General features: G+C 38.1%; 9 protein-coding genes across 10 annotated transcripts in view; 5 read left to right on the top strand and 4 right to left on the bottom strand.

Moving 5' to 3' along the window:
- The window catches only part of kcnj6 (potassium inwardly rectifying channel subfamily J member 6), a 4,388-nt gene extending 936 nt beyond the window's left edge, over positions 1–3,452 (top strand). The window contains exon 2 of the mRNA XM_053331460.1: positions 3,100–3,452. Within this exon, the coding sequence (XP_053187435.1) occupies positions 3,100–3,452 (353 nt within the window). The remainder of the gene's footprint in view (positions 1–3,099) is intronic.
- Positions 3,453–6,085: 2,633 nt separating this feature from the next.
- Positions 6,086–12,401, bottom strand: rabgef1 (RAB guanine nucleotide exchange factor (GEF) 1). Its single transcript, XM_053331459.1, has 8 exons — positions 12,213–12,401; positions 10,766–10,977; positions 10,231–10,397; positions 10,053–10,134; positions 9,770–9,902; positions 8,734–8,825; positions 7,748–8,004; positions 6,086–7,470 (listed from the first exon to the last, which is right to left on the bottom strand). Exons 1-8 carry the CDS (start codon positions 12,389–12,391, stop codon positions 7,051–7,053), a joined length of 1,542 nt encoding a protein of 513 aa, XP_053187434.1. The 5' UTR covers positions 12,392–12,401; the 3' UTR covers positions 6,086–7,050.
- A 4,977-nt stretch (positions 12,402–17,378) lies between these two features.
- Positions 17,379–20,111, top strand: LOC128371927 (uncharacterized). The gene is made up of 3 exons (XM_053332333.1): positions 17,379–17,739; positions 18,103–18,399; positions 18,874–20,111. The coding sequence occupies exons 1-3, from the start codon at positions 17,428–17,430 to the stop codon at positions 19,528–19,530; spliced, it is 1,266 nt and encodes a 421-aa protein (XP_053188308.1). The 5' UTR covers positions 17,379–17,427; the 3' UTR covers positions 19,531–20,111.
- Positions 20,112–20,119: 8 nt separating this feature from the next.
- Positions 20,120–48,856, top strand: LOC128371926 (E3 ubiquitin-protein ligase TTC3-like). 2 transcript variants are annotated; one of them, XM_053332331.1, is made up of 44 exons: positions 20,120–21,368; positions 23,060–23,136; positions 23,230–23,281; positions 24,211–24,370; positions 24,479–24,560; positions 25,130–25,183; positions 25,750–25,882; positions 26,175–26,266; positions 26,947–27,041; positions 27,475–27,537; positions 29,076–29,130; positions 29,737–29,961; positions 30,450–30,477; positions 30,710–30,743; positions 31,771–31,843; positions 32,224–32,370; positions 33,122–33,202; positions 34,032–34,141; positions 34,238–34,364; positions 34,562–34,684; positions 34,769–34,870; positions 35,203–35,295; positions 35,404–35,468; positions 35,623–35,759; positions 37,066–37,386; positions 37,758–38,033; positions 38,122–38,165; positions 38,268–38,324; positions 39,381–39,454; positions 39,545–39,700; positions 40,081–40,714; positions 40,818–40,886; positions 40,986–41,135; positions 42,039–42,178; positions 42,370–42,438; positions 42,524–42,620; positions 42,856–42,959; positions 43,053–43,137; positions 43,497–43,598; positions 44,014–44,246; positions 44,591–44,705; positions 45,040–45,171; positions 46,608–46,700; positions 48,576–48,856. In XM_053332331.1, exons 2-44 carry the CDS (start codon positions 23,071–23,073, stop codon positions 48,687–48,689), a joined length of 5,262 nt encoding a protein of 1,753 aa, XP_053188306.1. In that variant the 5' UTR covers positions 20,120–21,368; positions 23,060–23,070; the 3' UTR covers positions 48,690–48,856. The 2 variants fall into 2 exon arrangements, with proteins under 2 accessions (XP_053188306.1, XP_053188307.1); XM_053332332.1 differs by lacking the exon at positions 20,120–21,368 and having other exon boundaries at positions 23,133–23,137.
- Positions 48,857–50,257: 1,401 nt separating this feature from the next.
- Positions 50,258–76,449, top strand: LOC128371808 (E3 ubiquitin-protein ligase TTC3-like). The gene is made up of 46 exons (XM_053332184.1): positions 50,258–50,355; positions 52,077–52,150; positions 52,233–52,281; positions 53,934–54,093; positions 54,201–54,282; positions 54,767–54,820; positions 55,432–55,564; positions 55,855–55,940; positions 56,749–56,843; positions 56,992–57,054; positions 57,538–57,592; positions 57,710–57,869; positions 58,668–58,692; positions 58,786–58,900; positions 59,360–59,396; positions 59,973–60,048; positions 60,571–60,649; positions 61,614–62,216; positions 62,527–62,607; positions 62,717–62,826; positions 62,923–63,049; positions 63,396–63,518; positions 63,604–63,705; positions 64,934–65,026; positions 65,121–65,185; positions 65,474–65,610; positions 65,784–66,104; positions 66,691–66,966; positions 67,055–67,098; positions 67,201–67,257; positions 67,846–67,925; positions 68,016–68,171; positions 69,124–69,709; positions 69,817–69,885; positions 69,985–70,134; positions 70,406–70,545; positions 70,693–70,761; positions 70,844–70,940; positions 71,417–71,520; positions 71,608–71,692; positions 72,000–72,092; positions 72,302–72,522; positions 72,750–72,864; positions 74,427–74,558; positions 75,040–75,132; positions 76,299–76,449. The coding sequence occupies exons 2-46, from the start codon at positions 52,088–52,090 to the stop codon at positions 76,407–76,409; spliced, it is 5,772 nt and encodes a 1,923-aa protein (XP_053188159.1). The 5' UTR covers positions 50,258–50,355; positions 52,077–52,087; the 3' UTR covers positions 76,410–76,449.
- A 658-nt stretch (positions 76,450–77,107) lies between these two features.
- On the bottom strand, positions 77,108–81,930 carry vps26c (VPS26 endosomal protein sorting factor C). The gene is made up of 8 exons (XM_053332335.1): positions 81,740–81,930; positions 80,551–80,694; positions 79,483–79,632; positions 78,986–79,066; positions 78,103–78,177; positions 77,859–78,009; positions 77,619–77,771; positions 77,108–77,246 (listed from the first exon to the last, which is right to left on the bottom strand). Exons 1-8 carry the CDS (start codon positions 81,794–81,796, stop codon positions 77,164–77,166), a joined length of 894 nt encoding a protein of 297 aa, XP_053188310.1. The 5' UTR covers positions 81,797–81,930; the 3' UTR covers positions 77,108–77,163.
- A 3,210-nt stretch (positions 81,931–85,140) lies between these two features.
- kcnj15 (potassium inwardly rectifying channel subfamily J member 15) lies at positions 85,141–86,160 on the bottom strand. Its single transcript, XM_053332334.1, has one exon. The coding sequence runs from the start codon at positions 86,158–86,160 to the stop codon at positions 85,141–85,143; it is 1,020 nt and encodes a 339-aa protein (XP_053188309.1).
- Positions 86,161–92,042: 5,882 nt separating this feature from the next.
- smg8 (SMG8 nonsense mediated mRNA decay factor) lies at positions 92,043–99,596 on the bottom strand. The gene is made up of 5 exons (XM_053331647.1): positions 98,926–99,596; positions 96,908–97,811; positions 95,989–96,134; positions 94,181–95,065; positions 92,043–92,893 (listed from the first exon to the last, which is right to left on the bottom strand). Exons 1-5 carry the CDS (start codon positions 99,559–99,561, stop codon positions 92,681–92,683), a joined length of 2,784 nt encoding a protein of 927 aa, XP_053187622.1. The 5' UTR covers positions 99,562–99,596; the 3' UTR covers positions 92,043–92,680.
- Positions 99,597–104,012: 4,416 nt separating this feature from the next.
- Positions 104,013–140,929, top strand: ppm1e (protein phosphatase, Mg2+/Mn2+ dependent, 1E). Its single transcript, XM_053332183.1, has 7 exons — positions 104,013–104,194; positions 133,657–133,778; positions 136,956–137,155; positions 137,668–137,856; positions 138,657–138,800; positions 139,673–139,766; positions 139,995–140,929. Exons 1-7 carry the CDS (start codon positions 104,013–104,015, stop codon positions 140,927–140,929), a joined length of 1,866 nt encoding a protein of 621 aa, XP_053188158.1.
- Positions 140,930–144,179: the final 3,250 nt, after the last annotated feature.

The following is a 144,179-nucleotide window of genomic DNA, read 5'->3' as shown; positions in this document are numbered from 1 at the left end:
CAAATTAAGATGTATTTGTGAGATATTAATACAGCTGAGGTCTGCACTAGTACAGGCAGTGTATTCAGTAGGCTAATTATATTAAAATCTTTATTTGTAGACACCCACAATAAAAAGTGCATTACGTGCCATGGCAGAAAATTAAAACAACCAAACCACAGAACCATTAGGTTTTAGACTCCATTAGTCCATAAACCACTAGAAACAAATTATTGAGCCACACCGCTGCACAGATTTCTTCACCACAAAGATTATGGTCACATTAGTTTGTTTAAAAATGGCTCCAAAGACTAATGATGAACAGTGATCACATTTTCATTTTCATATCACAACCTTTTGACTTTGTACTACAAGTCAAATTCGTTATTGTTGGTTTGGCTCCACACATTAAAGTTATTGGCAGTATGAACATATAGAATATCACCAATCATATCCTTTAAATAAATGTTTAAAACTGTTAATTATTATTATGTTTGAGTGATTTTACAGTACATACATTTATGTATTTTAGGTGAAAAGTCCACAAAAAGGAGTTTGGATACAGTCACTTTATAAATAAACAGTTTTCTGTTGCATTTGTGTGTATGAAAAGCGTAATGATATTTTTTACAACCTTGACCTGCTGTCGGCACAAATTAAGCAAAACCTGGACTCCTGAGGGCTGATTGAAATAAATATATAAAGACGATTGCAAATGCTGCAGGTTCGTGTTAAAGGAATCAGCTGAAGCAAGACGATCTGCAAGCTGCTCATCAGGGAGCAGGAGGAATTAAACATCTGGACTGGCAAGAATTGCCGGAGGAAATGTGGGGAAAAGGAGATTTTGATTTACAGAATCATAAGTGTGCAACACCCAAATACATATGTTAAGGACAGCAGGCTCGAGCACAACCAATACTCCCCTCGCCCAGCCTAATTTTTCCCAAATAAAAGCATGTTCGATCAGATGATGCTGGCTAGCTACCAGAATCTGGTATGATCATTTGTCTCACTATCAGCCATAATAAAATGAACCAATTACACAATGTCTGAGTGGCATAAGTGGACCTGTTTTAAAGCAGCAGCTGGAGATTCACAGAGGACTCAGTTTCCTCCAGACATCTGAGCTTAAAGAGCTCACTGACAAATATTAAAACACGATAAATGGCGTTAGAAAGTGATTAAAACATGGGTTAACTGTTGGAGGAATGGATGATAGGAATGGATGAAGGGACTGAGGAAAACATATGTGCACTGATGAATTATTCATGTCAGTCATGTTCAAAACTAAAAATCCAGAGACATTATGTGCCATTTCACTTCCCAGATTAGAAATTAGCAATACATGATGCATCATGAAACAGGGAAATCCGAAAGCATTGAGCAACATGACTCGTTGATTCTTGAAGATGTTTAATCTGAAAAGCTTCTTCACTTCTGCCTGATTGGTAGACCTCGGATATTTAATGTCCGTAGGGTAATTTACACTTTCAGGGTTGTTGAGGTCACATGCGGTTAGTTAGTCCTTGTGTTTTTTGTGTGACAGTTATTAGTACAGTGGCCCTGAGGTGCAAAACACAACAACAAAACCAGAAAAACAACATTAGAGAAAGCCCCGCACGTTAGGCTGCATTCACACAAAAATCTGGAAATGTGGAAACTTTCCAGAATTGTAAAATCCTGTATGTGAGTTATGCAAACAGACTTCCTGGATTGTAAATTCATTGTCTCACCCCAAACAACACGCCCCCAGCTACGAGACCTTCTGTGTCTTCTAGTGTCACATTGTCAGATTTGGTGTGAATGCAGCCTCAGTCTTCTTGTCTGTCATGTGGTCCTGAGGTGCAAACACACCAATTCACAATTGTGATTGGACAGTGTTCAACAGTGAACTGAAGAGGCCTTTTGGATGAAATGTCCTCATAAATCAACCACTCCACTTGTTACTTGACTCAGCGCTTTTGGATGTACCATTCAATAACTGGAAGACACCTCACAGATCTTTACGTTAGCCATTTAAGCTTACTCATTTTACTAATATTATCAAATTAAGCCAAAGCCCATTTTAAAAACCAAGTGCTGTACAATCATCGGGGTCAGTACAAATTATTTGACTCCCCAAAGAAAAGTTAATGTTTTCCCTTTTAGAGATACATCAAATCTTTTACACGACATCTCATTAAACTACAGCAGATTAAACAGCAAATGACTCACGTCGGTTCCATTAAAATATGACCCTACAACATCTTAAATATGTACACGATGAATAGCAGAGGTGCGTAACATTACTTGACCTATTTGACCAGAACAGATTTGTGTTAATAACACTTCAGTCAGCCAACTCATGTGGATTAGATTATGAAAATGTAGAATATGTACAGCAGCATTAATCTTTGGCGTCTCTGATCTCGACGCTCCCCACGAGAAACATTAAGCTCAGCACAGCAGGGAGTTGGGAGTGATGATACTAACTTTGCCCTGAGGGGAAGGTAGGCACTTTGCCTGCAGGTGGATTGCGGATGTTGGAGCAGCTGTACAATTTAAGTATGCCACCATGATAAAAAGGTGCATTGGATACATGTAGCAGCAAGAGGATCTTTGAGCTGCAGGCATTACTTCATTACTTTGCTTCAAACAATAAATGAACCAGTCTCTGGATAACACTTGAAATACATTTCTAGTCTCGTAATTGAAACAGAAGATACATTCTTGTTTATTGGTAATCTTTTCCCATCTTCCCTCAGATACAGCCCTAAAACTGTTTTATAAATTAAATCGATTCTTGAACTAGTTAAACCCATGAACATATTCTGCTTTAACTGTAAAAAGTGGCTCCTCATCCTTAAACAGTGCTGCAAAAAATTGGCCTATGGTTGAACCTAATTTCTGCCCCCTAACTCTCAATCTGGTTGCCTGCTGACAGAAATCTGAGGGACAAACATCTCTACAACTGAATAAATAAAAACCAAAACAAGCTGCATGAGATACCACAACAAGAAACAAGAACAAAATGTTTGTTTTGGTTTATTTTTTGTAATTTAGATGAAACTTTTTAGGTGGCTCACACTGCAGTTTTTCCATAAATGATTCCACCTCAGCCTTTATTCTTCACTGTTTCAGGTATGACGTGCCAGGCAAGAAGTTCATACGTCAGCAGTGAGATCAAGTGGGGCTACCGCTTCACACCAGTCCTGACTCTGGAGGATGGCTTCTATGAGGTGGACTACAACAGTTTCCATGATATCTATGAAACTAACACACCCGCCTGCAGTGCCAAAGAGCTTGCCGATATGACCAACCGCTCCCGCTTGCCCCTCACCTGGTCGCTGGCCAGTAAGCTGAGCCAACAGGGGCTGCCAGAATCTGAGCAGGAGGGTCAGGAGACAAAGACCAGACTGGACAACCAGGGGAAGAGCCAGCAGACGGAGAGAAACGGAGACATTGCCAATGTAGAGAGTGAGTCTAAAGTGTAGCGAGTGTGATAAAATAGAGGAGGTAAAGTAAAGACAGGATGGACATACGTGCTTGCAGAGCACAGATCAGAATTTGAGGCACTAAGTGAGGACCACGAGCACAGTAGACCAAGTATACCTGCACCAAGAACCGCTTCTTCTCAGTGATTCACAGTAACCCCCAAAAACAACAAAACATGTAGACATGTGGCCCACCGCTGAACTGAAAACCCTTTGCGGCAAGTGCATGTTTCAAATATAATGTGATGTCCTCCTGATCCTGATGAGATTCCTATTATTTTTTCTATTAAAATATTCTTAGGGGCATTTGCATAAGTATTTTTGTATATACTATAAAATGTTTTGAATTCTTTGTTTTGTTGCAGTGTGAATATTTGACAGATGTTTGATACTAATTCATTTAGGTTAGTTCTGTATATATATTATATGCCTTACTGTATGTATAAAGCTTTCATTATTTGTTTTCCAGAAATATATAAGCATGTATAAACATTATCTGCAGTTAATTTATCTTGTATTGTGTATATACTGTATGATGATAATGTTATAAGAAACACACACATCTCAATGGATGCAAACTCTAGTCAAAACCAATGACAAATTCTTCCCCAAATGATAAATGTTTGTTGAAGGTAAACGTCTACAATATAATTCCTTGAGAAGCCATGACTTGCTGTTTACAGCTGAGTGACTTCAAACAATGGCCCTTTAAAACTGCATTTTGTCACTTTTGCACATTGGAGGCCTCTGGTGGAGAGAGTTGTTATTTCAGTCTCCAAAAATCTTTCACATGTCACCTAACAGTATCGAACATAAATAAACAGTAAATTTCACATGGACTTGAAGTTTTTTTTTAATTTCTGAAATGACTGAATGTAATTTTTTAAAATTGTCATTATTGCACGCTTAAAATTATTCTGTTGGTTTTTGTTGAGAGTTTCGTACACAGTATAAGCAGTCATTGAATCATATGTGATGTAACTAATCTGACTTCTGTCCAAAAATTCATGTTTTGGGCTTCATCTGTGTGACATCACTGGTGATCTCGCCTCAGAAAGGTCATGTGACAGCATCGTGGCATGTGTTGTCCATTATATTGTCACAGTTTTTATAAGAAATACATTATATCTGAATCCTTTTCTCCATTTAACCCACCACCTACAAATAATGACTCAATTCATTTGTTACATTTTTATTCTTCTTTATTTCACTCAAATAAAAATGCAATAATTGTTACAGTGTTTCTACAGTTTTCCATCAACTTTTAGGCACTCACCTATATTTTACTGGAGTTAATTCTATTTCTAGGTTTGTTTGTTATCTGCAGACTAATCTGGTCCATTTGAGCACCGAAGTTTAATTCAAGTTTAAGTTTTAAAACAGTTTTTCGACAAATTTGCTATTTAACACTTAAATGTATGAAATGTCCTGACAAATATGAAATGTGTACACTTGGCTTTAAGCATTCAATTTCAGTTAAGTCAGTTCCATAAGTATTTATGTTTTATTTTTTTTATTTTTCATTATTGTCAACAAATCTAATGAGTACTTTCAGACTTCAGTACGCCTCTGTCGCACTCAGCCACGAGCCCACTGGATCTAAATACTTAAAACTTGCTTGCAAACATAAAGTTACATTTTTTGTAAGGCTCAGTCATTTTTAGTGTGGCATTAATACACAGTTGGTGCATGTGAGATAACCACCAAACCAGCTACAGTGTTCATATGCATAGATACAAAGTGTGGCTCATTTATGTGTTTAAATAGTTTTAGACATCAGTGGAAGATGCTATTTTAGTGTTTGGCTACATAGGAAATACTTCAAATTCATCATTCATCTTGGTATTTTTAAGGGGATTTGTTGACAGTAATAAAAATACATATCACCAGACTCAAATGTAAATTAGCTGCTGGGCAACTGCAGGAAATAGTACCATCTGCAGCCACAGTACCATGCCAACCACTCATGAGTACAATTCATCCAACATTTAAAGTATCAATCCTACAATGTTAGTCTGGATTAGTTAAACTAAGCTTAGTTCTCTCTGCAGTTGAGTAAATACAGTAATTTTACATTAATCTAACACTTTCTATGATTTTATATGTCCAGGTGTCACTCTACAAGTCATTGAAATGAAAGTAGCTGTTATTCTATTTGACATATTAAAAACACCCTGAAGCAAATGAATCAACACAAAAACAACAAAAAAACAGTGAAAGGGCTACAGTGTTTGCAACAGACACCAGTCTGTTTCTACAACCCGTATTATACAGTACATCACAAAAAGACAAAAATGAATCAATATTTAGAATACATTATCCATACTGTATAACATGCTTGTTCAGTCGCAGATTCATTATAGAGGTGAATATGCAGAAAGCCTGACAAAATACAGTGAATTTTAGGACCACGGCACAGTGTTAAAATATGTTTGCTAGATTAAATAAAAACTCTCTGGAGGTGAATTTGATACTTGACAAAGACAACGTGATCTTGTCCCAGAATCGTGATTACAGTTTTAACCGCTTCACCAAGCTCAGTAACAGACAGGTAAAACAGAAAGAAAGGGAATTAATGTGCTCTATTAATGAGTCAAACTGGCTTGAAACTGACACACACACACACACACACACACACACACACACATCATACCACACAGATGTATTATACGTGCTGTATGATATGTTTTTACTTGCCTGTAACACAGAAAACTGAAACTGTGGTTACAAAAAGTCACAACAGGAACTGTCAAGAAAGAGCTTCAAGGCTTCAAAGAGGATTAGATGTTCATAAACACCCAGTCAAACTAAGTTGGTGTTTTAGGTAACTCCTTGCAGGGCTATTTGGTGGACTACTGAAGCTGGAGAGTGATGGCTTCTTTTCATTTACTTTAATGATGAGATGCTGAAGAGAGGAAAAAGAAGCTCTGCATGCAGGCTAGTTAAACTGACAGTTTGCCAGCTTATTATCTCAGTTCACGCAGTTTACTCAAGAGACATTTTATATAATTGACTCCTGTCTCACAGCTGTCTAAAAACCATGCCTCTAGTGTGAGTTTATACCCCGACAGATGAGGTTTAAATAAAGCTGGATGTGGCAATACAGCTAATGAGCTACGATAGCTTCCTCCACTTTGGAGTTTCATGCTTTCTGTCGAGATAATTTAAGTTAAAATTTACACAAATTTACGTTTGAACTAATCATCTCCATTTCAGTCCTCTAAAATACAGTTATTCCACTACTGTAATTACTTTTTATTTGTTTGTTTTCTCAATCTTTCTTTTGGTTGACTCTTGTCTGTATTCTGCTGTGTGTCTGTGTTTATAATCACTTTTTTCTCTATTTACATTGTTATTGCACAAAGTTAAGATTTAAAAAAAGAAGCAAGCAATGCATTGATTTTGCAGCAGATTTAAGCTGTTTTGAATGCTGGTGTGACTAGGTTTTAAAGTGCAGAATAAGCTAAGTGTGATATGGCTCCAAACTCAGGAGTGTGTAAGACCATCAAACTCAAAACATACAAGCAGTGAGTTGACTTTTAAAAGCAGGATTACCCTCGCTGTGTATGAAATGTCCTTTATCCCTTTGTAGACACCACTACCCAGCGAACACCTGGGGTGTGAGTGGTGGTGGCAGGTGGTCATTGTCCATGTTGTTGGCATCGATGGCTGAAACTGTGCGCGACATAATCTCCAGAGGGTATTTCTCCAGGATGTCGTTCACCTCCCTCTGTACGTTCTTGGGCCAGGCGATGAGGTCGGCCTGCAGGCTCTGAGCAGCCTCCATCAGCGACTCCTGCCGGCTGCTGAGGCCCGACAGCATTTCCAGGTTGTGATTGAGCTGAGCCAGGACAGGGTTGGTGGGAGTCACCCCAACTGCTGAGCCACTGTCAGGCCACGTGCCCTCCGAGTTGTTGAGTCGTGGCGAAGCTTGGCCTGACATGTATCGCTCAAATTCTTCCGGGGAGAGATTGAGAGACTGAGCATCTAACTTCTCGATGAAGGCCGCCGCACAGCACTACACAAAGTAAAGAGATACAGACATTAAGAGGGTGGTCCAATAAAATACACACATTTGAATTTATATACTCATGATGATCAGTTAATGTAACAACCTTAACGTTATGCATAAAGTTGTCAGTAGATTGGTAGAAATTTAAAATTCTACCAGAGTGCTAAAACACATTAAGAAAAGGTCATCGAGCACATTTTGGCTATTTTTTCCACCAATATAATTAAACTCAACAAGGGGAAAGATGTTTCAGTTATAAAGTAGATATAAAAAAAAGACAGACCAGGTTGGTGAAGTAGTATCCATCCTCTCCAGTCATCAGCCTGCTAGGGTTACAGAAGCGGGTGATATACTGGATGTTGGACTGAAGCCGTGGAGGGTTTGCCTTGAGCACGATGTAAATGAGCGCGGGGAGAAAGTCGTCAGCTGAGGCCGGCTCATTCTTGGTGATCCTGATGGCACTAAAGATGTGTTTACTGCAGCGCGTGATGCAGGCCAGTTTGTCCCGAGGAACCCGCTTAGAGTCCATCTCAATGACATCTGGAACATTTGGACACACGTAAAAGTCAGGAGTTGAACAGACTAATGAATCAACAGCTGGTTCTAACACAAACCAGTTTTGCTGCCAAAAAAGTGTCCTTCAAAAAGGGTCAATTCACCCAAATTGTCAAAAGTGCTGAAACATTAGTTGATTAAACTATTAGTTGACATACAGAAAATTAATAGTTAACTATTTTTGATGAAGTATTAATCATTTAAGTCATTTTCAATCAAAAATCTGAAGATGTCAAATTGGGCACTGGAAAATTGTGATTGGGATTTTTTAAATGTATTTTCTGACATTGCTAGACCAAATTAATTCTTTATTACTCAAAAAAGGCATTGGGTTAATTGATAATTCAGTTGACAATACTGTTAATAAATAATTATCAGCCCTACTCACTTCCCTCTTGTGGTCTCTAGACATGTAGATAGTTTTTTTGGTTGAGATATTTGTCTCTAAGATCTCTACCTCCACCCAAATGAGAAAAGACATTTTACAGCATTTTGTTCTGCTCTAAAGTTAAAACATGTAATTCACTGGCATTAAAAGAAAAATGTATTGACTGTATATTCTACCTTTAGTCATACAGTGTTGCCAATTTAAAGGCAAGAGTAGCTAATTTCCACATGAGTGAAGAGTTAGGGTGTCGACACAAAACATTTTCACTGCACTTAATCATTAAACTGTCCAGCAGAATCTAATTAAATACAATCACACACTCTGACCTGTTATTGCTTTGACCACATTCTCAGAGACTTCAGGAATTTCTTCATCCATGGACACACAGAGCATCTGGATGGTCACCCAGTGTAAGGCCCTGCAACACAGAGAACCAGAGCTTAAATCTTTTCTCTTTTTTTTGCATGTAATGAAACTCTACACATAGATTTGTAATGCTCACTCTCTTTTGGAAACACAGTCGTGATGTGTTTTTTAAGCGAAGAAAAACACGGAGAACATTTCATAAAACTGGCTAATGTGACATCAGCTGCAAGGCCATAAAAGAAAGCTTTGACCTCCATCTTGAGACTGCTGAGGATGGAAAAGCAGTGAACCATGAAGTCATACTTTCCAAAGGCTGTGTGACTGAAACTAACTGAGCACATGACCACCGTGACAAAAAGCACTTCTCTAAATGTGACACTCAAACAAGCTGACTCTCCTCAAGCAAAATAAATTGATATATAAATGTGTCTATTCATCTGCTCCTTGTAATTACTCCTAAAATATATTATTTTTTAATTTTAAAAATTATGCACAAACATCATACTGTTTAAGATGTATAGGATCTTAATCAGCTCCAAATGTAAGACTCTAGACGAAACAGCTCTATGAGCTCTCTTACATGTCGATGTGAAGCAGGTCTAACACAAAGTACAGCTGTGGCTAATGGGAATGTTAGACATACAGGTATTGGACAAATTAAACATGTAACTGATGGATAGGGCTAGATAAAAAGAAAAGGAACCAAGTGATTACTATTCATCCTGAGGTTGACATGAAGGTCTGTACAAAATTGTGAATAAAAGTCAGAAAATCACCCCAGTCATTAGGATTTAGCCTCTGAGCACCATGAATGACAATCTATCCAATCATTGTTGAGATATTTGAGTGATGAGAACAGACAGACAAAAAAGTGATATCAGGACCTAACAAGTAAGACTTCAGGATTTTCTGTGAGACAAGAAGAAGAGGCACAGTTCAATAGGAAGTAGCTTCTGGGCTAAACATCTCTGCCAGCTTTGAATCCAGGAAACCCACCTGATCCTGTTCTGTGTGGCCAAATCCTTCTTCTCATCATCAGTGGTTTCTGGGCAGAAAACGCTCTTATACAAGCGAGTCATGATGTACTTTTCCACTTGGTCCATCACCTGCTCCACAGACTCTGAAGATCCTGGAGAACAAAGACGTATCACACCTTGGTTACAGCTGTATCAAAATTGAGTGCTACTAGTGTCCAGTGTTTCACCTTCAAGATTTATTTATAACATATTAATGCCTCTTGGATGCAACAGTTGATTTGTTGAAACTGATCTGTTCAAACCTTTAAAGTGACTCATTAAGCGGTCCGCCATGTTCTGATAGAAATCCTGCACGCACTCGGACAGTTCGTCAGCACCGAGGTCCTGACAAGACATGAAGTTAGAAGGTCATGAGATGCAGACCAGGTCACGAAAATGCAGAACTTATTATTTTTAAGATTTTCATAATGTTCAACCAACCTTCTTGCTGGACATGTTCACAATAAAGGCTCGACACTGCTTATGGATCTCTCGACCCGGTTTCTGGAGGTTCTTCAAGAAGTCAACAAAGTCCTTTGACACTTGTTCTGTGTCAAAGCTGGCGTGGCGGCTAATGGACGGACTGGGAGTCTTTCCCTCTTGGCTTTCTAATAAGGAGAAATAAATTCAGATAAAGTCACACTTAATTATTCCCATAACTAAAAGTAGATCCTCTTCTACTAAACAGTCATGCAGGGAACAATGGACATCTGTACCAGATTTTGTGCCAATGCATCCAGTAGATGTTGATATTCTCAGAATGAGAATCACGATTATTGATTATCTTGCTTATTTAATCCATAAACAAATAGAAATGTACAGAGAAAAGTTGTGGCTTTAGGAGGATTTATGTGCTAGAACTATTCACTCAGCACTTCTGTGCACAGCAGGCCAGCTGTGAGCTCGGCAACAAACCAGTCAGACAGCATAACAGGCTGAGAGGAGTTCCAGTTTAATGTCAAACTAGCTTTCATACCCTTCTTGGAAGCAGTGCGTGACGAAGGGCTGAAGAATTTTTTAACGGTGGTCACTTTACGCGTCTTCTCATTGGTTTTCTTCTCCTCGAACTTGGAGAAGGCTCCCAGAGAAGCGTGTCCTGTGTGCGGCTGTGATGCTGCGGGCTGGGAGTGGGACTGGGCCTGAGCTCCATGAACACTGGCATACGCTGCCTCCTCTTCACGTTGCAATCTACACCCAAACAAATATGACAAATAAAATACATAACAAACTTGTAAATACACTGTGTCACTGACAAAGCTGTTCTTGCACAGTGACTTATTACACTACAGGGACAACTAATGAGCTTTAAAGCTGTAATTAAAAACAAATGGAAGAATCACATCATTAAATCAAAACTGACTTGCCACCTTACCTCAGCATAAGAATCAATTAAATCCTAAAATGTCCACACGCTCAAAAGCTAAAATCTGTTTGGTAAGTTATAGTTTGAAATGGTGTGTGAAAATCCGCTTTTTAAATCCTTAAAATAATTTCCTCCCAAGAAAATCTGCTGGCAGAGTTTTCACCCAGTTTGATCCATGTTTCTGGATTCATCAGACAAGACAAACCTGTTAGCACTTTAATTAGACTTTAGATGGCTAGATAGATTTTGCATACCAGCTGCCTTATTTCCACAATATTGTCTTATACTGAGAATGTGAAGATTTACACAATAAACCATGGTCTCCATTGGTTACAAAGGTAAATTCACATAGATGAACTCTATATGAAAGCATAAGGCAATGCAAAAGAAGCACTCTGATATGTGACTTTGGTATGACATTATATCTGAGATATATTATTAATTGATTGAGCTGACCTATTTTTTTTTTTTTTTTAAGTATATTTTTTCTGGCTTTTTTGCCTTTAATGGACAGGTTAGTAGAGATAGACAGGAAGGAGGGGGGAATGACATGCAGGTTAACGCTCGGTGCGGGATTCGAACCGGGATCACCTGCAGCGAGGTCTGTTCAGGGCTTAAAATACTGTGAACAACAGTATAGAAACAAATCAATAAAAAGTTGCTGACACCATCTTTTTCAACAGTCTGAATGATTCTCTTTACCATGTTCAGTGCTGAAGTATCATGGTTTTTGGAAAATACAGACAAAACAATCTATAAAACATTGTTTTTAATATAGAAAACAGTATTTTAGAGAGGCTGATAACTTTGGTATTAACATGCAGTCATTTATATAGTAAGGCCAATCACACAAAGGCTAATAAAAAGCTGATGCAATACATCTACAAACACAGTACATTTAATCAAGATGCAGTATTTTCCCCCCTCGGTCATTATTTATTAGCAGCTTGTAACCCATCAGACTTGCTTAAGGCAGCTTATAAAAAGATGGATGTCTGTATTTACTGGTTTTAGAGAGGTGCTTTAGTGAAGCCCATAATGATGCAGCAGAAGGTCTTACTTTTCTGCCAAGGCCCAGTCGTCCTGGATCTGTTTTTGGCGCACCCGCTGGTACTCCTCCCTCCAGCACTTGGAGCACAGGCCCTGCCATGCTGCGTTGCCATAGTAACCACATCCCTTTTTGCACAGCAGGTCTGACTGGTCCACATGTATCCCACGTCGCTCCGTCCGCTGACTCATGATGTCGGACAACCTGGAATGAAAAATTCATCATCTGTTTTTATTGAGTATTTGTATTCTTTGCTGCCTGCACAGCGTGTTTGCACAACACTCTGAGTTTATTGGCACTATGCTCCTAATCCTGTTGGCCTTGTTATAAATATATATATGTAAATCTAAATTTAATAACATATTAAAAATCAGCAACAGCTTCATCAAGAGTGCAAACACCCGGGTGAGTAGAAAATAAGGCCTGAACGATACTGGATTTTTGTGGCCAATGCAGGTACCAATATTAGGAAGTAAAAAAATTCTGATATTGATATTTTGGACAATGATATATACATATACAAGAATATATACATAAATACACCTTTTTTCCAAATGTGGTTAGCAAATACTTGACATACTTGACATGACAATAATATGTAATGAAGGCTGTGATATTTTACAGCTTTACAATTTTAAGAATAAACTCAATTTATATAAAATGACATCAGCACACTAAAACAGTAAACTTCAGTGTATATTAAAGTTGAATTAGCAAAAAGGATTAAATATACATAAAATGTAGCCTATACTATATCCTATCAGATGGCATGAACACTGATACTGATATATCTGTGGCAGGCCAATGTCAGCTGACTGATGTATCCGCTGTTAAACTGAAAATGAATAATGTAAAGTAAACATGCACTATAATATAATCTCCTTTTCTTCTTTTTTCTTTATTGAAATATGTAAACAATTACAAGTTATTCTACATAAAATGATTATAATAATTATCTTACAGTTTGCAGAGGTAAAAAAACAACAAGAATTCAAAGCTTGGGGGAGATGCAGTTCATATGAAGAAAAAAACAAGTGTTAATAGTTTTTACAGCCTTTGTATTAGACGAGAATTGAACCCACAAACTGTAAAACCTGTTTAACCTCCTCTGATCAAATTTGTTAATCCTCTGGTTGTGTTCCTGGTTACTGGGCAACTTTTGTCCTAGCAGGTCTAAACCTGTCTGATCTTTTTAAAGCATAAAATATAAATTATCATTCAATCCTATGTTAGACCTTTTTAGCCAACTTCATTCCAACTTATTACAACAGGTTTTACACATATTTGTTTGGAAATGATGGTCAATAGGCCCAATTTAAATGATATTACACTGCATTTTTGAGTTAACCTCCCAGGTCCAAATACACCAGAGGACAACAGGATGGTGAATAACGTCACTGTCTGGGATCATGAACAGGATGCATAGCTTATGAATATGATGGGCGGGTGAGCTGAAAGGACAAACCAGCAGCACCACTAAACCACACAGATCAGCTTCAAAACTCCTTCACATGAATTCTTCCACAATAAAAGTCCCTCACTTGCTGTTTTTAGTAATGATGTGACATGTGAGAGCTATCTATTTGCTCCAAAAATCCCCTCTAAGGGTTCAGATGGGTAGAGATGTGGTGGCATTGAAGGCCATATAGCTTATTTTATATTCATGATATTCACCTCATGTTCACAATCCTCAACCCACTCAGTGATCCTTCCTACACTGTACGACCTTAACTCTCACTACCACACTATTCTTCATGTGTCTGCACTCATTTATTCACGTTTTTTTCTTCTTCTTCTTTCCTTTTCATTTGTCACCACCTGTCTGCAGGTCACACTGCAGCGTTTCACCCAGCTGTCACAGTGAGTTCAGCGGGCCAAAAAAAACAATTAAAACTTAATAAATCATATTATAACATTTATATTGTATGTGCTGAGCATGTCTGGTACTCACCTGAGAGATGTTTCCACCGATCAGCAGCACACACAGCAGCAGCAGACCTCTCCGGTTTCTGTTCCGCGTTATGACCGAGTTACAAGGAGAGGACAGTAACGTCACCTCACAGACCAAACATGGCGACCACATACATAGTTAGTTAGTTATTACCACTGCTGAGACTAAATGTATTTCAGTTATATTCAATGTGTGACTAAAAAAAACAAAAAAGGGAACTGAAACGTAAGTAAACCGTTTTGTTTTGCAATTACTTTTTCCGATACATTTACTTCCTCTTGAATATTTTTTAAGGATGCGTCAATGTCGTCATGACGCACCGGCACCGGAAATTCAAGTTGATGAAGTCATGTGACCGACGACACTTAAAAAAATAACTTAATAATAATAATAATAATAATAATAATGTTGATGATGATGATGATAACAATAATAATAATAATAATGATCATAATAATAATAATTAATTTGAGCCTAATACATTTTATAGCTACATTAATAGAGGCAACTTATCTTGGTGGAGAGACAACTCATAAAATCCAAAATATGCAAAATATGTTTTAAATGATTTGTGAAAATGTTTGCTTAGGTGCAAATGAGATAACTTGTAACATCAAAGTAAATACAATGAATCATTTTCACATTTCATTTTCCACTCCTGCTTGTTTAAGGGTTAAATTAAATAACCCAATATATAGGCTAAAGTAGGTAATATATTTGTTAAAATAATTTTATAATAGACTCCTAAATTGAGGAGCAGTGGATTAACTATAGCTAACCGTATATAAAATAGTTGAAACGGAGTATTACAATTATGCAATACTCCATTACATAGTATACACATTCACGATACGTTCATACACGTCACATACACATTACTAGTATATACATTCCTTTTACTTACGTAAAGGATCAAAGTATTTCTTCCACCACTGCACAGCAGTTTTTTCTGTTTCTTTATGGTAAATCAAGATAAGCTAATATACTTCTGGCTCCGGCTTAATGTTTAACAGACACACAGGATATAAAAGTGGTGTCAAGCTTCTCATTTAACTCTCAGCAAGAGACCACATTTCTCTAAATGTTGAACTGCTCCTTTCATTTGTGTCACTGATGGATTGTGCTCATCAATAGGCTGATTTCTGAGTTCTTAAGTAATCACATCAAATGTTGCCCTCAAATAACCAAATCTACAAACAGTACAAACACAGTTATATTTACACATTGTCCTTTTACTCGTCGTCATAATATTTTTCTAATAGCTGAATAGGCTTTGAAGTTGTTTCTAGACATCATTTAATTAGCTCAAAATCTTTTTGGCTCTTATCTGAGACCACTGAAAATTCCTCAGAGTGAGCTGAATGCTGGCTTATTGACATTAAGGTTAATGTTCAGTGATTATCTCTCTGTCTGAAAGCCGATCTGATTACAAAAGGTGCTGCAATTTCTGTTTCATCAGGTACACCGAGTCTTATTATAAGCTTGCTGTGGCAGTGATGTTTGCTAAACTGAAAAAAAGTACACTGTCACACCTCTGAAATGTGGACTTTTCATGCAACAATGTTTGGTGCTGTTGTGCCACACTTTAAATAAATCCTGCTTTTTCAAGCTTTGACAAAAGAGATTTTAAAAAATCAACCAAGCTGAGTGACAAGAAAACATCTAACAGATGGGATAATAATGAATTTAATAAACCTTACTTTAAAATAATTAATTGAATAAGACAACAACAAAAGATAAGTAAATTGCAAGACAACTGTTAAAATAACAAATGAAAATACAAGCAAAACAGACAATAAAAAATAAAAGTATAAAACGCTGCACAAAATAAATAGATTACATAAAAACAATAAAATGTTCATTAAAATGTTCATTAACATGCACTTTTACGTGCATGTGTGTTCAACAGTTTAACCTACAGTGCAAGTTTTTCCAAACGTCCATTACATTCAAGCCAATCGCGTTCACTCAGTCCTGAGTTATCTCTCTGTATTTTACAGTATACAACTTTTAAAATCTGGTATTGGGTTTGACATTCCTGTGCTGGCAGGATGAATGCATACAACGCATGCACTAGAGACCTCTGCTGACTGAACTAACTTCTAGTTAGCTCTCTGCTAACTTAAATGTGGAGAAAAAATGTTTATTTGTGCATCTCATCTAGACTTTCCAAATGTTATCAGGCTAAATAGATGAAATCCTGAACGTAAAATGAGCAATTTCTTTGTACTTGCATGACACTTCACACAACTTATCTACTGCTTTATAGCTCCAAAAGTATAACGAGTACTGCAGTGCCTAGGACATAAGTATGTGTCGATAGTGTTTTTGTAATTACTCTCACTGCCAGAAGGGGGAGACAAAAGTCCTTCTTTAAAGCTGTAGAGGGGAAGTTCTTGACAATCTTGTTTCTGCTGACCTCAAGTGTTTTTATTAACAATGATACAAGGGCCTTTATTGTCACCTGACCACAGTTACATTCATGCTGTTTCATAATAAGGTTAGGCTTGCTGCAGTGATGTGGAAGTGCACTTCAGTATGAGTCAGTACACCATCAGGCACTCAACAGTTTCATTTCCATTGGATGTCTGCATGGTGGTTTGTCTTCATGTTTTCACAACACATTTTATACTACTCATAGACATGTGTAGATGATGAAAATGTACCTCTCACTGACCTGCTCATCTGTGCAAATACAGAAAGTCTAAATTAAACTTTATTTCGAGGTGAGACAGATTTTCAACTTTCAACTGGAGAGGGAAATGAAACATTGCTTATTATTCCTAATGTAAAGTTACACCTCTAAAAGCATAGAAATTATCTGATATTTGCTGTAAGAGGTGCTCTGAGTAGGTGGAAGCAAAAATGCAATTTCATGCCAAAATGAGCACCAGAATTGCACTGCACTGTCTGATCAGCATAAACAGAGCTATAGCTGAGCTTCTCCTCCCACATCGGAGCAAGTGGGTTCATGTGGGGACATGGAATTTCTCAGTAGACACAAACACAGAAAATAGAGTACAGGTTGATAAATATTTCATAAGAACTTTGTCCTAGCACCAGCAGAAAAACACGACCCAATAACTGTGTGTGAATAAGCCTGTCTTTCAAGCAAATGGGTTATGCATTTGTATTCATATGCATGGGTGCATTGGTGGACTGGAACTGATAACATCAATCCGGCTGGGGCAAGTAAACACACAGAGGGTCAGAAATACAGATAACAAGCAGACCCTTTGCACACACACACACACACATAGACAGACAGACACAGCCATGATCCTGACAGGCCGCACTTTGTGTCTTCCTTCGCCAGCCACTGTCCAGGAGCTGTTCTTAGTGGCTCGAGATGCAAGCATCATCCCAGATATCTCCTTGGATCCTGTCCTCACCACCTTCCTGTCGCTGGAGTCCACAGCAGCACTGCAGCATCAATATGCTTTCTTACAGCGGAGCATGAGCACAGAGCAGCAGACCGCATTCAACCTTAGTCTGACTGGAGAGCTGGGAGGCAGTAGGGTCACCTGTGGAGGAGTGGGGGTTATTGCTCTGGCTCTGTCTGTGCTTTTTGAGCAAATTTCACAACAAGTGAGTAAAACTATTTTCTTGTTTCTATATGTATATCTTTGATGAATATTTCCCTCTGCGGTTTGAACTTACCGCAATTTTCTCAAGTTAATTGAATGAAGCCTTCTGACTTTGGTGATCCCCTGATTTTTTATTAAGTGCTATCAACATTTGTTTATCTTTTAGACAGTTTTTCCTTTTAATGAGCATAAACCCTCACATACGATAGCTTCATTGTAAACCATTAATCATTCTCACAATTTTGTTTAAGAAATAGAATAATACATTCATTAATGAAACTGCTTGAATTTGTGTATGATTTGACACCTTAGGCTGAATATGATACTGAAATTCAGCATTCTTAAATTTCTGTTATCCCATCAGGTCCGAGGATCAACGGAAGGGGGGCTATCAATGCAGAGTTCCCAGTCTAAGAAGATTTTTGGAATCAGCAGCACTTCAAGAATCGGCTGGATTGTCCAAGAGTACCTCCGCTTGGTCCCCGGCATTGCCAACGACCAGGAGAAGATGGCTGAGATCACAGAGCTCTATGACAACTGGCTGAAACGGGAGCTACTTGATCATTTTGAAAGGATGACCACTAAGAAGAGGATGAGTTCAGCGGCTATGCAGCAGTGGCTGACAGGGGCTGCAGTTCATCTGCACATGAGAATCCACCAAGTCAGTATATTTTTGCTCATAACTGTAGATTTTGTTATCTTCAAAACACATTTGGTGGGGATCTTCTAATAGTCAGTATGAACAGGAGGAATGATTACAGCAAGAACAAATTTAATTCAATGTAATTTTGGGCACATGAAAAAACTTGAAAACACTTGAAAAAACTATGAAACGATTCTTTAAGTTAGGGGAAGGGTCATGCTAAGTATGACTCCAGTGAGTCATGCCCAAAAACTCTTGGACACAAAAATAGTGAAAAACAGTTTAACTCCACAATTCATTGCTATATAGTTCACAGTTATTTCATTATTTTCCAACTTGTAGTATGTGTTTTGAAATCAATCTCTGAAATGCCTTTATAGTCTTTAAATAAAATAGCTAATTAAATGTCTGTGACAATGAATCAATCAATATTAATGTTATTCCTCATGATAATAGTCTTATCTAAAAGTACCTTTATTCTTGTTCCAACAGGTTCGGCTTCGCTCTGTGCCATTTGGGTCAGCTGAGTCACTTCGTCTCTCTTACAAGTCAAGTTTAGGTCGCCTGGTTCAGGACTACGCAGCCTACCTTCGCAGACACATTCAGGAAACCGGAGCTCCAAGACCACGGAAACCCAAAACTAGGACCAAGGGTGGACCAAGACAAACTACAGCTACTATATCCAGCCTAACCAATAGTTCCTGCTTAGGTCAGCGCCTCTTTAATGTTAGCCTAGTCAGTCCAAGTAACTTAACTGAAAGTTTTAATGACACTACCACACCCAGTTCAACAGCTGAAATGAGCAGAATTTGTAAAACAGGAGGATCCAATGAAGACTCTGGACTTAATGTGCCAGAAAGACGTGATAAAACCACTGTAGGTATGATAAGCAGAAATGCACTCAACTCTACATATAGCAGAGATGAGGGAGCTGGCATGTTGGGTTTGTTGGTCATTGAGCCTTCAAGGAATGTGAGTCACAACGTGCAGCATCACCCCTGTGAATCTCCAGCCATACAACAAGCTTTGGTGTCTCGTATCATTGATGCCCAGGACCTGGACCGGAACAGGAACTTTTTCCTGTATCCCGAGAAAGTCATCCACAATCTGCTGAGGCAGAAGGATGACTTTGAGCTGAAGACAGTTTAAGACAGAAGTGAATAATGTGCAACTAAATCTTCAGACCCAAACATTGTGCTGTTTGACAAATTACCATGTGCACCCTCACATTACTCTTTTATTCTCCGTCAACCATTATGAAAGGGTGTCACATAAAACACACAAATATGAAAGGGTATGATGGTCAGTATCCTAACACTTAAACCAGGAGTGTAAAACTAATTTTATTGTAAGGGCCATATTCATCTCAAGTGGGCCGAAATAGTAAAACTATTATATAATATAATATATAATATATATTATGAATATATTAAGATATCTATACTATAATTGTAATAGTTGATTCATCACCTTTCTGACAATATCAACAAAAATTGAAAATGTATAAACAGAATTTATTGCGGAGCTGTTATATTTGATTGCATTAGATTGCACCGGTGTACCTAAAGAAGTGGCCAGTGAGTGTATTTCCTGAACTGATGACATCATGTTAGAGGTTACACAGAAAATGGCTTTCACTTGAATTTTAACTGCAACATCATCAGTGACATTACTATTGTGGTTGGTGACATTTGTCAGGCTAAGGCAAACGTCTGTGAAGGTTCTTCCAGTTAATGTGCTGAGTCAAGAGATCCCGGGAGTCGTAGATTTATCAAGACATTTCATCCAAAAACTGGCTTTTGTCTTACAGCTTTTGACATTCATTAATGTTGCATTGCTGCCATCTGCTGGAATATAACAACTTTACATTACAAACTATCAGTGCTCACCCAAAGTGATCCATATTCAACACATTTCCTATTTTATAACTTAGACCCAGTTACCCAGAATTAATGCAAATCCTCTCTATATATATCTGCAACATTAAAGGCAGCACAACACCATCTTGATACTTAACCTGTACATACTGTTCAGAGTCAAATGTGACCCATTTTTATATATGAGAGTTGTAAAAAAAAAACAACCAAAAAAAGCCCTACACACATTTATCTAAGCCAGACATTTCCTAATGTGACCAACAGTATACAAAAATGGAAATTAAATGCATGTTTTTAGTAAAAAAAATATATAAAAGAACAACAACTAAAAATCAGCATTAAAACATGTTGTATTAATCATATCCTATAAAATTTTCTCCTGGACCATAAAATAGTGATTGTGAATGTCTTTTTTCCCCATAAGATTAATCAAACATTTATTAATGACTGGTGGGGAATTCATGAATGTGAATTGGTGTTAGGGCTGGGCAATATATTGAAATGATATTGATATCGTGACCTGAGACAAGATATCGTCTTAGATGTTGGATATTGTAATATCGTGATATGTCATCAGAGTTGTCTTTTCCTGGTTTTAAATGCTGCATTACAGTAACATATGTAATTTTCTGACTTTACTGTTCTAGCTGTTCTGTTATTTACTTTACCCACTTTTTCATTACATATACATTACTGATGATTATTTATCAAAGATTTCATTGGGTAAATATTTTGTGAAAGCATCGACAGTCATCTCTACAATATTGTTGTAATATTGATATCGAGGTATTTGGTCTAAAATATCGTGATATTTGATTTTGTCCATATCGCCCAGTCCTAATTGGTGCAGAGGCTTATGTCACAACATGAATAGTATGTGAGGGTTAAGTTGCAACTTCCTCTTTACTTAAAGCAGCACAGTTTATGAGTACAGTGGGCAACCGCATGACAGTTTTTTCTTCTCCATGCAGCTTTCCTGTGTTTTTTTTTGTCAGTGCGCCTGCGCAGTAAGCTGCATGCGTGCTCCACCACTACGCACTACGCTTCCTCAGTTTTCATTTCCGCACACATCTGAGAGAGACAAGGGGGCGAAGTTCTGGTTATAAAACGGTGAGTTGTCTTAAAAATACAACATTTAATGATTATATATCAGTTGATTTGTGTGTTTTCTTTCAAACGCTGCTTACTTCAATTGCTATTTTTGTATTCCTGGTTTTACGTCGTGGTAGTTTTTTGCTTCGCGCTAAACAAAACAAAAAAAAAAAGTAGGAAGAAAAAATGTCGTCGCAACGAGAAACGAAGATAAGCTAAAGCTCGCCACGTTGTGAGGAAATGAATATACCACAAAACAGATTCAGGTAGTCTGAAAGTAGACTGCAAAATTACTACAAGCTGTGCATAGAATCAATACAATACTGCGTAGGTTAGCTAATGGCTACAATGGTAGCGTGGTTACGACCCATTTTTTAATAATATTAACTTTATTTACACAGTTTGGAGAGCATTTAATTAAATATATATACTCTTAAAAAAAAGGTTTTTATTTGTATTATTGTTTCTTTCTGTTTTTCATATCATTGTTGAATTATGTCAATGTCGTTGACAGATGTTGGAGTTAAGGGGAAACATGGAGATTGTACTTTTAATGCTTCCCATTTTACTCTCTGTATACCACCAATTTCCATCAATAAACAGATTTGTAAAATACAATAAAAATGAAAAAATATCTAATTGGTTTTAAACAATATTTAATCTAATCCAACAATTTAAACAAAACTTTTACTACTAGTATGTGAACATTTATAGTGTGATGATACCATTATCAAAAGCATGTTGGTGTTGAATGTCAGATTTTCCAGGTTGGTGTGTGTGAGGTAATCTAGGAGTTTCTTAAATTTAACAGGTAGATGTACTGTAATCATTTTGTAGGACATCTTTCAGGGGCTTTGGGATTAGAGTTATTAAACTATACCAGCCAATTTAAAATACTTAAATTGTAATAATCTCCCATCAGTAATTTTCATACTAACACAATTTGTTGATTTGCTGATTTAAAATCAACATGACAATGGGTAAAAAAATGCAGCAAAACAAGAAGGGGATATGCAAATATAGGGTTAAACTGGTTTGCATTATCTCTCCCTTTGGTCCTGCAATCTACCGCACCCACATGTCATAGCCCCAGGGTTAATGTCAGATTCGCAGAGTCTTGCAGGCATCAGGGAGGAAGAGCCAGTTGTCTGTTAATAATTGAATCCATTTTTCTTCAATCTTGTTCACCTGGTCTGTTATTTGATTACATAAAGCACATTGAGTTGCCATTATGTATGAAATGCGCTATATAAATAAAACTGCCTTTCCATGCCGACATTATCCATATCCATATCTGTGGTGTTTCAGATCCATAATTTTTGTTTCTATATAATCCTTCAATTACTGTCTGTATATGCTACCATATATTTATATACTGTACATTGTGTAAATTATTCAAATATCAATATTTATTCATTCATTGAACAGTGTATACTCATCAAATAGTATATTGTAGTCATGGTTATAATCCTCATGTCTATTCTACTATTTATTTTTTCTGTAACTGAGTTAGTCTATTTATTTGTTGTATACAGTTTAGCCTTCAATTGCATTTTTTAAAAACTTACCTCATTGGTTTTGTATTTAAATGTATGTCAAGTGGCTGAAAGAAGAAGAAAATACTGTCAACTTCATTCACATGTATTATATATATTTCTTCTCATTTGCAGCATGTTTTGGAGTGATTCATGCAAACCTTTTTTTTTCAGACTTGGACAAAATGTCAGATTCGGACTCTGAACCTGACTACGTTCAATCTGAAAACACCAGAAAACGCATTAATGATGTGAGTTATTAACCATTCTACAAAATTATGGCATTTTGCTAACTCATTACCTCTCTGTCTGTCACTGATTAACTTAATGTTTCTTCTCCTCAGACTCTGAGGACCTCTAAGAAGAACACAGCGATCACTTTAGTACAGCCATCAGGTATGGGACAGTTATGTTTTAATTAACAGTTCTTTAAGATTCATGGCTATAATGCTACATTATATATTTAAACTATAATGGTTATTATGGTATCTACTAAAGTATGTATACGCATGGGTGATGTTCTTTTACACAAGTATTTTGATTGAGTAACCAACATTTCATCTTTTGAAGTGAAACTCTCAATATGAAAAGTGGTGAATAGCAATCAGCAGACTCTTAACTGTGAGGCTTCATGTTAAATAAGAGCACAAACAATAGAGTTTTTGTGTTTGCTCGTGGTAAGCTTATTGGAAAGATTCTTGTGGAGATATGCTGTCAAATATTATAAGCATGTAAGCATGAGAAAACAAGTTCTGCTCTGTACACATTGTGCAGCCAGTTTCTCATAGTCATATTCGTTCATCTCCCCTCTTGCTTTCAGACTTACCTCTTAAACATGATGTTTACACAGCAGAGCACTCCACCCCTACCAGGCCTTTACTATTTATTTATTTTAATGTGAAGACATTTATGTTCAACATGTATGTTGAATGTTGACATCGTGATTTGAAAAATTAGCCATGCACTAATATAGAAAAATGAGGACGTGATACCTTGAGATGTTTTGAGATGCATCATGACGCATTGTACAAATGCAAATTGAATCATTGACAGGGGAATTGTATTCGAATTGAGAGGACAGTGACGATTCACCACTATTTTCTTGTATTTTAAAGCGCCAAGAATAAATATTGTTGCTTCTGCTTTAAAAAAAAAATAATAATAATAAGACTAATGTGCAATGACTATGGAGCATCTCTGGCTGCCTGCTGACATTATTTTCAACATTGAGATTGTGAATTCTCTTTGATGCCTACAGTTGCTTAACCCGTCTGTAAGCAGCACATATTTTATACTTGAATTTTTTGTATATTTTTGTCTTTCAGAGGAAGTTTATGATCAATGGATCGCCATCGAAGGTGATGAGAGAAAGGAAGCTGCACAGCTGTTGAAACTTTGTGCTTTCTGGCTTCCTATTCTACTGAAAAACAGCGAGTTCAGCACTACAGCTTGCTGGGCTATAGACATAGGTCTAATTGACGCAGAGTAAGTACAAATATAATTGTGACCCTAATATTTTGCAATCACCAATTAATAACATTTTTATTCTTCAAAGTTAAGACTGTTAACAAGCTTGCAATCATCTCCTCCTAGTGACAGGGAACATCTCAGTCTGACGAACCTGAAGAAGATCGAAACATTGGAATCAATCCTCAGAGCTTTGGAGCGAGGAACTGTAAGTTGATTCTGTTGTAGTTTAGTCTAAAGCCTTTTAACACAACTTACAAGATTGCAGCATGAATAAGTAATGTTTCCTCACTAATGGTTGCAATTTGGAAAAAAGTTTGGGAAGATGTTCCAGGAAACACGAAACACGCATATGAAAAAGGCATGACGTCAACACTGCAACATAAACATTTTTATAAAGGGATTCATCATGATGGCAAAATCAATAAAGAATGGAGAAAGGGGCATACTGTACCAGTAGGTCACTGTGACCTCTCAAAACACATTTTTGACCAATATTAATGAATTCTGGACGGACATGGATGGAAGCTGCAGCTTGACTGGTTGGTGGAGGCATACAGTTGAGAGGCTGTATTTCTTTAGATATTTCACTTTCTGCTTAATTTTTCTATGAAGAGATTAGGATATTCATAATAGAAATATGTATTTTGTAAAAGTATTTTAAATCCAGAATGTAGCACAAATTTGATTTTTGTGTGTATTGGTTACATGGGCTGTAACAGGCCTTCAGTGCTTTGATCTAATAGTTCTTTTTTTGTAATTTGTTCTCTTTTGCAGTCGAAAAAGGACCACTCCAAGCATTTCATCTGGATGAGCAACAGGTTTAACCTGGTAAGTCTAAAAAAGGGGATCCTGTGCATTGAGTACACCAGTCGTTATTAACTAATAAGAGTTAAGGTACTCTAATCAGTGACAGAGACATGACTGCCTTTTGTATCTTTTGGTTAAATCAGGAGAGCAACAGCTACTAGGACACAAAAATCCATATAATGCAACAAAAAAGCCTGAAAGATTGCATGAAGTTGATTTGAATATCTCTCTGACACACAAAACATAGAAATGTAGTATGAGAGTCATGTTTTTTATGTTTATTGGAAGGTTATTACATTGGATTTCTTTAGGTTGCATTTTTCTCTAAAAGTGTATACCATTCACATTGTAAGGTCAAGTGTTTAGGAGAAGTGCAGTTTATTGAGGAAAATGACTTGGCTTTTTATATAATAATTAAAAAAAAATGTTGCTAGCCAGGAATTTTCCCCTTCTCTCATCTGAAGATATAAACCCTAACCGCTCACAGAATCAACATCATTGCCTGTATAGTGATAAATTGAGAGAGTGGATTGGTTTCTCTCTTTGACAATTTAATCTGATTGTGTTTTTGTTTTTTTCACCATTAGCGCTCCAAAGATGTTTTGGAAGATGCTTTACAGTGGTTGGAGCGGGTAGGAGATCGTTCTCTCCGCCCACGCATCATGGATCTGGGCTTTCCAAACACCTCCTTCACAGCCCTGCACCTCATCTTCACAGAGTGTAAGACAACAGTCCCGCTGCTACTCAGCTACGCCGTAATGCATCTCAGGCCTTTCACAAGTTATTTTATAAAGTTACAAGACATCTCTAGTAATTCAAATGGAAGAACAACAACATGACAGGCTGTTTTACTTTATATAATGACATTTTATCTATTTTTAAGAAAAGAAATATGCATTGCATCATTAGTTGTGCGGATTAGTTCTTTGTGGATCGTAAGAATATGTTTTCATTCAATTGGAGTCGATTTTCAAGGTGAATGAACACAAACTGCTCTTTTACTTTCTATCAGATTCTCAGTATATTCGGGAAATGGGAAACAATATTGAGAAGACAAAAAGGGCAATGGCTCGCTCAACCACTTCAGCAAATGAAAGCATAAGGGTAAGACTCACTGGCATGCTCTACACTCGGGCTGGACAAATAACCGATATTATGACCACATTTTAGTCATATTATTACATTCTGTAAAATCTTTCTTGGAGTGGCCTTTTGTAGTTTTAAGTATTGGACAAATTCAGCTTGGGGAAGGTTTGAGTGCGAATTGCTGCAGAAAATAAGATGTTTTGTCAGTCATGTGGAAACTTTTCCTCTCAATAGTGATCATGTGGTTTGGAAATGGAGGCAATGTAGTTGCAGTGGAATAATTTGTTTATAATAGATCAACATTAGCTTTCTAACAACAGAAGCTGCTCTTTAAGGTTTTAGTAATCCTCTGGTAATGAAACATCTAATGCTTGTTATCTTATTAACAATGATAACAACAAAGCTTTGAAATAAAAAGATTTTCCAGTTCAAAAAGGGAGCTCTTCATATTTCTATCACACAAAGCCAAAATGCTTCCTCGTGTTACTACTTATGTGGTTTGGTGTCATCATGATCTTTTCAGGCTCGTTATTTGCAGCCTATGGTGCTTCTAAATTTTGAATTCCAACAGATCATTATTGAATAAATATTTAATATATCCCGAGTCCAAACGTTAGCTCATGTTTGAACAAAAAGTGAACGCCATTACCCATAAATAATTTTCTTATTGCTGTCGGTTTGTCATGTTTTTCATCCAGAGAAGTGAAGAAATGAAGATGAAGGGAAACGAGAAATTCCAGAACAATCAGTATGAAGAAGCTCTAAAGTTTTACTCCAAAGCCATCAAATACTAGTAAGTTGTGATATTTTAATATTTTCTTTTAGTGTCTTTGCTTATCAGACTTGAAACTTCGATTTGTATCTAGTGTTTAAAATGTTAAATGGAGTTGATTTACAAGTGTGAGTCATCAGTTTATAAGGTACATAAACGTGCTGTTAATCCCAGTCTTTGTGAAGTTTTGGTATTTAAATTTGTTGACAGTTGTGTATTTAATTTATACATGAAGGGGACAGATAGAAACGCCTCTCATTATAATACAAAGTTGTTGCTGACTACTGTCTAAAAAGTGACCGAAGCAACCGGCTAAATCAACACCTCGTTGACACAGTGTCAACAAGAATTTTAACATAAATTTCTCAAAGACAGGGTTTATTGCAGGTTTTCTGTACTTAATAATGAATTGTTAAATCTGTATACTAACTGAATTTATTTCTTCTCCATCCAGCCCTGAAAACCACAAGCTGTACGGAAACAGAGCCCTGTGCTATATCAAGTGTAATAATTATTTGTAAGTACCATGTCAGACTTCTCTTTCTCTTTTATTTTGTGAATAATTGAGACAAGAAGTATAAGATTAAAGCTTTTTTAAGCTTTTCAGAGAAAAATATTTCAGTTTTCATTTTTAATTAAAAAAATATGGTTCAGAAATATCAGTCGAGAAATAAAGAAAAGTTATAATATAAACACAGCAGCAGGCCCACATTATTACATTTTTTTGAAGACCTTATTTATCAAGCGTCTCAGATGAGGACATCCATCCACACTTGTCAAAACTTTTCATTGATATTTTTGATCCTAAATTTAGGACTGTTCATATGTTTCCTGTTAGTGAAGGTGTTTTTTTAAAGTATGTCGTCAGACATGAAACGTGAATTTACCGACAGAGCGGATCTGACCCAAAGCAATGACAGGAAAGCAGTTTTATGCAATAAAAGAAAAGCCTGGGATCAGATGAGGTGCAAAAATAGCTGGGTACAAAAGGCAAGGGAGGGATGTGTGTGGGTGGAGATTACATTCTTAGGTTGTGACACATAGTAGGTTAATGACATGCGAGGGGTCAAACCAGAAGGAGACAGGAAGCTGCACCCAGATGTCACATGATTAACAACTCTGTGAAAGTCCAATGTGTGTGTGACTGGAGAAAGGCCATGACATGTTTTAGGAAAGCTCAAACTCATTGAAATAAAATTTAGAAGGAGAAGTCATTTTTTGACTGACTTTGTGCAAGTTTTGAGGAGAAAATGTGCTTTTCCTGCTGAAACTGATGTCCTCACAACCTTTAATCATCTTTGTGACAGCAAACTGTGATGATCTGTCAGGACCAACCATTTCAGCAGTAATAAATCAAACTTTGATTAAATTGAGAGAGTCATATCTGAGAGTGAAGTACAGCTTGTATTTTGAACATTAATTCTTGATTCTGAAATCTGTTGAAAGTGAGTTTATGAAGCTATGATTCACTGTTTACCCTATCACACCAAAGCACTTCCAGCGCTGGCTTGGAACCCGTTTTCCTGTTCACACAGATAAAGAACTGGTTCCGAGCCAGAATAACTGGTTCCATAGTGCCACCAGTTCCTTGCTGGACTAGGAGAAGGAATTGGTTATGTTAAGGGGCGGGGGGCCCTTATTGACCGCAACCACAGCAAACAAGACTGAAGCAATACGTAGCCTCTGCTGTGATTGGATGCCAATGAAGCCTCAAAGAGCCAGGAGCAACAGCTGTACAAACGCGTAGTCTGCCATCATTGTTGTTGTTGTTGTTGCTTCGGAGTTGGCGCAAGTCTTTATGGGAAAGCAGCGAACGTCACTGGCGTATGTGGTCCCGCAAGAACCTTGAGCAGTGGGAAAGCAAACAGGTTCTCAGCTGGTTCGCAGTTGAACTGACTGGAACTGGAACTGCTTTGGTGTGAAAGGGGTATCTGAGTCACACTGTAGTGCAAGAATGAACATTTCGCTATTGCAGGAAATGTGATTTTAATTTTTTATTCATTTTTGGTTTTTTAAGAAATGTTATAATGAAAATGTGAATATCTGATTTTACAGAAAAGCGGTTGGTGATGGAAAGCGTGCTACTCTGATCAAACCAATCTGGGCAAAGGTACTCATCTCTTTTATGATCCTTTCACAGTAGAGTAGAAACAAAGAAGGTGAGATGTACTGAAAACATGACCCATATCCAACATTTGTTACACATAAGTTAAGGAGTGGTTATACACACACATACACATAAATATTATATGTACAAATAAAATATTCAAATACTGATTTTGCCATGCGAATAGTGTGGCAACGAATGAAGATTAGAAGTATTCGGTACAGCCCTATATGAATATAATCCTTTATCCCAATAATTTTGTATGCGTCTTTATACTTTTATATTTTCAATGTTTTTTTCTTTTGAGGGGAACTATTTATAATTCCCAATGCACACAGTGTTGGTTTCAATTGTGGTTGTAGCTAAAATACCTCTGTACTGGATGTAGGGTCAATCTGGGCTCAAAATGTTGTAGTACTACTACATGCACATCTGAAATATTGTACATATATTCATTGTCCACAGATGATGAATCATAATGACTTTAGTGATTCTTTAACTTTTCTTTCAGCACCATTATCAGATTTAGATTTTTTTTTCTGCTAGTAATTGATCAGAAAAACAATAGTTATGAGTGAGATGTGACGGCATGTTAATTCTTTGTTTCAGGGTCACTACCGATACTGCGAAGCCTTGTTCTTCTTGGGAGAGGTCCAAATGGCGATCGAAGCCAATAGTGCAGCACAGACTCTGTGTAAAGAGGATAAAGAGGCGATGAAATCACTGGAACAGCAACACCTGAAACTAATTTATTATTTCGTGAAATGGAAAGATCCGCCTGAGACACGGAAACCACCGAAAAAGAATAAAGCAACAGTGGAATCAAACAGTAAGGTTAGTGACCACTTCATTTATTTTACATTTCACCAACAATTGTTCAATTGATATCAATAGTAATCAATGCTATCAATGTTTAACAGAAATTCAGGGCCCCATTGAGAAAGTAGGTAATTTAATGTGTGTGATTAGGCTAATCCAAATGAACTGAAATATTTGGATCTAGAACCACAGTTCATGATTGATTAGTTGATCTAAAGGAAATTGATTGAAAACCATATTGATAATTAATTAATTATTTAAATTATTTAAATTTAAATCTCTCTACAGCTCTGTGGATGTCAGTGCTGATTGGTCCGCCTGCCTTTTTTATTTTATTTGATAGATTGTCATGACACATGTAGCACCACATAGCTGCTAGCGTGGTGCTTTTTGTCAGTGTAAAGAGACAGCTTTCTCTCTTTTATCATTTGTCTGTTTGTGTTGACATCAGCTTAAGTTTGAAGGTCAAAGATGATAATGAACTTTAACTTTTGTGTTGACAGTTTGGAGTGAAGAAGTCGAACCAGCAAGGTAAGTTTGTTTATAACACCTACTGATGCACTTCTTTCTTCTAAATCCATGTTCAAATCTTAGTAGCAGTATCTATGGCTTAGTTGTGACTTCCAACAAACATAATTGTCTGCCTTTCAAGGCTTAATCTCTCTGTGTCAAAATGAGTTGCTGGCAGCTGTCTCCCTATTAGCATCATGTTTATTTTCATGACATTATCATAAAAACTTAATGGCAGATATTCTCTCTGCAGGGAGAAAAGACAGGACCCCACAGTCATCGAAAAGGTCAGTGGAAGTTCTGTTACCACTGTTGGGCTTCACCAGCTTCCTGTTATTGTTTAAGAAATTCATGAAAACTGTGTTGATGTTGAGGAAAGGAAAACTGGTGCAACTGATGAACACGTGCTTTGTTTTTTATTATGTGTGGCGCTACTGAGAGATGAATCCTGTTGTGAAAACAATATAATACTGTTCCCATAGTATTAAAATACTTAACTAAGCTTCACGCAAGTCTGATTATTTTGTGCTACCTATTTCCTTTTTAAGTTCAAAAGATAGATATATAATTTGAATAAACACTGTAAGAGTTTTTTCTTGCTGTAGTCATTCCTCTTGTTCTGGCCATTAAAAGATCCCTTTCAAATGTGCTTTCAGTGTAAGTGATGGGCGGTACAAAGTCCACAGTGTGTTAATGTATCATTTACTGCATAACTGCATGAAAGCTAATATGAGGCTCCAACAGTCTGGGTTAGTCATATAACAAGTTACCGACTGACATATTTACTGCCTTTTTAGCATCAACTTCCCTCTTTGTGTTTCATTGTTGAGCTGCAGGGTAACTATAGTAACAAAAAGAGGGACTTTGGCACTAAAAATAATGTAACGTTGACTTGATTTGACTAATGTGGACAGCTAAGGCTTCATGTTAGCTTCAAGTTAACTTCAAATACATTTTGCACAGGAGTAGGACTGTGGATTTTGTCCCCCATCACTTACATTATAAATGCATTATGAAGGGATCTTCTTCTTGTTTTAAAATAAATGTTTTTCTTCTTAGAAATTGTGAAACTGTCCTTAGTTTGAACAAAATAACAAACACAGAATAATAAGTCTTAATCATACAGTCAGTATCTACCTGAAGGCAAATGAGGGCAGTTGGCCAGTAGGTAGTAAATACAGAAAATTGAGATTAATTACTTAAAACATGAAGTTTTCTGCAATTGATCTTCATGTTAATCATATAGCAGAGCGACAGAATGTGTTTTGGTGACATTTTGCACCGTGACCCTGACTAGAAGTTCTTTTTTTTCAGTGAGAATGGAAAAGGAGACTCCAGCCCCACATCAAAGAAGAAAAAGGGCAGAAATTGTCTGACTGAAGACGAGGTAAAGCTGTCACTGCATTTTTAATATGTAATCTAGAATATATTTAAATTACTTTTGTGGGGAGACATTTTTAACATATTTTACACTCTATTAACAGTGTAATGAGTAGATCGGGAAACTGATTTGTATTTTAATCAATAATTAAAATAATTGTTGGTTGCAGTTCTAGATGTATCGGTCTTTAATTATTTATAAAGGCTTTTCCAGTAAGGTATAGCATTAAAACTGTGACGTATGTTAAAAGCAAATAGATCAGTCTCACATTAGCTGGATGAATGTAGCCACAGCTTGACAATATATAATTTTAACAGCATATTTTGTAGCTGTTAAGTTGCAACAGTATGACTGAACATTGTGTTGTGTACTCTCTTTACAAACAGAAAGGCACTGATAGTAAATCAGATGTGTGTAAAGAGATGAGATCTTTGGTGCAGGACGCTCATACTGCCCTGACCGACCTCCGCAGCCGCAACGCTGAGCAGGCCTTCAGCCAGGCACTGGCCTTACTGGATACCAGTGCGCCCAAGGTAATCATACCAATGCCAAAACTTACTACTGTCCCATAACTGTAAGCAGATTGAGAAAATGATCTAATGTGTATAGATCTTTTATGGATTGGATTCATTGTTGTCAAATGTGCTCCAAAATTAAAAACCAGTCAGTACATGAAAAGAAAATTCCCTTTGGCAGCAGACTGTGGTGCTCTTGATGATGATGATGATGATGAAGATGATGAAACTTTATTGATCCCCACAGGGGAAATTCACTTGTTACAGCAGCTCAAAATTAGAGGAAAAAGAGTGAGTGAATGATAATTAAAACTATACAGACATGACCTGCAGATGTAATACACATGTGGTGTGTAGTCCTGTACTAAAACATTGCACAGGAAATTGGATAATTACACAAAAGAGGGAATGGGATAAAGTCTTATTGCACAAGGGTGAAAGATAAGATGAATATGATAATAAATAAATTACAAAATTATAAATAGGTGGATAAAGGCCCAGGCAATTATGTCACTTTTGCCTCCACTGATGTTTCCTGTCAGTCACCATTATCAACTATCACATGCAGGCAAAAAATGCTTCAGAAATCTTGTGAATGTATCCTGCTTTGACTTTTATATTGTGGAATTATTGTGTTCACATTTCCACATTATTCTCTTTCAAATATCATTTGATCACATCATTTGATCACATCAAAGTTTAAAGTTTGTTACTAATAGGTTTGCAGTGAAGACACAATAATAATACATCTTCCTTTTGCTCTTCTCAGGAATTTGGACTTTCCACACTGGATGTGTTGTTGTTGCTGTACGGCCGTGCGTCCGCCTTGACAGAAATCGGCCAGCCTGAGGTAACTCAGAGATAGTCCTGTTAGAGGCGAAAGGGAAAAAGCTCATCTGTTACAGTGTTTTTAAGCTTAAAGAATTATCCTGCCCATATGTCAAAAAGTGACTTCTTCACATTGGGTCTATGTCTTTAGAGAAAATAATGTGGATAGATTGGTTAGAACCTTGCTGTAAAATGTCATACATCAAAGAAGACAAAAAACAGTGTTCCTGAAACAGCTAAAGCCTTTATGACAGAGATCATATTTACACTGTACACACAGACACCAGCTGTGAGCTTTATCTATAACCAAATCCCCATTTGTCCGGAAGCGATGGGGAAGTTAGTTACCAGTAACACTGTGTTTATAGAGCTGCTTGTACCTCAATCATCAAAGCTGTGTTTGCACTACATCTGACCTTTATACCATGAGGAGTCCCTTTTGTTTCACCAATAAATCAGTTGATTGTCGTCCAGCCGAACTAACTGTAAATTTTGGTGGTAAAATGTGTGTCCAACTAGTGAAAACTAACTTAATCCCTGCTGGCTGTCATGGTGTTTTCCCTCATAAATTAGTCACCTGATTGTGACTGATTTAACAGTTTGGACTGTTTGTCACAACTTCTCCTTTTTCAGTAAGCAATGAAAAAACAAAAGAGGGGCACCTTTTTCCTTGTAAATTTAGTTTATTGCTTCATAAGGGTGAATGCAACCTTTTACCAGTCAAGGTGATATTATATGGAGAGGATATTTTGAGCCTTTGCAACATGAAGAATTGTGCAAATGAACCAACCACGTGTTTATATCTGACAAACTGTCTCAGTCTTTACCTGTGTGGTTGTTTTGTGAAACAGGAACTTTCACAAGCGCAAAGACTTCTGGAGAAGATCAAGTCATTTGAGGAGAGGATGTTTCAGTGTCTGGTTTACTACGCCGTTGGGAAGGTGTATGTCAAAGAGAACAGGTGCCGTAGCTTTCAGTCTTGTGGTGTTTTGTGCTGTTCATTTAGATCTTGAGCTGTTTTGAACTGTACAACCAACCGTGTCTCTTCTTCGGACAGGTTTGCAGTTGCTCTGAAGCAGTTTTCAGATTCCCTGCAGATGGTCAAGAATCAAATAACACCGGGTAAACTCACGTGGCCTTTAACAACAGAGATTGTCAAAGAAACGCAGCCAGACTATTTCAGGGTATGTTGTCATTAACCATATGTTTTATATCTGACCAGCCATTTTAAATACACTTATATATATTTGAATATATTTATCCATATCAATAAAAAATTAAAGCACTTCAAACACTCAATAAAAATGAAAAATGTTATACTGCTTGGTTTCGATTTCACTTAATATTTATCCTCAGTTTGACTTGTGTCTCCTCTTTTCAGGATATTCTGGAGAGTGCTATAGAGTTGTGCAAATTTCCGCCTCTTCCTGATGCCATTTGTCGACATGAGAAATGCCATGGCCATTTGAAAGCAGAAATCTACTTCACTGACCCAGATTTTAAGGTAAATGATGGCAGTGAAACACAACCAGGAATTTTAAAGGTTTAAAATATGGACATAATTCAATCTAATGTGTCTCTTTTGCAGGGCTTCATTCAAATATGCTGCTGTCAGAGCTGCATCATTGAATACCACATCAGCTGTTGGAAGTCGCTCAAGACATCGACCTTCTTTGAAAAGAATGAAAAGGTAAATGTGCATTTACATTTAGTTGTTTTGACTGACACTTTTATCCAAACTGACAAGCAAGGTAAGACAATCAAGGGTTAAAGTGGAGTGACTCTAAGAACTGTGGTACAAACTCTCAAGTAGCTGACCAGGTACAAGTGTTATTAGAGTGCTAGATAGAAAATTGCATTAGAAATACCATCAATACCATAATCAAAATGTAGATTAAAGTTGCTTTTTTCTTTTTGCTTAGTCTTAGTAAAGCTAACTTTTCCAGAATAGCTGTATTTTTTCATTTTGGACAGAGACTGGCTGTTACAGTATTTTATTTATGCATTGTTTTTGTGTTACAGGATTTCCTGCAAGAAGCGTGTTTGACTCCAGACTGTGTTGGTAAAATCTGTAATATCAGAATCTACGGTCCAACGGGCCTGGTGAAATGTAAGGTAAGGATGTTCTGTATAGGTGATTTTTTTTTTTTTTTTTGCTTTTAGAGTTGCTGTGCTTGTGAATAACATGAACAGTGTTAACTTGAGTCTTTTTTTTGTTTTAAGTTTGAAGCTGACATCATTAAACCTCAGACCCCAAAGAAGCCAAGAGTGAATCAGAAATGTACAAGGTGAGACTGTAGTCTAATAACAGTTGATGCCGAAGATGGTCCATATAATATACTTCTAAAAATATGCCAGTATTCAGTTCAGAAAGAAAAATCTGATTCACTTTAAAGGATTGTATACTACTGGCCTTTTTTTCATTTTCCTTTTATTTTCCAGTCTGAAGAAGTTAAAATCAAAGGAAGAGCGCAGACTGAAGAGAAAGCAACATAAGCAGTCAGATCAAGATAAACTGACTAACAACGATGAGATACTGCTGCAGCCAGACGACTCAGCGACCCAGAGCCAAGAGAAAGGTACTGCTACTAAATCACAATTGTTGGTGCCTGGGGTGCATCCAGCTCCAGACCTTTGCACTCATTTCCTGTCATATCGCCATTGTTGGCTATGTAATAAAGGCATAAAACATATCATTAAAACAGCAATTAAACTTCTGGTTACCAGGGTAAACCCCGGTGTTTTAAAACCGAGTGCGGTATCTCACTATAGCCTTCTGACACAATCAATCATGGAAGCTCCAATACTGCCACATCTGTTGGGAGACAGACTGGTCATGTAGACTTGTACGGGCCAGCCCATCCCCACTGTATAATCGACTGTGGCAGCCCACATGGCATTCAGAAGCATATTACTTCCATGAACCTTATACACGCAAGCATAACAGTGTTGTCAGGTACTTCTTTTAGTTTCCAGAGAATAATGGTTACTCTGGTAACCAAAAGTTCTCTTTCAAACATTGCTTTATATCTCACTGTGGGAGATGTGACCCACATATAAACTGCATGCTCCAAAACCCTTACCACGTTGAACCAGAAGGGACGCCTGATCAGTACCAGGGTTGGGTACCATTAACATTTGAACTGATACCAGTATGGTACCTGGAATTTGGTACAAGCACCTTTGCTTGGTACGTAACTCTGTCTGTAATAACGGTAATATAATATCACTAGTAAAAAACTAAGTCCAAACTTCTCAGTTTCAACATTGTTATATATTTTGTTGTGTAATATTATATAAACAATAATACATTGTAAAAGTAATGTACGTTTTTTAGGTTATCTGTTGGGGATGTGTCGTTTGCCGAAAATGTACTTAAGAGCCTGTCGTCTGCAGCTCTTCATCATATCCCTCACTGTGGCTGTTTGTTACTAATCCACTGAGAAAAAAGCTCTAGATATTGATTTTTGCTGCTTTTCCGCCATTAAGCCGGCAGTTGGCAGATTTACATCTGTGTAAAAGGGACAGTCAGTGTAGCTGTCGGAAAAGGGTCAGGGTTCCATCAGTAGTTAGAATCAGGTAGAAACCAACACCAAATAAATGTTTCTTAATGATAAGAAATCCAAAATCCTGACACCAGATATCCATACTCAGTGACGATTTTTGTGGTTGCATTGGAGAGCAGATCAGTGAAAGTCTGGACATTAAGAAAATGAGGAGCTCGAATGATTTTCAGAAGGAAAAAAGCAAGAAATGCTATCCGACAGTGGTGGTGTTAGAGCTTCCATGAATGGTATCGCCAGAAGCACTGCTCATTGTGAGATACAGAGCAAGGTTTTAAAATAACAGTTGTGTAATATACCTAAAATGTTACTGTGTCGTCAGCCTGGTTGCTGTACAGGGATCGAGTTCTGCTGCAGATCAGCCAGAACATCGAGCTGCTGAGGGAGGAAAAAGGCCTCCCCGTGTCAACCCTGACCAGCAGTCTGAAGCCCTGGCTGGAGCTGGACTCGTTGAGGGGCAACGAGATAGCTGTGAGGATCCTGAACTGGCAGCAGGAGAAACTGGAGACTCTAGGTCAGATTGTTGAACTGCTCCTAGAGAGGAAGAACCGAGTTTGGGCTCGTGTCCTCATCCATCTACTGTCTGACTGTCTGGGAACAAATCCCAAACTGAACAACTGGGCTTGTCAGCTCAATGATGCAGGTCAGTATTGATCATGTGTGATGATCTGAACAGCTTTAATGTATTACAGTTTAAATGATTATTTGTATAGTAACTAGAGAGATGTAACATAAAATGTAGTGAGGTGTAAAAATCAGTACAGTTGTCAAAATATATCAGAAATGTATGAAATGTGTAATGGGTTCATTTTAGTGATGACTTGAAAAAAAGTGACTTAAAGGGGACATGTAATGCTTTTTGGGAATTTTCTGTTATTTATGTACTGTAGTAATGTTGGATGTCTATGTTGAACATGGTCAAAGTTTAGTAGAAATATGAAAAAATGCTCTCCAAGTAAACAGCCACAGACAGAGGGTGTGAATCCGGACCTAATGCCCGCTGTTCTCTCTTAGATCTGAATGCGGGCAAGTCCTTCATTGACCGCAATGCCGAACACCTGGAGGAGCTGGATCTGGCTCTTCTGCTTGACTTTGGCCTGTTGCAGGAGATCGTTATAGAGAAGCTCGGTATTAGACCTGAACTTTTTTCAAGCATTGGCTTGACTGTGACTGAATACCTAAAACAGGCCCCACCACATGACATGAGACTGTTTATCTGGACCCTAGAGGAGCATAGGGATGTGTATGAGTCCTGCCACACCATACTGGATGAGTATTTTGATATGATGGGTACGTATTTTGAACTTGTATAACCTTTGATTTGTCCTTTTTTTTGTCCCAACTTTGTGATTTGATTCCAGTTCTTCTGTATTTTCAGATGGAAATTGTTCAGTCCTAAGAAAGTCTGATGAAAATGAAAATGTAAGTCAGTAGAAACTGAAGCATGGTGACTATAAATGACCGATTTACAGGATAGAAGTTTGTTGTTGCATTAACTAAACTAAACACTTGTTTTCATTGCAGAATTCTCTGATGAAGGCTAAGAGTCGAGGACGAAAAAAGAAACCGAAAGAGCCAAAGGTCAGGAGTTGTGTTGGTAGTTGTTGCTGCAATTAACAATCATATTTTCGTTTTGATTAATCTGCCATTTACTTTCTTGATTAATTGTTAAGTCTATGAAATGTCAGAGAATAGTGAAAAATATTTGATGTCTGATCAACAGTCCATAATCCCAACCTTGTCCATTTACTATCACATGAAAATCAAATTAAATCTGGCTCAGAGAGGATGCTCCTTGCACAGGAGAATGGACAGATTAGAGTAGGTATATGAATTGGAATAAATCACAGACAGACTGAAACAAAATAAAAACACATAAAAACTGGCGTCTTCTCATTACAAATAATGTCTTAGTCCATTCAAATTAAAACATGTTGCACAACTCAAGTACATCACGCTTCTCCTGCTGCCTATATAACAATTAATTGTTACATTTTTGTAGAGATCAACCCAGTGCTACACAGCCAAGTGGCTTTATACCTCTCCATAGAGGCAAACATAAAAGTAGTCAAGTCCCTGAAACAAGATCACACAAACACCAGTGTCTCCTTACAAACAGGTCATGGATGATCTTAGAGTTCAAGAATTTGAGGATGTCTGTAGATGTTGTTGAGGGAGGGTCAGATCTCAACTATTTTAGGGATAGCTTGTCTCCACAGGCATGTATGCGTGAATGACATCACACAGATGTGGACAATGCATCATCGAATGACAAAGTGACATTACTATCTCATTGAGTTGAACAAAGCACTCATGACTTCAACACCAAACAAAAAGATATACATAAATGATAACCATTATTAAATTACACATTCACAACTATGAAGTGGTTGGCAAGACTGTTCTTCAACACAACTGCTAACAAAACCTTCTGTTCTTAACTAGTAGGCTGCAGTAAGTAGCTTTCCAATCATTAAAACATCTAAAAAATACATTTTTAAAAGAACACCCAGAAACCCTGCAGTTGATGTTCTGTCCATCTGCATATTTTTTTATTAACGAATCGTGTCAGCTGTAGTAAAGAGAACATAGTTGTATATAATCCCTCTGAAGTTTGTCCTCTTCTCTTCCTCTCAGGGTGTTGTTGTTTGGATGAGAGGTGTAACTCCAAGAGACGATAGGGACCAAGACTTTTTTGAAGAAGACTCTTTGTAAGTTGCATCATCCACATGGACACACACAGCTCGTCTCCTGGAGATCTGTAACTCTTCTTTAATGTTGAGCTTTCTTTCTGTCAACAGATCATTCCTTCATCCTGTTGATCCGTTCGGTGTACCCAGTCACCTTCGAGAGCAAGTGGACGATTTTGAGGAGCAGTACAACAGAAGCAGACACAGGACTCCCTTTGAAAAGATTTTGGACAATAGCACTGACCCAACAAAAGAGACTTTGTATGAGTAAGTTCAAGCTACATTTCCACGTCTACATGAATACTTCAACCTGGGCTGTTTTAGAATGTATAGTAGTCTATATGTAGGACATGCTTTCCAGTATTTTAGATATTTTTAATAGTTTACTCCTAATGTAAAGGTCAGTTTCTCCCATCAGTTTATTTCTGTGATAGTTACAGTATAGTCATCATCTGTGGTAGGGGGGAAACTGTAGTCACACTGCTCCAGCAATCATTATGTCCCTGAGAACCACATCTGTATCAATTTCACCTTTGGATTCACAAAGTATCATTATGTTCTTCCAACAAAACTCTGGTAGTCTCATACTGACTTCCCCATATCATTCATTCCAGTCATCTTCTAATTTCTCTCTCGCTCTTCTGTAGCTATTTTGCTCAGATCTTGGAAGAGCACGGCCCTCTGGTTGCTGAGGACCCCCTGCTGGTGGGTGAAGTTGAAAATTTCCCTCCTGTGGCTCAGTTGAAGATCCAAGAAGCGGGCGGCTTTGAGAACTTCCTGCTGGAGTCTCTTCGCTTCATAAGGATGGGGAGGTCTATCTGTCTGGCTAAGCACGCCGTTTCCCTGCAGCAGGCTGAACATGGATCCAGCCTGGATGACCTGGATTACCTGGATGAGCGGCGTGAACTGCATAACTTGGACGACCTGGATGACTTAGATGATCCTGATACAAAATCTTCACCTCCTGATCTCCTTGCAGCTTATGGTCCAGAGTTCATAAACCATCTGAAGAATTATTCATCTGGAGACACTGAAGTCTATCCCATCCTCCCAAATCCGTATGGATTTAACTCTCCCTTTGATCCCTACTCCCATTGGACAAACGGTGAAGGCCTTGACAGTCAACAGCATGCTGCTTACTTGTTACCTAATGGTTATGACCACCTGGATTCTCATGGTAGTGAGGTAGATGTTGGTGTTTGGGAAACAGATTCATCTTCTGGGGGAATTGCTTCAGTGACGAGTGAGGAACGCTTTTTGAAGAAAGATGAAGCAGTGCAGGTTGATACCAACATCTAATCAGATTATTAAATAAATCAGATAAAGCATGTGAATACATGAAAACTGAAATTGTGTGTTAACTGTTTGTTTTGCCTTCTCTTAGACGTGTCCAGAGACCATGAGGAGTGTAGCGGTGAATACAGAGCCTCATGAGCCTTTTGAGAAGGGTCATGTGAGTCTTTTAGTTTCATGTATTATCAATTCACTTTTGAAAAGTAATCACCAAGAGCACAACATGTTGATGATATTGTGGTCTTGTTCATTCCTCCAGGGTGACATCCACAAAAAAGAAAAGAGCAACACAGAGTTGAAGGAGAAGATCAATGAAATGACAAATGGCAGTAACAAAGTCAATCTTAGGCACAAAGAAGAGATCAACTCAATCGAGGAAGAGACACGAAAGATCAATGTCAACATTCAAGTAGGTTCATAACCAGTTATAATGAGAGATGCACCAGAATGATCAATTGACTAGACTTTTCTTTGTTGTTATTACAGCTGCAATTATTAGTCAATTGACAGAAGATTGATCACGAACTATTTTGATAATGTTCTGAGACATTTTTCAATTTAAAAAATGATAGTAGATTAAATATCTATATTAAATATCTTTGGCCTGTGAACTGTTGTTTGGGACGAAGATAAGATTTAAGGGCAACACCTTGGACTTAGAGGGACAGAGATCAACATTTTTCACGATTTTTGGACATTTTATAGATCAAAATAGAAAATTGACCATGTAATCGATAATGAAAATAATTATTAGTTACAGCCTGATAGAAAGGATTTCTGGAGCCAGAGAGGAAGAATTAAAACACACACAGGACGATCGATCAATGCTTCAATGGTGCGACGTTAGAAAGATATTTCTCTACGTATCATACCAATACATAGCCTTGTATAGACCACACTCTAGTAAACATACAAAAACCATTTGAAAGGACTTGCATACATTAAGACCTTCTATTATACCTTGTTCTAATCACCTGGTGTGAACCCCAAACTCCATATAATTTAAGTAGTTCTCCAGACACAAAAACTTGTCAGTCACACAATATTAACATTCTTCTTACATCTTCCTTGGGAGCATCTCGTCACAATGCATCTTCCTATGGGGGACCAGCATGATAAATGGATATGAACATCCCATACAGAGTACATACATGAAATCTAACTAACCTTGGACAGCCCTAAATGTTATGTTAATGTGTGTTTGATATTTTATTCAGTCTTGTCTTTTATATGGTGTTTAGTAATTCATGATTTTGTGTGCTGTAGTATATAAATAAACTTTATTATCATTATTATTATTTCTTTTGTTAAGGTGACCAATAAGGAGCTGTCACTGTTCCAGCAAAAGCTGGAGGAGGAGTTGAGGAAGGACCAGAAGGAGAAGAAAGCCAACCAGGAGGTGCTGAAGTCCCTGAAGCTGGCTATAGAAAAGTTGGTGGAGGAACAAGGGAGGTATGGGCAAACATGAATTAAACTAATTGAATATTTTCTAATATTGTGGTTGGTGTTGAATTATTCATCAGTGTTTGTAGAGATGTCACATTCTGCTAGTCTTAATCAACAATAATCTCAGTAGCTCATAGTTACGCTGACTGAAGAAACTGAGAATCATTTTTCTATATTTGTGTTTTTCCTTTATGTAGTTTCACCCGAAACATCAAAAGGAATAAACAAAGCTATGAAGGCAAGCTGAGACATTTCTTAGAGCTGAAGTAAGTAGTGAGAGTGGTGATCATTAACTAAACATTAACTAATTCTCCAGAGTTTTACTAAATGTCTGTCTTATTCTTCTTTCAGCAATCAGTTAGCAGCTGAGAAGATGAGTCTGGAGGATGAGATCAAGCGATGTAAAGCCTTGTTCATGACGACCAACAGGAGATCTCGTGCAGCTCAGGTAGGTCAAAGATCTTGAAATTGACCACAATGAAACAAAAGAGAGATTTATCAGTAAGAACCAGACCACACTAAAAACTTAATGTTCATAGTGGTTCATTCACATATACTAAATGACTAAAGACATTTTTGCTCTAGCTTTACTGTAATCAGGTTGTTTAAAGAAATCTTTTAATGTATTTGTTAATTTTTAAAGTTCAGTAAATCACATGACCCTGCTTTCTTTGCTCCTCCAGCTGTCTATCATGGAGAGCAGCCGGGATCAGGGACTGCACAGCCTCTACAGAGAGCTGGCAGACACTAAAGATGTACTGACCAAACTGGATGAATTGGTACACAGGTAAGTGAAGTGGCATCACAGCTTCTTATCAGATGGACCACAGATGAACTGGTTGGTATCAAGTTAATGTGTGATAACATTCATCTTTTCCAGATTTCCATCTCAAGAACTTGAATTGACTAGAAATGGCTGTAGAGCCAATGTCCAGGAAGTTGAAAAGAAAATCTCCACTGCTGAGGTACATGATTCTTACCACAGTATTATAAATTTTGTTAGTATATGATTTTATTAATATTTCATTAATGTATTTATCTTTAATACATTTTTTGGACTTAAGATTTAAAAAAAAATATATATGTGTGTGTATATGTGTGTGTATATATATATATATATATATATATATATATATATATATATATATATATATATATATATGTGTGTGTGTGTGTGACTTCAGGCCTCCATATTGGTGACAGCTCAAAGCAATCTTAATGGTTTGATTTCAGGACCTGCTCTAATAATTATCCATGTTGTGTTGGACGCCTGTCTTATGATGTTTGTATAAATAAATACATCTTGTCTTTATATGGCCCACAGAGGCAGTACCAGGAGCAGATGGATCAAGTAAAGAATGGCAGAAGGGTCAGTGAGCTGCTTCTAGTAAACAACACCAAACAGCCTGAACTGCTACTCAAACCGGTAAGACATCTCACTGGTGGTGGCTTTTGGCATCTATAAAACAGGTGTAAATAACCGAATATTGGCATACTCAGCACTGATTGTTTGGCAGATCAGTTTGGCATATTGCAGAAAGGAATAGTACAGGCAAAAACAGTCACAGTGAGCTGTCACGTGTTAGGCTGTGGTTTATAACATCTCAAACATATCATCAAGGTAAACAACTTTGCCTTCCTGTAGTGGAAAACATTCACATCCTGCCAGCACAGCTTGACTGCTCGAGGCCGTTAACAGCGTGGCTCAGCATTTCAATACTAAGAGCTTTTTTTTTTTTTTTTTTAAAGAAGAGGAATGATTAAATGTAGTTACCCTTGGACTTATACTATGTGAATGAGTAGAAATATATAAATAAATGTAAATTCTTTCCTTGTTGCAGCTATTGGTGGCAGCCACAGAGGTTACTCATCAGTCTTCAGCTGCAGCCTCTCACAGATCTTCCCCGCTCATCCAGCAGTCGGCTCCAGCTGCAGCTGCGGCTCCAGCTGAGGCGCCTGCCGCTCCACCTCAGAAGCAACACAAACATCCGACCAGGACACTGGAGCCTCCACTCAACACTGTGTTTGAGAAGGCCATGGAGCGTCTGTCCACCATGTTCCCTGACTATACAAGGTAACACTGGACCAATGAGACCAGCTCATACACACTAGCAACTCCATCAGCTATTAAATAAAGCAAAGTTATTGCTTTATTCTAGGTCTCATTATTTCCATTTTTTCCTGCTTTATTAAAATGTTGAAACATGACAAAAAATTTTCACTGGTGCAGGACAATAAATTGAAATAAACAAAAGGAAGAAACACAATGGTATGTTCCTCGTGTGTCCGTGTGTCCGTGTGTGTGTGTGTGTGTGTGTGTGTGTGTGTGTGTGTGTGTGTGTGTGTGTGTGTGTGTGTGTGTGTGTGTGTGTGTGTGTGTGTGTGTGTGTGTGTGTGTGTGTGTGTGTGTGTGTGTAGGTTGGACTTAATGAGGTTTGTTCAGGAGCTCCGTTCATCCAGCGGTGGAAGTCTTAACAGCATGACGTTGCAGGATGTGGTCGGTGGAGTGACTCAGCTGATCCTGGACCATCAGGTAGGGAGTTTGTGGCCAAGATTTGATATAACACTGACCAAAACTTGATATGCATAATGAAATTTTAAGAAGACAGCCGATCTGAAATAAGTTTAACATTAGAGAGAGATCACAAACACTGGCAGAAGTTGAAAAAATAACTTCGAATTGAAAACTAACAGCCTTGTAACAACCTTATCTTGAACATTAAACAAGACTCTTTATGAAGAATATTTGATGTTGTGAACACATAAATGTCTATTCCTCGGTTATTATATGATCTCTACTTTTTCAGATGTAATTTTGTCATTTGTCATCTAGAAACAATCCTATTGGTTGTTTTTTTTCCTCTCAGGAGAAGCTAATTTCTGCCAGATCCAACGCCATGGGGCGTGGGAGTCCAGCTCATAGAGCTACGCCCCCTTTGGTAAACCAGCCCCCGGTCTGGCAGCAACTTGGACACCACAACGTCACACACTTTGACGCAGTAAGTCCTAAAGATCTATTAGTACAAACTGCATCAACCCCCAGTCTGAAGCTTTGTTGATTTTAAAGGGAAAAATTGTCAAGTTTAGAACAAAATTTCTTCTTTTTGTTCTTCAGTTGATAGATCTTATAATTGAATAAGTTTCACCAATGACACATCAATAATTATTTAAATAAATTCCCATTAGATAGGGGAGACCAGGTACGGTTGTAATGCTTTTAGCAATTTTCCCAATAAATCAGAAACTGTTTACACTGGAACAGCCAGTTTGCTATATTAAAAACTTAAATGTGTCAACTACAGAAACAATGTATGAAAGTGCTTTTAAGAAATATATTCAGGTTGCAAAATGCATCTAAAGACAGTGACTCCCAGTGTACAGGGACAGTTGTAAGCAAACAAGTGTTTACACTGCCTATTATCTTGCAACTTATTATCATCTCTTAACAAGTTTTTAATAATTAAAACAAGCATATAATCTAGTTTATATGGTCATTTGGGTTTTAAAGTTATAAATTAAACTAAAAGAAATATTTGACATTTCAAACATGGCTTGTGAAGGCATTCACGCTACCGGCTGCAAGGCGACAGGCTACAATTCATTGTCAAAGGAAGCCAGCAACATGGAGCTATGCTTCTGACGCCTGACACTTGTCACTGCGTGTGTACAAATAAACCAGCCTAAGCCTCACATTTCACTTTTCCCATTTGGCTAGCTGTGGTGATGTTATTTAGTTAGCTGATGTTATGCTAGCTAAGGTTAGCTTTTGTGCATCAAAAAGTGAGAACACTGCATGACACACTGTGTCACCAGTCATGTTTCTCCCTCATGCTATAGAGCTTGACGGCTGACTAGACACGTTAACCATTTCTATTTTTAGCTTACAAAACAGTGAATTCAGTAATAACTGTTTGAATTCTTAGATATTTGATCTCATGGCAGTATCCAAAAAATACATCTGATAGAAAAAACAAAAATTTTACCTCTAAAACACACTTTTGCAGATAAATTCTCCTGATTGCTGCAGATTTGGCTCCTTTTTTGAGGGCAAGAAGACAATCTAACTGAGCATGTGCACATTGAGTGTCATCACTCTAGCTTTTTTCTGATTGGAGCAATTTGAAGTGTTACACCGTCCTGTGTTACAACTGTACAAATGAATAAATAAAATGGGCAACAATAGCAAGATGCATAAAAATACATACAATGTTTTTGTTATATAATTGGATTGTTAACATAAAGGTGTATATATAGTGGGGTTTTTTTTTAAACAGGCCTGTTGCCAGGTCTGCTGCTGTGGTCTTTGAACCTCAGCATCTGGAATCCACCAGCTAACAGTTGAATATATGTGTATAATATATACAGTATATACTCAGTGTGTATATCCAGTGATCTCTGCAGTAGAAGTACCTTACAGTGTTTGTGTTGATTGCAGCTGAACATGGAGGATCCCTGCATCATTTGTCATGATGACATGAGTCCAGATGACATGTGTGTGCTGGAGTGCAGACACAGCTTCCACAAGGAGGTGAGGATGAAAGCTGTACTTGGGTTTGTACTGAACCATCGGGGGAGGATTTTATTATTTTATTAGTCCTACCTCCTGTTGTTTGTAAAGTCTGAACAATTTTAGATGTTTAGTTTTCTCAGCTGTTTGTGTTGTAAGTCAATTTTATAAGTTGAACAATGGACAAGGAATGAGTTTAGTGCAGCGTGAGCAGCAGCAGTGATTGCTGGAGCTGATTAGGTACAGTGTTTGAACGTAGGTCACTTGTGTTTTGGAAGACCTCAAAGCACAGTTAGTGTAGTCAAAGGATTAGGGGGTAGACTTTAGGGCATCTTTGTGGCCCACTTTCACAGAGGCTGCCACCATGTTTCTACAGGAGCCCAGAACAGGCAAAATAAACGCTGGCTGTAGAGAGCCAGTGTTTGAAAGAGAGCAATCTGTAACCTCATTGCTAGATGCCACTAAATTATACATACTGGTCTTTAAATTAAGAAAATAGATTTAAAGCTTATAAATAAGCTTCTGTCTCTATTACCCAGAATGTGTAGACGGCTGCATTGATTAAAATAGGTGCGTTTCTATTCCGTCAGACTGAAACACACATCTGAAACGCTCAGCACATGGTGTGAAAAATATCGTGAATGCGTTGTTTTTGTTCCAATTACCATTAGAGGTGTGCATCTTCACTGCCCCCACGATTCTATTACGATTCACCAGTCTACGATTCAATTCGATTATACGATGCATCTTGATAGGGCTGGGCCGATATGCTCTTGTGCCGATTCGATTCTCTAACGATTTTTGGGTCCCGATTCGATTTAAATTGCAAATCTGATTAAACAAGTATTGCGATTCGATTTTACCAAGTATTGCGATTTTATATTTCAATTATTGTGATTTTCTTTCCTTAAACAAGGACAGTTTGAACTAAACACTTGATAATACATCATAAATTTGTGAGATTTATTTTTAAAACTGTGCACCTGCCCTCACAAAAAACATTCTCATCCGCCAACATCTTACAATAAACTAAACTGCTACATTTAGCTGGTCTTTAGAAAAAAAAAAAAAAAAAAAAAAATTAAATAGATAATGGCAAGTTTTACAAATAGCATGAGTCTTGTCCAGTTGTCGTCGCATCCCAGGAATTTCATAAATCCGAAATGTTCCCAGATGTCCGCTTTTAAGTTGGTGTGTGTTTTTTATCATGCTACCGCTACTACTTTCCTCCGCCACACGCTCGTGCGCGCGTCCGACCATCACCACACCCACAATGCAAATTGGACTTTAGAACTTTATTGTCAAGCAGAAATGGGAAACGCAACAACAATCACCCATGTTTTTGAGTTTAAAAATCGATTATGTGACGTTACTGCATCGATTCAGAATCGTCCCATTAAGCATCTTGATGCATCTTTGAATCGATTATTTTCTGCACCTCTAATTACCATCACTAGTTGTTAATCAGTGAATGAGCCTGTAATCTTCAGCAGGAGTTTGTGTTAGGTCACCTGCGTTCTGACACGTGTGTAAGTGTGCACACAGTACAAACAAAATGAGGATCCACTCATAAAAACATGGCTCCAAAGTACTACTACTGGTCCAAAAGTCCACAGAGTCATTCGGGTGGAGTTCATACAAGCTTGTGAAAACAGAAGCAAGCAGGAAGCTCACTGCCTAAACCTAACTTTGTGAATCATCCTCAAAATAAACAGTGAATGAATATAACAATCATGAATGTTTTTTTAATTAAATAATTCCACTTTTCTCTCAAGACAAGTTGCAGTAAACGTATCAAGTCCTAGATTTGATGTTTGGGCTGTGGCAGCAGTTGTTAGTTTCTGTTGAGCTGCTGCAGAGTTTTAATGTTCAGCTTTTTGTCGTGTTTGTTTTCAGTGTATAAAGTCGTGGCTGAAGGAGCAGAGCACCTGTCCCACCTGCAGAGATCACACCTTGCTGCCTGATGATGAATTCCCCATGCTGCCCAGCAGGAGACGCCAAGCACCATAATGTCTTAATAATGCTTCCCCCCCTCGTCCCTCATCATACATTTCTGATTTTATCTTTTAACAATTGCTTTTTAAATTGTATTTATGTTAACTTTAATGATTGTGTGTATCAGTTTCAGATATGTGGAGGCACCATTCCATTTACTAATAAAAATGTCTTGTGTTTGAGCTCATCTCATTTGGGTGATCATTTGTCACGACCTCAGTAACAGATAAGCTGTTTTTGTTGAAAATACAGCCTTTCAATACTGCATTGTTAGATCTTTAGTATACATTATAACTTCAAATCAAGTCGATATATGATTAAAAAACTATTTTGGGGGGTGTCATGCTGGGAAAAACACTTGTCTATTAAAGATTGTACCAGTAGCTATTCATTTATAAACACATGTGTATACTAATAAACACACATATTACACCTGAAACAGTGTGTCGGATTAATGGTCCAGTAATGATTTGTATAACTGAGCTGGACCAGTGTATTAACTCAGACCGGGTTCAGGTTAGGCTGAGTTTCAATTAAACATTTTAAAAGAACACAGTAACTTTACATATTTGATAAAGTTAGTAGCTGTATGTTTACTCGGTCCCGAAAACTTGTCATCAAATGTCACAAATATTGCGCCCCAGTCATTGTACAGCTCACTGTCCCCGGACTCTGTGTCACAGAGTCATACAAAGCTTCACCCTCTGATCCTTCCAATGGAAAAACAACAAAGTTTTAGATTTAGATCCTGCCTCGAACTAGTGTCTGAAATACATGTCTCACTGAATCACCACTAACTCCTATTTAAGTCATATTTAAGTCACATATTTTGTTTTTGTATGCACTAGGTTTGTGACAGTGACCATATTACCAACATCAAGAGAATGGGTGTCAAGCCTTGTATCATATTTCTGTAGCGTGGTCAAAATGAAGACCCCGAGCATGGGGAAGACTAAACATTATACCTAACAAACATTATACCCCTACCCAAGGGTGTGTTTTCACACCCTTCGATCTACTGTAGGTATCGGTGCCGACTCCCTAGTGTGTGTTTCACACCCAAAAGGGCCTGATATCTTGCTGAAAGAGTGGGAGGTGGGGCATCCCAAATGATTGTCTTATTTTCCTTCCTCCCTCCCTTTCTTCCATCTTTCCTTCCTGTCTTCTTTTTCTTTGCTCATTTCTTCCTTCCTTCTGTTCGTCTGTCCTTCCTTCTTTCTTTCCTTCCTTCCTTCCCTCCATCTTTTTAATGGTCCGGCCCACATGAGATCAAATTGGGCTGTATGTGGCCCTTGAATGAAAATGAGTTTGACTCCCTTGTCATAGAGGACTTGAGATACAAAATATTCACATGTGAAAAGCTGGAATAAGAGAATTTGGATACTTTTTTTTTTAATGACTCAAAACATTGAACAGATTAGCAAAAACAGTTGGATATTAGTTCCCTGTCAATGGAAACCTAAGAAAAGCCTCGTCAGGATACAAACTGTGAATCATTAAATGTTTTTTATTATCGATGGATCCGCCCCCGCTCCGCGCGCCTGTAGACATGTGTGCGTGCCTTGTATTGCGAGCGAGCGAGCGTGAGTGCGTGCACGGCGGCGAGTTAACTTCCGCAAACTAATATGAACCAGACGAGAAAGCTCGGTTAAGTGTTCACATATCATCGTTTGAAAAAGAGGTGAGTGTTTCCTGAACGTCACATTTAATTATATGTATTATTTTTCTGCTTGAACTGGTTGAATTGTTTTATTAGCTTGGTCGTGTTTTTTTTTTTGCTTCGATCGCGTTGAAGAAAGTAGGAAGAAAAGTGTCGCGTCGATAAACAACTATTATGCTAAAGCTCGCCATGTTGTGAGGAAACAGCAAAAATCATACAACAGCTTCGAGTAGCCCAGAAGTTGACTGTAAGCTAACTAGTGGCTGTTTAAAGCATTAAATTAATATTACGAAGGTTAGCTCGTATGCTAAACATGCTACCAGTGGGTTGACCAATGAGAGAGCAGCTCTTTCAACTACGTCACGCTTCCTGGAAGTTTTGTTTTGCACATTAAAAACTTTTTTTAAATACTCTGATTTGGTTATGAGACGGTGCCAAATTATAATTTATCTCTAAAGCATGTACAGAGTTTGTTATTCAGGTGCTTTTAAAATCAACACGACATTTGGGTGAAATCAAACGAGGTCATGTCGGTTAAAGGTGCAAGGTCCTGTTATCTATTCAACAAAGCATGAGAAGTGGCTCTGAAATAAAGTCAAACTAGTTTCCCAACCACACCCACACCTACATGTCCTATGTAGGTGTGGTTGAAACTACTTTGACTCAAATTCTAAAATCTGTAATGGCAAATGCACTAAAGCCTGGCAGGGTGAATGTATCAGAACATTTCCGTTCTTGCTTTCCTGTACTTTAAAAAAATAAAATAAAAATTATAATAATACATTTTATTTTATGGGCACTGAAGGACACCGTACAATTAATAAACAAAACAGATAAAAGATGTGAAAGTGTAGAACAGCAGAGTCTGCAGAATCTACACAAAAACAATAAAATAAAATGTCTAAAAAAAATCCAACAAAAGGGTTTGTGTATTTCAGATTCAAATCAATTTTAATTTCTCCCAATGGGGATCAATAAAGTTACATCTTATCTTATCATCTTACACATTTATGTACTGTACAAAGCAATACATTGTGTAAATTGTGTCCTGAAAAAAATCGTCTTTCAAAAAACCCAGATCTAATACAGTTCTTAGCTGAATATGTTTGTGTATGATCCAGTTTAAATAATTAATTTAGATTGTTTTATAGTTTCATACATAGTATCATATTCATATTCACTGTGTCATTCAGAAAGAGGAAGCTGATGTGTCAATGCTGACTAGAGCTGCAACGGTCATTCAATTCATCAATTGACAGAAAATGAATCTGCAATTATTTAATGGATTAATCTTTTTGAATAATGTTTTAGAAGACAAAATGCTAAATGTCCCTGACTCCTGCTAGTGGACTGTTGGCCCAGAGAAAACAAAATTGAACCTAAATGAACAATGTTACATATGAAATTAAATTCTCACATTATTTATGTATTTTCTTCTTACAATACCACATTTGGCCAGGGCTGCAACTAACAAATGTTTTCTCATCTAGTAAAGTAATTTCCCACAGTTGCAAGGTGACACCCTCAGATCAGATGAACAGATCTGCATCACAGTGACGATCATATTTGCAGAAATAAATGATAGGAAAAAAACTGTGTCAGGTTCCTGCTAGTTGATTTTCATACAGTGACATTTATGCAAATCAGCAGCTGCCTGTCAGGTAGAAAAATGTCAACTGTTACTTACTACAGCATTTTTTGGAAAATGTATTTGGAGTGATTTAATTCAAATGTTCTTACAGACTCGGCCAAAATGTCGGATTCAGACGCTGACTCTGATTATGACTGTGAGGAAATCAGCCAGCACATCGGCTTTGTAAGTTAGTTTTTCAAATTAGAGCATATATCCACCTTATTGTTTATCTGTATGTCACTGATAATCTGTTTCTTTCCCTCAGAATTTGAAGGACTTTCAAAACACTGCAGTGATAACTATACAGCCATCAGGTACGGGACATTGACTTTTTAAAAGACAATTCATCAATATTCACAGCTATAATGTATTTATATTCTAACTATAATAGTTATCATGGTATCTGCTAAAGTAAGTATATTCAAGGGTGATATATGTATTTTCTTTTACACAAGTATTATTTCCCAAATCTTTGGGAGCAAAACTCCCGATATAAGTAAGTATTGAATAGCAATCAGGAAACACTTGACTTTCATTTTAAATAAGAGCTCAAAGTTCACTCATAGTAAGCTTATTGAAAAGTTTCATGTTGAGATGTCTCGAGAAAACAAGTTATTTTCTCGACACAGTTTGAAGACATTTATCACTTTGCTTCAAGTTTTTATACATTTTAAAACACTTTAATGTCCAAAGTGATCAGCTAGTTTCTCTTAAAGCTATAATATGTAACTATTCTGCATTAAAATGGCTAAAAATGACCAATGAACATTTGTGCATGTGTCGACGTTGTGGCTGTTTGCAACAATGGCATCTACCAAAGAGAATACACATACAAGATAATACATCAATATTGTGTTTGCCCTCCAGAAACTCTCAGAAATGGACTTTTAAGCCACATTTTTATGTTGAACTTTTAAGATATTAGTCATTGTTAAATATTTCTTTTAACTGGAAGAAGGATTTTAGTCATTGCACATCTTGGTCTGATGGGATCTTTTTGTAAGGTTAGGAATTTATGGTTGGTCAATCCGGTTGGCCTTAGGGATAAACACTACTTTAACTATCTACTTATTTATCTGTGGGATAGGAGCCGTATCTGTTAGAGTTGAAAGAACCCAGAGATTTTTTTTTGACTGATAAGGAACACTCTGCCCATAGAGTGGACAGGTTAAAGGTCACATTCCAGATGTTAATCAGCAGAGTATTTAAATCCTGTTGTTTGACTAGAACAGCTTGTCTGTGCTCTTCTCCTCAGCTGCTTATTAAACCAGCCTAGTTGAAGCTTGACTTGTGGTCTGTGTGTATGTTCAACACCCTGTCTCTTGGTCAAGAAATCTCGTATCATTTCTCCTTGAGAAACAAATTCTTATGAATGAGGAAGACTCAATCAGACACAGGAGACAATAATTCTCAGTTCAGGTCCCTTTAATAAGATTACTAGGTCAATGTCATCCTGCATAAGCTATCAGAAGGAATTGACAACAAATATTAATGTAAATATCTTTTATATAGGGTACATATGAGTGGCTACAACATGTGAGATCTCTCACACAACGCACTTGGTTTCATAATACACCGGATAGTAATACAATCTACCCAAAGGAAGACATACAGACGTAAATGGTGCTTATTATCATCCCAGCTGGACATCAGACTTTTTGGCGCTGCTCCCACTAATATGTTACTTTACATGTCAAATATAACAACTGAAGTTTGAATGTATCACAAATATCCCATCAATCATTACAAAAAATTAATCCAGATCTTAAGTTATCAGAGGAACAAGCTGAGCAGATGTTAGTGACAGCTTTTTAAAAATAGAAATAAGGCAAGTGTCAATGACTGTGGAGGATCACTTGCTTCCTGTCGTTTTGACAATTGACATCATTTTAAAAATTGCAATAGTAATTTCTCTGTGCTGCTTTCTTTTGGGTGAAGCTCATTTTTTGTATGTTTTGTTTCTTAGATGAAGTCTATGAAAAATGGACCCAAATCCCCATTGAGGTCAAACAGGAAGCCAACCGGCTGATGAGACTTAGTGCTTTCTGGATTCCCATCCTGCTGCGGCAAGATAACTTCGGCATTGTTGTTCGCTGGGCTGCAGATATACATATAATCGACCCACAGTAAGTACAAATATTATTTTGACCCAAATATTTTGCTGCCACTAATTATTAATATTTAGATTTTTTGAAGTTCAGACTATAATGAGTTTGTAATCATCTCCTTCCAGTGACAGGGATCACATGAGTCTGAAGCACCTGAGGAGGATAGAAATATTGGAAGCAATTTTCAGAGCTTTGGAGAGAGGAAGTGTAAGTAAACGCTGCTGTGGTTTAGTCTAAAGCCACTTTCACACACAACCAAAAGTGACTGCAATCTGTAGTCAAGCCTGACGCACACATCAGCATTGCTGATATTATGATCTGATTTTGTCTTATTACTTGTATATTTGTGTATATTCATATTGGAACACATTTTTAGCAATAACTCAATAATTCATGTGCCAATTATAACAAAAGTTTAACACTAATGGTGGAGTCAAAAAACTGTGAGATGGTATAACTACTTGTGTAGATATTTCACTTTCTGCTCTATATATGTTTCATTTCAAATTTTGTTTAAACATTTTAAGCAATCTTTTTAGTCTCTCTTCAATCTGTATTTTAAGCAATTGATACTGTAACAAAAATGTGGTCTTTGTGTTTATTTGTTACACAGGCTGTAACAGGCCTTCAGTGCATCAGCCTTGATTTAATAGGGTTAGTTTTGTGATTTGTGTTTTCCTCTCTGTTCCAGATGAAAACGGCCCACTCTAAGCAACTTTTCTGGATAAGCAAAAAGCTTAACTTGGTAAGTCTGAATAAGAGTTAAGGTACTCTAATCAGTGACAGAGACATGGCTAATATAACAGCTAATAAAACACAGTGACCAAGAAATAGAAATCTCTTAGCAATCAAATGTGAAAGTTCTGCAATAAATCTTATCTAGTAGATGTTTACTCATGTTTTGTTTTTTTGAGGGTGTTGTGCTGCTCTTGTGCTCAATTGCTTTATATTAAAGCTGTAAAATTGATTGAATAGCTCTCTGACACACACAAAACACAGACATATAATGTTATAAACTTCATGGTTTTTGTGTGTATTGGAGGGTTATTTACTTGGATTGCTTTAAATCACATTTTTCTCTTAAATGTATACCAGTCACAATGTGAGGTCAAGTGTGTCTAAGTAGAAGTCCTATTTATTAATAATAATGTATTAATAATACAAGTACAATTTTGAATGTGTTGTAATTTTTCAAGTGACTGCTTTGAAAATCAAGTAAAAAAGGCATTGAAGTAGTCCAATCTATTAGAAATAAATGAGAGCATAAGTTTTGTTGTGTTAAGCCAGTCTCCTGTCTGATGATATAAGCCATAAATGCTTTGACAACTTAATCTGATTGTGACTTTTTACCACCAGCGTTCCCCGGAGGTTTTCGAGGATGCTTTACAGTTTTTGGAGCGGACAGGAGAACCTAATATCCGCTCGCGCGTCATGGATCTGGGCCATCAAAACGTCCGCTTTGTAGTGCTCCACCTCATCTTCACAGAGTGTAAGACGCAGTCACAACTCACATCTCTAGTAATTCAAGTAAAGGGACAATAACATGACAGGCTTGAGCACTTTGTGGATTTGAATGTCAATTTTATTTTGTAAATTCTATTTGACTTAATATTTCTACATTTAAGCTATTTTAAAGCAAAGAAATGAGCATTGTGTCATGAGTTGGGCAAACACAGAAGTCTGTAGCACTTGTATGTAGATTGAAGGAATATTCTTTCATTCAGTTAGTGCAGATTTTCAGGGTGAATAAACACAAACTCCCCTTTCACTTTCAACCAGTTGCTCAATATTTGTGGGAAATGGGTGCCAAAATCGAGAAGACGATGACAGAACTGAAAACTCAAACGAGTGAAGGTGACAAAAAGGTAAGACTCACTGGCTTGCTCTACGTTAGGGCTGAGCAATAAATCGTAACTTAGCAAATATCATGACTCTCCGACTGACCAAATATTAGTCCATTGATATTTTCAATAAAATCCTTCTTTAGGACAAATAATTACCCAAATGTGTGCAGTGAAGACAAAATGACTCAAATATTGGAAAAATTTAGCTAAGGGTGGACACAGATTAGATCAAGTAGGTCAACAATCAATGTTTTCTCAGTCATGGTCACACTTAAGCCATTTTCAGTCTTGCCATGAACACGCCCCGTGTTCCTTCCGTTCCTTCTGAGTCATTCTTTTGTCTATTTCTGCTCAACTGCTTCCTGGCATCGATCAGCTCATTGGATTTTACTTTGAACTGGGCATTAAGAATGCTGTTTTAGTACTACTCAATCAGAGGCATGCTCAATAGGCATGTTTATGTAATTAGTGAGTAAATTTAATCAAATTCTTAAATGAGGTCTTTCCAGAAGTAAGCAGTATGCTTTTGGTTTAATTTGTGACTTACTGTACTCAGGACAACTGCACGGATACAGATGGATGTGTTCTAAATGTAGATAGTATGTAAATAATATTGCAAAATTGAAGTGAAGAAGAAAAAAAGTTTGGTGGCCCATTAGTTGCAGTCTGTGGTACTTCTAAATTTTGAATTTGAAGAAACCATTATGGAATAAATATTGAATATGTCATGAGTACAAACATGAGCTCACATTTGAACAAAAAGTGACTAAATGTTTTTCTTATTGTTCTGGTAAAAAACCAACTGTGATTTGTCATGTTCCTCATCCAGAAAAGTGAAGAAATGAAGAGGAAGGGAAATGACTACTTTCAGAACAATCAGTTTGAAGACGCTCTGAAGTTTTACTCCAAAGCCATCAAATGCTAGTAAGTTGTGATATTTTAATATTTTCTTTTAGTGTCTTTTTTTTCTCAGATGTGTATTAGTCTGTAGGTTTATTGTTTTCTATAGATCTACTTAACAATAAATGGTTAAATCTGTATACTAACTGAATTTCTTTCTTTCTCTGTCCAGCCCTGAAAACCACAAACTGTATGGAAACAGAGCCCTGTGCTTAATCAAATGCAACAAGTATATGTAAGTAGTCAGTAGTTTTTATAAATAATTGAAACAAGCAGTATAAATAAAAAGCTTTTTTTTTTAGAAATTCAATGAAAAATATTTTATTTTTCATATTTGTAAACCACAATTAAAACTGATGGTTGAAAAACATCAGGAGAGAAATACAGAAGAGTGCTAATAAAGAGAGCAGCATCCTACATTATTACACCTTTTTGAAGCCCATATTTATCATGCGTCTCAGATGAGGAAATCCATCCTCACTTGTGAAAAATGTTACTAATTTTAGGACTAAGAGTGATGCCGATATTTTTTATTCAAAAGTGAACGTAGGAGTGATTCTGAAACACTTTGAACAAGAGCCCCATCTCAGTATGACTCTCACTGTAGAACAAGAGTGAATGTTAAACTGTTGCAGGAAATGTGATTTTTTTATTTTTTTATTCTAATGGTTCATTTTAAGAAATGTTTAAATCAAATAATGCATATTTGATTTTACAGACAAGCGGTCGGTGATGGAAAACGTGCTACTATGATAAAACCATCCTGGGCAAAGGTACTCATCTCTTTCATTATCTCGTATAAAAAGAGAAAGTGAAATCCAGTGTATCCGGTAACTGATCAGGCAAATGATAGTTATGAATCACAAGTGAATGTAAGTCTTTGTTTGCAGGGTCACTACCGATTCTGTGAGGCGTTGTACCTCTTGGGAAGGGTCGAAATGGCAATTGAAAAAAATGTTGCAGCCCGGCGTTTGTGTAAAGATAATCAAGAGGGACTCAGAGAGCTGGAACACCAACACCGGAAATTCACTGGAACGGAGGAACCCATAGGTACAATCATTGCCTTCATGTCATGGTCACAGTGCCATCTTAATTCACATTCAATTTTTATTACTTACCATTGATTTCATATAGATATGGACATCGTGACAGTTCCCCAAAAGTGAAGCCAAAATATATCAGTTGCCTGCTGATGACTGGCTGCAGTATAGGTCATAAAGTGTGCTCCATGTGACATGAGGACGGGATATGAACCAAAGTAAAAAAGCAAATAATGTGTCAGATAAATCTTTCCCAAAGGTTTATGTCATTTTAAGGTAGTTTTTTATCACGCTGATGTTTGTTTGTGTTTTAATTTGTTATTTGACAATATAAAGAGAGAGGTCAGGATTGACAGCTATGACAGCCACTCTCATACCTCTGTCGGGAGGCGAGACATGCTACTTTAGCCGTCCTGCTGGTCTAAATCTTGCCACCTGTGTCTACTGCGCAAGTTCTTGCTACAAATGACATCGCACAAGCAAGATGGCCACTCCCGAAAAGGAGATATTTTGGCTTCACTGTTGCATAGTGGCACGAAGTGGAGACGTGTTGTTAGTATTTAAATACAGTTAATGGTGCTTGACTCTTCCACACCCATTACATATTACACAATATTACACTATGCAAGACTTCCACTAGTGACAGTAAGGAGCCACGACATCTTCTCATTTACATGTAGATAAATCAAATGTAAAAATGGCAAGAGGAAAAAAATAAAATGAAACGCCTAATGATCGCCTCCTAATCTGGGTTCTCATAGTTTGCCATGCCTCATAACTGAAACCCATGTCTGTGTTTTTCTTTCAGATGAACAGATACAGATCAATGACAGGTATGTTTTTCCACACACATTGTTCTAAAATGATTGATAAATATGCTGCTCAACTTATTGATTATCCTCCTGTATTTGTGTGGTTTTCTGTAGCCCAGACAGCACTGACGGAATAGATCCACCGGACTCACCACCACCACCACGGCGTGTAAAAGGTTATACTAAGGTTACTCTGCCACCACCAACACCAGGAAAACCACAGAGTATAGTTAGTAACTTTTTCATTCATATTAAATGTTCACAACAATAATCAAATAGATATCAATCTAAATTGATGTCACCAATGTTTGACAGAAAATACGATGGTTCAAATCCAATGTTTCGTAGAAGATTTGTCCTTTTGACTTTGGTGATCGCCTCACTTTTCCTGTAATGCTATGAAGTTTCATGTACACATTCTCGCCTCGATGAGGATGAATTGTAAAAACTTTATTGATTCCTAGCTTTTCATCTAGCATCATCATCAGGACAAAAAATGTGTACAGCAATTTGATTTAAGACATTATGATTGCAAAACTAATGCCATTCCCAATATCAGTGTCATATCATATTTATCAGTGTGAAGAGGCTTTTACTATTTAATCAGCACATTTGTCTTGTTTCTTTGGACACAAGCTAAAGTTTGAAGGTCAGAGTTGATAAAGAACTTGAATTTGTGTGTTGACAGTTCTGCGGGCTTGTAGTGAATATGCCGTCCGAATCAGGTGAGTTTGTTTTAATGCCTCCAGTACTTTTTATTTTTAATCTAGGTTCAGATCCCGTAGGTTTCTCTGACTTAGTTGTGATTTCCAACAAACACAATTTTGTACTTTTTGAGGCTTAAACTCACTGTCAAAATTAGCTGATTGCAGCCGTCTCCCCGTAAGTGTCATGTTTGTACAAGGGAGTGTCACAGTATGTTGTTCACATTATCTATTGTTTTTCTTCTTTTAATCACATCTGTGTAAGTTAACCATCAGTTCTTCATATAGTATTGTAAACATTTTTCAGGAAAACAGGAATGTCTCTTCAAATATTGTGCTTATAAAGATGAAACTGAATTACTTTTTACAACTTGCATGACCAAAACCCTTTCTAATGTTCTATACAGTAGGTGTTTTTTAAAGAAAAAGAAGTATTATCTTAAATTTGTGCAGAGATAAAATGGAGGGTTTGGGCCTTTTATCAATCGCAGTAATTCTGTCGATACAGTTAACAAAAGCTGATGCATCTCATGGATTTTATTCTTTTTTAACACTGTTATCATCATAAAAACTTAATGGCAAATATTTTTTTCACAGTGAAAAAACAAAATCCGCCAGCGCCAAAGGCAGAAGTCAGCACTAAAGTGTCTAAACCGTCTAAACCACCTAAAAGGTCAGTAGACATGCTGTTTCCAATATAAAAGAGGTGGGCTGGAAGTATAGTAACAAAAAGAGGGACATTGGCACTAAAAACATGTAATGTTGAAATATATTTATTTGATTTGTCAAATTTAGACAACTGAAGGTTCATATTAACTTAAGATAAACTGTTAAATACATGTTTGCACAGAAGGAGGACTGGATGGAGGATTTTGTCCCCCATCATTTGAAAGGAACTTAGTAGTAGTCAGCATGAACAGGAGGAATGATTACAGCAAGACAAACTCATTTCAATTTTAATTTGAGCACCTCACCTGAAACGGTGAACCTGTCCTTGTAAGCAGAATAACACACAATAATAATGTCTGAATGATACAGTCAATATTTACCTGAAGGCAAGTTGGCCTGTAGGAAGTAAGGACAGAAAAATTGGATTAGGTACTTCAAACAAGACATTTTCTGCTATTGATTGTGGCAGACTGTGCATTAGCTACTTTTAGGACCATGAATCTGATCGAAAGCTCTGTTCTTCCAGTGAGTCTGCAAAGAATGAAAAAGGAGACCCCGCACCAAAAAAGAAATCAAAGAGCAAAAACGTTCCGTCTGAAGATGAGGTAAGGCTATGCTCACATGTCACTGCATTTTCATCTGTAATCAAGAATATATCTAGATTCTTTTTGTAGGGAGCTGTCATTTGAACATGACTCATCTAGAGTTTCATGAAATATACAAAAGATTAAAAAAATATTGTACAATAGGCTCATGGTCTAAATGGGTCGGACTTAAGTCCCCTCATTATTCATAGGCGTCTTTTGGGTGTAACACACGGTAAACCAATCAGAGTGTCATCTCTTATTCCCTTTGATATCCAGGCGCGCTGTCACCTTGGTGGATTGTTAGTTTGATGGCGGATTTACCAGGATTGGTCACATGACTACATTGACAGTTTCATTGATCATTACTGCGATTGACTGATTCTGATACATAGAGACTGGATGTTGATGTACATCATAATACGAATTCACATTGTGGTCCATTTATTTGTGATTTTTTGCATGTTTGTGTACTGCTGCGCACCCGTGTGAGCATAACAGGCACAAGTGTGTCGAGGAGCATATTGGACTTTTGATGATGCGCCCCTTTAATAACAGTGACATTAAACCTGTTTTGTTTTTTTTTTGGTCAGTAGCACAATCGCTTTCCTCTGCCTCAAAATAGCAATGTGCCACCAATGCACCTGACCACACCTCATTTTGAGACCAACATGCTATAGTTGCACAGACTGGTGCAAGTGCATTTACTATTTAGACAACGTGGGCACAGGGTGAGAAAATGACAACTGTGCTGGGGGAAACTAACAAAGACACATGTGCGGCGACCACAAGATGGTCGGCGCACATGTTGTCATACATGATAATAAGCTGGTTTTTGGACTGTTGGTCACAAAAAGACTTGCTTGTTAATTCATAATTAAAATAATTGTTAGTTGCAGCTTGGCAATATTTTGTAGCTTTTAAATTACAGTATCAGTGAATGAAATGACTAACGTGTTGTGATGTGTGCTTTCTCTACAAACAGAAAGGCACTGATAGTAAATCAGATGCATGTGAAGAGAAGAAATCTTCGGTGCAGGACACTCCTACAGATGCACGTAAAGAGAAGAAATCTTCGGTGCAGGTGCAGGACGCTCATACAGATGCACGTAAAGAGAAGAAATCTTCGGTGCAGGACACTCCTACAGATGCACATAAAGAGAAGAAATCTTCGGTGCAGGACGCTCCTACAGATGCACGTAAAGAGAATAAATCTTCGGTGCAGGACACTCCTACAGATGCACGTAAAGAGATGAGATCTTCGGTGCAGGACGCTCATACAGATGGACGTAAAGAGATGAGATCCTCGGTGCAGGACACTCATACAGATGGACGTAAAGAGATGAGATCCTCGGTGCAGGACGCTCATACAGATGGACGTAAAGAGATGAGATCTTCGGTGCAGGACACTCCTACAGATGCACGTAAAGAGATGAGATCTTCGGTGCAGGACGCTCATACAGGTGCATGTAAAGAGATGAGATCTTTGGTGCAGGACGCTCATACTGCCCTGACCGACCTCCGCAACCGCAACGCTGAGCAGGCCTTCAGCCAGGCACTGGCCTTACTGGATACCAGTACGCCCAAGGTAATCATACCAATGCCAAAACTTACTACTGTCCCATAACTGTAAGCAGATTGAGAGAATGATCTAATGTGTATAGATCTTTTATGTATTGGATTCATTGTTGTCACAATGTAGAAATGTGCTCCAAAATTAAAACCCAGTCATTACATGAAAGGACATTAGAGTTTAAATTCAGCTGCAAAAAATACTTTTTTGTTACTTTTGTATTTTTTTTTCCTAGGTGGAGACATTTTGTTGCTCTTTCTCTACCAGTGTTTCCTGTCAATCACCACTTTCCAGTCACAATAATAAAACATTTTGCTCCTCTCAGGACTTTGGACTTTCCACACTGGATGTGCTGTTGTTGCTGTACGGCCATGCGTCCGCCCTGACAGAAATCGGGCAGCCTGAGGTAACTCAGAGATAGTCCTGGTAGACCGGATATTTTTTGCCTTTTATAAAATTATGTAAATGAAATGAATTTTCTCAGTCTTTACATGTGTGGTTGCTTTTTGAAACAGGAACTTTCACAAGCGCAAAGACTTCTGGAGAAGATCAAGTCATTTGAGGAGAGGAGGTCTCTGTGTCTGGTTTACTACGCCGTTGGGAAGGTGTATGTCAAAGAGAACAGGTACCGTAGCTTTCAGTCTTGTGGTGTTTTGTGCTGTTCATTTAGATCTTGAGCTGTTTTGAACTGTACAACCAACCGTGTCTCTTCTTCGGACAGGTTTGCAGTTGCTCTGAAGCAGTTTTCAGATTCCCTGCAGATGGTCAAGAATCAAATAACACCGGGTAAACTCACATGGCCTTTAACAACAGAGATTGTCAAAGAAACGCAGCCAGACTATTTCAAGGTATGTTGTCATTAACCATATGTTTTATATCTGACCAGCCATTTTAAAGATAGATAGTTTAGATAGCGTGCGTAGTTTTGAAAGGTGCCTTAGAATTATGGTTTACTTACTTATTAATATGCTAGGTAGTTTTTGGCATCTTTTCTCTTCAGTGTAAAAAATGTAATTAGAAACCATTGTTGTTCAGAAGAGGATAACTATTCTTTCACAGGCCTTGTATATATTTAAATATAATAATCTATATTAATAACAAAAAACTAAAACAATGGAAAGTTTACTGTCATACCACATCTGTGGTTCACTTGTACTATATTTATCCTCAGTTTGACTTGTTTCCTTTTTTTAGGAAATTCTGGAGAGTGCTATAGAGTTGTGTAAATTTCCGCCTATTCCTGATGCCATTTGTCGACATGAGAAATGCCATAGCCATTTCAAAACGGAAATCTACTTCACTGACCCAGATTTTAAGGTAAATGATGGCAGTGAAACACAGCCAGGAATTTTAAAGGTTTAAAATATGGACATAATTCAAAGTGATGTACTTCTTTGTGCAGGGCTTCATTCAGATAAGCTGCTGTCAGAGCTGCATCGTTGAATACCACATCAACTGTTGGAAGTCGCTCAAGACATCGACCTTCTTTGAAAAGAATGAAAAGGTAAATGTGCATTTACATTTTGACACTTTTAACTAAACCGACAAACAAGGTAAGACATTCAAAAGTTAGAGGATACTGCGATGGTTCAGCGTAATTTCGACCTAGCGTCATATGCACAATGAGGTCTATCTAAACACCACCTCAGCCGTTCATTTTCATTTGGTCGGAAAATAGTGGAGCTAGAGCCATCAGCCGAATGTCTTAGTACAGTACGCTAACGGGATCACCAGTGTATCTCGTAAATTACCCCACTAATAATGCCTGGATTGTTATCAAACTTCTACAGTAGTACAAATAAGGTCTTTAATCATAAATCGATGCATTGGAAAGTTTGTAAGTACACCAGGAGTTTAATAAAATAACACTTACCTAATGGCTTTTACTCTGCTGGATCGCGCGATATTTCAACAATGTTTACAGCTTTAGCAGTAGCAGCAGAGTAAAAGCCATCAGGTAAGTGATTAGTACCTAGGACCAAAACTAAAAGGCACAGGTCTAGCTTTGTCCCTGCAGCCATCATACATCTTAATAAGAACTTGTGATCCCTTGATGATGGTTGGGGAGTTGATGATGATGATGATGATGTTGATGTTGACAATGATTGTGTTGATGATGATGAGTGCACTTATGCACTTTATGCCATGCACTTTTAGGGTAGCCACCCTACATATTTAATGCACTTTATGACGCAGCATGGAATGATGATGGGGATGATGATGAGTTGTGTGGCTATTTTACTGTTTTCATTTTTCTGTTTTGTATGAATGTCTCTCACTGCGAGCCAAATTTACCTGCGGGTACAAATAAAGAAATCTAATCTAAAAAATCTAATCTAGATAGACCTCATGGTGCATATGACGCTAGATCGAAATTACGCCGAACCATCGCTTTAATGCAGCCTTTAAAACCAGGAAAAGACTAAACTGAAATCATATCACAACATTACGATATCTAAAATCTTATATCATGATATCTATATAATATCTATATTGCCCAGCTCTACTCCAGAAGAGCCATTATAAATCTCTCAAGTAGATGACAATGAGCAATGAGAGTGCTAGACACTTTTTAAATATATAAAGAAATGAAGTGCACAAGAAATACCATGAGCAAAATTTAGATTTCATAACTTCATTTATTTAGTAAAGTAAACATTTGTAGACTAGCTGATGACAGAGACACAGTAGCTGTTGGAATACTTTATTTATGCATTGTATTTATGTTGCAGGATTTCCTGCAAGACACGTGTTTGACTCCAGACTGTGTTGGTAAAATCTGTAATATCAAAATCTACGGTCCAACGGGCCTGGTGAAATGTAAGGTAAGGATGTTCAGTGGAGGTGAATTTTGCTTTAAGAGTTGCTGTGCTTGTGAAAAACATGAACAGTGTTGACCTGAGTCATTTCTCTTTTCAGTTTGAAGCTGACATCACTAAACCTCAGACTCCAAAGAAGCCAAAAGTGAATCAGAAATGTACAAGGTGAGACTGTAGTCTAATAACAGTTGATGCTGATGATGGTTCATCACAGCAGGACTTTCTGATTGTTACCATGTCACCAGTAACACTAAAAAAGATAAAAAGGTTTCTTGTGTATTAAATTCTTCAGGTGCCAATACTGCAAAAATGTGATTTGATATTCCTATAAGGTGCTGTGAGAAGTTGAATTGTTCTAACCCTAAATGTTGGTTCTTCTGATCCATTCTAAAGGATTGTAAACTACCTGACAAATACTTGCTTTCTAAATAACTGCCTTTCTTTTTTTTTCAGTCTGAAGAAGTTAAAATCAAAGGAAGAGCGCAGACTCAAGAGGAAGCAGCATAAGCAGTCGTTTCAAGATATGCAGACTATTAATGATGAGATTCTGCTTCAGGAAGAAGACTCAGAAACTCAGAGCCAACAGAAAGGTACTGCTTTATCAACTTTATCAAAATTGCTGGTGGTGCCTTTCCACTTACTTGCTGTCATCTCTCCACCGTTGGCTATGTAATAAAGGGGAAAAACATGCTGATAATAATAGTAAATTTTCATTTAAAAACAATTGTGTAATATGCCTAAAATGTTTCCACTGTGTCGTCAGCCTGGTTGCTGTACAGGGATCGAGCTCTGCTACAGATCAACCAGAACTTGGAGCTGCTGAGGGAGGAAAAAGGCCTCCCTGTGTCAACCCTGACCAGCAGTCTGAAGCCCTGGCTGGAGCTGGACTCGTTGAGGGGCAACGAGATAGCTGTGAGGATCCTGAACTGGCAGCAGGAGAAACTGGAGACTCTAGGTCAGATTGTTGAACTGCTCCTAGAGAGGAAGAACCGAGTTTGGGCTCGTGTCCTCATCCATCTACTGTCTGACTGTCTGGAAACAAATCCCAAACTGAACAACTGGGCTTGTCAGCTCAATGATGCAGGTCAGTATTGATCATGTGTGATGATCTGAACAGCTTTAATGTATTACAGTTTAAATGATTATTTGTATAATAACCAAAAAGACGTGATATAAAACGCAGTGAGGTGTAAAGATCAGTACAGTTAAGTCGAATATGGTAATGTCGTACTTTGAAGTTCATCTAAGTGATGACTTGGAGGGGACATACCATGCTTTTTGTGATTTTCTGTAATTTATATAGTGTTATGATGTTGGATGTCTATGTCAAACCACGGACAGAGGTCCAAAACTTGTGGCAAACATATGAAAAAGCCTGAGCTGGCAAAAACCAATCATATCGGGCAGCTGACCAATCATAATATAGTAGGCTCATCGGGAGGGAGGGGTTAAAGAGACAGGAGCTAAAATGGCTTGTTACTGAGGGGCTGCATATCGACTATAATATAAACAAGGTATTGCAGTAGTGCCACAGAATATAAATGAAGGAAGTGTTTATGAGAAGTGCTCTTTAGTCTCGAAATAAATACATTTTGCACACAGAATTGAAATAAAAATTTTACATCAGTGCCCCAGTGTGAATCCTGACCAAATGCCTGCTGCTCTCTTAGGTCTGAATGCTGCCAAATCCTTCATTGACCGCAATGCCGATCACCTGGAGCAGCTGGATCTGGCTCTTTTGCTCAACTTTGGCCCATTGCAGGAGTTGATTATAGAGAAACTTGGTACAAGGCCTGAACTTTTTTCAAGCATTGGCTTGACTGTGACTGAATACCTAAAACAGGCCACACCACATGACATGAGACTGTTTATCTGGACCCTAGAGGAGCATAGGGATATGTATGAGTTGTGCCACACCATACTGGATGAGTATTTTGATATGATGGGTACGTATTTTGAACTTTTATAACCTTTGATTTGTCCTTTTTTTTGTCCCAACTTTGTGATTTGATTCCAGTTCTTTTGTATTTTCAGATGGACATTGTTCAGTCCTAAAAAAGTCTGATGAAAATGAAAATGTAAGTCATTAGAAACTGAAGCATGGTGACTATAAATGACCGATATACAGGATAGAAGTTTGTTGTTGCATTAACTAAACTAAACACTTGTTTTCATTGCAGAATTCTCTGATGAAGGCTAAGAGTCGTGGCCGGAAAAAGAAACAGAAAGAGCCAAAGGTCAGGAGTTGTGTTGATAGTTGTTGCATAAAAAGCTAATTAAATGCCAAGACTGCTGTCTTCTGAGATTACTCCCAGTGTTGCAGATATTCATACTTGAATATTATATTGGTTATTACTGACTAACTAATTAATTGGCTAAAGGGATGCTCCTTCCACAGGGTAATGGAGTAGAGGAAGTGTATGAATTCGAATAAATGACCTACAGACTACAGACTTAGACTTTAAACATCAAAATTAAAACATGTTGCACAACTGAAGAACGCCAAACTTCACGTCTTCTCCTGTCTCGCCTTTATCAGGAAAACTATTAATGTTAATAATCTACTCTTTACTTTTTTTGACTTGGTTTCCTTTTTGTCTTTTGTTTTTTGTTTATTGTTGTTTATATTGAATTATTAATTTGAATAAATAAAAAAGACAAAGAATAACAACAAATCCTACGCATGGTTTGGTAATTTTTAATATTAATTAATAGTCCAAATACCAATCAGCATATTTTTTGAATTGATAAATCGTGTAAGCTCTATTAAAAGAACCTGGTTTTATATCATCCCTCTGAAGTTTGTCCTCTTCTATTCCTCTCAGGGGGTTATTGTTTTGTCTGGGATGAGAGGTTTGACTCCAAGAGACGATAGGGACCAAGACATTTTTGAAGAAGACTCTTTGTAAGTTGCACCATCCACATGGACACACATAGCTCGTCTCCTGGAGGTCTGTAACCGTTCTGTAATGTTGAGCTTTCTTTCTGTCAACAGATCATTCCTTCATCCTGTTGATTCGTTCAGCGTACCTAGTTACCTTCGAGAGCAAGTGGACAATTTTGAAGAGCTGTACAACAGCACCAGGCACCAAGATCACTTTAAAAAAATTTTGGACAACAACCCTGACCAAACAAAAGAGACCTTGTATGAGTAAGTTCAAGTTACATATTCATATTTACTTGAATAATTAATCCTGGACTGTTTTCATGTGTGTCATATGAGGAGAGGGAAGTAATATTGATGTTAATTACTGTGCTCAAGTAAACCCTTTAGAGATGATTATGATAAAGATATGAACCTCATGGCACTTTTATTTCTTTGGCAACTTTATTTTTCATTGAAGCTGTCATATACTTGGCTGCTGCATTCATAATAGACCTTGGCACAAAGGGTTAAAAAAAAAAGAGAAAATGGCTCCATCAGCTCGAAAATGCACAAATTTATGCTATAGCAGCCACAGGATAAAAAAATGTGGTTTTAATGGGTTTCAGTGTGCCCTAAAAGGGCAACAACATGCTGAAGTTAGTATTGTTTCTACACAGCTTATTATAGACTTAATGTACGATCTATGGTTGGATTTCTAAAATGTGTTTAAAAAAACACAAAAAACCTTTTTGCTAAATATCATGAGTACAGCATAATCACAGCCAAAATTACCAAAAAGGTCACTAGTGACAAACAAAGGTTAAATATTATGCCTGCAGGAGACAGTAATGTACCTGATTGCGGGCTGTCAGGAGATGTCACACACTCAGTGGGATTGTTGTGACAGTGGAAGCTCATTGACTCATTATGAGCAAATGTCGTACTGAAAAATGTAACAAATTATCTTTAATTGGTTAATCCATCTCTCTTCTCTCTGTTCCTTGTCCAAGTCCAGGTTGCATCATTTTGATTGATTATATAATTAGGAATAATTGTGACATTCTGCTGAGAAGTGATAATATTCAATCTTTATTCAATGTTGTCTCTGTTTTTTATCATAGTTTCATACTTTGGCCACTGTGATCATTAAAAAGACATGAAATTGAATTCTTTGTGGTATTAAAAACTGTTTAATAGTATCTTACCTAATTTTATGTCTCTCTCTCTTGTTCTGTAGCTATTTTGCTCAGATCTTGGAAGAGCATGGCCCCTTGGTTGCTGAGGACCCCCTGCTGGTGGGTGAAGTTGAAAATTTCCCTCCTGTGGCTCAGTTGAAGATCCAAGAAACGGGCAGCTTTGAGAACTTCCTCCTCGAGTCTCTTCGCTTCATAAAGATAGGGAGGTGTATCGGTCTGGCTAAGCACGCCGTTTGCCTACAGCAGGCTGAACATGGATCCAGCCTGGATGACCTGGATGACTTAGGGGATCCTGACACAAACTCTTCACCTGCTGATCTGCTTGCAGCTTGTGATCCAGAGATCACGAACTATCTGAACAATTATTCATCTGCAGAGACTGAAGTCTATCCTGTCCTCCCAAATCCATATGCATTTAGCTCTGCTTTTGATCCCTTATCCGTTTGGACTAACAGCAAAGACCTTGACAGTCAACAGCATGGTGTTTACTTACCTAATGTTTATAAGATGCTATATCCCTCTGGCAGTGAGGTAGATGTTGGTGTTTGGGAAACAGATTCATCTTCTGGGGGAATTGCTTCAGTGACGAGTGAGGAACGCTTTTTGATGAAAGATGAAGCAGTGCAGGTTGATACCAACATCTAATCAGATTATTAAATAAATCAGATGGAGCATGTGGATACATAAATGCATGCAGAAATTATGTGTTAACTGTTTGTTTTGCCTTCTCTTAGACGTGTCCAGAGACCATGAGGAGTGTAGCGGTGAATACAGAGCCTCATGAGCCTTTTGAGAAGGGTCATGTGAGTCTTTTAGTTTCATGTATTATCAATTCACTTTTGAAAAGTAATCACCAAGAGCACAACATGTTGATGATATTGTGGTCTTGTTCATTCCTCCAGGGTGACATCCACAAAAAAGAAAAGAGCAACAAAGAGTTGAAGGAGAAGATCAATGAAATGACAAATGGCAGTAACAAAGTCAATCTTAGGCACAAAGAAGAGATCAACTCAATCGAGGAAGAGACACGAAAGATCAATGTCAACATTCAAGTAGGTTCATGAGAGATGCACCAGAATGATCAAGTTTCTTGACTTTTGTTTGTTTTATTGTTATTAAATGCTGCAATTATCAGTCAGTTGACAGAAGATTGATCACAAACTATTTTGATAACTGTCTATTCATTTTGAGTATTTTTTTTGTGCTGCAGCCCTAAATGTCACGTGTATTTTATTCTGTCTGGTCTTTGTATGTTGTTTAATAATTCATGATTTTGTGTGCTATAGTATTTAAATAAACATCATTATTATTTATTTTGTTAAGGTGACCAATAAGGAGCTGTCACTGCTCCAGCAGAAGTTGGAGGAGGAGGTGAGGAAGGACCAGAAGGAGAAGAAAGCCAACCAGGAGATGCTGAAGTCCATAAAGCTGGCGATAGAAAAGTTGGTGGAGGAGCGAGGGAGGTATGGAAAAACATGAATTAAACTAATTGAATATTTTCTAATATTGTGGTTGGTCTTGAATCATTCAATTATCTATGTTTGTAGAGATGACTGAAGAAACCTTAAATTGATCTCTAACAATTCTTCTATATGTGTGTTACTGTTTAGTCTCACCCAAAACATCAAAGCAAAGAAAACCAGTTATGAAGCCAAGCGGAGTAATTTCTCAGAGCTGAGGTAAGGTGTGAAAGTGGTGATTGTTAACAAAACATTAACTAAGTGCTCCAGAGGTTTAACATCTACCTTATTCTTCTTTCAGCAATCAGATAGCTGCTGAGAAGATGAGTCTGGTGGACGAGATCAAGCGACGTAGAGTCTTGTTCAAATCGGCCATCAAGAGATCTCGTACAGCTCAGGTAGGTCCAAGATCTCAACCCTAATCTGTCAGTTTATGTTAGCAAATGTCTTAAAGAGTATGTTTTTATATTTGTCTTTTTCAAGTTCAGCTGAAGGTAATTTGAGGCTTGAACAGTCTTCGTTAGAGACATCAAGTGGATTCTTTTCAAGTTATAAAAGTGACCTGAACAATGTCAAACTGATGCAGAGCAATGAAAGATAATGTTGTAAAAATGTGGACTGATGAAGACATCATATTATTAGACACTAATTCAACCAAAAATATCAATGAAATTGTCCACAATGAAATAAAAAGAGATATTTATCAGTAACAATCGAAATGTTCTTTATCGGTGCTCATTCACATATACTAAATGACTAAAGAAATGTTTGTTCCAGCTTTTCTGTAATCAGGTTGTTAAATAAATGTAAAATGTATTTTTTTTATTTTAAAACTTGAGTAAATCACATGACCCTGCTTGCTTTGCTCCTCCAGCTGTTGATCATGGAGAGCAGCCGGGATCAGGGACTGTACGGCCTCTACAGAGATCTGGCAGATGGCAAAGCTTTACTGACCAAACTGGATGAAATGGTACACAGGTAAGTGAAGTGCTTCTTATCATCTTGTCAGACCACAGATGAACCAGTTGGTGTCAGATTAACATGTGTCAATATTCATCTTTGCAGATTTCCATCTCAAGAACTTGAAAGTACAAGAAAGAGTTGTAGAGGCAACGTCCAAGATGTTGAAAAGAAAATCACCACTGCTGAGGTACATGAATCATACCACAGTATTATTATTATTATTATTATTATTATTATTATTATTATTATTATTATTATTATTATTATTATTATTATTTAATTAATGTATTTTTTGTACACTGTATCTTTACACAAGTTTCATTCGTGCGCACAAGATAAAAATAAAATATATACATATTGTCATGGTTACAGACTCGACAGCTGAAAATAACCTAATATTTTAATGTTCAGGACTACAGTATTAATGATCCATGTTGAGTTGATCGCCTTATATATAATGTTTGTTTAAATGAATAAAACTTGTCTGTTCACAGACGCAGTACAAGGAGCACATGGAAAAAGTGAAGAATGGCATTAAGCCACTTTCAGTCAACAACACCAAACAGCCTGTACCGTCAGTTAAACCGGTAAGACATCTGGTGGTGGTTGTGGGGGGGTTGCACTAACCAAAGTCAATCCGCTTTAGGTGCACCATGATGGTGTATGGCTGTAGTAGCTTTTTGACTGCAAAGAAGGAAGACTGTAAATTTCTGTTGGACTTAAAATAATACATTTACAATAAATGACAACATTTATATATTTCTACCTAATTCAACTCTTTCCTGTCTTGTTGCAGCTATCGGTGGCAGCCAAAGAGGTTACTCCTCCGTCTTCAGCAGCGGCCTCTAACAGATCTTCCCCACTCATCCAGCAGTCGGCTCTAGCTGCAGCTGAGGCACCCACCGCTCCACCTCAGAAGCAACACAAACATCCGACCAGGACACCGGAGCCTCCACACAGCACTGTGTTTGACAAGGCCATGGAGCGTCTGTCCACCATGTTCCCCGACTATACAAGGTAACACTGGACCAATGAGACCAGCTTATAGACACTCCATCAGCTATTAAATAAAGCAAAGTTATTGCCTTTTTTCTAGGGTATCTTTATTTCCATTTTTTCCTGCTTTATTAAAATGTTGATGTAGAAGAATACATTTAAATAAATCAGGAGGAAACGCCACAGCCTTTTAATATTTCCTCATACACAACAGTCGTGTCAATATAATTAATTTACTGTGTGTTCAGGTCGGACTTGATGAAGTTTGCTCAAGAGCTGCGTTCATCCAGCGGGGGAAGTCTTAACAGCATGACGTTGGAGGGAGTGGTCGGTGGAGTGACGCAGCTAATCCTGGACCATCAGGTAGGTGTGACCCAAACCTGATGTGGATAGTTGAAATTTTAAAAAGAGAGATTCAGTCTGAAATAGACTTGGTTTTAGAGAGAGAACACAAACACTGGCAGCAGTAGGATACATGATGGTCAACCGAGCAGTTGTAGATGTAACTGTTCCTTCTTCACTTCACAGTTCATACTCCGTCTTGCCTCACAAAAAAAATCAACAACATTTTTCCCTGTGAGGACTGTTAGGTCATTTTCCATTTTAGATGCCTCATATTAGGATACATAGGGTCAAACATGGGCCTTAAGGTCACAGTAGAAACAGCATTAAATCTCAGCAGAGAGACACTGTCTTCTGTCCTTGAGACGCTGAACAGCTGTGTGTGTTGTTTTGGCGAAAGCAGGACTCACTCTAATAATGACGAGGCAGCGTTGTCATGGTAACCAAGGTCAGAGGATATGAATGTCTGACTTCCTAGACCCACGGATAGATATAACCAACCAATAGGCTAATTCTATGTGCTGTAGATGCATTGAGTTTGACCATTTATGGGCATAGAGTATCTTTGAAGGCTTAAAGAAGATCCACGGAGGACTGTTCTCTCTGAATCGAGGCGGCATCATGCACAGAAGCATGTATTGATAATTCCTTCATTCTCATTGGCCAAGCTTCAATAAATATTTTCCGCATAAGACAATATGAGCTCCTGTGCACTTTCTCCACTCGTGAGTTAAGGACTGATGAACAAATTCTCTGTAACCACAACTCACCATATCATCAGAGCTGACAGTATAAGACAAGGTGACACACAGAAATCGAAATTACCATATCTGATTAGGCAGAATACGAAATATTGTCCTGAATATAAGCAACACTTGGTTTTAAAAAAATGTTTGTAAGATATAACACTGTTTCAGACTAATTATTCTGGGCAAGATCCTAGAGAGAGATCCTATCAGTTTTAGGAGAGTGTTGAGTGTGTTGATCATTGAGTAATCATTGAAGCCCTTTCTCTTTTAAACACAGATTTTCATTTAAGCAGAATGTAAATTTAAAATTTGTCTAGTTTGTCTAAAAGTTAAATACCGTACTCAAAATCTCCTGTCTCCTTTTCAGACTTTTTTTGAGCTCTTCTTTGTAAAGTTGTCTAACTTCTGCTTTATAATTGCTGCTTCATAGAGGATTTAATCGTTCCTCGGTCTGTTTCTGCAGTCATTGCAGATGCGACATTTTCAACAAAGTTTTAGTGATTTATGTATGTATGTGTGTATGTATATTCTGTAGCAACAAAATATGTTACATAAGCCTTTAGAAACCTCTGCAGGTTAAACTACACAAACTACAAACACACAAACAAACTAACTAGCCTTGTAACATATAAACAACCTTACCTTAAACATTAAACAATACTCATAAAGAATATTTGATATTGTGAACACATAAATGTCTATTCCTCGGTTATTATATGATCTCTACTCTTTCAGATGTCATTTTGACCTGTCCTGCTCAGGTCTCAGATAGAAAAGACCTGAGTCACTTGTCATCTAGAAACAATCTTATTGGTTGTTTTTTTTTCCTCTCAGGAGAAGCTCATTTCTGCCAGATCCAACGCCATGGGGCGTGGGAGTCCAGCTCATAGAGCTACGCCCCCTTTGGTAAACCAGCCCCCGGTCTGGCAGCAACTTGGACACCACAAAGTCACACACTTTGACGCAGTAAGTCCTAAAGATCTATTAGTATAAACTGCATCTGCAGTCTGAAGCTTTGTTGATTTTAAAGGGAAAGTTTTCTGGTTCAGGGTTGTAGCCATTTTTTAAATGCATGTTTGAATGAACTGTTTCGCCCATGATATGTCAAAAATGTGATAAATAAATTACCATTAGATACTTATTCAAACATCTTTCTTCTTTTTTTTTTTTTAATCAATCGGGCAACAATAGCAAGATACACGAAAAGAAGATGGAATACAAAATAAGCACAAAATAGACAATATTTTCCATTTAAGGGACATTTTTTGCACTTAAAGGCACATGTAGCGTTCATTTTTAAACAGGCCTGTTGCCAGATCTGCTGCTGTGGTCTCAAAACTGGAAAATCTTTGAACTCTTAACACCTGCAATCCACCAGTTAACAGTTGAATATAGATGTATAATATATACTGTATATACTCAATATGTATTGTGGTGATCTCTGCAGTTGAACATGGAGGATCCCTGCATCATTTGTCACGATGACATGAGTCCAGATGACATGTGTGTGCTGGAGTGCAGACACAGCTTCCACAAAGAGGTGAGGATGAAAACTGCGGAGGACGATTTTGTTCTTTGTTGTCCATTTTGAATAATGTGAAATTGGCTTAATAGACCATTTCAAAACTGTATCATTCAGTTTAAAACTGGAGTGAAGGACTTCTGTCTCCACCTTCTGGCAGTAATAGTAAACCACAGGGAGCAGAGGAGAGGAGTGTGATCATAAATGCAGCAAAACACAGTAGAGACTCTCACACCGAGCTGAAATGAAACAAGTGCACATACATTTGGTAAATAATATAAATAAAGAGACTCTGTACTGTGTTCTGCTGTCATTTATAGTCAACACCTTCTTGCTTCTCTCATCTTTCTTAGCGTGTGTGAAGCTGAGAGATACAGACATCAGTGAAGAATTGACCATGACTAAACTTATGTTACTCAAAGTGCAATAAGAGCTTTGTGAATAAAAAACCAAGAAGAGTAATTTATCAATATAATCTGCACAAACTGGACAGACTCCAAAAGTTGAAAATACTGTAAAAAGTGTGATTTGTGTCCCAATGAAATAAATAATAGAGTATAATATGAAATGATAGATGTTTTTCTATGGTTGTATTATATATATATAACCCAATATACAAGCTTGTGAAAACAGAAGCAAACAGGACTCAAAGGCTCACTGCCTAAACTTTACTTTGTGGTTCAGGGTCATATTTGACCCAATTTTACATCTGAGAGTAGTACAAACACTTTTATTTTTTGCATTCAATTTGATGTGCTCTCCTAATTTGACCTAAAATATACAAAAATATGACCACTTTTATACTTTAAAAACATTTTTGTAGAGACTGTTTGGCCAATATTTCTTTAAAACATTTAAAAGAAAAATCATTCAAACATATTGTTGGATTCTTCACATTTAATATAATTCATTGAAATAATTTTGTTCTCCTGTTTTATGTAACAATGGACAAAAAACTGAATAAACTCTGCTCTCTGAAAAGAGGATTAATCACTGAGTTTGAATAGAGACTAATTATGAAGGTAGAATATGAACAGTATGTAAGAGTTCAATAGTTCCACTTTTCTATCAAGAAAAGTTGCAATAAACATATGAAGTCTTAGATTGGATGTGAGGACTGTGGCAGCAGTTGTTGAGCTGCTGCAGAGTTTTAATGTTCAGCTTTTTGTCGTGTTTGTTTTCAGTGTATAAAGTCATGGCTGAAGGAGCAGAGCACCTGTCCCACCTGCAGAGATCACACCTTGCTGCCTGATGACTTTCCCGTGCTGCCCGGCAGGAAACGCCAAGCACCGTAATGTCTTAATCATGTTCTCTCCCTAATCTTTACTACTTTATCATCTTTTATATTTTATCATTTTGTTTTTTGATTTTTATTTAATCAATTATATAATTAAATGTTTAAAAAAATTGTTGACTTGAGTTTTTGAATCATTAGTTTCAGATGTGCAGGGAGGAATCATACCATTTAATATTGTAAGGCAATAAAATTGTCCTTGAGTTTGAGTTTGTTGGACGGTCATCTGTCACATCTTAAATTAAAGATTAGAAATTTCTGAAAGCCAATGCTGTTTAATGTCTTTACTGCCTTGAAGCTCATCAATTTGTTGTTTGTACTGTCACAGTAAAAAATACACTCTACATTACACAAAGCTCATTATACAGAATTTAATTTGCTTTACTGGTCCTTAAACTTTACAAAGTGCTTCACATGTCATATAAAATGCAAATATGTAATACACAATTTTTTAAAAAAAAGTGACATTTATTACAGTAAATCAAAGTAATAAACTATTAAACACTTTGTCATATTCATTATATTCATCAGCTTTTATGAAGGAAACCTGACAAGGCTTTTTAAGTCACATAATCCATTTCCCATCAGTGACACTAGGTTAGCATTATAATTATTATTCTGGCTTCAAAAATCAGTTCAGATGTCGACAGATAAACAGCACAGATGTGTTTGTGATTTATAAGTGCGTTGCAGAGAAGGTGAAAACTTAACAGGCCTCCAGTGAACTTATCTCAGCTATGATGTGACGTTCGGGTTCAGACCCTGCACAGCTTCAGAGGGAAGTTCTCTGTGATCAGATGATCGTCATGAAGCACTATGACAACGTTGACTTCAAACTCTAAAAAAGGGCAGAAGCAAACATACCGTCACATCATGAGAGAAGTGGAGATCCACACTGGGTAGAAATAATATTGAGGGAGGGATGATGGAAGTAAACAACAAGCTAAACTTGCAATGAAGCTAAAAATTCTCTGTAGATTCATCACTATTTTGCCATTACACATTATCATTTGATATGTTTGTTAATAAAAATAATATTGATTATAACCGCTTTAAAGGCCGACACACAGATACAATACTACACATCAATGGTAAACATTATCTATGCACTACTGTAAGTCTGGGAAGAAAAACTGAGAAAACTAATTTATTGCTGAAATGAAAAAAACTATTGAAGAGTACTTAAAGCAGGCTGGAGGGTTTTACTGACCGACTTTGAAGTTGGTGGTCTCCAGAGTGGGGCAGGTGAACAGTCTGGGGAACACCATGTAGATGGGAATTGGGAGGCCGTGGCAAACGTCACCTTCGGCTATCTGGATGTTCTGGATCTCAGTGGCGTCTCTGGCGTAACCTTCAGCACAACCTGAGACGCAGAAAACATTTATGAAACCATCAACTCTGCCGCAACAAAATAAAAGGTTATTTAAATCAGCTGAAAGTACAAACTTACCGCAGGTCTCCACTCGTACCAGCTGCAGCTCGATACTCTTGATTGGAACGTCTGAATTCTCCACCACCAGCTCGCCCGTCAACGGCTGGCTGATCACACAGTTGGTGGCGTCTAAATGGCCTTTGATCAGAAACTTTGGCAGTGAACTCCGCTGAAGAAAAAAAAAAGTTTGTGCTCTCAGTGTAGCTTCAATTTAAACAAAAAGAAGGAGTAAAATGACATTAAGTGAAAGTGGTTTTCTCACCTCACGGATGTTCTGCAGGGTGTCTGGAGTAATGGAGAAGTTGACTGGGGTCGGAACTACTTTTGCTTTCTGCGGCTGAAAATCAAATAGAGCGACAGATTCAACACAGTTCAATAATGACAAACATGATGATGGCTGTGCTCCTCACACCGCAGGACATTTTTTTATCCAAACTGTGATCAGGTTGACAAGAGGGGGCACAAACTAAACTACACAACTGATCTCAGGCAGGATGCACTCATTGCATATTCCAGGATTGGCCAGTTTCTCCAGGTGCAGATATGATGCCTCCTCTTACCAAAAAGCAGAGATTTAAAAAAACTAAAAAAAGGGGGGGGGCTATAAAATCAAATGTCTTGTTTTATCTAGGCCAACAGTCCACAATCCAAAGATATTTAATGTTTTATCACAGAGGACTAAAGAAACCAGAAAATATTAATATATATAATATATTTGGTAGTTGGTAACTAATCAATTAATAATTTCCCAACATCATCTACATTAAAGGCACATTTGAAGGGGATTTTTTAGTACCCAGTACAAACAGGAGGAAAACCACTTTCACTGTTCATATGGACACCTGACTGCTGTTTTAAGACACTTTCAAAAATTGTGAATTTATCCTTTAAATATCATTTTATATTAAAACATTCAAAAATTAATCTATGATATCTATATTTTGTATTGCAGAGATATCTACTGAAGTTAGCATGCTGAACAGCTAGTCCCAGCCTATCCTGTCTCATACTACTCAAGACATGAAGAGGTGGCTCCTACGAGTGCTATAATCCTGTAGCCTCCAAGCTATGGTGGAAAAAAAGCTTTAAACTATCTTATTTATGTTATCAGAAAAGTTCCTCTAAATCCACCCTGTTTCTCCTACCTGACAGTGCACGATGAACTCACAGTTCCTGCTCAGGTCTTTGGCCAGCAGGGAACGCTTCATATCACAGCGGAGTGTGTACTGGGGAGACAAACATATTAAAGGTTTAATGATATGTATGACAACATTTTGATCTGTAACATGGGACAGGAGCTCCACTTTTGAGCTTAGATAGGTCATGGATTCATAGTCATAGATTTTGTTATTCAGATAAACACCATTTAACTTCAACCCATTTTGTACAAATTCAGAATATGTAATATTAAGTTCAAATTGATCGAATTAAGCTTTATAAATTGACAAATAATTTAAAATAATGAAATACAAATGCAACAACAAGGTGCTGGGTTTAATTCATCCACTGGTTAGGTCTGTATGTGATCTTAACTCCACACAGTCAGGTGTTTGACTCAGGTATCCATTAAGAGTATTTTCTTACTCCCCAATATCTTAATAAGAGCATGTGTCTAACATAAGACTCTGTGGCTCTGACTCACCTGGATGTTGACAAAGACGCCATGGTAGGTTTCATAAAGCACTTTGTTGCCTTTTGTCAGCAGAGGGAACTCAAAGGGGATCTCAGTCTTGCCTCCTGGGATCTTTCCTGCCTTGGCCACCTCGATGTTACAGCTGATCAGTTGGATGGGCTGCAACATGTGACAGCAGGGTCAGAGAGTGAGTGGTCTGACTCATCTGAGCAACAGTTCATTAGTGTTACCGTATGTAGATGTTTTAAATATCAAATCATGCTGCCAGCCAGGTGTGTATAGGTCAAATATTTGTGGTCAGAATAAGACTGAAAAGGACTGAAGGCTCATAGGCTGATAATCCTCCTCCCCATCCAACAAGGTCTACAGAGGATTCATCATGCTATCACCATGAGCTCCTATCATGGATACAAACACCCAAACTAACAGTGCATTCAGGCTATTTGATATAATTTCTTTAGCATTACCTCTCTGCCAACATCTTTGTATTCAGTCTCTCTTAGCTGATGATATGAAACAGCCAAAGTCTAAGTAACCTTTGTGTCCTGCAGGCAAAATTGAATCACCAACTATTAAAACCCATCTGTTCAGGTAGCATGTGGTATTTTATGTTTTAACTTGGCATTTACCTCTGTTCCGTTTGTATATTTTATCTGGTGTCTTAGTTTTTATTTATTTAGATTTTATATGATTGTATATTATTTTATCTATTTTGAATGTGAAGCACTGTATAAATAAACTTTGCTTACTAATCAATGGCTGAAGACCATTTCAAGTTGCCTGCCCATAGGGAAAAGCTGACATGAGATATTAAAACAATTGGTCAACTAACTGAGTCATTGATTCAGCACTCCGAGATTTACTTCTTTTTGCCAAACTGTATTCTGTTATATATACACACTTCTATTCTGCCCTAATGTTGTCAAATCCTACAACCTCTGTTTAATGCATCAAACTAATTTCTCTGAGGATCAAATCATTTGGGCAGTATCCATATGGAATGCCAATTATTCAACAGCAGATGACTTATTGCTCATAGAGGAACTGAGCAGAGCAGCTGAGTGTTTTGCGGTTTACCTTGACAGAGTTGTAGAAAGCCTCGAAGACACCAACGCTCTTGGAGCTCAGCTGCAGGTTGACCAGTCCCTCCATGCTCAGAGAGATGCCGTGATGCTGCATCGCCTCCTTACATGCCAGTACAATGACGCCGGCCACCGTTTCCTGCACACACACACATTTTTATGACTCTGCAACTCTATAATATAATTACTCTAGCATCATTCTGGTTTATTTAATCTTCTATGATAGTAAACTCAATAGATTTGGGTTTTGGACTATTGGGACTTTTAAGGTTGCATCCTGGACTTTCATAAATAGTGACTTTTTTATTTCCACCTTAGATAAAATGATAAATCAAGGAAATAATCGTTAGTTGCAGCCCTAAACCAAAACATGCTTAGTTTAATGACACTTATTGGAGGCTGTGACACATCATGGTTAAAAGAAAATCAAGTGTGTGACCATCCCTTGTTTTAATGTATTTAATGTGTCTTTTGTAGCTGTCATTACTCCTGCCCAGGGACTACTGCTGAAAATGAACCAAGATGGCTAAACTGGCACATTTACAGAAATGTTTATTAATGTGGATTGTCCCTGTAACTTTAAACTGATAGATAGATAGATAGATAGATAGATAGATAGATAGATAGAATTTGAGCATTTTTTCTTTTTAAAAAAAGACAAAGCAATTAATCAATTATCAAAATAGTTTAATTTAATTTCCTCTCGCTCGACTAATCACTTAATTGACTAATCGTTTTAGCTTTGGTAGCAGCAATAGCAGTTCTCATTGCAATAGTAGCACTGTGTACAAATGATAGCAGAAGTGGTATCATTACATGTACTGTAAATGCCATTTCATATGTTTTTATTACGGTCACATGCTGGATTTTAGTGTTGTTAATATAATTGTTGCCTCCTGAGATTTTAATGTACACAGAGGCATACAGTTTGATAGTTTTGACAGCAGAAGCTAACAAACAGCCTGTCAGTGTTTGGTTCTTCCTGCAACGCACAATCACACGGTCACGGTTTTTATTGTAACACCACGCTGATCAGCTGCCGGTCATGTGCTCAGATGATGATGCATCGTAGCTAGTTTAAGTGTTCATTATTCTATATTTTAGTGTTGGTTACTTTAAAAACAAATACATGAAGATGAGCTACACAGAAGCGGCTCGTTAGCTCAGCTGTTAACATTACTCACCCCTTCATGATAAACTTTGTTCGCTCTTTTCAGTCTTATATCCAAAGTGACACTCATCTCTGACCACCACTCATCAGACAGGCGGTCCAATCAACTGCTGCAAAGCTACCTCATACACAAAACTAACTAACTAACTAGTTTTTTAACATCTACTCGATGGTTTGTGTTTAGCATGTAGCAGCAACAGTACGAGTTCCGGTTCCTATAATTCAGAATAAAAGCGGAATCTCAGCCTGGTGTGGATCCTTCAGAGTAAAAGCATAATTTCCACAAAGTCAAAGAGAAACTTTGGATTTCTTTTTTCAACCTGGACCTCATTTCCTTATCCTTTTGTGCCCACATGACTAATAGGGACAACATTTTTTGGAAATTTCCACAACTGCTGTCCCCATTAGTTGCATGGACACATAAAGATAGGAAAATAGGATTTGGTTTTAAAAATACACAAGTTGAAGACTTGACATTTTTACACCATTACCTATATAAGATGCATCTTCTCATTCATCCCTGATAGTGTCAAGCTATGCACATTTTTAGTTTTGTGATATCTGTCTCTATGTTTTCTGGCCCCAAACTGATAAATGGTGGTGAATACAATTTCATTAGCGGTTCCCAGAACATAAATAAGATAGGTGATTTTCTCACTACTTATCTAGCTATACCTATGTATCTGTCCAAGACTTTATAATTAATTGATTAAAACAATGACACATTTAGTAATCTGCATAGTCTTTAGTTTGGTTCAGTCAGGCATAACAACCCTCTTTTTTTATACTAAAACGTCAATAAAACTTAGCTTCAGCCAGGATAATAGTTTGTTTCCACAAAATAAACAAAGTTCAATCTTTTTGGACTCTAGGTTTGTATATTTATGTTCTTCATAAATAATGTCTAATTATAAGGATTATGAGGATAGGATAAAGTAAATTAAATAGTGTGTAGTTCATAGAGTTAATGGTAATAACAACAGTTGGAGCCTGTTATATAACTAACAGATTGTATATGCTCTGACATCAGCAATGCAAACGTCAGATTATTATTATTATCATTATTATTATTATTATTATTATTTGAAGCCAATCGTTTTTACTAAGTACCTTTTGAGCAAAAAGTTACGTCTTTGTTTCTGCAAAAGAGCAGTTATGCTTTGGATTTAAACATTGTTTTGAGCAGATACAGTAGGCTGCAGCTCACTTGTTGTCACAACAAAAGCTGACAGCTTCAGACAACCGAGATAGAAGAGCTGCCAGTTGAACCTGTTGCCCTTCAAATGGCTCTGTCCATTAATCTTTCGATCCATTGTGTTTAACCGCTTATTCCTGTGCAGGGTTGCTGCTGACTGTGGCCTTTAGCATGCACTGGGAGAAAAAAAGTGAACACAAGACTTTAATGTTTACTCAAGAAACATTTATTTACAAAAAAACTGATAAATTTGTATTAGCCTTTAAAGTCTACATTATATACCCCCATATACCACCATAATTACCTGTTAGTCTGCTAATAGTTTGAAACTAAACAAGCTTAATAGTACAAGTTCTGTAACAGTGAATCACCCCACCTGTAGATGTGTAGCAAAATAACGAACATAGACTCAGATTCATACTTCTTTACTCCAGGTAAAGAGTTGATGATTGATCTGAGTTTAAAAAATGTTCATACAACCAAAATTATTCAACCTTCGTCCAGCAAAATACATTTTACAAACTCTGTGTATCACAATGTTTGGTTTGATACTGCCAGAAATACATAATTCATTCTGATTATCAGTCTGATATTCTGCATTTGCTTTTTGCCAACTGACTATTTTTACTTCATTTTTATCATGTACATATAGATTCTTTGATATTCTCTTATTTTCCCTGCATACACCTTTGAGTTATTATGGTTATATTTGTATATATTTATTTAAATGTTTTATTTTCATAGTTGCTCTATAGCTTTATGTATATTTGCTCAGCTGTTACTGTTGTTGCAATTTCATTTCACTGCTGCTGAACTTGTGCATTTGACAAATAAATCTCTTCAATCATGAACCTGTCCAAAGTTAAAACAACATTACTCATTATATCTTTATTACTTAATTGTTTCCTGACCAACAATCACTGAGTACAATGTCCCAAACGCCCAGCTCTGTCCTCCTACACTCAGCTAAACAAATCATATTTGACTCATCTCACTTCTTTCTAAAGAATAGCTTAGGAAATATGCTTATTGACTTTCTATTTTTGATTGCAAGCAAGGATATAATCATCTAATTTAGAGGTATTGGTAGCTGGGTTTGGCTTTTTCCTTTTCCCTGAGTTTACTGGCTGTTAGCTCTTACTCGAGCAGTATCAATCCTCTTGTTTAACTCTCTTATTTCCATCTTTGTCTTTATTCGGCACAAAATATCATCCACTTCTGGACTCATTCAAAATTGTATTAAAATTCATGATGGAATGATTATATGAATAAATGCAATGACCAGAAAAAATTCAATATCATGTCAGGTTTTCAAGTCTGTTGGAAAATTTGATTCACAAAAACAGAAAGTCATTGTGCTGCTATGAAAAATTGAGTAAATACATTTTCACAGCAACAGCTCAAACCACATTTGTACCACCTGTTATTTTATCTCCTTCCTTGCTGTACCTCAGCCTCTATTACCTTTTATTGTCTTATCCATATATTGGTTTTATTGATTTATTTATTTGTTATCTGTTTTTATTGATCTTATATTTGACTTCGTCCTTGAGTTCTGACTTTGTCGTTTGCATTTAGAGCCCTTTGAGCTGCAATCTTTGTATATTTATGTAACGTGATATACAAACAATATTAATCATTATTAAGATATAGGGCTTGGAGACCCCAAGAATAAACTGCTATGAGAAACAATCATCACAACAAAATGTGAACTTATTTCTACTCAAACACTATTAGTTATGTAATCTGCAAAAAAAGGTAACTTATTATTATTATTTTAGGAAAGTTAAAGTTCATTTGCATATTGTGTAAAACAAAAAATATAAACTTTCTTTAATATATTTTGCAGCCTTCAACATGACTGTGTGCTTGTGTGACACAGTCTCCCCCCACAAATCCACCTGATAGTGTGTGATACTTCAAATTAGGACCCCTGACAAACAAGAACTCAATAAATAGCTCCATATATTAAAACTGATTTGCAGAATTGGGTGGTTTTTTTCTGGGGTTCCCCAGAATATTACATTGATATTTTTAAAATTCACAAATTAAAACAGAAACAGAAAACAGTGATATGAAGTCATTAGGAACAAACTGATTGACAAAGTCACGAAAAAGTGGAAGACAGAGTAAAGCACGTGAGAGCTATGACAAAAAGTCTACCTCTAGGGTTTGGGGTACCCCAGTCGGTAAGATTAAGGTTATAAAACATTTATCCTCTACTTGTTTTTATAATCATTTTCCAGTTTTAGCTTCTCTGCACTTTCGTTGAGGAAGGCTGCATCGTTGCTCACTTGCACCTTGTCAAAGAAGTTGAAATCTGCCACATAACGGCCGCTGGTAGTGCTGAACAGCACCGGCTTGAACTCATAACCCCAGAGGATCTCCTGAGGAATGTAGGAGGTGCGACTTTGGCACGTGGCCGCCGTCGACTCCATTGTGGCATTGAGAGTCACCAGCAGCTCAAACTCACGAGTCTGAAGGTTTTCTGCAGTCAATCCTGCCAGCGGGCTGTGCTCATCCAGGACATGGTAGAAGGTGAGCGGGAGGATGAGGAAGGGGCATTCTCCACTGGAGTCCATGGAGAAATCAACAGAGCTCTGGTGGATTTGAGTCTTCTCACCCTCCTCTGTCACATTGGAGTGAAGGAGCTTTCCTGTGAGCTGACACTGGATCAGAAGACTCTTCCTCATGTTGGCCACCCTCACCATCAGACACAACTTGCCTTGGTGCAAGCAGACCACCGCAGACTGGCTGAACTTGATGGTCTCTGCTCGCTTCTTGGGCCGAGCCAGTTTGGCCAGAAAGGCGCCAGTGACAAAGATCTCAGCCAGGCCGGTGATGACGAGCTGAGCCACCAGAGTGAAGATAGCCAGGGGACACTCCTCTGAGATATAACGAAAACCATAGCCAATGGTGGTCTGTGACTCCAGGGAGAACAGGAAGGCCCCAGTGAGCGTTTCCACGTTCATCACACAGGGCGTGTGATTGGAGTTCAGACCAATCTCAAGGTCCCCATTGCCCATGCCAATGAAGTAAAAGATGACGCCAAAGATGAACCAAGTCATGACAAAGGTGGAGGCAAACAGAGTGAGCTTATAGCGCCATTTCATGTCCACCACAGTGGTCCAGATGTCGTGCAGGTACAGCTTGACCATACCTTCCACGTTATCAATCCGCACATTGTTGTGGCCGTCTTTGGACACAATCCTTCGCTGGACTGACTTCCTGATGGCCATGTTGCTCTGGGTCAAATAAAACTCACAGTGATGTCTGAGCTCTAGTTTGACATTCCTAAAGGAAGGACTGACAAAGGACAGAAAAAGATATAATTAATATTTCACCTGGGACTATATGAATTCCACAGTAAACATATAAAACAATAATTTAAACTCAAAAGCGTCATCTAAGGTGTCAGCACATCCACAGTATTTTTCTCAACTTCCTCTTGTAGTCTAGTCACAGATAGTTTTGATTTTATTTCTCCAGTTTTTGCACTGTTCACTGTGTGGATATTACAGGGACACACATTCTCAAAAGAACAAAAACTTCTGACTAGTTTTTTCAAATTAAATTTTTTTTCAATGCTGTGATCAACACAAATTAAATCTCTCTCACCTCAGAGATTGCATTTAGGTAGGCAACAATCATCTGTACAGCTAGATCCCACTAGAAGTAAGCTAGAACAATTATAGTCAGATCTATTGGTTAAGGTGCTTATTGCTCAATGCCACCTCTGTGGTAATAATGACTCAGAGTGAATTAACTCCAATTTGAAAGTATTCCTGTAACATTGCTGAAAACTAGTGTTTTAGATTTTGATATAATGTATGAAAACTAATTTGCAGAGACTAGAAACTTCCTCGAGGTAGATGTGGACTTGATTTAAGACATTGAACAATATCTTTGCTTCTTTATTGTTGTTAAAGTTACTGCAGTTTGATATGAAAAATCTACACAGCATTACCATGCAAAAGTTTAAAAAACACAGGAGAACAGTTCAAATTAAAAACACAATGGGATTTTATGAGAAATCCCCTTTAAGTTGTTTTTTTAACTGGAACTAAACTGGAAACCAGTAGCTACCTGTAGAATAGTTTCAAAGAAAAAAGTCAATTCTCGCGGCCACTTATCACCTCTGCATTGATTTATTATAAAAAGCCAATGGTTCAGTCACAAAGACCTTTCTCAAGACCCAAGACTTCTAACATCGAATCTTTTTAATGAATCAATGCAGAGGTGATAAGTAACTTTTTTCTTTGTTATTGGATCTTCAGGTGAATTGATTCCCTGCACCACAAAAGACAAAGCAAGAGGTTTGTGTTACATTTAACTGCTATCTTTACTACAGTGACAGGAGAACTCAAATCCTGAATGTAGCATTACCACAACAATAAAAATAATAACCCATTACAAGTAAAAGTCTCCACTTTTTCCTTCAGTGAAACTAAACAGGTATTAAAGTTCAAAAGTGCAGGACTGGCTCCTTTAATAAGTTAAATTAGTGATGTGTTTAACTGTGAGGAGCCTGATCTGACTACTTAATTATACTGCAAGTACAGTTTTGCATTCATATGGTTACTGTTACACACTAAAATCCTAATTTTCCTGAATTAACAGTTGAAGTTTTCATGCTGTTATACAGGCTGAGAGAGAAGTATATCTTCAATGAAAAATGTGGCACAGGAAATACTTCAGTGTCAAATCTGCAAGTGTCAGTTCTACAAAATTAACAGCTATTGTCTATGGCTGTCAGTTAAATACAAGTTAAACATTTTAATCAATGAAATTACAAATTCTCTGAAGTAAAGGTGGATATGAGTATATTTAGTTATTTCTTTGAGGCTAAAACGTGCAAAAACTTTGGTATATTCCTTTAAAGTTGATCAAGATTTGTCCTCTGAAGGGGACAAAAAGTAGAGCAGAGCAACATAATAAGAAAAATACGACATATGATAAGATATTTCATAAGATTCAATTCAGTGTCTACATAACACATTGATATTACAGATTTCTTATCGCAGTTAATATGACTAATGCAAAGTTGAACGTTAACCTTGCAGTAAACCATTGCAGGATCACGATAACACTTGTTTTAACTTTAAATAATCATTGATTCTCTGATAAATCTGACAAGTGTACTCACGTCCTGTTATGCTGCCTTGTTGAATGGTTTCAGGTGTTTTCCACTTGTCTCAAACACAATTGGTAAGATGAAGCTGTCAGAGAACATCTAGTTCAGTGTCTTCTTTCTCCTATTGTCCTTGCATTGTGAACACTGAACTTTGGCACACTGGTATTCAACGTTAGATCAGAGATGAGGGACAAAGCTCTAAATGTGGGTTGGCTTTTATCCCTCCCGCCTCTTCTACCTGTCCACAGGTGGGAACAACAACACAGACCTTTAAGGTTGTTTTTCTCCTTTTATGGTTGTTGCTGCTTTAAACACGCCCAGATTTACTGATTCAAGTGCCAAATAATGGTTCTCTGAAGGACATTATGGATTACTGGGATACTGTTGGTGTCAGTATATATAAGTATATGTTGGTCTGAATTTAGGTCGTATGCTGTAACTTGAACTGGAAATTAATTTATTTTAAAGAAATTGCATGTATAAGTATTTGGATCTTGAAATGTCTGAGTGGCAGTAAAAGCTGTAGTTCAAGATTTCAAAGGAAACAAAGTTGAAGCACTGAAAGAAGTGGCAGCAAAAATGATGCAGAAAGGAGTTGAATTTTCAGTTTTAGTGGGCTTTCAGAATTAGTTATAAAATTAGTTGTAAATTGTTAGTAAGGTAGAAGATACGTCATACATACCCAAGCAAAGCTGACCGTCTGGCAACAGGCAGTGGACAGGGGACAAAGTAATTAGTATATGAGGAAAAACTGAAAGCAGATGTCAGATGAGGTGTTATTTTAGTATAACCAGTGAAAGAAATTGAAAGTAATTGTTTGAGAAGGTAAGATGACATGTTAGCTGAACACAGCACTGTCATCAAAATGTAAAAATCAATTGAAGATTAAGAAATGAACTGTGCAGAGTCTCTTTCACAGCCCTTGTGACATCTATGACAGAAACAGTTGAAAAGCTGCTCCACTTTATTTTATTGCTTTTTATTGGCTTTTTCCCTCTGTGGTGTCTCAGGTCTTCGGTACTTGTTTATCTGACTTTGTCCTCGCTGGTTTGTTGATTTTCACTTGTCAACCTTTCAATGTTATTTTTAATTTTACATTGAATAGTGAATTCTTTCGCTAATGTAAAGGATTTTGTATCTGTGAAAGCTGCCACACAAATAAACGTATACTTTATGTATGTTTCTTTAAGTCTGGACCAATGGTTGTTTAACTGTATGACCTTGAATCACAGTACTTAGTTTTGTTATTAACCTTGTTGCTATTACCCACATTCCTGAAGGCTAGGTGTTTATGTATGTGTCTGTGTGTGAGTGAGTGTGTGTGTCACTAAGGTTTTAGATCACCAAGGGATTTCCTTGTTCCTTACAGGATCAAGAGTGTGACTGGTGTCATAAAAATGCAGATGAGTGACAGAAAGTAGGTTACATACTGATCTGTTTCTACCATCCAGCAGTAAAGTTAACTCAACCTGTTGATCTTCACCTGTTGTGACATTGACATCATAAATGAAAGGAGGAAAGGAATTAGTTTTAACAAGTTGTTGAAACACTGCAAAAAAACCTGATCGAGAATAAAAGCAGACTAAAGAAAAATCAATATCAGTATTTGAGGTAATTTTTTTGCCTGACAGGTGGAATAATGGGTAGGTTATGAGACAATTTCCCTCTGTGCACAAACATGTAAAATACCCTCCAACACTCCTACATAGGAGTGAGACACCAAGACTGAAAGACACACTAAACAACAATTAACAAACTAGACATTAAGCAGGTGAAGCAAAACACAAAACTGCACCTGAGCTTTAGTATTTAGTTCACACTGGATATAATGAGAGGCTGTCTGACTCCTGTCCAAGGCTACACTGACACTCTTCTGCACTGATATATGAAACAGGGAAGCAAACTGTAAAATATTAAAGAAAAAAACTCCCAGAAAGCCTGAGGTGACAGCCCCCAACCAAAAACTGTGCATGTTGCGAGCGTAGCGGCCATGTTACATCATTACCTCTGTGTCATGGTTGTATAAAGAGCTGTAGGTCAGCAGAGAGACCACAGCGGACAGCATGAAGCTCTGCATGCACACAAAATCTGTCAATGCTGCACCTTTCTGCAGGGTAGAGCAGATGTGTTTATATGTGCTTTAAAACATAGGTGCCATTAAAACAACGAGAAGTATAATGCAATGCATGTTGCTTCAAAAAACTACCTGTGAAACTTGAGGCTTTTCTCCCTTTCAGAGGATTTACGTCTAATATTTCCTTAGTTTTGAACTTTATCCCTTTATTCTAACTTAAGAATAAAGATGAAGAAAACCCTTTTGTACTCTATAGTGTTAGTGTGTTCTTTGTTCTGCTGCCTTTTGATTCTTAATTTACTGTTTCCACACCAACCTACTTGAATCATTTCCCTGACAGCATTTTAACGTAATAGTCATATGAAGTGAAGATAATAACAGAAGAACAACAGAAATGAATACTTTGATTTTTACAGTTTGTTCATATTTATACAGTTTTTATACACTCTTAACTTTATAAATAATAATATCTGACACAGAATCACCAACCGCTATTTTTATTTACAGAAAAACAAAGAACATGTTCCACTCCAGCTCTCAGTGTGTAAGTATGTTTATAGGACCAATGTGTGAGATTTAGTGGCATCTAGCAGAACTGACTTGGCAGAAATGGAATATAATACTCATAAGTATATTTCAATTAGTGTTTAATCACCTGAAAATAAGAGTCATTGTGTTTTTGTTACCTCAGAGTGAACCCGTTATATCAACATCATTATACACCGCCATGTTTCTACAGTGGTCATTACCAGACAAACCAAACACTGACTCTAGATAAGGCCGTTCAATTTTTTCACAAGCTTAATGTACACTGTAGGGTCTCCCACACACTTGGAAGGGGAGGTTGATTGGGAGGGATATTCAGCTGGCTGCAGCCTGCAACCTCACCACCAGATGCCACTAAATCTTACACACTGGTTCTAGTAACCAGTGTTACAGTAGGATGTGGATCAATGATGCATTTCATATAATAGTGTGCCTTTGTGCACATGATACAAAATATACACAAGTTCAGCCTAATAATCACCTTCTGCTTTAATGGCTGCTTAAGTGCACTGCTGCCGACATTTCTTTGTAAAATTATCAAAAATTATGAGAAGGTCATAATTGCTCTAATGTGCCACGACTGTAACTTGAAGGAGTCACACTCATATCAAACATTTCCACCAAGATGAGGAAGAGGAAGGAGAAACAGGAAAGGAAAAATACATGGTCCCAAACAAACTGCTTCTAGTGCCAGTCACCATCTTTAACCCGTCTTACAGTAGGTCTATTGTTCTGTGCAACTTAAATTCAGCAGATGGACATGGCCTTTGATGAAAAGCGTAATGTGGGTGTTTGGCCCAAAATCCCTGATGCACCAAACAGACAACAAAGACCTTGTACTGACAATAAATAACCGTTGTCTCACTCAAAACTCTACAGCTGACAGCCGGCCAGAATACACATTCATTTTGAACCTGCAAGAGGAAATAACTTCACAATCATTTACATACCTGATGAAACTACTTAATCTTATCTTTGGCTTTAGATACAACCTTACAAGTCTACAGTCACATAGCTAACACAGTCTGCCATCATGCTCACAATGTTAAAATGCTGTTAATCAGCAGGTACGATGTTTATCATGGTCACCATCTTAGTTTGGTGTGTTAGCATGAAAATATTTACTTATTAGCACTAAACACAAAGGGCAGCTGAAAATGATTGTGTTTGTGTTTGCAGGTCATTGAAGAAACTGAAATTTTAGCCAAGTATTAGTTATTACAACTAATAGTCTAGGCACCATGAATGTGTAACAGTTTCATGGCAATCCATCCAATAGTTGTTAAGATATTTTAGCCTGGACAGAAGTGGTGGACTGACCAACATCACCCTTCCTAGATCCATGCCAACATCATGTTGATGTCTTCTGCTTGTGGAGTAGACGTTAAGACACTAAATAGGTGAAATCACCTCCTGGCTGGAGCTCGTCAGACAGCTCTTTCTGTCACGAACTTCCTCTGACACTGACTTAACTTGATCAATCTATCAGTTGCCAACAAGGGATCACAAGAATCAACAGTCAGACAAAGACGCTTACAATGTCCCAGCAGAGCCTAAACCAGGATCTTAGCAGTCTGTTATAGGCTATGATGTGAATTTCACCCTTAAATCCTCAAGCATACTTAGAACAAAGGCTATACTGGTGACTTTGCTATTCTCAGAGTTACAAATGTAAAGTTTAACCTCAGGATGGCACTACAGGATGGATTGCTGCTCTGGGAATCATGAAAATGTTCAGTAAACAGAAAAGTCAGGAGGTCATCAAAATCAATAGGATTCAGTCTGTGGGGACCATGTTTATCCATGTGCAGCCATTCGTTTCTAACACACTTGGGGAGATTTTGACATTGAAGCGAGACAAGATGTCTGGGGGGAGGGTCACGGACTGACCCTGCTGCGGGCAAGGCAACAAAAAAAATCCACATTTTCTCAGCCTGTGTCAGGAGGTGTAAACAAATACGACTGAGTGCAGGAAAGTTAAGTCCTTCAGTAAAAGGATTAAAGTTCACTGTGGAGGAGGGTTAGCAGTCGTGGCCTTCAGGATACCTCGCAGCACCTTGTAGTTGTTGAGGGGCTGGTTCTCTTTGGGGGGGTAACAGGGGCCGCGATCTGTCAAGTAGGAATAGGGGAACCGCAGCACCCAGAGACCATCAGGAGGCAACACTAAGTCTGTCTGCTCCGGGTGGAAAACTGGGCAGGGAGGAGGACCAGGCTGAACCTGAAAACAAACAAACAACAGACATTACTGATGATGCCACTAGATAGGATGCTGTTATGTGATGATGTCACGGTTCATGTTGTCATTCATATTTACTCATACATTTGTAATTTGGGTGAAGTGACCCTTTTTAGATACATTTAGGGGAACAAGACAATGATCCACCACCCCAAATACATATATAGGCATGTGGACAACTATTTAGGTTTAGTTTCGGAAGTGTGTGGATAACCTCCAAAAATAAGGAGGGCAGCCTGAAAAGCCAAAACCGGGACAAAACCAATGTCTCCACCATGTACTGCTGCTTTTTTGCTGTGAGTGCAGGATAAATACTAAAGGTGACATAGCTTTAGATAACATTTTTTTATAAGATCGTCTTTCACCTGTTTTTTGGGGTCAGATGACACTGCTGTTAACAGAGATTCTGTTAAGAAAAATCAAACTTAAACTGTTTAAGTGACTCATCCCATCCAGCTATTTTTTCCTACCAATGATTTCACTGTATTAACTTGAATCTGTGTTGCAGCTGACCTGTTTGTTGTATTAATAAGGCTGCAATAAGATCCCAGTGCCGTATCATTAAATCTAAATCATTAATGAAGTAACCACTGCTATACCCCATGCATAAATTGCACAGAGCCCCTCTACCAGTTTGGAGACACACATATTGATCCTGCTGCTGTGAGCTATTCAAGAAAATCAATGAAACATATATTTGTTTAGTCAGCATGAGACAAGAGTCTGAAAGTGGATGTTTCCCGCCAAATGACTGAGAGCTGGCAACGCTGTGATACTGAGGGAGATGAAGCTGAGCTCCTTTGGGTTCTGGCCCAATTTAACTTCTGTTTTTAAGTGATGAAGGAAGCCAACAGCATTACTGTCTCCAACAAACAGCACTAATGATAAATGCAAAATAAATGTAAAAACTCCCATGAGGTCTCGACCGCAATCTATAGAGACTCATTACTGCTGAAATTATGAGCCGCTCATACATAATTAGCTAAATTGCTGACTAGTTCTTCTCTGCTTGACTTTGCAATACTTGTAACTTGAAAAGAAAGAAGATAAATTTGATCAAATGTGGATTAAATGGAGAAAATGTATAACCCTGACGTGAACAGATGTTCAAAGACTACCGCTCTGTTTTGAATTCTTGTGCATGTATGTATAAAAATAGCGGAAAGGGCTTTTTGTATAAATATCGCACATTTTTGAACATTCTTTGATATTGTCTTTTCCAAATAACAATAATATTATAAGGAGTAGGGGTTAGTTTCGGTTGCTTACCTGAGGGTTGAGTGTAACCTCCAGCTGGGCGTCAGGCACGACAATAAAAAGGCGAGTCAGCTGGGCGTAGTGAGCCTTCAGGCCACGGCCCTGGGAAGGAGAGGGGATGTACAGCGGCATGTCTGTATTTAGCACCCTGGTAGCGGGATCCTTGGCACCCCCCGGCCCCAACACCTTCACTATTTTATCAGGCCCGGAGCTGATGAAGCGTCGTCCTCTGCTGTCTTCATACTCAAAACCCACAAAAACCCGAGCCATGTCGTCCCTCCTGCGACTCCTGCCGAGCCCTCCGGTGCTCCCTCGCTTCCCCACGAGGCTCTTGTTGGGGGCTGGCCATGAGGAGGTGCTTCCATCAAGAGGCTCTCCCAGTCCTGTATCCTCCTCTGACCGAGAGCGGATCACCAAGTCCCATGGCAATAAGAAGGAAGACCCGGGTAGGAAACCTGGCTGCTCCAGACCAGTGTGGCAGTTGTAGGACTTGGCCGGGCCCAGTTTGACCAATGACCAGCTGGAGAACTTGGGGAGCAGGCCTTTGGGGCAGCCAGAGTGCATCATACCAGGGAGATACTCCACAGTGGAGGGCTGACGGTCGACGAGACTTGGCCTCTTCTGCTGAACTTGAGTTTCAGTCCCCTCCCCGTCCCCGTAAGGCCCCAGGCTGTCAGTGGACTGGCCCAGACTGAGAGCCAGGCTGAGGCTGGTGTCTCCAGGTGTGTGGCTCTGGGCAGTGCTTGGCTCCTTCAACCTCTCTGCCTCACCAGAGCCCGAGGCCTCAGATGGGAGTCGCTGGGCTTGGTTGGAGGCCGGGGCTGGGTCTGGAGTACTGGGCTGGAACACCGGGAACTCAATCCTCTCCAGCTTCCCGCAGCATTTCTCCTCCAGCATCTGTTCAGGAAGAGCACTGTTATAGAGCATGTCTAACAGAAATAGTTTACCTGTGGAAAAACCTGTATTAGCACGACTATAATGATCGCCCAGCTGCTTTTGACTTTTCTATCATAAAAGTGAAATAATACCTTTGAAACAGAATGTAAATCCCACACTTATGTGATGTTAGCTTGTCTATCAGTCACATAATCACACTCTCTGCTGTCAGGCTCTTGGAGGCGGTCTAAATTACTTTCTCTGCCAGCAGACTGTCTGTTTTTTTGAACTCTTCATCATTTGTGACTGCAGTAATTTCATTTCTGCAGTAAAGACATCAGAAGACATTTTCGACTGGTGTTCACTAGTCATGAATTTATTTCCTCTGTGGCAGAAAAACACAAGCCTTCAGAAATTCCTGCAGATTAAACTGAGCTAACAAAAACACTTTTAGGGCTAACTGACTCTACAAGACTCACTGTAAACAATGTAAGACGACCCAAGCTTTTTAAAATGTCACTTTAAGAATAAAAAAACATCTTATATTCAGGCCAATACGGATTTTAAAGCAGGGTTATGTAATGTGACAATGTTTACTGTGAAAATGTTTCTATTGTGTTTATAAAATGGTAGCTCTTTAATATCGCTCAGTGTATCAGGCCATTGTGAGAGTCTTCTTTTATGGAAATATTGGATTTACATGATATTTGCATCAATGGGGTGCCTTGATTTGTATCATGTATCAAATTAATATACTGCAGCTCTATAAACAAAGAAAAGAGTGCCCGAAACACACTTCTGCTGCTTTAACTGACAGGTGATCTCCAGGAAGTGCAGAAAGTACGAAAAATTAGACAAACAGAAGAGTCACGTTGGCATTGTATGAGTTGCACATGTGATATCTGACAACAGTCAAGAGAGGAGAGAGTCATGTGATTGCTCACCTGGTAGAAGTCATGGTTAGCCGCCTGGATGTCGAACGGATCCTCACGAGGAGCCTGTTTCCTCCCACAGTTACACGAACTGGTGGAGCGCCCCCTACTGTTGTGGTTCAGGATGGGAGGGTTGCGATCCATGTCCGGCTTCTCTCCTACAGAAATGAGAGGCAGAATTGATGTGTCTGTGTTACTGATTCTCTCCTCACTTCCTTTGAATATATGTAAATACAATATTCAAATAGAAACATGAATACACAGAGAACTGCCTCTGTTTGTTCATAAAAGACGTTTTCTATTTTCTCTCTCTGTGTTTTGTGTTCATTAGAATTAGAAAGAAGCACAGTGTTACACCCATCAAGGTTATGTGTCAGCTACTACTGTGTTTTACTCAGTGTATGTTTGCCTGAAGCTAATTGAAATTAAATGTTGATTAGGGCTGCAACCAATGGTTATTTTCATTATCAATTAATCTGGTAATTATTTTCTCGATTAATTCATTAGTTGTTTTTATCTATAAAATGTCAGAAAATGGTGAAAAATGTCAATCACTGTTTCCCAAAGCGACATCCCCAAATGTCTTATTTTGTCCTGACCAACAGTCCACAACCCAAAGATATTCAGAATGTCATAGAGGACTAAAGAAATTAGAAAATATTGCCTATTAAGAAGCTGGAACCAGATAATTGGGACATATTCTTCTTTAAAAAATAACTCAAAATGATCATTCTATTACCAAAATAGTTGACAATTAATTTTCTATTATGTAGTCGACTTATTGTTGAAGCTTTACTGTTAAAAGAAACATGATTTTAGAAGATTTTAGTGTGCAAATGCTTCTTTTATATTTAATTTTACATTTCACTACCCATACATATTAAATTGACCAGATGCAGTACAGCAGAGAGACAGAAAGCAGTGTGTTCACCTGGCTGAGGCAGAAGGTGGAACTTGTGAACGCAGTGTTGGTCAGTGAGGCTTCGCTCCTCGCAGAGTTGGTGGCCATTGCTCCAGAACTTGTAGCAGTCCTCATGAACCTGCAGGGCGTAGCGCTGGAAAGCCACACCACGGGCGTGCTGGCTGTACACTCGCAGTGCTTGCGCCAGCTGGTTTTTGTGCACCGTTGTGGTGTAGTTATGTGGAAGGTTGGACTGGTAAGCGCTGTGAGCCAGTGGCAGAGCTTTCTGGCACCTGTTCTCAGAGAACTTTGTGTCGGCATCAAGAAAGCCCTCCAAAACCTTCAGCTGGCTTTGCACTTTCACGACAAGCTCAGATATTTCTTCCTCTGTGTTGTTAATAAGGACTTGGTGGAGTCTGGATGCCACCTGAACCCATTTGGAATACGTTGGTAGCTCAAAGTGTGAAGGTTGTGGGTTGCGGCCAACACTATCGTCAAAGCCTTTCTTGGTGAGCACGAGCTCTACATGCTGCCAGAGGAATTCCTTCAAGCTGCAGTCCACCAGCTGACCGCCCATTGACATGCTGCCTGTGTCACCGATGAAGCTGGGCTGCCGAGCAGAACGTCGCATCTGCTGGTAACGTCTCGGCCCGGACACCAACGTGGTAGAATCTTGGTCACACAAGATGCAGTTGGATCTCAGCTGGCCAAGCAAGGCCCCCACAGGATCCTCTTCTACCGCTGGGATCACGTAAACAAACGCTTGGTTGGCGGGCACGGTGAACAAGCAGTTGCTACTTTGGTTGGTCAGAACTCGGCTTTTACGAAAGATACGATAAATTTGGTCCTCCAGGGCGTGCTGCAGCCTCCTCCTGGGTGAGTGCTTTTTGGGCTTGTCAGGGTTTCCTCCAGACTCTGAACCGTTTCCAGAGACCTTCAGAGTAACAAACAGAAAAGACGTTAATATGAAACTCGCTGACTAGTCTATTGTGTGACGACTTAATGCATACGCTGCAGTTTATGTAATAATATCTTCGGGCACATTCAGGGCTGCGACTTACAGTATGTGACAAGATTCTGCTGTGCTGTGTGTTATAAGATATAAACAAATATTCTCGTCTGTCAGCTCGGTTTAATTCTTATTCTCTCTACACACGTCATATATTTTTTCACTACCACGTAACAACACAAGCGGGACCTAATTAACACAGTATTGGACACTGCAGAAAAGAGTGTAGTGTCGACTCAGGAACAACAGTTGCTTGATACTTGAACTCTGACCCACAAGCACAGCGAGTATCAGCCAACAAGCACTTTAAAAAGTAGTAAGGTAGCAGCACAAAGCTCTTTAGGACCTTTTTTTCCCACAAGATGACACTCTGTAGGAAATTGTTACGTTATGTATGTTTGGATCTATATATTATGTGACAACTGCTTTTGCTTTAACTACATGATGTGCATGATTGTGTGTTTTTAAGAGTTGCACCGAGACAATTTCCAATCAGCTGTGTCGACGTGGCAAAGTTTTGAACTGACTGTGGTGTTACCTACATTTATATATAAATACAGTACCAGTGACATTACAGTGAGGAAATCCTCTTTAATTGCCCCTATGGGATCTGGAGGTCCCCAGACCCCAGGTTGAGAACTGCTAGTTTAAACACCCTCTTAGTTTAGTAATTGTTGATCCTGTGCCTCTCTCTCCCCTCTCCCTCTCCCCTCTCAACCCCAACCAGTCAAGACAATACCCCCCAACTTAGAGCCTGGTTCTGCTTGAGGTTCCTTCCCGTTTGTTGCTGTTGCCAAGTGTTCATTCATTTAAAGAGTATGGTCTAGATCTGCTCTATAAGAAAAGTGCCTTGAGATAACTTTTGTTGTAATTTGGCGCATTATTAATAAAAACTGATTGATAGAAAATTGAACACAGTATCTGTGGGCTTTGGGGGCCCCTGGGTGTCTGGGGGCCCCTGTCAAAAGGGTAGAAAACATGTACACCTGCTTATAACTTGTAATGTGAATATTTCAGGACATTAAATTAGAAACTCCACCTTCAGAGTCCCGTTCATCTGGAAGACGAAGAGCAGGCGGGGAGGGCAGGGCCGACAGTTCAGCTTCCACTCTTTGGACACCGGGCAGTCTTTGATGGCAGCCCGGATCAGAGGCAGGACCTTCTGCCGCAAGGCGTCCAGTGCTCTGAAGAGCCGGTCGTAGCTCACATCAAAAGTCTGGTTTGGATGGACGAGCAGGAGGACGTGGCACACCGAGAACATGTAGAGCAGGTGGAGGCAATGCTGTCGGTCCAGGCCTTTCCAGAAGTCGTGGGCGTCGGAGTGGCTGGTACCGGCGCTCAGAGACCGGCAGGCCCGCAGGAGCTGGCGGCTGTCGCACACGGAGGAGAGCAGCAGGTACAACACACGGTCCTCCTGGCTGTACAGAGCCTGGATGTGGCTGCTGCAGTCCGCGGAGCCGCCGTCCTCCTCCTCTGCAACCCCAAACAGGGTGAAGATGTGTTTGTCCGCCAGGCTGTTGATCAGAGACTCCTTCAGCGGGCCCGCCTGCATGTTGCTCTTGCCGAAAATACCGACCACACACAGGCCCTCGTCCCGGTACGCAGAGTCCTCCTGGAGGTCCGCCTGAAGCAGATCCCCTACACTCACGGGGACAGACATGTTTGCTTCCTTCATGATGGAAAAAAAAACAGGGGCCTGAAAACAACGACGCACCAAGCCTGCTTCCTGGTCCGTACACTAAAATGTCCGACATGCAATATTTACCCATGTATTTACCTCATCAAGTGGCATAGATATTTATGATCAAGTGGTGGAACTGGAGGACAGGTGCATTTAAATGTTCAAGTCTTGTCTTAAAAAAATAAGTAAATTCAAGTCTCAGTTAAAATGAACATTTCTCTTCATCCACCTCTGCATAGTTTTGTTTTGATCTGTTTTGTTTGATTTATTTGTTGTTGTTTTGTTTTTTGTTTTTTTCCTCTGTAAAGCGTCCTTGGGTTTGTGAAAGGCGCTATATAAATAAGCTTATCTTTATTATTATTAAAACAACACTCAGGTGCCCAAATGAACTGTGAAACATGTTTTTCTTTATTTAATTATTCCTCTTGTTCATAATACACAATGTAAGTGATGAAGGACAAAATCCACAGTCCTCCTTCTGTGCAAACATATATTTAAAATATATTTCCAAAGCTCAAATGAAGCTTTAGTCATCTAAATGAGTCAAATGAAGTAGATATAATTCAACGTTACAGTCTTTTCAGTGCCAAAGTTTCTCTTTTTGCCACTATACTTATACACTACACAAAGAGGGTGTGATGCTAAAAATACTGTAAATGTGGCAGATATCCACCTTGATTTGACTAACTCAGACTGTTGAAGCCTCATCTAAGTTTCATATCAGCAAGCAGAACAATACAGTCAGTCTCCACAATTTTGCATAAACCCACAACACAAAAACATCCACACTCCCTACAAAGTATTTAAAGTTTTAAAATACAAAATGTGCAATGGCATGTATATACTGTATCTATACATGTAGATATACATACACATCATTTGTTATTGTTAAATATCATTTTAAGCAGACTATACTTTATGTACATTTACCCGTACAATACTAAAGTATTATTAATGCATTTATTTCAATGCCAGATGATTGATAATTTATACTTTAGTTTTATGCTGTTTATTATACAATTTAAAACTGTAATACACACAATTGAACTCAAGTTTTATGATTTTTTAAAAACTTTTATATTGATACTACTAAGATGTCAACATTTCAGTCTCTTTTTGCTCCTTCATTGAGAAATTTAGCTTTTTTCATCAAGAGAGCAAGAACAGATCTAATTTCAAGAATTTGCAAAAGGTAACTGAGTATATTTTATATGGAAAAACACATCAGACCAAAACATAGTATTTATATATGCCGTCATGTCTGGGGAGGTCTTTCATTTTTATCAATCTGTATCTTTTAAACCAGAGGCCTCTTTCTGCTATTACACAGTTTACTTTAAGTTCTTTCCAGCAGGACAAAAAAACAAGGTTAAAAACAACTGGAAGAATGAGGGCAGACTCACCTTCAAAAGCTCCATGTTCATCTGAGGAAAAAAAAACAGGTAATAGGAACAGGATCAGTTCCTGCACATACACCTGCAGACTGTTGAGAAATGTCCCTCCAGACATGTTTTAAGATATAAAGATGTCTACTTTGAATAATAATTTATGTTTAATGTTTCTTTCACAAAACAGTGCAATTACTTCTTAAAATTCAATTTACTCCTTCTCCCGCATTGAAAAATATAAATGCACTGTGTATGTAGAGGCCTATGTTGCTACATCACTGCAAGTTGAATATTGGATCATGACTGACCAACTAGTTGTGATGTCATGAATCTTGCCTGTACACTCACCACTTAAACTTGGTTGTTTAGTGAGCATGAAACTCTCTTCCTTCAGCAGATGTGAAAACAGCCTTTGAGTCTCAAACGCTGCAACTAATGATAATTAATAAATGTTCAAATTATCCAATATTTCACCAAAAATCAAAGATTTTAGAAATAGTCAAAAAACAAAACAGATTTGTGAATCACAACTTTGTTTTTTTCTTATTTCCTCGCCCATTAATCACCTCACGACCCCTCAGATTTATTTGCTGACCCTTTCGAGGAGCCCAACCCCTAGGTTGGGAACCACTGGACTAAACTAATCGAACTGTATATAGTAGTTAAAACTAACTCCACCTCCAGCAGCTACAACAGTATGAATCAATCAATCAGTCAATCTTTATTTATATAGCGCCAAATCACAACAAAAGTCATCTCAGGGCACTTGCATATAGAGCAGGTCTACACGTACTCTTTACTTTAATTTAAAGAGACTCAACATTCCCACATGAGCAAGTAACATGCTGCTCTAACACTTATGTCTCAGTATTAATAATCTAATGATGTCATATATAATAATATATCAGTCAGATGGACTAAACCACTACTTTTACTGTAATACTCATAACTACTTTTTCCTGCTAATACTGTATGTACTTTTATTTAAGTAGGATTTTTCATGCAGGCCTTTTTGTTGTAATGGGTTGTATCCGTACTGTTACTTAAATAAAGGATCTGAGTGCTTCTTCCACCACTGTCAGTATTACCGTGTCATTGAAAATAATGAGAGTCAAACATCCAGAGGAGGTAACATTCTTGAGTGGAGGGGGACTTTAAATATGTTAAAATTAGCTACACAGTATACTGTGTAAATATAGGTTATATCTGAATAAAGGAAAAAGTTTGGACGTCTAAATAATTTCCAGATACTGTATGTGTGACCAGAAAAATGGGAAAAAAGAAAAGGAAAAAACAGCAGTAGCATCACATCTACATACACATTCATTTGATGAGATGTTTCAAGCCATCATGTTCCTCATCATTTATTCAAGATGTTCAACACTACACCAAAAAGCCTTTAAAAAAAAACTATAATCACCACATTAACAGTGTGTGTACTTAGGTATACCACACAACTCTACTGAAAACAGTCAAAAAACAGTAGTATATAAACAAGTATGAAGAACAAACAGAGGACACAAAATGTCAGGGAATTCAATTATGACAAAAAAATGGTGAGGGCATAGTGCAAGAAGCTTTTTACGATCAATAAAAATCAAATAATACGCATGAAGAGGGATAAATAAATAAGTGGTACAGTAAATATTAATATTTAAGTGTCATTAGTTGGATGGTGGTGGTGTACTTTCGTGCATTATTTTGAAAAGTGTCTCCCTCCCTTGTGTATGTTAATGGAGTGGACAAAATATTAGGAACACCATTCAATACAATGCACCTCAGTGCACCTCCATGACCCACTACGACCTCAATAATAAACATAAAGTAGAATCATCACCTTCCTGACACTCTCAAAAAAACTGTAAATATGTACGCTTCATAAACGTTGAACTTATTTTAATCAATTATTAGATTGTACTGGTGCTCCTAATGAAGTGGCTGGCGAGTGTAGATGTTTATAATTTTAGATCTTTCTGTAGAGTTACAGATAAGTTTTCTGAAAAAAAAACAACAACAGTTGAGTTGATGGTCTAATTTTTCGGCTTATGAAAGGTCATAACCCACCAAAAAGTCTAATTAAAATAAAGTCCTCAAAAACTCACTGACCTCTTTATTGCGTACATCTGTGCAATCTAAAGCAATCCAATACAAGAGCACTGCTTTAAATTGTAAATGTATGATACTATATTATTATACATTTTCCATTTATGTTAACATTGTCAGGAAGGTGATGATTCTACTTTATGTTTATTATTGAGGTCGTAGTGGGTGATGGAGGTGTACTAGGGTGCACTATTGACTGGTGGTCCTAATATTTTTGTCCACTCTATTAATATACATGATTCAGGCAAAATATGAGGAACACCAGACAATATAATGCACCCCAGTACGCCACCACCACTTAGTGCTACCTCAGTAATAAATATGGAGAGGAATTATCACTTTATTGACAATATCAACAAAAAATAAGCTTCAAAAAAGTATAATTTATGGCAGAGTTGTTGTATTGGATTGAATTAGATTGCACAGGTGTATCCAATGAAGTGACAGGTGACAATCACCTATTACTAATTATGCATTATTTCACTTATACATTTATCATAAAGTTTTACATGTTCAGTTCTGTTGCAAGCGTCATCTTTCTTCATCTCTCTTCATCTTCATCTTTGTCGTGTCCACAAAAACCTCTGACGTCAGAGGAGCGGAGGCAGTGCTGCGTGCGCGTTCATGACCTAAATGTGAACCGTCCTCTCTGACGTCACCGCCCCTCTGATCATCCGAAATCCCTGATAACGCGATGCGCGCTCCCGCTCTGCTCTGTTCTGAATGGGGGCTCAGTCCAGCCTCAGTAGTATATCCGCTCCTCCAGCCCGGTCTGCTGCTCTCAGACGCACCGGTCTCAAACAGCCTCCGCTCCTCCGGTAGTCCACATTCATTCAGGTAGTCCGGACCCGCACTGACAGTCCAACCACTCAGCTTCTGACTCTTCTTTCTCAGCCTGACAAGTTAGTGTACTGACGGGTGGAGCTGTCTCTGTCTGTCCAGGAATGAGAAATGATGGCCGGCTCTGCAGCAGAGGAGAAAAACTTCCGACGGTTCCTGGAGCTCCTTCTCCGGGAGATGAGAATGCCTCTGCAGGAGACCGACCCGGTGCCGACGCGCCCCTTGTCGGACCTGGTGACCGAGGACGAGGTGGAGGGGGAATGCCTCGACCTGTGTCTCCAGTTCCTCTACAAATAGTTAAGTGTCCTCTTTCTGTTGTGGCATGTTGTTGTTTCCGTGCGTCAGTGCATATAGTGAACTCACTGAAGCACATAAATGTCTGTGTGGTTAAAGTCATGGAGGGTTTTTTTGTATGGAGCTTTGTGGAGGTGAGCAGGCAGCGACCTCGGCTGGGTCCGGATCAGATGAGCCGGGATGCCCGCTACCTCATGCCATGCTGGGTGTGTCCAACATCAAGTTTATACTTAGAGAAATGTTTGCTGAATTAAAAACTTAAGCTGACATCTGTGCATTACATATGTGCATCGTCTCAGATTTCGTTGCACAAATTTGCGCCAGCAGTGACAGCGCTGGAGGTCTACAAAAAGGTGAACCCCTGGTTTTGCGTAATAGCAGGACGTCATCATGGTGTAGGAGGGGGAGGAAGCCATCGCCATCACTGCTGAGCGCATCTTCATGCAGGCTAAAAATAGCCTCATCGGTTACGTTATTAGCCTCAATCGTCAGACAGATCGCTGCACTCTGAAATAAAAAGGCAGGTGTAATTGTCACAAATGCTGCGTTTTGGGAAATAACTGTAAAGCTGCTGTTTGTGGTTTTCATTTTGCTGTTTTTAACCCAAATCTTATTTAAAGGGGCTGCAAAGGAATGAAGACATTTTCATCAAGAGAGGGAACTCCACGCATTTCAGATTAAGATTCATTTCATTCTTTGTTCCAAAAGGAAGAAAACAACACAGACCACACAACAGATTAAACACAACAACAAAATTAATTAATTGCAGTTGAAAACATGAATTTTATAAAAGAAAAACTAATAAATACGTCCAAGCCAGGGACGGGGGGACTAGGATGTACAAGGACTATCTCCCTCTGTAAAGTACGTTCAGTGTTTGGATGGAAAGAGGGATAAAGGAATTTTTGTACTGCTGTTTAAAAGCTATGGGAGTGCTGAAGCGCCTGCCAGATGGTAAAAGCGTATACTCTCCATGCAGGGGGGTGACTTTTGTCTTGATAAATGTTAATTGCTTTGTTTAACACCTGCTTATTATAAAATTCTGCAAAGCTGCTAAACTCCACTCCCACTATTTTGCTGGCCACCTTCACAATCTTTAACAGCTGAATCCATACTGAACAATGAGAAATGATATGATATGTATGTGTGCTTCATTTTATTTGACATCCATTGAATAAAATCCCTCAGAATCTTGAGATGTGGATGAACTTGTCAGAAACTTGTCAGAAACACATATTGTATGTAAAGATGGATGAAGTCTGGCATGACATCACCTTTGGTTTGGATTGGAGCCGGTCTGAAGCCTTGGCCCGATCCCAATGTCCACACTCACGGACTAACAGAGGTATGTTCCTGCTAAGTCTGCGAAAGGCTTAGGGCTGTCCCCACTGTCAAATCATGAAGTGCATCAGGGCTCCCTCACAGACCTTTTGAGCCCTTTATAGACACTTTCTGTTAGTCTGCATTTGTGCAGACTATGCCTGAGGGTATTACCCCAAGTTCACAGTGCTGTGATGTTTGATACGCGGATACCAAGGGAACAATTGTATACCATTTTGAGCCTTTGCAGCCTCTTGCACTTAAGTGCTTAGCAGGTCCGTGAGGGTTCAGGGCTAAGGGGGATATTTGGTGTAGGCCCTCGAGTTGCTGCTTACGGTCAGTGCCATCTTTTCTGTTTGGAGTCAGGACCTTCAAAAGAAGAGGTGTGGGGTGTTTCCTTTCATGCTGTGGAACACGGACCAAAGTTAACGCTAACTTAGCGTGAAAACTGAGTGGTGCAGACTTGTGCTAATATGATATATCGTTATCAAGTAACATTAAACTTACCAAAATATTGAGATAATAATCCGGTTCAGTGCAAACTTTGGAGCCGGGGAGCAAATTGTCAGCCCATATCTTATTAACGGAACAATCATTTCAAGCAGAGATTTTAGAGGGCCTGAATTTAGAGATTTAAAGGGACCATAAAGACTGACTTTTATTTAAGTTAACCCTTTTTGAATGGGAGTCTATTGGAGCTAGGGATTTTTTGGAGCCAGCATCTAGCGACCATCAGTGATACTGCTTTTTAAGGGACATCTGCATTGGCTTCAAATTCAAACTGAGGTTGTTGCCGCTTGGTCAGAAACAGTAAAACTGAGACGAGTCGGGCTGAGAGAGCTCTGCGCCTGGCCTGGTTTAGAATCCAAAATAGGTGCAGAAACTGTGCTGGGAAGAGCAGGGTGGAAGGACTCATCTAGGGCACAGAATGGCAAGGGGACCGCCTGCATGTATGTCTGAAAATGACTTTACTGAGTGGCCAGTTTGCACATGTGTCAGACCCTGTAGGCACATTATGCTCGTCACGGTAAAAGGACAGGTTCAAAATGTTCTGTCTTAAAACAGCTGTCAGGTGTCCATATGAACAGTGAAAATGGTTTCCTCATTCCTCCTGTTCATACTGACCATTAAAAGATCCCCTTCCAGTAAGTTTTAAATGTAGGCCTAAGTGATGGGGCCAAATCCATAGTCTGTCCAGATGTGTAATTTTCCGCAAAACTCCATTTAAATCTTTACAGAAACTTCTATGAAGCTTCAGCAACCTGAATTAGTCATATCAAGTGGATATCTGCCACATTTACAGTATTTTTAGTGTCAAATGTTGAGCTTTGGTGGAAGTATGAGCAACAAAAAGACTTTGGCATTGAAAAGACTAACATTGAAAGATATCTATTTGATTTGACTCATTTGGACAGTTGAAACATGATTTTGGTCCCCATCAGTTAAATTGTACGTGCATTATTAAGAGATCTAATGGTCAGTATGAACAGGAGAAGAAAAAACTGTTTCAATAATCATTTGGGCTCCTGACTATTGTTTCAAGACAGTCTTGAAAATTTGTCAAACCAGACCTTTAAGAATACACTTCAGCTGTGTTGGAGAGCATACTGTATGTTGGTGGCAGGATGGGCACGTGCAGTCAGTCGTGCTGTCAGGTGTTTTCACTGATGACATAAGAAACTGGAGAGCAGGATGTGGTCACATATTTTACCTGTTGGAGCAACCACATCCAAATCAGCAGCAGTTCACTCCACGTTCATAATGTCTTTGTCACGGTGTCTTGTTTGTTTAGCTCTTGACTGCTTGCCCTCTCACTACACTCTTGATTAGATTAGATTAGATTGATTAATTGATTGGGTACCAGCTATTAAATTAATCTCCAGTTATTTTGATAATTGATTAATCATTTTGAGTCATTTTTAAGAAGACAATTTCTGCAGCCTTCTATGATAATAAACTAAGTAGCTTTGGGTTGTGGACTGTTAGTTGGGATAAAATAAGAAATTCAAGGATGTCGTCTTTGGCTTTATGAAACACTTATTGACATTTTTGACTATTTTCTGTAGATTAATCAAGAAAATAATGGACAGATGAAAATAATTATTACATGCAGCCCAAATCCACTATTATATAACATCATGAAAGGGGCCATTTTCCCAATAAATACTTTTACTTTTCGTATTTTAAATACATTTTATGAGAACATGTATGCAATTGCATATATATTATGCAGGTTCTTTACTTGTAAATGAGTATTTTGCTTTGTCATATTTCTACATTGCTGTGAGTAAAGGATTAATACTTTTTCACCACGGCTGGAAAATATAAACAAATATCTAATGATGTCTTTTAATTACTATGTGCACTCCCTCATAATTACAAACCTTCTGATGTAGAGCAAAGCTAAAAGAAACAAAACAGAAATGTGTGATTGCATGACGACTGGGTTTATTTGAGCTCTCCAAAACGAATGAGAGCAGTCAGGTTGGTGTGTGATTCCTAATGTACAGTAAGTGTTGCTCCTACTCCTGACCAAGTTTGGCTGAAAGTCCGTCCAATCTGGCTTTGAGAAACAGCCAAATTTACCAAAATAACTCTAGCTCACTGCCTTAGCTTGCAGTGTGAAATATCTGTCATTCTCTCTCCTTTCTGGCCCGAGGTGTTGTCTTATACAGTACATTTGACCTGTTGGAGCTTGTTGGAGTCTATGAATCATTCGCTGGCTCCTCTTCATGTGGAAGTTTATCTTAGGAGATCCTACCAGGAGCTAGTACGGCCCAGATTATTTCAAGGTCAAGAGGGGCGCTCATATTTGCTGTGTTATGTGCAGAGTTAACAGAGTTTTCGAGCTACCTATTGAATCAGGATCCAGTGTTGAATCCCTTATTGGCTCTTATTCAACATTTGCAAGTAACTACAGTATAAAGTATAAAGCTACAACTCAGGGACATACAATTACCTTATTTTGGCATAGAAAGCATAAACACAACCATTACAATGGCAGTTACGACTCGATGAGCAGCATAACATATGAAACGGTATCTGGTGCATTCAGATAACAGCTGTATCCTGCTGTACTTCAAGAGCTCACTCCAAACAGTGAAGGCCTTTCCACTGGGAGATTGTGAAATTAAACAGCCTTTTTTTGTCTACTACGACATACATATCTGCTCTGTAAATCACTCGTCCTGTGTTCTCCTTTGAGAAACAAGATCTGAAGCAAAAAGGGAGAATTTTCTATGTTAAATTCTTTGATTTCATGATATGCCCCTGAGATAACCCCCCCCCCCCCCAAAAAAACCAAAACAAAACTCATCCACTTATATAAACTGGAGTCCTTATTTTTACAGAAAATCTTTAATAAAGGGTACAGGATACAGAGCAGATGGAAATATGAAAATGATAAGAGATTCGTTTGTGTGGCAGCTTAACAAATCTGGGTATTTTGCCAACCAGTGTGGGAAACTTTACCCAATATGGTTGCTGGAGGGTCACCAAAATCAGGAGGAATCATCTTGTGATTCATTCATTTTTGCATCACGTTTTATTCCAATCTCCAACTCACAACTCAACATGGCAGACAGGCTTTGGTCCTATTACTTCAGCAACTGATCTCACAGATTTCAATGCTGTCTCAGTTCAAGTGTTTTAATGACTAAAATGATCGCAGTTTTTTGGTCGCTGTCAAACGTGCAGACTCCTTTCCTTGTCGAGGAGTGACAAGGAAAACAGATCATGTATCAACTCTCATTGATAGCTGACACTCGATCTCATGTATCACCATTAACATCATCTGCTGCCAGTTGATGCTGCGTTCTTTGTGAATTTGAGCTCACAGTCTGCAGTGAGAACACACATGTGCCAAGGTCTGGTCTGTGTGTTTGTTTGACACCTCTGTACATCATATACATCAGTTGTCATAGCAACAGCCCAGGCATCCTTGCACAGAATAATGATGGTGTTTTGTCGTCAGTCTGAATAAAGCAGCAGGTTAGCCATGTTTCAGTTAGGCGTCTTTATATGTGGCAGTTTGATAACAGTGCTTTTTACAACACAAACTGTCCAGTAGATTCCTGTTTTTTATTTGGATAAGTTTAATAAGTGAACAGCGCATATATGCTGTCCTACTTGTAGTGCTTACTGCTCAATAGTTAGGCAACATTTATTCTGTGATACTGATTATTATTTAAATCTGTCAGACATTATTGTCATGATAAATTGTTTATGAAATAGTACATACAATGTTAGATAATAGTGATTTTATAAAGATAATAGTTACAATTTTCCACAGCCCAAGGGGATGTCTTCAAGCGTCTTGTATTGTCTAACCAAGCCAAAGATATTCAGTGTAGAGTTATATAAAACAGAGAAAAGCAGCAAATCTTTGCCTTTGAGAAGCTGGAACCAGCAAATAGTTGGCAGTTTTGCTTAAGGGATGACTAAAACGATTAATTATCAAATTAGTTGGTGATGAATTTTGTGTTGACCAACAAACCGCCACAGCTCTACTTGTGACCCATTTTAATTATAAAGATATTAATAAGTGCAGAATTAAGTCAGCACATATATTTAATCAAAGAATGAGTAAACAAGATTGTGATGACTTTGACTATTTTGACTATAAACTATTAAGGTCCAATATCCCGACAGTAATAAAACAGGATAGTGAAGTTGGTTATCTGAGGTTAAATGTCAGATTTAGAGGCGTTAGTTGAATCAGGTTTTGTTCGTGTTGAAATGAAAACCTGCAGACACGTGGGCCTCAGTGGTAACTTCTGGCAAAACCTGCTGCAGGTCTTAAAACAGACTGATGGTATGTGTGTGTGTGTGCTTGTGTGGTCGCCAGCATCCTACATGGCTGTCTACTGTAGCTGTGCGGTGAGTGTAATGATAGTTGGAGGCAGCAGCTCTGGTGATTCATCCTAAAGTGTCATTAGTTTGTCTCTGGGTTGAACAGCTAATAATAGACTTCTGCAAGAAGAGAGATCCCCACTGTGTGTGTGAGTGTGTGTTAATAGGGGGCGGGTGAAGCACTTGGTATGCTAGAACGAGTTCGGGGGTGTGTGTGCACAGAGCTTATGTGTGTGTGTGTGTTTAAAATGATGCCAGTTAGGTTTTAATCCATTTTCCTTCAGGCAGCTGGGAGTCACATCTGAAAAAATGAGGATGCAGTCTACTTCTCCTGAACACACTGTGCTTTGGAAAGTGAGGTGTGAAGTGTTTACTGTGTGAATAAAACAAGAAGACATACATGATTTAAAGGATATAGCATGCTTTTGGGGTTTTCTGTTATTTATATGTTGTCATGATGTTGGATATCTCTATGAAACATCCTCAAAGTTCCTAACCTTGGTAAAAATGCTGCCTTCAAGTCAAAACACAGAGCATTAACCTGCTCTGAACTCTTTATTTGCACCATTTTTATTACCATGATGACAAGCTGATGAGGCTTAATTTTTTTCACGTGTTGTTTGCGTTGTCTACTCACATTTTTTGGATCAGATTTCAGCTCGAACATGTGAAGTGAACATTGAGAAGCTGATATTTCAAGCAAAGAAAAAGTAGTTAATTTCTACAACTATAGCTTGTTGACGCAGCCTCTGGAGCTAGCCAGCTTTTGAGGGCTGGCCAATAAGAACAGAGTGGGGTCATTGGGAGGGGGATCTTAAAGAGACAGGATCTAAAATGGCCTGTTTCAGACAGATGTTGAACTGAAGGGCTGCGTAAAGTGTTAAGTATAAGTTAAATAAATAGTTTGTTTTTTACTTAAAAAAATTGTCTTTAAAACCCCACCTTTAAGTGTATTTTGAGGCGTCCTGGTTGCCAAGGCGATTAAGATAATGACCGTGAAGTTGCAACATCCCAGGTTTGAGCCTGGCGATGGACTTTTGTTGCATTTCATCCTTCATTTTTCTCCCCTCAGTTTTGTCACCTCTAAGCTGTTCCCTGTCTACTAAAGGGAAAATATAATTTGGCTTTCAGGGAGCTTTGTGTTTGAACATGAACCAAATAGTCATCCTGGAGATGAAATATACAATAAATCAAACACACTATTTGTTCCTCCAGAGTTAAGACTCTTGGCAGTCGGTTGACATCTCTGACTGTTTGCACTGACTGCTGATGAATTGATGATGACTTGAAGAGCAGTGGGAGGACACAAACACACACACACACACACACACACACACACACACACACACACACACACACACACACACACACTGTGAGCTGATAAATAGTAATTGAGGGGAGAGCCTTGCTAGACCTCATTAAACAGAAATGTCTCCCACAGCTGTAAAGATCTAGGGGGTAGATCCGGCTTCCTCCTGTACACGACACTCTCACACGTACACACACTCACACGTATACATGCGCGCACACACACACACACACACACACACACACACACACATACACACACACAATTAGAAGAGTAGGTGGTGTTGGATAAGCTGCTGGTGACAGATGTATTAGGCAGACAGTAAAACTGCGACATCACTAAAGACTGTGGATATCACATCATGACTACCATCTTACCACAGTATTACAGAGCTGCTGGTTTCGTTCTTGTTCCCCATTTTTCTTATTTCCATGACTATTTGTTACTGGCCTTCATTTGTTCATTATATGAGACTATGGCTGGCATGGAATATTGATTTAATAACAGTTATCAAAAATCTATATTGCTTTTTAATAATTGTGTCAAGAATCTTTGAGTATCTTGAAAAGAACTCTATAAATTATTATTATTTTTAAATTACCTCATGATTGTTTTTCATGTTTAAAAATACATTCAAGTTGTTAATTTGTAAATTAAACAAAAGATGACATCAAAGTCACATTTTAATCTAAATGTAATGTTAAGCATTCTCGTAATGTTTTATTAAGAATTTAGAACAGAAACAAGAAGTCAATTTATTAATAGTCGACTGATAGACAATTAATCTGCAGCTATTTTGATAAAAGTTTTCAGTTTCACAAATGTGCATTTTTGCTGATTTTCTTCATCATAGATTATTGAAAATGTAATTTAATTTGGCATTATGTGAATTTGTGTTGTACTGATCCAGCTTCAACCTTGATCCATGGTGGTTACTGTTTAGAGTAACCGTGTGGTTGGTTAGCTTTCCTGCTGGTCTGTGTCGTTTATTATATCCATAATTGCCTTTTCACCTCCTTGTCAGGGAGTGATGAACCTGTTCTTCACTTCCTGCATGGTGCATTTGAGGTCCTGGCAGGGGTGAAGTGGTAAAACATTAATTAGTTGGGCTTGCCTGTTTAGAAGCAGCAGGTGTACTTATTCTACTGTCACTGCTACTGTTACTGTGGATAAGTGGCACCCAGGTGATAGTTGTGATAAGTGTAGCTGTCAGTTCAGCACCATGGACAGCAACTCACAGCTGTTCGGTCACGCCCATGTTCACCTCATGTTAAGTCTGCGGGAAATATGAGCGTCCAACTGGAAGAAACTGAGTCATGTTACCATCCGTGTGGAAAACACAAGTGTGACAATTCATTTCATCACTGATTCTGAAAACAAGCAAACATGGCAGTGAATTCAGTAATGTCATGTAAGGTATTCAAATAAATACTCATCAATTTTTTTGATATGAATCCAAATTAATTTAGTATTTATTTAATCCTGAACGTTATTATGCACCGTTTTCTTTTATTATCTGACCTTGTGTTGCATATCATTGTTTCTGCCATTGCACCTACCAAACATGTTTGGTTTGATGCATAGCAGGGTATTTAGTCCTTCTATTTATAGAAGGACTATATTAAACTGAATTTAATAGAAGTATACTTCCATATTTTAACATAACTAATGAACTTTAAGTGTGCTATTTTGTGCACTATACACTGTATATTAACAATATATAACTAGTCCAATAAAAAAATATGATAAATTAAAGCAAATCGGCATGTTCTGTTTGTGTCCATTTGTTCTCTTCATAGACTTTTATTAGAGTCATACTGCAGCTAATTGCTAATGTCTGATAGCTAATTAGCAAATCAGAAGTAAAACATTGATCAGCTTAAGAATGTACATGCAAGTATTAAGAGTATTAAGAGCAAACAGTTGGCTTAGATGTAACATTACTGCTACCAAAATATTGTTAGTTGTTGACAAGTAAGCTGCAGTTATTAGTACAAGTTAGTTAACACCATGTCTTAACTGTCAATCAAATAAACATTAGCCAGCCTGCTCCTTTCTGATGTCTTACATTTTTACTTCATTTTAGAAATAGAAAACTAATTTAATAACCATACTTTGACAAAGATAGAATCACTCTGATTGACTACATAAAGGATTAATTTGGTGAGTATACCCGTGTGGTACACCCTACCTTGCCTGCACTGACAGCTTTCACCCTGTTACACTTTTATGAAATTCAATATCAACCACATCAACATTCAGCGATTGGCATACCTCAGCTTCTGACTGGACAAACCTTTATAGCCGTGTCCTCTGGTTCAAGGACAAACTTGCTTTGTCTGAAACAAGCAAACCCCTCCAGGGCTTTATTAATGAGGACTTCCCTCAGGCCATACTGCAGAAGTAGGATGCTGCACAGGAGAAAGGAAACATTGCCAATACAGGAGCGTGTAGCAGAGTTAATGTCCACCTGCCCACACACTCTTATCACTCCTACACTCCAGGGAATGTTTTCACACATAGTCAAAATGACTGACCTATTCATTTGTACAAACATGGAGCATTGTGTGCAGATTAATGATCATTTAATTTCTGAGCAGTGAATATATTTTAAGCAGTAGCATTAAATGTGATGACAATCAGAAACACTGTAGGAAATAAAGACGCGGATTAATGATGGAATACATAATAACTCATGGAAATTTAATTCACTCTGTGCGCTATGAAGTGATTATAATCCTTTCCAGAGTACACATACATATGCATTTTGTCCTCTTACGCCAATTTTAATCAAAGCCCCAAATATTTGTTTTGTAGCACAGTTTTTGGTGCTACAGTAATTAAGGTCAAATCCAAGCAGGCAGCTTTTATTTTAAGGTGTACTTCTGTTTTTGTATGCTGGGAGGGTGACTTCTAGAAAGTTTCTCAGCTGAGATTTGGATTGGAGTAATCGATTTTCTATTTCTAATTTTCTAATCTGCTCATTTTGGTTTCAACACAGGTTTCAACACATCCAAAATATTGGATAATAATACTATTTAAAAGAAAAGGGGACATGAGCACAGTCAGACTCAATCTTATAAACCAGATGATAATTAGATCCAAAATGCGGTTGACCTGAACAGACCTACAAACTAATGTAAAACTCATAGAAGTTAATTACAATTTTTTAATATGCTTCAACTAATTCTGATTAATACTTGAAAGTCCTATTTCCATCTACATCGCTAACCATAGACAAAGATGGATATAAAGATGGACGTAGCGAGGTGTGACATGATAGCTAATTGTCACTGTCATTTTCCAACATAAGGAGTGCGGGGTCTGTTCTTTCACACTCTGGAAACATACCCCACTATCTCGGATATAATGCTAGTTACTACTCAGAACAATTAGCAGTGCTTGCTTGGGCTAACATTAGCCACTTAAATTATGCTATTGACTGGAAGTGTGTAGTCTAGTGTGTAGTCTAGTGTGGATTGAGTAATTGAAACAATAATTACTTGTTATATTAAATATGCACTTAGTATTTTTCGAGAGAAGTTGATATGTTTAAATGGGAGTCGCTTGGCACCGACAGCAAATCATACTGTAGCCAACTAAACTGTTGACAGAAAAAAAGATCCAACCTATTTAATATCTGTGAATTAAGTTCCAAATTAAGTCACTTGGTGAAGTAAGTAATTTAATAGCATAAATATTTTTATACAAGTGACTGATTTTCCTGAAATATTTTCTTGTGTTGACGATGTACAACATGATCAGAGCTGATACTAGTCCACTGAGATCCATTTGTGGCAAATTGATACACAGATCTAAGACCTGTGGCAGTAAAACAAGACCCTACTTGACCCGATTAGACTGTATAATATTGTATATGGTATAATTTGGAAGATTCTCTACTGCACGGGCATAGACATCTGTTTTCAGGCCAAAATGTATGACCAACTAACATGTTTGTTCCGATAAGAGTGCCAACTGGACATGTGTAGAATACGTTGATGTATGCATACGTCTGATGAAGTATATAATGATCTATGTGAGTCTCTGCTGTCCACATCTGTTTTGGAGCTTATTAGAGACCTAAAAGTAAGAAAAGTGCAATGTGCATTGATTATAGTCATTGTTGATCACTGGATTGAGGTTTATGTAATTGTTCTCATTCAGTCAAGTGCAAACAAACGGCCATATTCTCTGCTTGGAAGCTGCAAGGGTTTTCATCCTTTCCGCTGCATCAGACACTACTCCTGTTGGGCTGGGTGTCTGCAGAGAGAGGGGTGGGATCTAAGGGAGGGAGGGTGTTTCCTTGAATTTTTTTAGGGGGCTTTTATTAGAGCGTCGACAGAAGAGAGATGACAGGAAACGAAGGGAGAGACAGATAGGGAATGACATGCAACAAAGGTCCCCGTCGTTGTGGGACACTGTGGCTCATAGTAAGCACCTTAAGCCCTGTGCTTTTCATTTAATAAAAGACGTCCATTAGCCTTCAACCAGCTGGATGAAACTGTATTCACGGAGCAGGCTCTTGAGCATGTGTGACAATATGTTCCCCTTTCTGCTTTAATTAGAACATCAAAGGTCACAACCAGACCCAGCAGGTGCTTCAATATCAATGTACTGCAATGTCATAGAGGAATGAGATGTGTGTATTACCATGGCAATGATCCAGAATAAAGCTGCAGTCCGGCGCTCAAAATGGATCTTATCTGCAGTGAGCAAACGTTAGAAAATTTTGTCACTTTACAGCAGACAAATCAGACCATCCTCTGAAGTCCCACATGGACTGTCTCAGAATGAAGTGACCTCCTTTTGAGCTGAACTAGTTTCAGAACCTGAAACAATGGCTGCAGCTCTTGTTGCATTCAACGTATATGAAAACAACATCATTCACATCCACTGCTCTTGTGGTACCTCTCCCCTCATGATAAAGCATTACTGTGAGCAGGCTGAGCTTTAAATGAAAGTCAACATACGCTTCCACAGCGTTTGTGTGGAATTTTGTGAAAGTCCTAGATTTTCACACCACCATCTGTCCTGTCTACTGGCTTTTCACTGTTTAATCAGAGCAATATGAAGCCAGGAGATCTGATCCCCCTGGAGATATACATCCTCTGAGGCTTCTGGGAAGTTACTGTATGGCTTTCTAGAGCACTTCAGAAAATTGTTTGAGGCCTCGAAACCCTCAGTTTATTCATAAGGGTTTTTCTGTGACCTTGAGGCATCCTGTCTTGGGAAAAACTGGGCTTACTAATAACAGATGCTGTAATATTTTGAAAGACCATTATCAGGGACACAAAGAAATCCATGTTGGAAACAATATGAGAGTGTCTGGTGCTTATCCAGCAAGCTTTGGGTGTACTACATTTATACATCCTCGTCCTTGGCATGCCACTTTTTTTATCCATGCAACTTCCTCTTCTATAGCTCCGGTCGGGATATCCCAGCCTTTGAAATTAGTCGCAGGAGTAATCCCTTAATCAGAGTGTCTCGGTGGGATTACCACAGAGGGCAGCCTCAGTTACTGCCCTCCACCACCACTGGCAATTGTTGAGCCATCAGTATTTAATTTACATAACATTCTCCAGCAAGCGCTCCCATGATACAGTAATAATAAGCAATATCTCTTTATTGACCTTGCCCAGCTGTAATGCTAGTGTAATAAACTATTTGTTTTGTGTCATTAAACTATTAGAATAGAATTCGTTTGCAACATCCTTTATAATGGTAAGCAAAAACAGGCCTACAAATTGCACTTAGCAGAACAAAACTGAATAACTGACTCCTTAGAGAGTCCAAAGCTCAACAAGACTTTTTTGAGCAACCAAAATGTTACAATTTATTTTCATGAACTGAAAACACACTGGAATAACGATGGCTATGGCCAAGTCTACACTCATTGAACGTGGGATTAGGCCATGGTTAACTTACCTAACCAACTTTGTGGCTGTGGTAACTTGTCTGTGATGCCACCCACCTGTAAGTCAAAGCAACCACACCCTTAATTATGCATTACTTTAAGCCTTAATAAAATTGAAATGGGTGAATTATGTAAAAATCCCCCATACGTTGTCATGAAAGGAAAATTGGTTATCAAGACCAAGACCATCTTTTGTATAAATATGTTTATTTCTGGCGTAAAGTTGGACATTTTTACATGGTGGTCTATAAGGATTGACTCACTTTTAGAGCCAGCCTCAAGTGGCCATTTGAGGAACTGCAGTTTTTGGCAGTTCACCACGATGGCTTTATTTTTCAGCCCGATGTTATTTATATTTTACTTTGTCCATATCTAATACCAACACAGATAATATTCACCTATGTTATGAAACTTGGCACTCAATATGTTTGCATCTGGTTGGATACTAACTGCATTTCATCATACTGATACTTATTGCATGCAGTGACAGTAAAGTTGAATCTGGTATCTATCCTACATTAGTTTGCCAACTAGGGCTGGGCGATATAGATCAAATCAAATATCACAATATTTTTGAACAAATACCTCGACATCGATATCAAATTTGTTGCTTGGTCAATTGGTGCTTTCATAAATTATTTACACAATGAGATTTTTTATAAATAATCATCAGTAATTTGGTAGTGGGTAGGCAAAGGCAAATAATAACAGTCTGGTAAGTTCTGAAAATTACATCAAATTACTATAATGCAGTCTTTAAAACAAGGAAGACTTCTTCCGTATCTCAATATTACGATATCCAAATTCAAAAGACGATATCTAGTCTCATAACCCAGTATCGATATAATATCGACATATTGCCCAGCCCTTATGCCAACACGCTGATCTAAAAAGGCAAACATAAGTATGTATGTTAATATTGTCATTGTGAAGTGAATTAATGAAACACTGTGCTTAAATAGTCTTAGTCTTGTTGATTATTAATATTGATGTGGTAAATATAATAGTACTTTTCATGGCTGTGACGTTGCTCTCATCAGTTAGGCTGTTCTTTCAGCTCTCAGATTTTAACGGATGTACAGATGTTTAGTCGGGTGTTCAGTGATTTGACTGGTAAGTTAAGACCGTCCCAGCATGCACTGGGGAGAAGGCAGGAAAACACACGGGACAGTCCATCACAGCACTGAGACGTACTCACAGTCACAGGTGTTTTAGTCTCCTGTTCACCAGAGACGTAGAAAGAAAGCAGAGCGCCCTGAGGCAAACCATGCAAATACGGAGAGAACATGCAAACTCCACACAGACAAGAACGGGAATTACTAGAGCCTTTTTGTCAAGTGATACAAGCTATTGTGCTGCTTCAATAAAACAAAGTTTCAGTGAACAAATCAACATGTTAATTCTCTGCTTTTACATATCAGGATCTGCTTGTAAAACATAATCTTGCATGTCAGGACCAAAAGAATAATCTATTGATTGAGAAAACAATCCACAGATTTATCGATAGTAGAGATAATTGTTAGTTGCAGCCCTAATCTTATTTTATTCCATTTTTATTGACTAAAATATTTCTTTTTATTGTGTTTTAAAATGTTCTTCTAATGTATCCCTTGCACCTCTTCACCTTTGCAATGTCACTGTGTTTGAAAGTTCCTATAAAAATAAAGTTTTATGTGATAACGCCTAAAGTCCAGTGAGTATTTTGACAGTTACTCATTTTTTGTTCTTCAGGTTCTTTGCTTCAGTACATTCAATTTGAAATAAATATGGACACTACATTAAAGTGCCAAGTCTCAGCTTTAACTTGTATAGGTTCACGTCAGTGTTGATATAACTGTGGGTGAGATATGGCATTTCCAAAGTATTGTTTGAACCCCTAAACTTTGGGCACTATATGTTGAAAGGGACGTAAACCCTTGGCACTTTTATGTAGTATAATTTATTTTATTTTAAATTGAATGTGCTTAAGCGCAGAGCCCCAATAACAAAATATGTGTAACTGTCCAAACATTTAGTGTCTGGACTGTGTTGGCTATAGAATTTGGTAATTTGTTATGTGTATTGCACATAAAACAGTGAGACATGTTTAATCAGATTTTGACATTTAAAAAAATATTTAAACCATTTTATTTACAGCATGGCAAGAATCTGTGCATACTTTTTTGGTACCATTTAAAAGAGGACAAGTACAAAGTGTACAGCTGAGAAGCATTAAAGTTTAATGTTATGTTGTATTAATTATTGCAAAGAATATTTATTGCCTCTCTAATAAGTGAAACAGTGAAGGCTGACGGTAAGATACCAGTGAGCAACGGCAGCAGCAGCAGCAGCAGCGGCAGATTTTTACTTACAGTCGAGTTTTATAGTGTTGCAGTCAGTTTTGGTTCATGGGTCGTAACACTGGACTGTAAAGAATAGAGAATCATAGTCTTTCCAGCAGTGGCTCACATCGATGCCTCTAAAACAGGCGCCTTAATTAATTTCAGCTCTGGAGAGGCCCCATTTTTGGAAGTGCAATGACCTTCAAAAGTGTGCAGTGTCCTCCTTTCCTTCTCACAGCATTATGGATAGACACTTTTGCAGAAGCTTTCCCTGCTTGCTGCTGCTGCCCCAGACTGCTTCTTTGTTCACACAAGGTGCCCATAATTCAAATGATGAGTCATATGTTTGTGGCAGATGACCTGAATGCAAAGCAGTCTCGCACACGTTAAAGTGCAGAATCTCTACTTGCCTGACCTTGAAAAATACATTTAAAGCTGCTGAATAGGGAAGCGAGGAGCAAATACTGTGAAGCCCATACTGTACATACAGTCACCAATTAATCTAAATGAGCAGCTGGAGAAAGAGATACATGTCAGAAAGTGTGATTTTATTATTTGGTTTTAATCAAAAAGACTTACTGATTATTAAACTGCAATTAAACACATTTGAGACTTCATTGTATATTAATGTAAGGCTGCATACGGAACATTAATGGGGTCATAATTTAAAGATTTAAAGTGGACCTAAATTACCATGTGACCCAGTTTTATCAAAATAAAAAAGTGTACATAAAAGTCTGTGTGGTTAAAAGTTCCACTGTCTCTTGGGCAAATGTTTTCTTTCTTTTTTTTCTTTTTACAGCATTTTAACTAAAAAAACTGACAACATGCTGATGATTTAGGTAGTATGTGGTATGAGAATGTTTTATGTATGGAGAAAAATAATGATTAATCTTTTAGTATGTTAAAATGTCACAAAACAATGAAAAATGTCATCATCATTGGTTCCCAGAGCTGAAGCTGATGTCTTCACGTTGCTGAATTTCCAGGCGGCTGATATATGGAGTTTATTTTGTGAAAAGTTGAGATTTTGACCTGAAGTGGCCTCAAGAGGAAAATGTGAGTCCAAAAGGGAAAAATATAACCAATTGGAGTACTTTAATGTGCTCTGTAACCTTTATTACTTATTAATTACGAGCGTATTAGTTGTGCTCAAGTGGAAATTTTGACCTGATTGCATCAAGGAAAATGTCAGGGGTTGGATTGATTCCTCGTGGACCGTAAACACCCACGGCTAGTTTTCAATATTGTAATATTGCTCTTCATGCGAACAGCACAAGCTTAGAAGACATGAACATTTACAATGTCTTCTCTAAATACAACAAAATGACTATTATGCATTTTTATCAAAACTAAATTAAAACTAAATTAACGCCAGATGCCAAAATTAACACTGATCAAGGCTAAGAGTTTCCTGACCTGTGTTTGTATCCTGAAGTCATTTAAAACTGTGAATAAAGCAGGTTCAGAGCATAAAGCCAGACTGAAACGTCTCTGAAACACTACTGAGAAGATTATGTAAGAAGTGAGCTGCTTAAATATTTCAATGATTTTAATTACAAAGTAAGGACTTTAAATTTAAGTTTGATAAGTGTTGTGAGGTTGAGGTTGCATTTATTTAGGAGATGTTTCACAACAGCTGTTTTCACAACTAGCTGCCACGCCAGTGTGCACAGAACAGTTCACAATCACAGGCATTTCATCTTCTAAGCAATTTAATACTCTGTTAAAACAGATGGTCGGGATAGGATCAAGCAAGCATGCTGAGGCTTGAAATGAAAATGTCTCTTTTGACTGTCTTGAAATGGTCCGCTGTGTTGTTGAGAAGGATGGAAATGTTTGACTGTTCTGGTGTCCTGGGTTATGTCACAGCATATCAAGGTATGATAAATGATAAATGAGTCAATTTCATAGGAAGGTATGGCTTCCTTTTTCCCAACATAGCAGCAGCAGAGTGGATGAATAGGCGGAAGGGAGGACAGTACTTGAACAAACAAATCTCTAAAAGGATAAGTCTGGTGATATTTGGTATTTAAAAAAAAAAACTCAATAAACCCCATTAAAACACCAAAACCAACAATGATTTGATCCCACTTACATGTTGTGTGAAAGCCTGAAAGAGCTCATCACACTGTGCTACAGAGCTCCACACACCAATCTGGTGTTAATAGCGTGCCGTATCAACGCCTGAAAATAGTCCTCTAACAAAAACACTTTTTACTCCTATTTAGGAAGTTGCTGTGCTTGTTTTAAAGAGGCATATCATGTAAAAAAAATGCTCCCTGCGAGTCAAAGGCCAGGTTTCAACATGCTCTGAATGTTCCTCCACAAAAAACAAAAAAACTGCTTGTTCTTGTCTAAACATTGAGTGAACAACAAGGCATATTTTTGAGAAAGGTTATGGTTTGAAGATGGCTTTACATTGCTACAGTACAAATATAAATGGGGTTTTGAAACAAGGTTTCTAACTTCTGGGACAGAATTTGAAAGTTCAGGCGTTACTGAGGCTCTCTATTATCCTTTCAGCTCTACAAAATATTTTAGCATCTTTCGACTCTGTTACCACTACAGAGAAAAACTCAACAAACCCACTGACCAGCACCAGACCAAGTTAGCTGTTTCAGTCTTTATGTTGTGCTATGCTAAATGATTCAGCACTACTTAAGACAGAGGCATTTTTTGGCCATTTTAGGGCTGCAACTACTTAGTATTTCTTATTATTGATTCATCTATCAATAATTTTCCCTATAAATATCAGAAAATTGTGAAAAATGTTGATCACTGTTTCCCAAAGTTTAAGATGATGTGATCAAATGTCTTTCTTTGTCCACAACCTAAGCAAATATTGATATTAAATAGTAAAACTAGCAAAAGAAAATAATGTCAAAATCTAGTCTAAATAAAGCAGATATATAGAATAATCAAAACTCAAAACATTACTAATTACTACATCGACAAATAAACCTTTAAATATCTTCTATGTGTATCAACCTCTTGGTAAGCAGGTGTACTGTAGTTCCCAGAATATTACAATTATTCCTTTAAACAGCAGGAACTCAATCTGGAAATAAAGAAATAAGCCTTAAGCTAAAAGAAACATATTGTAAAGAGCAGGAGTTTCAGAGTGGAGAGTTCGCAGACAAACAGCTGTTACTGTTAATTTGACAATGTTTTGTCTTAATGGAGTCAGCACTGCAACTGTGAGAAATCAGTCAACTCATTAAGACTTTCTCAAGATGTGGCGACAAAGGCAACAAGAACATTTTATTGCTCACATTACTCACTCAGACAGCTTTATTGATTATGTGCAAATTGGTTCGATTAAAAAGGAGCTTCCAGATATAGTTCAGGTCCGGGCACGGTGTGGTGTGGCTCCTCTATAGGCTGATGATCCAGCTGGTGGATTACATAATACTGCCTTAAGGCTTTATGCAGAGCAGAGCTGGGTCTGCTCAAAAACCTCAGAGGGAATTACATGCAAGTTCCCCCAGTTTATCTGTGGAGGCTTATCTGGGAGCTGACAACAGATACACAAACCTCTCAAACACAGGACACATGCAGAGCTCAATTGCCTACACAAAAGTCCCACATGTAGGTTGTTAAAGGAGTTTTCTGTCCGTAGAGGTTTTTCTAATTTTATGACAGATTAGACACGCCTCTCTGCAGCCAACATTGTGCACTTAAGTAAGTGGAACATGCATACAGCAGCACTCGGTGACGTCAGCAGTCAGTATTGCTCCATCATTTCCACGCTGTTAGAAGTGCATAGTGTTACATCAGCAGAGCACCGAAAAACATCCAGAGGTGTACTTAAGGTTATAAAGGTAAAACTGCTGAGAGGGCAGAGCAGCACCCACTTTTTTGTTGACATCTGCTGGTCTTTAAAGCTGTCGGCTTATCACACTGTTCAGATTTTCACTGTGTTTTAAATGTGTTGGTTAGAGAGACGACACAACCGCCTTTTGTTCCACAGCCATGCACTAAAACACATGTCATGATGGTAATGGCTCATTTCATGTTCATGCTCAATGTTGTTGTGTTTATATAAAAACAGTCATTTTGTGAGCTGTACTGAGTCGATATCAGATAACATCATGTGAGGTGTAGTTATTAAAGAATAATTAGAAAGATACAGAATCCTTAAAATGGTAATAACTGCTGTTAAATCTTGATTAAAGTGACACAGCGCCACACATTTAGATACAGATATACTATAGATATAGGTACATCAGAGGAAAAAAGCGGATGAAATATATAGAGCTGCTACGATGAGTCGATCGACAGAAAACATTTTTTATAACGGATTAATAGTTTTCAGTAAACTAAATATCTTTAAATAAATAACTTAAATAATGAGTTAGAGACTGTTGAACAGTGAAAAAGAAGACATTTGAGGATATCAATATAAGGTTTGATCTAAATTCTAAAGACCAAATGACTAATCGAGAAAATAACCAGCAGATTAATCAGTAATGATATGTGTTAGTTGCAGTCTTGGAAATATAATTGATTTTTCTTCTTTTTTTTAAATTCTGGCTTGGGGATGAAATTGGAAAATGTGCTAATTTGCAAACACTGGCATACTTATAGTGATTTACTGTAGATTTTTGTCCCTGTAGAATATATTAAATTAAACATATACTTTTTTTTGATTTTCTGTTATTCATACACTGTTATAGAAATGTTTCCTGCAAGTCAAAACACAGGGCTTTACTTGCTATAAAAGTTTTGTTTGTGATGTTTTTTCTATTTTTCTACCTTGCCAATGAGCTGACGTTAGCTCATCACACATACCCACGGCTGTCTCTGCAGCCTTTGTTTGTTGCTAAGCTTGTTGCTAAAGCTTTTCCTTGTGTTGTTTGCGTTGTCCACCCACGTATTTTCAACCAGATTTATAGACATATTTGAGAAGTTGACATTTCAAGTAAAGAACAAAAAATAGTGAAATCCTACTATTATAGCATGATTTGATGAATTATCCTCCAGAGCCAGCAGATATCTACAGAGGGGCGGTGACCGAGAGCTAGCCAATCAGAATAAAGTGGGCTCTTCGGGAAGGGGGAGGAAAGAGAGACAGGAACTAAATCTGCCCGTTTCACAAAGAGGATGACAGGTTAATTTTTTTTTACTGTAAATCATGCAAAGATATTCCAGAATATATACGTGCAAATGTGCATGATACGCCTCCTTTACTGATCGCCATGACCATGACATGATATCAAAGCTACAATAAGATCATTTCACTACATTTTGCAGCTTCTGAAATACTGAATAGGGGAAAAAGGAACAAAGGTTTTTACCCTTAGTTGAACTCAAAAAGATGTCATGAAGACCTTTTAAAAAAAACATTTCCAGCAGTTCAGATGCAGCATCCTTGTTTCCCTGCCACTCATCATTAGGTGCCAGAAAGCCCTGCAACAGACTAAAGCGCCACATGGTGTGTGTGTATGTACTATAGTGACAAATGAATTCATCAAAGTCATTTAAAAAGCCTTCTTTAAGTAGAAGCAACAGTAAAATGCCACGATTTAGGGTTACTGGCGCTCCGTGAATCATGTAATCCTGTTATGGCCTCTTGAAAATAGTGTGTTCACATAATAGCAGCTCTTAGAAACACAGTAATTGATCTCTCGACTAGATTTTTGAAATTTTTATAAAAGACAAAAACAAACCAAAGGCTGGAAATAGGCAGAGGATTTTCTCTCTATTCCTAGATAAGCTTTGGTGTCTTCCAGGTTTTAATGAGGGATGCCCGGTACAAGGGAGCGATGCCCAAAACAAACAGATCAATAGAGTGGAGCGACTTCCAGTGGATCTACACTCTCACCTCCACTTGGCTCAGAAAAGGCTCAATATTTAGGATAATGAAGTGGGAGCTTGTTCTGCGGGTTTGGCAGCAGGGCGACTGACACCATTGACTGTCAGTCACTTGCTTCTGCGTTGCCATGGAAACAACCTTGTTGCTCCACTCCGGGGCTAAATCTGTAGAAAAGAACCAGCTTGTAGAAAAGCAAATGTAGAAAGAAAGAAAGGAAAAAAAAAGAAAAAAACATGGCTGCGTGCATGAGTCATCTGCTAACACATACACGCAGAGCTCTCCAGTTTTATCACTGTGAGCAGCCTGTCAAAGCTCCCTGCATGATTGTAGCTAAACACAGCCACAGCAGAGACCACACGAGAGAACAAAAGCGGCACCAGACTGCGGTAAGGACCGAGCATTGGGGAAGGAAGTAATCACCTCTGAGTCAAACATAACGCTATATTAAACTCCAAATGTTTCCAACAGTCAGGATGAGGTCAAACGTCACATGTCAGCTAATGCCGTATCAAGGTGAAAATGTGACATTAAATGTGTTAAATAATCGTAAATTGGATTAAAAATATTTATCTTTCTTAAATAATAATAATAATCAGTATTATTATCTTATTTAATGTATGATGTGGCAGTAACGGTATCTTTGTGTTAAGGTTCATTGAAAGTAGATGTTTATTTTTATTTCACAGATTAAAATCGTAACTTTAACAAACTCAATTAAAAAAACCCAAAACAAAATAGTTTCATATCGTGTCAGACTCTTGTTGCTACTTGCTGTGGAGACTGAGTGCGCATTGACTAATTACTAGGGGTACACTCAGCTCACGAGACGAGACACGATATTGGGTTCACGAGATTGAGACGAGACAAGATTTTAACTATATTTATAGATGGATAATTTTGCTATTTATGGAAATAACAACCATAAATACAAAAGTTAGATACAATCACGAATACCAAAGTATCCTATTATCAAAAATTATAATATATTGCTAATAAAAAAACCACAGAAATAAAAGTAAATTGCACAACATATAAATTGTGTTATAATTTGGTAGTGTGACTCATTTTACTTTTGGCATCATTAGGCTTCCACAGCTGCGCTAGATTCCTCCGCTCCTCTTACCTCAGGCTCAGTGTAGAGACCTGAGGTCAACTTACCACTGCTCCTCTCTTCATCTCATACTTCTGTTCTGACTGAGATCTTCTCAGCTGGTGGAAGCTGTAACAATGTTAATGATCCACACATGACAATATAAAAAGAAGACATGAAGTGCGAATGAGCGATAGAAAACCGATCGTCTTTCTTTTCTTTTTTTCTTTGGTGCGCCCCTTAATTATAGCTTCGCGAGACAAAATTCACTTCGACGAGAAATATGGTCGCGTTTTCACGTGGCATGAGATCTCGTCACACCCCTACTCATGTCAGTCTTTAATTGAAAGAAAAGTTTTCAAATTAACTCTGAAAACAGTGAACTTAAAATGAATAAAATTTTCACTACAATTTTCACTACAGCAGACATGAGTCAAACTTGTCTATGTTTTTGTGTTATTGTTTTTTTTTATTAGTTTTATTGAGGTTGGTTACCGTGACAACTACAACTTCATGCACGTTGTATGTTGAAACAAGTGAATAAAACTTTTTGCAGGTTTGATTGGGAGGGAACTGAACACCAAACACAAACTATAGCTATAAGAAAAAGAAAACCGAAGATGCAAACACTCTCTAGCTAGTGTGTCCAAGCTGCCTGTAGATGTTGCTATATAATATATGCAGGTACTTATATATGAACCAGTTTGTACTTAACAAAGTCACCAGCCATGAACAACATATCCCAAAACAGAAACAGCAACACCTGTATGATTGAGACAATGTAATACAAAGCAGAGAGGGTCAGATTCTCTAAATTTTGGGTCTCTTTATGTTTTTCTGTGTTATTTCTGCTGTACATTTGTTATTTTCATACAATCAACAATCCATATGACACAAGAAAAGCCACAGAGTACACAGTAAGCTACATTTTAAAATAAAGCTTGGCAACATTTACAAAGAGACTGAGCATTGTGTGATATAGCAGCTCTTTTACTTCCCTATGAAGTCATGATTTTGATGGCCAGTTTACCCAGCTGCACCAGTGCTGTGCTGGCAGGGTTTATCTACTGTAAGCAGTCGTGTTGTTGCAGTGTGATGGTGTGAACTGAGATTAAGCTCTCCTTTAATCCTCCTCCGCTCCACATGACCTCACTGTGATGCACAAGCAATAAGGAGCTGTCATTGGTGCACCACGTGTTCTCCTGTGTGACCTACAGCCAATCAGAGCTCCTTAGCTCAGCATCCACCCCCAGTGGGCCACCAGTGGTGGAACGAGCGAGGAGAAAGAGAGGGGGTATAGTGTGTTTCTATGAATGGAAACATGGAGGAGAGGACACTGGTGACGAAGAAACCCAAATACCCTAAACCCCGAACACCACCTTTGATTTTTTCTTTTTCTTTAGCTCTTCTTTTTTCAGTGTGTCTGCTTTTCCACACAGGATGTACTATAAGTATATAGTAAATAACCTATTTTTTGCCTTAACTCTTTGTGAATAAAACAGAATTGGTAAACGAGGTGTATGTTTCTGCTGATGGAGAATACTGCAGAGGTCTAACCATTGAAAAACAACTGATTAAATGTATTTTAAAAATGTGGGATTGACAAAACATTTATCAACATGATGCTCTGATATAAGCATCTCAACATGTGTGCACTCACTAAACTGTCCAGACAATATCTTTATTGAAGGACAGGTTCACATTTTTCAATTATGTCTTAAAGGACCACATTTTATCTGTATCTATCAGAATTAGGGATATAGTGTGAAAAATAGATATTTTTCTTCATAATGTTCTCTGTGTCTTTGGGGGCGGCTTCTTTCAGACATAAGCTGAACTGACGTGCTGCATAAAGGGCCAATTTAGGAGTTTTTTTGATCTGTAAATCATGCAAAAATATTCCAGTTGAGCCCCAGAATATAAATATAGACCTGGAAATGAGCATGATACATCCCCCATGAATGAGGCCACTCTGATAAAGCAGCTCTTTTGAGTTTATGGAATAAAGTCTGCATTGCACGGGTTTTTATGCACGTTTGCTGCCTGCAGTTATCAAGACTGTTACCATGTTAGCTACATGGTGGGCTGGATTTCTAGTGCCTGACTCACAATGGTTGCAACAAAAGATAAAATAATTTTCACTGATAACTAGTCAGAGTTGTAAAATCCTGTCTCCTAGTATTATAATCAATCAATCAATCAATCAATCAATCAATCAATCAATCTTTATTTGTATAGCACCAAATCACAACAAGGTTGTCATGTTGAGCTTTGGGAAACAGTGATGGACATGTTTTAACAGTTTTTGGTCATTTTAGATTTAATTAATTGAATGATTCAAAATGTGCACCTGTTCTTTAACCTTAACAAAATGTAAGATAATGTAATAACAGCTTACATAAAGGTACTTGCATAGTGTAGCGTAAGTCACCTGACCTACTGTAATGGTGGCACCAGACCAAGACGTCTGTGACTTCGCAATTAGATTTGCTACATAATTTGTCTTGATAAAGTCTTCATATTCTGTGATCTGCCCTTCAAGAAAGAGAACAAGATATTTCACTGTCACAGACACATTTTCAAGGAGGAGGATTACCCAGGAGGTTTCTATGGTTACAGCTTTATGGGGGCATGATTTAACTACTCTGTTCCTGATGTCTCTAGCCCTTGACCCAGTTTGAGAACAAAATCAAGGACCTGGCGAAGAAGAAGTTTAAGGGAAGAGAGGAAATATAAGACTAGACATCGGTCCAGATGACCCTCATCTATGATGTTGATTGAAAACTAAAATCCAACAGTAGATGTAGTTTCAATTTTTCCTCTTTTAACAAGAATAATCCCAACATACTGCTACAGGCAATTTGGGCCATCCCACTTTTTTCAACTGGAGATTTTCCACTTCTAAAATAACTGAACAGCAGCACAGAGTGCTCTCAACGTGTCAAAAAAGAACAGGTATTATGTAGTAAATTATATTACACGTATTTGAAATAACTAAATGTCATCTTTGATCAACCCCATCAACAAAAAAGGAACATTGATATTTGATGATTCTGCGAAAGCTTGGATCATGTTGAACGTTTTTGCTGACATATTAAAATTTTGTGCTGTTGACATTATGTGCAACTACCGTATAGTTTAAGTCAGGGAAATTAGTTATGACTAAGGTGTGGTTAGGGTTAAGCAATTAAAACACTTGGTTATAGATAATTTACGGTTAAAAATAGCCATCCATCTCTCTGATCTTTGCTTGATATTCACATATTTCTACCTCGCCAAGTAGAGGATACACTACTTCCTGCTCTGGCATTAAACATTTGCGGCAGATGTAAATAATAGGTGTGCTATCGTCCAAATGAAACACAACTTTCAGGGATACAATATCACATATTAATGCCAGGTGTAACTTCCTTAATGTTGATCACTGACTGACTCTAGAAACAAAACGATGCCATGGAAAATACGTCACAAATTATCTGGATTTATTTTATCCGGTGTCAGGATGGAAGTGAGTAATGGGCTTTGTTATACATTAATCTATTCCTGTAAGATGATCGTCAGTAAAGTTATTTGTAGGTCCTGTGGTTGCCATGGAGAGCTAGACGAATATGTCGGTCCCCTGTGTGTGGTCCCTGCGGTGTTGTAAATGTAACTTTGCATTTTATCTGAACTTTCTCAGACACCACAACCTATCGAGAGAACAGAGGAAAAGAAAGAAGAGAGGCAGACGCAGATTTTAACATTGAGGATATGAAAAGATATGAAAAGTAGTTCATTGTAGACTACAGTGAAAGTAAAGAGGATGCTTCACAGAAGAGCAAATATATTGAATTAACAGATTTCACACATTTACTCTGGTGCTGTGAAAAAAAGTAACACATCAAATGCAATAAAAAGCACAGCAACATATAGGTGTTGTTTTTAGTCTGCTTTTAAACTGTATTCACTTTGGCGCCAGTCCATATATGACAAATCATCTCAGATGTTTTAAATATGAAACAAGGCTGTGTAGATATGCTTCATAGAGAAAAAACTGTGTTATCAAATCCTATTAGCGGAAGAAAAAGTCAGATACTTTACTTTAGTAAAAGTGGTAATACCTCACGGTAAAAGTACTCAACAACTAGTAAATCTCCAGAATTTTAAAACTTGCGTATAGCAGCTATAATGATTATTTTTCTAATATCAATGTATCAAATGACAATGTGTAATGCGTTACGCGTGGCTCATAGTAAATTATCAGCAACTCTGCAGCTACTTTTGGCTTTGTGGAGCTTTTTAGCGAGTTTCAGCTCATTGTTGAGCTGTCCGGCTGCAACCTCACTGTTTTGGTTCACTCTCATCACTCCCATAGTGTTATTTTCACTATTTCACTACCTGCTCAACACCAAAATGCAAACAAACTCAGTACACGACTCGCTGGTGAATATTGTGGAACATTTAGCAGCTAGAAGAGAGCCAGAAATTTCCCTCAGGAGTCAATAGAGTCCAAAAACAGAGCTAAAAGAGAGTGAATATTGGACTTAGCCAGAAACATGACTCTAAATAATGTTGCTCTGTAACTGTTAGAAGTATAAGTAACATTTTGAAGTACATCAGCATATAGCACTTATTGCAGTTATGTTATGAAATCAGTAAATGCAGGTTTGACTTCCGAGGTACCAATAAAATGTACTTAAAGTAGCATATCAAAAGTGAAAGTAGTCATTAGGCAGCAGAATGACTCCTGTCAGAGAGTGATTATTATTACTGTTGCTTTACTGAATATGCTGCATTTTATGTGGTTCCTACAGTGATGCAACTTTTAAGCTATATTTATTAGCTGTTAGGATCATTTACTGCTAAGTAAATCACATATTTATTATATAAAAACCTTGATCTTCACATTGAAAAACTACATTGTAGCTGTAAAATACATGTAGTGTAAATTGTCAATAAATGAGTACCTCAAAATTCAAAAAGATTCAAAAAGAAGTCAACACAGAGATCGAAGGACTGTTGTGATATGACCACATTTTGTTAAAATATTCTGACGCTATATGCAGTATATGTGTAAACACAAACATCTCTTGTATTTGTAGAAAGGCTACACGTCTGTGCACATTTTGGAAATTAACTTTGGAAATGAGCCTTTGGATAATCTGTGTAAATGAGCTCTGCTGCCTCTGTTCGAAAGAGAACTGCTGAATTCATTAAAGATGCTGAAGCTGGCTACTGTTGTCTTGGGTTTTCATTTATTAAACGTATCATTTTACATAAGAGCCACAGAGGGGCCTTTCACACTTAATACACAGTGTTTATTGTAGATTATGTCCCAGTGTTGAACTCAGCCAACCAGGATTCAGTTATTTTAAATTGTACTTTTCACACGAGTTCAGTTCAGGTTTATATTCAACTTAATTTGAGTGAGCTGGAGAGCATCCAGAAGTTGAGTTACTATGGTTACCTGCATCTGGAGGTGGCCTAGTTATCTGGTGACTCATGTACAGCAAGTCTTCAGTCCTTCAAACGACCCCTCCTCCTCCTCCTCCTCCTCCTCCTCCTCCGCCCACCCAGCTCTCATTAACCTTAAGAAGAGACACACCTCCTCCACCACAGAAGCAGCACAGTCTGACCAGATGTAGTGATTTACCACTGCACTTATTATTTTGATGTTCGTCCAGATAAAAACTGGCTCCAGTTCACTCCAGATGAAATCTGTGGCTCTACGGGAAGTCTGAAGCAGTTTAAAATGAATTCAGTGTAAAAGTTTACAATGTAATCTACAGCGATCAGTGTACGTATTGTGATTGTTTCATCATTCAGTGAAAATCTGCTGTATTCTTCACCCCACACTTTTTGTGCATGTTGTATTGATCTTGAATGTTGCCTGTATGATAAATGAGATCTGCAAATATTTTATTTTTCTGATTTATATTTTTTGTTGCATTAACAAAGAATCTATGGCAAGAGAATTTCACAAAACGTGTAAAAGTATAAAAATATAGATATGAGAAAAAAACCTTCTCATTATCAATTGATCTGCAGATTATTTTCTTGATAAACTGATCAATTAGTCTATGAAATCTTAAATAGTGAAAAAACTGCATTCACGGTTTCTCAGAGGCCATGGTATATGTATAACATGGTGTTATGTCTGAGGAAGAGTGTAAAATGTTATGATATTCAATGTGGAACTTATAATTGTCACACTTGAAAAGCCATGACCATCAAATGTTTGGCATTTTTGCTGGAAAATTACTGAAATGATTATGAAATTTTCAGCATAGTCAATTAAATTTGCAATTAATTAAATTGCTACTTTTTTCTTTTTTTTACAATTAATTTTCAAAGCAACCATGAATATACATCCATGGCAATCCATCCAATAGTCGTTGAAATTAATTCAAACTCACACCTGTCAACCTCATAGTGGAGCTAGAGGGAAAGTCAATAGGATTCATCCTCTGGGGAACATGAAAGCCTGAAATATCATGACATTTCACACCAATACATACAATAATTGTTGATATAATTCAGTTTGCAGTGGTGGATCGATGGTGCCATCTCCAGAGCCGTGTAGCTAGCATGGCTATAAATAAACTTGCCAGAGCTCTCTGATAGACAAACAATGTAATTATGACACTTTCTAAACTGTCTTAATTTACAGTATACACTGCTGATAAAGCTCTAACAGCGGATACATCATCAACAGTACATTAAAATCACACCTATATTTTACTTTCAGACAAATGAATTGGCTATGTGATAGAGGATATTGTTGACCTCTGCAGAGGAACATTGGAATATTTTTCTTTCTTGATTTAATTCATAACTGTGTCGTCTCTCCTCACCACAGTAACTGCCCATGCTCCCTGGCTGCAGCCCTGGCCAGAGCCACAGCAGACAGCATGCTGCAGACTGACCTCTCCATCCATCACCTCAATAAGACTGTGGAAGATGGAGCTGACCCATTACCACGTGAGTCTCTGGGGAGCCCACGAGACTGCTCTCTCCCTCTCTCTCTCTCTCTCTCTCTCTCTCTCTCTCTCTCTCTCTCTCTCTCTCTCTATCTCTCTCTATCTCTCTCTCTCTCTCACACACACAGATATATACAGAGTTACAGACAAATTAGGTCTCTCTATCACTTCATCCCACACACATACACAGCCATATAACCACCAGGGCTTTGTCCCAGTTCTCCCACGCAAAGCTGCATTAAGTGGTATTTGACCACTAGAGGGCAGAAAGTAGACTGAAAAACATACATCTGTGAGCCAGGACACATTATATCCACCATACTACAAACCAAGAGATTTTTATTATATATGCTTTGTCTGGTCATAATCCCATTATAGTGATAGTCTAATGTAAGTCACAGGAATAATGTTAATCTGTGCATTATAAATGCATCAAACCTACATATTAAAGGATTTTTTAAGTCGTCAGATTCTCAAATGAACACTGAAAAATATTTTTCTTGCTGTAATCATCCCTGTTGTTCATACTGACCATTAGGAGATCCCCTCCAAATGCACTTACAATATAAGTACCACAATCATAATATGAGGTTTAAGATTGCTGAGTTGGTCAAATAAAGTGGACATCTTCCCCAGTTATAGTTTGTTTTGTATAATAATCCCTCTTTGTGTCTCTTGTGTTTTCCTGGTCAGCTTCAGTGGAAGTATAGTTACAAAAAGAGAGGGAATATAGCACTAAAAAGACTGACTTTGAAAAATATTCAGTGAATGAGTATACACAGGAGGAATGATTACAGCAATGAAAACATGTGTCAGTGCTCATTTGGGCAACCCAACTGTTGTTTTAGGACATAATAGAAATATTGTGACCCTATACTCTAAGTTTAAATTTAAAGTTTAGTTTAAAGGACATTGACTGAAGAGTTAAGCCACTCTTAACTCTTCTACCTACAGAAACCAGGTTCAGAAACCTGAATATGTTGTTTAACATGATCAATGCACATCTGAGATACTCCAAAACCCAAGGTTTTCTTAATAGCTTTTCACAGAGCTAAATGACCTAAATATGGACGTTCTCCTCACATGATAGCAAATGTCTTGTCTTATATCTCACCCAAAGTTATCACAGCATCAAACTTTTTGCAATCTGGATAACATCTAGTGAGTCAAGTATGGCTTACTAGATTTTAATTTTGATGGGCTTGTATTGAAGCTCACCCTGGTCTGCACCTCGTTGCATTCGCCCCCTCAAAGTCAGAACTTCTTGTGTTGCATAACAGCAGATCACATCCTGTTTGATGTTGCCTCACTGCACTCTGCTGTTCATATTTTCTTCGGGGTTTTGCAAGGTGTTATGGGTAGACCTCAAAGCCAGCTGCAGTGCTAAAACATCTTCACTTGGAGCAAGATGGAGGAGGGGGCTAAACAGTACTGGGTCACTGATGGATTTGCAAGAAAGTGGAGGATTCAGGGTGAAGGGAGGAAATGGGACACAGCATTAGCTACTCTCTCTGTCTCACCTATTTGAGTAGAGTGAGAGAAAAGACAGCAGCGAAGGCAGGATAGACTGTTACACCTGCAGCTATAACATTAGTAGGTCAAGCCTAGAAACGCAGCCTTCATCTTGGTTATTACAGAGAGCTGAAGCCTGTTCCACTAACTTCTATCAGTGCAATCACTCAATGAACTTTTCTTTCATTTGCCTCTCTGAAAAAGTAAAACAGGTCCCCGAGGGTTTACTATCCACAAGAGCTTCATTTTCACAGGGGATGGGAACAAAGTTGACTTTTGACACAGCAGAATTGTTTAACTAAAAGTTTTACTGTCTTAGTTTGATTTGACTTGAATAAACATCTCTAAACATTGTTTTCTTACTGTCCAGCTGCCAAAATCCAGTTGAGAGAAGAGAGGCGTTAATAAAAATGCTGATATCAGTCGCTTTTTGCACTCACAATTTTAAAAGCAGCAGTTTTTCTCACTTTCTTTCATTGTGGCCCCCACACACTCTGAAACCAAACCTCAACACACTGTCAAGCAGAATTTGAGCAATTTATTAACATTCATACAGTTACAGTTACCAGTATGTGGCATGTTCCAGTGTGGCAGTGTATTTATTATACACATCATAACTTTTTTCCCTTAGCCTTGATTTCCACCCACACTCTCCTCTCCTCTGACAGCCATGTCTGGTGTAACCATGGCAACTCAACCAGCCTCACTCAATGTAACCTGCAAAGGTGTTGAATTTGTGGGAAATGGTGTTTGTTAGAGGCGACTAGAAACTGGAAAATGTAATATGCAATATAATATATTTTTAAAATTCTTGAGTGAACTGCACATGTTCTTACTGCTTTACAGTCTGCACTTGTTTTTAACTATCTTAAATAAACCGGCACTGTATTTATTAAAAGTTATTAAAGTCAAAGTGTGATAAACTTAAAGGAATTTAACAAACAGTCACAGTCATCAAATGCAAACTGTAAAGCTGCAGTGATTAGTTGATTGTTTTGCAACTTTTTTTTGGAATAGTTATTTACAGAGTATTTTTTATTTCAGCTTCTCACATGTAGGCCTATGGATTTGCTGCTTTTCTCTCTTATGCCATTGTAAAATATTTAAGGGTTTCAGACTTTGAAATGACTGACCAGACACAAAATTATTTTATAATTATGGATTAATTAACGAGAAAATAACCTGCAGATTCAGAGCAATAAAGTAAATAATCAGTTGCTGCAGACCCAGAAAGATAAAAATATCTTTCCTTCATTGAAATAAATAATAATATTAATTGTGAATACATTTCGACATACAATATCTCAAGAGGGGCTTTAGAGCTACTATGAGGTGATGGAACATACAGCTAAAGTGTTTTATACAGAGTGGTTTGGAGAGTTTTCTGTGGATGTTTTGATTTTTTTTTTTTAAACCTTCAGTCTAAGAATAGATGGATTCTTATTGCCACTCCTGTCAATCTAGACAGGCTACATCTGTTATCCTCCACAAAGGAGTGAGTTACAAACTTCAACTTCTACAGGGATGAGTATTCAGTGGAGTTTTCCTTTAAACTCTGACTGAAGCTTACCTGCGGGTTGGAGAAAGCACTTGTGCTCTCTGTTTTAAATACCATTTACAATAAAGAATCCCTCACACTGGCATATTCTTTGTGTGTGTGTGTTAGAGATGGACTCTGTGAAGTTTGCCCGGCTGGTGTTTAACAGACTGTTTGAGATGTGCTGCCTCTGGATGAAGGAGCTGCCCTTCCGCCGCCGTCCACAGCCATACTACGAAACCTCCATCCACGCCATCAAGAACATGAGGCGCAAGATGGAGGACAAGCACATTATCATCCCTGATTTCAACACACTCTTCAACCTTCAGGTTGTCCTACTACTGGTCTATAAAGCATTAAATGGTCCGGCCCTAAATACATTTCTGATTTGCTTTATGTTACAAAGTATCCAGACCCCTCAGGGGATCTGGGACAGGTTTACTCATTGTTTCCAGGATCAGAGCCATGCAAGGTGAAGCAGCTTTTAGTGTCTATGCTCTCCACCTGCGGAACAAAACTTCCTGAATATCAGAGATTTGCAACTTTCCAATAAATTAAATGTGTAACTTATTTTTAATCTTTAACTATTTATTTGCTGTTTTTAGTTTGTAATTGTCTATGCCCCTGTAAAGAACTTTGTGTCTGAATGAAGCTATAAAAAACTGCCTTGTAGTTTCAGGTAGCTACAAGTTGCCCAGAGGCGATCATTCATACAGCCTTTGAAATTATCTTCCAAGTTTGTTAGCTGGACCCCTCAAATTCAGATCTCTTTAATGTAACTTAATACTTAAAACAGTCTGCAGTCTTCGCTCATGACTGACTGACTATATTTGTTTCTCAGGATCTGGAAGAACAGGCTTTCTTTGCTGTGTTTGACGGGCATGGCGGTGTGGATGCTGCCAATTATGCCGCTAACCACCTCCATGTCAACTTAGTGCATCAGGAATCCTTCAGCCAGGACCCATCAGATGCACTCTGCAGAGCCTTCAAAGTGACTGATGAACGCTTCGTAAAGAAGGCCGCACGAGAAGTAATCATACCTACTATTAATACTACTGATATTTTTTACTGCTGATACATATTACTAATACTTTTCCTACTACCACTTCTACTACTGATGCTACCATTATTGCTGCTATTACTACAATTATTATTGCTACTAACTACTTATGCTAGTGTAATCATATTGCTACCACAACTACTACTACTATTACTACCAGTATTACTACTACTGATGCTTTTACTGCTAATACATACTACCGTACCTACCACCACTACTTATACTACTGTAGCCTATCCATTATTGCTACTACAGCTACTACTACTTACACTACTGCTAAAATCATTGCTGCTACTACTATTAGTACTATTAATTAATAAAAATAATATTGCTGTCATTATTGCTGCAACTACTACTAATGCACAAATACTAGATAACTGCTACTGCCATAGTACTAATACCACCACAAATGCTATTATTGCTACCTTACTGCTACAGACACTGCTAAAACCACTTTTGCTGCAACTTCTAAAACAGCTGTCACTGTCTTCACCACTACTAATGTAATATCACAATAGCATATGTAGAAAAACTATATTTGCTTGTCTATGTGAATTAACTGCCTGTTTACACATTATAAAGGCTGGAGTTACAGATTAGATGGAGAGATTATTTTATATGAGTAGTCGTGACAATGTTTCTGCTAGTTTTTTGGTCTTTTGTTGATCCTGACCCAGTAAAACAGGGAGGCAGTGTCTGTTTAATGTAGTTGTGGTGCAGCTGCTGCTTACTGAGTGGTGAATACATACTGTAACATGTGTCTTTGGCAGCACCTGCGTTGTGGCACAACAGGCGTGGTGACGTTCCTGCGGGGCCGGACGTTGTATGTGGCCTGGCTGGGAGACTCGCAGGTCATTCTGGTCAGGAAAGGACAGGTTGTGGAGCTGATGAAACCACATAAACCAGACAGAGAGGTAACACACATACATCTTCAAACACAATTAACCAATCTACCACTTCCACTACATAAATACTTGATTAAGACAATGAACCAAAGGTGAAACTGGATTTCAGTGGATTGTGCATCAGTTTATTCACAATTTTGCTGTATAGAAAGGATTTCAACATCCCCAAGAAGGTTGGAATGATTTGCAGAAAATATATAATTTAAATTTTTCTAACTAATATTGTGATTGCAATTTAAAATGGAATTATTTTCTGTAAATTAAACTACAGGGCTGTACTTGTCTACATAGCTTCTTTTGTTACCATTTGATGGAGTGAGGCTAGCTATTTTATGCTGTTTCCAGCTTGTTTAACAGGCAGATATGAGATTGGTGTGATTGGATATGACATCAATGCCCATTATAATACAAGAACCAAATTATCAATAAAATGACCTTTAAAAATCTGACAGTTTAGTTTTACTGTGACATGGGAGAAAAATGTTATACTTTAAAACTGTGTCTACAACTGCTTCCTACGTACGTACACTTATTGTGGGTAAAATTAATCAATAAGCTGCTTTTTGATAAACAACGGTAGCATTGTGTACTAACCACATTTCACACATTTTCTCGCATATTTTCAATCGAAAGTATTAATATATTGTTATAAGAGTGGAATATTAGTATGGCATTTACATAACATCCACCTTCAATCTTTCAAAAGAGAGAATAGAAGAAATTTGGATGGAGTATCACTTTAAGTGCGCGGCAGAAGCGGGTGATGCACTGCACTGAGTCATAAGCTGCAGGGGATGTCAGCATGAAATTGTTATGTACCATGTGACAGTCACCACCATGAATCAACATTAAAGCCAACTGTGCTTCATGCCTGTTTGCAGGATGAGAAGCAGAGGATTGAAGCTCTGGGAGGCTGCGTGATCTGGTTCGGCACATGGAGGGTTAATGGCAGTCTGTCTGTATCCAGAGCGATAGGTAAACTACCACATACCCATACACTCGACTGTTATATGTGGACTTTCTGTGTTTATTAAGACAAAGACCCATCTGTCCCTAACAAGAAAAAATTTAAAAATATGAAGTCAAACTCAAAACAAATGGACATTTTTACTGCTGAAACAAAAGAATCCACCCACACATAAATTCAAGTGAAAGCTGGCATGAGCAGGAACAAATAGACTAATCTTTTACGTGTGTTGACAGGCGACTCAGAGCACAAGCCCTACATCTGTGGTGATGCAGACCATAGCACCTTCCCACTGGACGGCTCAGAAGACTACTTGATTCTGGCCTGTGATGGCTTCTGGGACACAGTGAATCCAGATGAGGCGGTGCGGGTGGTCAGTGACCACCTCCTGGAGAATACCGGAGATACCACTATGGTAGCCCACAAGCTGGTGGCCTCAGCCCGAGATGCGGGCTCTAGTGATAACATCACTGTCATAGTGGTCTTCCTGAGGGACCCACGCTCACCACCACCCACCAGCACCGACGATGATGAGGAGGGCGCGATGGAGCGAGAAGTGGAGGAGGAGCAGGTAGCAGAGGTTGAAGAGGAGGAACAGGAAGAGGAAGAGGAGGAGGAAGAGGCAGTCAGGGTACAGCGCGATGGTCGAGAGGGAGGCAGCAATGCAGACATCGGGGGGAAAAGTCGTGGCGGTTGGCCCCTGCAGCAATGCTCCGCCCCCGCTGACCTCGGCTATGAAGACCGAACGGACTCGTTCACGGACAGAACTAGCCTCAGCCTTCTGGGGCCGTCGTTGGAGGGCCGCATCTCCCTGACCCGGGGCTTACAGCAGCCCTGCTTCAATTTCAGCCCTGATCTCTTCACAGCCTCTCACATCTACCAAGAGAATCGCCCCCTGAGGCGCAGGTCCTGTATCCCTTTTCAGGAGTCCAGCATTGCTGGCTTCACGGACCCACTGTGGCCCCAGACAGCCACGCTGTTCGGCCAGGCAGTGAGACGAAGCCGTAGAGTTGAGTATGGTAGTCGCCGGTGGAGCCGGAGGTGGCCAGGCAGATCCAGGGAGATGCTAGGCCTGTTACCCTCTGGCCACTTGCTGCCCCACACGCAGCGCTGCTCCAACTGGAGGCCTGGAGTGGCTGTGCCTCAACTGCCCCACGATGCCACCATCTGAAGAGGTGACCCTAACCAGACCATCTCCTTCATTTATTCAGTCCTGCTCCCTGCCCCTCATCCCACCCACCCACCTCTGCCTTCAACAACACGTCTTTCTTTGATAGTAGGTAGTTGTGGCTCCTGAAGTCGTTACGTGATCATTGAATCTCTGTTGGAAGAGTGGTGCTCTCTGTTCTAAGCTGAAATGTTTCCAAATGTAAGCTGGCCCACTAAACACAAGCCTCGCTCCTTAATGCTGTAGGTAAAGCGCAAAACTTAATCCCCCTACTTTATGACCAGTGATCAGTCAATATGAAGCCAGAGCTGGAGATACAGGTTGATCAAATGTGTTCTGACTGAATATGAAATTAATCTAGACAAGAACAGACACAGTTTGCTGTAGGCAGTGCAAAACATTTGAAAGATGTTGGCTCTTATTTAAAGCTGTGTGATTCCACTTCATGAACAAGGAAAAGGAAGAGAGTTTAGAGGCCAATAAAAGAAAGGTCAATTTTAGAATCAGTGCCTGGACTCTGAGCTGCCACAAACACACAAGTCTACTGCACACGCTTTCAAGTGTGTGTTGTTAGAAAGCTGGAGCAGAAGTCTTTGTTGGACTGTAATAGCTCTCCGGCACTAAACAATGCATATATTAAATGAGATCACTTCGCATTCAGTCTGAATACAATTTGTTTACACTGTTTAATTTATGCTCAGTCGCTCCACACCCTTGGCAGTATCTCTCGTAGGAAATTGTGAATTTAGGACAGGAAGCAAAAGTCTAACATATTTGTTGCTCATGGGTGCATGCAGAAGGAAAGAAACTATTTTGAACATCAATATGTGTACAGAGGGTATCATGTTCACACTAACAAGTTGATTGTTATGGGATTTTTGAGGGCAGGTAATATTAATATTTTTTAAGTTAGATAATCCAAAAGTGCCCCAAAAAATGCCCAAACCTTGGCCACAAAGTTGTATTGTCTAAAACGTCATTGTAGGCTGTAGAAATAATATTTCCCCTCAAAGGAACTAAGGGACCAAACTATGAAAAACAACCATAATCATCACTTAAATACACCATCTAACACATTTTTTTGTGCATCCATGAAAGCAAGGGCAGCTTTCAAATCATACTAGACTGAAAGAGACCAACTGTGTGATCATTCCACATCTCTTTTCTTTCTATTTAGTGACACCTGGGTATAAATGCAGAGTGAGGTGACACATACTGTATCTTTTGTCTTGAGACAGCTGTCGTGAACCGTCGAGCGATCGAGCATTAAATTAAGCTCTAATGGCTTAGCTTAGCCCTTTGTCCCTTCAGCAATCCTATGGTGGCAGATGAATGAAGTTCAGCCAGAACAATTGTTGCTCCTGCTTTCTGGGACTGAAGGCACATGCTGTTCTGCCCCCTCTCATACAGTCAGTGACCCAGCCATTATCCATCCGCAGTTTGTCTACATAAAAGCACTTTTACATCGGATTATAAAAGATTATCAGTCACTTACCTGAATAAATGCTTCATGTAGTCCAGTATTCCAGATGGGGATATACTCCTGTGGTAATGGGGTTTTTTTGGGTAAGGTGAGGGGGTATTTAAAATATATATTTTTGTTATAGTTGTTTGGCCACCTAGTTATTGCTAGTAGTCTATTTACTTTGACACAAAACCTATTCAACAGAAGTATTTTAGCAGGCTTGATGAGTGCACAACCATTTTTTTTGGGCCAGGATAGTTGAAAGATGCAGAACACGTGCCTTCCATATGTGTTGCTAAAGCCTACTTCCTTGACACTGATAGGCCTACTTACTAATTACCAATATATCGTCATTAAGGACAACTATGGCGTGTGCTATGTGCCACTTTAAAGGAATAGTTTGACATTTTTGGGTATACTTACTTTCATTTTTCTTGTTGAGAGTTAGATGAGAAAATTGGTAACACTCATGTATGTGCTAAATATGAAGCTCAAACAGCAGATAGTTAGCTTTTGAGTAATGTTTTTTAAGAAAAAAGTGCCCAAATTCTTTTTTTCCAGCCTACAAAATGTAAATATTTTCAGGTTTAGATAGTCTTTCGTAAGAGTAAATTGAATATTTCGGTTTGTTTACATGTTGGGACATGTCAGGTTGCATCTTGGGCTATTGTAAATGGTGGTCCACATTTTTTCACAATTTTTTGACATTAAGTAGACCAAACAACTAATTGATCAATAGAGAAAGTAATTGACAGATTAATCGATAATGAACATAATCATTCGTTGCAGCCCTATGAATGACGAAGTTATGAGCTTTAGTGCTGTTAGGTGCTTTTTTAAAAGTCAAGTCTTATTGCTAAGCTAACCTAATTGTCTGCTGGCTGTATTTTCATAATAGCATAGCCTACAGATGTGAGAGTGGTATCAATCTTCTCATTTAACTCGTGCCCAAAATGTCAAACTATTCTTTTAAGATTCATAACCCTTCAAACACCACAAAGAGCGCACCAATCTGCACATTTTTGTGCCTCAGTAGCTTGAGGAAAGAGAGCAGAGATTTCTATCTGTAAATATCCACAACAGTACAACAGAGCAAAAATCCCAGTCATCACCAACTGCAAGATAGCCTCCATTGTCAGAGTAATCCCCTGAGGCTGGCTCCCACGGCCCCACAGCACCTTTATAATTGGATCTTTCTGTGATCTGATCTAGATTCTGCAATGGAGAGCCCCCTCTCAGCTGTCTAACACACTGCTGACAGTGCTGCACTTCAGTTATGTTAGCAAGTCGTAGGAATGGTCAAAGTCAGTCTTTTATGCTACCTTGTGAAAGACTGCACACAACTACAACACACAGCAAAGAAATAATAGCCAGTTTTCTATCGATATTCATTGGTTTTATATATCTACACCAAATATAATAGGTAGTCCAATCTATAGAGTACCTTAATTATAATTAACAAACAAATACATAACCATTAAGTTATAATTTTCCTACTAATTTAGTTGCCTATATAATGAATCTATGATGAAAAGTTTCATATAAGATTTATATTAATTCGTTTCTGAATAGGCTATATATAGCACCCAGTTAACTTGGTAAGACTGATCTGTCATTTTCTTTCCAGTACACACTATAGCATTACTCTAACCATATTTGATGACTATAAACTAACTATATCACACAATTACTATGAAAACTTTTATGAAAATCACATTAACCACATTAACCCCCTTTAACTCTGATTGTTACTTTCACTAACTACTAAAAACGCCCCTGATCACATTA

The sequence above is a fragment of the Scomber japonicus genome, chromosome 13, assembly GCF_027409825.1.
Source record: "Scomber japonicus isolate fScoJap1 chromosome 13, fScoJap1.pri, whole genome shotgun sequence".
In the NCBI taxonomy this organism is placed as follows: Eukaryota; Metazoa; Chordata; class Actinopteri; order Scombriformes; family Scombridae; genus Scomber; species Scomber japonicus.
This window is presented reverse-complemented; position numbering and strand designations above follow the sequence as displayed.

Bases quoted from the DNA above. Each gene is read 5' to 3' on its own strand.
- kcnj15 (XM_053332334.1), bottom strand. From the start codon at position 86,160: ATGGCCATCAGGAAGTCAGTCCAGCGAAGGATTGTGTCCAAAGACGGC.
- rabgef1 (XM_053331459.1), bottom strand. From the start codon at position 12,391: ATGAGTCAGCGGACGGAGCGACGTGGGATACATGTGGACCAGTCAGAC. The intron at 8,826-9,769 runs GTGGGTTTCCTG...TCTGTGTTGCAG, and splicing joins GCCACACAGAACAGGATCAG to GGCCTTACACTGGGTGACCA. The intron at 7,471-7,747 runs GTCTGTCTTTTT...TACTTTGTGTAG, and splicing joins GATACTACTTCACCAACCTG to TGCTGTGCGGCGGCCTTCAT.
- LOC128371927 (XM_053332333.1), top strand. From the start codon at position 17,428: ATGATCCTGACAGGCCGCACTTTGTGTCTTCCTTCGCCAGCCACTGTC. The intron at 17,740-18,102 runs GTGAGTAAAACT...TTATCCCATCAG, and splicing joins TTGAGCAAATTTCACAACAA to GTCCGAGGATCAACGGAAGG. The intron at 18,400-18,873 runs GTCAGTATATTT...TTGTTCCAACAG, and splicing joins TGCACATGAGAATCCACCAA to GTTCGGCTTCGCTCTGTGCC.
- LOC128371926 (XM_053332331.1), top strand. From the start codon at position 23,071: ATGTCAGATTCGGACTCTGAACCTGACTACGTTCAATCTGAAAACACC. The intron at 24,371-24,478 runs GTAAGTACAAAT...ATCTCCTCCTAG, and splicing joins ATAGGTCTAATTGACGCAGA to TGACAGGGAACATCTCAGTC. The intron at 40,715-40,817 runs GTTGATACCAAC...GCCTTCTCTTAG, and splicing joins AGAAAGATGAAGCAGTGCAG to ACGTGTCCAGAGACCATGAG.
- ppm1e (XM_053332183.1), top strand. From the start codon at position 104,013: ATGGCCGGCTCTGCAGCAGAGGAGAAAAACTTCCGACGGTTCCTGGAG. The intron at 104,195-133,656 runs GTTAAGTGTCCT...TCCTCACCACAG, and splicing joins CTCCAGTTCCTCTACAAATA to TAACTGCCCATGCTCCCTGG. The intron at 137,857-138,656 runs GTAATCATACCT...TGTCTTTGGCAG, and splicing joins TAAAGAAGGCCGCACGAGAA to CACCTGCGTTGTGGCACAAC.
- smg8 (XM_053331647.1), bottom strand. From the start codon at position 99,561: ATGAAGGAAGCAAACATGTCTGTCCCCGTGAGTGTAGGGGATCTGCTT. The intron at 97,812-98,925 runs GTGGAGTTTCTA...GTTACTCTGAAG, and splicing joins AGATGAACGGGACTCTGAAG to GTCTCTGGAAACGGTTCAGA. The intron at 95,066-95,988 runs GTGAGCAATCAC...CTTCCTGAACAG, and splicing joins CTAACCATGACTTCTACCAG to ATGCTGGAGGAGAAATGCTG.
- vps26c (XM_053332335.1), bottom strand. From the start codon at position 81,796: ATGAGTGTCACTTTGGATATAAGACTGAAAAGAGCGAACAAAGTTTAT. The intron at 80,695-81,739 runs GTGAGTAATGTT...GTGTGTGTGCAG, and splicing joins ACAAAGTTTATCATGAAGGG to GAAACGGTGGCCGGCGTCAT. The intron at 78,178-78,985 runs GTAGGAGAAACA...TTTGATTTTCAG, and splicing joins AGTTCATCGTGCACTGTCAG to CCGCAGAAAGCAAAAGTAGT.
- LOC128371808 (XM_053332184.1), top strand. From the start codon at position 52,088: ATGTCGGATTCAGACGCTGACTCTGATTATGACTGTGAGGAAATCAGC. The intron at 52,151-52,232 runs GTAAGTTAGTTT...TCTTTCCCTCAG, and splicing joins TCAGCCAGCACATCGGCTTT to AATTTGAAGGACTTTCAAAA. The intron at 62,217-62,526 runs GTAATCATACCA...TGCTCCTCTCAG, and splicing joins TGGATACCAGTACGCCCAAG to GACTTTGGACTTTCCACACT.